At 42.9% G+C, this 121,896-nt stretch overlaps 5 protein-coding genes and 1 long non-coding RNA gene across 8 annotated transcripts; 4 read left to right on the top strand and 2 right to left on the bottom strand.

Moving 5' to 3' along the window:
• Positions 1–5,657: 5,657 nt before the first annotated feature.
• On the bottom strand, positions 5,658–8,851 carry cdk5r1b (cyclin dependent kinase 5, regulatory subunit 1b (p35)). The gene is made up of 2 exons (XM_029629230.2): positions 8,426–8,851; positions 5,658–6,802 (listed from the first exon to the last, which is right to left on the bottom strand). The coding sequence occupies exon 2, from the start codon at positions 6,564–6,566 to the stop codon at positions 5,658–5,660; it is 909 nt and encodes a 302-aa protein (XP_029485090.1). The 5' UTR covers positions 6,567–6,802; positions 8,426–8,851.
• Positions 8,852–9,750: 899 nt separating this feature from the next.
• LOC115106462 (26S proteasome non-ATPase regulatory subunit 11B-like) lies at positions 9,751–16,686 on the top strand. The gene is made up of 13 exons (XM_029629228.2): positions 9,751–9,873; positions 10,644–10,745; positions 11,404–11,600; positions 11,780–11,837; positions 12,133–12,327; positions 13,787–13,931; positions 14,020–14,080; positions 14,201–14,263; positions 14,401–14,526; positions 14,642–14,677; positions 14,825–14,876; positions 15,003–15,145; positions 15,280–16,686. Exons 1-12 carry the CDS (start codon positions 9,783–9,785, stop codon positions 15,143–15,145), a joined length of 1,269 nt encoding a protein of 422 aa, XP_029485088.1. The 5' UTR covers positions 9,751–9,782; the 3' UTR covers positions 15,280–16,686.
• Positions 16,687–22,292: 5,606 nt separating this feature from the next.
• LOC115106461 (vesicle-fusing ATPase-like) lies at positions 22,293–72,755 on the top strand. The gene is made up of 22 exons (XM_029629227.2): positions 22,293–22,416; positions 38,687–38,772; positions 39,848–39,947; positions 42,307–42,346; positions 46,731–46,897; positions 50,180–50,287; positions 51,993–52,068; positions 52,719–52,874; positions 55,051–55,250; positions 56,199–56,364; positions 61,404–61,478; positions 61,758–61,945; positions 62,761–62,856; positions 63,484–63,640; positions 64,455–64,588; positions 64,673–64,739; positions 64,998–65,077; positions 66,042–66,176; positions 66,317–66,430; positions 68,750–68,805; positions 68,909–68,983; positions 69,114–72,755. The coding sequence occupies exons 1-21, from the start codon at positions 22,405–22,407 to the stop codon at positions 68,937–68,939; spliced, it is 2,244 nt and encodes a 747-aa protein (XP_029485087.1). The 5' UTR covers positions 22,293–22,404; the 3' UTR covers positions 68,940–68,983; positions 69,114–72,755.
• A 202-nt stretch (positions 72,756–72,957) lies between these two features.
• On the bottom strand, positions 72,958–103,030 carry LOC115106460 (proto-oncogene Wnt-3-like). 2 transcript variants are annotated; one of them, XM_029629225.2, is made up of 4 exons: positions 102,640–103,030; positions 82,813–83,054; positions 78,805–79,070; positions 72,958–75,907 (listed from the first exon to the last, which is right to left on the bottom strand). In XM_029629225.2, exons 1-4 carry the CDS (start codon positions 102,957–102,959, stop codon positions 75,428–75,430), a joined length of 1,308 nt encoding a protein of 435 aa, XP_029485085.1. In that variant the 5' UTR covers positions 102,960–103,030; the 3' UTR covers positions 72,958–75,427. The 2 variants fall into 2 exon arrangements, with proteins under 2 accessions (XP_029485085.1, XP_029485086.1); XM_029629226.2 differs by lacking the exon at positions 102,640–103,030 and adding an exon at positions 87,020–87,925 and having other exon boundaries at positions 72,960–75,907.
• LOC135564015 (uncharacterized) lies at positions 99,321–100,565 on the top strand. The gene is made up of 3 exons (XR_010460759.1): positions 99,321–99,492; positions 100,034–100,115; positions 100,357–100,565. It is a non-coding gene; the product is annotated as an uncharacterized LOC135564015 (long non-coding RNA).
• Positions 103,031–114,623: 11,593 nt separating the features above from the next.
• Positions 114,624–120,161, top strand: ormdl3 (ORMDL sphingolipid biosynthesis regulator 3). Of its 2 annotated transcripts, none has more exons than XM_029628723.2 (4): positions 114,624–114,892; positions 115,415–115,613; positions 116,019–116,170; positions 116,760–120,161. In XM_029628723.2, the coding sequence occupies exons 2-4, from the start codon at positions 115,440–115,442 to the stop codon at positions 116,893–116,895; spliced, it is 462 nt and encodes a 153-aa protein (XP_029484583.1). In that variant the 5' UTR covers positions 114,624–114,892; positions 115,415–115,439; the 3' UTR covers positions 116,896–120,161. The 2 variants fall into 2 exon arrangements, with proteins under 2 accessions (XP_029484583.1, XP_029484584.1); XM_029628724.2 differs by having other exon boundaries at positions 115,412–115,613.
• The last annotated feature ends 1,735 nt before the right edge of the window (positions 120,162–121,896 follow it).

Genomic DNA, 121,896 nt, shown 5'->3' with positions numbered 1-121,896 from the left:
GTTATTTTTCCCTCTGGTTGCACATGACATGTTGGTATAAATTAGGTCAAACTAAGAGTCGGCAGTTGTGCTATATTTCATACTCTTTGATTATATTGCCTTTGATTTACCCCATGGCCAATTTAAATCAATTTGAGACAGATTGAATGGTCATAGATAATGCAATGATTCAACCAGATTCTATTCTTTATGTCTCAATCTTTTGTAACTAGCTGGAATCTCTTCTGGATATGAGATCTATGCCATGTTTAATCTTCAAATTATTATTTCATGGATTTCATTCCACAGATTAGTCAGTTCATAACTCCTGCTACTCTTTAACTATACAGTATATGGACTATAGACTTGTATATTGTGGGGTCTAGTAAACAAACAGTGTCAAGTATGTGATTATATCACTGAAGGGTTCAGCTGCAGATGAAGACACCACTCATTTGTGCGTCATGAACAATCAGTGCATTTTATTTTCCATCACAGTACAAAAATAAATTAAAGTAAGCAGAAACAAACTGAGAAAGGTTCAATTGGAGCAATGTCTTTTTTGTCTTTTTCAAAATAACATATTTGAACAGCTCTAATTAACCCCCCCCCCCCCAACAATCACATCCCAGCCCCAGTAGTCTATCAGTGATCACATCCCAGTCCCAGTAGTCTATCAGTGATCACATCCAGTCCCAGTAGTCTATCAGTGATCACATCCCAGTCCCCGTAGTCTATCAGTGATCACATCCCAGTCCCAGTAGTCTATCAGTGATCACATCCTGTCCCAGTAGTCTATCAGTGATCACATCCCAGTCACCGTAGTCTATCAGTGATTACATCCTGTCCCAGTAGTCTATCAGTGATCACATCCCAGTCCCAGTAGTCTATCAGTGATCACATCCCAGTCCCAGTAGTCTATCAGTGATCACATCCCAGTCCCCGTAATCTATCAGTGATCACATCCCAGTCCCCGTAGTCTATCAGTGATCACATCCCAGTCCCAGTAGTCTATCAGTGATCACATCCAGTCCCAGTAGTCTATCAGTGATCACATCCCAGTCCCAGTAGTCTATCAGTGATCACATCCTGTCCCAGTAGTCTATCAGTGATCACATCCCAGTCACCGTAGTCTATCAGTGATTACATCCTGTCCCAGTAGTCTATCAGTGATCACATCCCAGTCTCAGTAGTCTATCAGTGATCACATCCCAGTCCCAGTAGTCTATCAGTGATCACATCCCAGTCACCGTGGTCTATCAGTGATCACATCCTGTCCCAGTAGTCTATCAGTGATCACATCCAAGTCACCGTAGTCTATCAGTGATCACATCCCAGTCCCAGTAGTCTATCAGTGATCACATCCTGTCCCAGTAGTCTATCAGTGATCACATCCCAGTCACCGTAGTCTATCAGTGATCACATCCTGTCCCAGTAGTCTATCAGTGATCACATCCCAGTCCCAGTAGTCTATCAGTGATCACATCCCAGTCCCAGTAGTCTATCAGTGATCACATCCCAGTCCCAGTAGTCTATCAGTGATCACATCCTGTCCCAGTAGTCTATCAGTGATCACATCCCAGTCCCAGTAGTCTATCAGTGATCACATCCCAGTCCCAGTAGTCTATCAGTGATCACATCCCAGTCCCCGTAGTCTATCAGTGATCACATCCCAGTCCCCGTAGTCTATCAGTGATCACATCCCAGTCCCAGTAGTCTATCAGTGATCACATCCCAGTCCCAGTAGTCTATCAGTGATCACATCCTGTCCCAGTAGTCTATCAGTGATCACATCCCAGTCCCAGTAGTCTATCAGTGATCACATCCCAGTCCCAGTAGTCTATCAGTGATCACATCCCAGTCCCCGTAGTCTATCAGTGATCACATCCCAGTCCCCGTAGTCTATCAGTGATCACATCCCAGTCCCAGTAGTCTATCAGTGATCACATCCCAGTCCCAGTAGTCTATCAGTGATCACATCCCAGTCCCAGTAGTCTATCAGTGATCACATCCCAGTCCCCGTAGTCTATCAGTGATCACATCCCAGTCCCAGTAGTCTATCAGTGATCACATCCCAGTCACCGTAGTCTATCAGTGATCACATCCTGTCCCAGTAGTCTATCAGTGATCACATCCCAGTCACCGTAGTCTATCAGTGATCACATCCTGTCCCAGTAGTCTATCAGTGATCACATCCCAGTCACCGTAGTCTATCAGTGATCACATCATGTCCCAGTAGTCTATCAGTGATCACATCCCAGTCACCGTAGTCTATCAGTGATCACATCCTGTCCCAGTAGTCTATCAGTGATCACATCCCAGTCACCGTAGTCTATCAGTGATCACATCCTGTCCCAGTAGTCTATCAGTGATCACATCCCAGTCACCGTAGTCTATCAGTGATCACATCCTGTCCCAGTAGTCTATCAGTGATCACATCCCAGTCACCATAGTCTATCAGTGATCACATCCCAGTCACCGTAGTCTATCAGTGATCACATCCCAGTCCCAGTAGTCTATCAGTGATCACATCCCAGTCACCGTAGTCTATCAGTGATCACATCCAGTCCCAGTAGTCTATCAGTGATCACATCCAGTCCCAGTAGTCTATCAGTGATCACATCCTGTCCCAGTAGTCTATCAGTGATCACATCCCAGTCACCGTAATCTATCAGTGATCACATCCCAGTCCCAGTAGTCTATCAATGTAGAGTATCCTCTTTTCCACTTCCTCTTTGTCATAAGAAAACAAAATTCACACATTCTTCTGTACAGATAAACTCTCACACACTTGCGCTCACATGCATCATTGAAATGCCCCCTTTTCATGTTCTTTAACACCCTTTTTTTGTTCTACAAAGTACGCAACAAGATACTGAAATCGAAGTCGACTGAAATGTTCAAACATATCACTTTTTTTCTCTTTTTTTTTTGTAAGGTTTTTCCAAGTCTTTCAAACAACTAGTCAGTGATGCAAGTGGCAAAAAATGGCACATTTTAGTGAGTTGGGGCGAGTGAACAGCCAGAGGGTCAAGATTCCCCTGCTTTTGACACCTTACCCCAATGCCCTGCTTTTTCCACAAAGCAGTAGCCCATCCAAAGTGTGTGTCCCTCCTACTGCGCTACACACAACAACCCATTTCCCATTGCAAGGCACAATGCCACGGTACCGATCCACAACCATGTCCATTTGCACCATACATTTTTCTCTTTGACTCCCACTGATACAGCAGAGGAGAGAGATCTATCATATGTCAACCAACAGTCCCCAAGAACAACCTTCATCACATGACAGAAGAGAATAGCCTTTTGTGGGCATGGAAAAGACATACAAATGAAAATGGTATTTATTCGCTGCATATGACTACAACCATTTTGCATTTCTAGAAAGAAATTTGAGAATCAACTAATGAAAGAAAGCATGCGGAGTTTCTCACTGTTGAGGTGATAAAAAGCTGGCAAATACTACTTTTTATTCGCTTGTTTTTATGTGCATTATTTTCATTTGTTGTTTTTTTCCCCCAAGGTCCAGTTAAGTCTCTGTACTGTATACTATAGAAAACATATTCCTGTTCATCTGTGGATTCAATTCGACATATCTCTTACAACATACAACAGTGGTTGACAGAAAAACCTACCACCTCCCTTTATCTCAGTTATTGGAGATGCTATCAGTTCTATAATCTTTTCTAGCCTCTACAATTCTTCAATGCAAATGATTGCCATGTATCTTGACTGCTCCCGTAAGCTCTCATGTAGATGTATTCCAGGTTGCCATGGTGTTCTTATTTCCCTCTATGCTCTTCCATTTATCCTAATGGATTCAGCTGATTTGAAAACCTGATTATCTCCATGGAGGTCAACTAGAATCTAACCTGACCATGGCCTCATCTCCTGCCCAGCTGAATACATTGTTGTCTTAGATTTGATTAATATTGGCATGGAGAGATTACGCCAGGGGAGGCTGTCTGTAAATGTTTATGCTGTGCCACTGAGTGGTTTTGAGTGAAATGCCCTGCCATTGGCTGATGGTTATGTTGTCTTGATGATATGTGGAGCTGGGTGGTGTGTTGGGTTTGGGATTGCTCTGTGCCTAGGGTTCTAAGGGTGCTAAAGGTTCTAAGGGGTTTTGTCTTTACTCAAGGTCTCTCTGATGTGTTGGTTACTTTGTCGATGGTCAGATTTTTATTGGTTGTTAATCTAGGGCTAATCTATATCTTATTCCATGGAACATTCATTTGCAACAACCATCAATCTTCATTCCCACCATATCCTGTCATTTGAAATAGACCAATTGATCATTCATTCATGATCTTTTGATTACAAGGGATGTGCCAAGAGAACATAAAATTACAATAAATTAAGTTCACTCAACATTTGGACATCTTTCGCTGTGTTTTCAGACCTACAGGATTTTCATCAAAGATATGGCACTAGTTAAACATTTGTTAATGCTGAATTTCTTGTAGCACAATATGGACCTTCATTCCCAAGTGTTTTTAGACACAACCATCAGACAAAAGTACAAAAGAAGTCCTTGGTAAACAAATAGCCTATTTAAGCAAGCATAGCTAAATAAACTAGTTATCACTTTGTTCACAGCATTCTCTAATGCAGATGCAGTTAAGTCATTCCTGCCCTCCAAAATTGCATGGCACACGTGCATTAGGCTATTATTTCGAAGTTAAAAAAAGAAAAAGGGCAATAGATAAGCCTCCCTGGGCTTGAGCCTTTGAACATCCATTTATTTTTTTCTGAGATGAAAATAAAGTAGGCCTTTCTTAACATGTAGTGTGACTGACCATCAAGTGTTGTGTCTTTAGGTTGTACTGTAATTCCTCATGTCCTGTTGTGTTGTGGTCCCCAAAAAATCCCACAATGCAATGCAGGCTTTTTTTCAAATCCTTCTGAACTAATCTTTCTCCACCAAACCCCTCTCGCCAAGTCACAAACAATAAACGCACAACATGAATCTGCATCGGTGGCCCCACTTTTCCTTTCAGGTCAAATCATGTTTACGCTGCAGCAGAGCTGGGTGTTCACTTCAGTCTAAAGAACCAGGGTTGCAGCTTGTCTGTTCATCCATGATGTGAGTAGTAGCCCAGTCACACAGTAGGCAGTGCATCTCAGACAGTCAGCAGGTGGCTGGTCTCAGTCCTCTACACATTCATAGCTGCAGATTTGTGTTCCTTTTCTACTGTTTTTTTTATTGTGTATTATTGTTGGTTTTGTATTTTTCAATGTTTTTATATACATGTTCGTAAACAGAGGATGTACCCAAGTCTGGCATTTTTTTAGGTGTCAAAAGCTTTCATTCTTAGGTGCAGTGAAAATACGATCCTCTTTCCTTTTGAAAAACATTAGTTGGTTTTAAGATAAATTGAGATAAATAATATTTTTACCATAAAATGTAATTTGTTTTTAATCCAACTGTGTTCTCATGTCCCTCTTCCAGTGAACTGTTGTAATGTTAGCTGTTAAACATGCTTATAATCAAAAACTTTTGGGGTATATCTATGCCAAATTAACCCTTATATCAACCCTCAAAATTAATCTCTTCCCATCAAAACTTCCCCACTCCCCTCTTCCTACTCCCTCAACCAATCCCCCTCCCCCATTTTGAAATGCCAGACTGGAGTAGGCCCCTGCCCCCTCCCCGGCCCCTCTCCCAAGGGCCCTCACCGGTCCAGACCAATGAGCAAGCGGCTCCTCTCCTCCTCCTTCTGGCTTTCGTTCTTCAGGTCGGCAAACACCTGGGTGAAATAGTGCGGGTCCGAGTTGATCTGAAGCATCTTAGTGCTCATCAGGTTGATGATGGACAGGCAGCGGTCCCAGAAGATGTCCCTGGAGCTCTCCACCAGGAAGGGTTTCAGTGGGTAGGAGATCTCGTTGCCCATGTAGGAGTAGGACAGGTAGAGGCAGGTGAGCAGCACGGCCTGCAGCTCATGTTCGTTTGCCACCTCGGAGGATACCACATCGCGGCACAGCATGTAGACAAACACCACGTTGGCCGGGGTGATGAACCCCTGGTCTTGCCAGCCCTGGAGGAGCAGCGAGCGGTCCACGCTCCGCAGCCACAGGACCGGGTCGGTGGGACACATGTGCTTTAGTCTGTAGCAGCGCCGGCACAGGAACTCACCCAGGCAGCGCAGCAGCTCGCTGGTGGAGGCCTGGACGATCACTCTTTTGGGCGTGCCGGGGGCCGCATTGGAGTTGGTCAGGGGGGCCTTCTTGACCGACGAGACAGCGTTGTTGGAGCTCTTGACGAGGGCTGGGGTGCTCTGGTCCTGGGTGAAGGTGGACAGGTTGGCACAGGACTGAGACTTCTTCAGGTTCTCGTTGTTGAGATGGGTCACATTATTCTGATAGGTGGTGTTGGGCTGCACCTTCTTGGAGCCCTTTTTCTTGGCTGACACTGCCACGATGCGCTTCCATGGCAGAACGTTGATGAGCGAGTGACGCTTCAGGTTCTTGTCTTTGGCATTCTTGCTATTCTGAACAGCTGTGTAGTGGCCCACCGTGGCTGGCCCATCTTCGAAGAGGGACGCCTTCCTGTAGCTGGGAGAGAGAGACAGAACGGTTCCCATGGTGACCGAGTAGCAATTTCGTTAGTGGATGACAGACCAGAGAGAATGGCAGGGGAGATCCTGAGGGCCTCAATGCTTCTGAGCTGGGAGACCCTGGCTACAAGCGTGGGTTCCTCTCAGGCATCTAATGCCACGGTAGGTCCTGATAGGAAGGTACGTGCTGGATGGATTAGGAGTTGATCTGAGCAGATTCTCTCTGGGCACTTAGCTCTTCTTCTCAGCTGGGTCAATAGTGCCTGTGGAAAACAAAATGCATGGCTTCAGTAGCTAGTAGCTACATGTTCCCACTTTCATTGTATCATTAACATTAAGGTTGTGTGTACATCATTTTGTTGTTGAAAATCAGATATCTCGGCTGTGATTGCGATATTGATTTTTACATTTTTTTTAATCCAAAGATATTTCAATATTTCTTACTAGTTGAAGATAAAGATGAATTGTTTGGCGACAAGCATTGATTTCAAATCTGATATGGTTGTGTAAATCGGCTGCTGTCCTAGGTCCTGAAATCAAGCGTCTGCGTTGTCCTAATAAAGGAGCATGTCATAAAAGGATGCTGTGAAGGCTATGTTGAGATATCTTGCTTGTCTCTAATAATTCACAGGAATTACCAAAACATCCAGACATGCTTTCATAAATGTGTACACAGTAAATTCTATATCGACAAGTGCTCGGTCATCCACATTGAATAGTCTAATTAGCTGAATTGATTTGAATTTAAAAATACATAGGTGAATGTAGGGCCTATGCCAGGGAATATTATGATGTCTCTTAGCGCTCAGCAAATCAGACAGCAATGACAACAAGCTAGTTGAGGCAACAACACTGCTTGCTTCCTGACTATCCGCATAGTAAACCGATGTAAAAACGTATCTATACCTTTCAAACAAATCTAACAGCCGCGCAATTTACAGCAACGTTTACCGTGGTCTCCTGTTGAATTGAAATCGAGAGCAGGTTAGCTACTTTCAATCAGATTTCCCCTTAACTATTCATACCGATTATAAAAAGATCACATCTGGCTCATCAATTGTTGATTAAGGCATGCCCATCTTTCAGCCCATATCAAATTTCTCTTCTAAGAATAATGCTTTGCTCGACGCTCACATCCTGATTTACATGAACATAATTTCATTCGATTGAAGCCTAACGAAGGATGCATTCCTGCTTATATAGTTGGCTAGCACCTTCCATTTCAAATGGAAACCTGAAATGTAAACACCTTTATGTGAAGGTCGCCTTTGATAGCCTAAATCATCCACTTTTAAAACGAGGTTTGTAATATAATCCGAATGTAAACGAATTTGTATAATGTTGTATAACAACATTTGCATCTTTAGGCTAGACTAATAATGTGTCTACAGCTCATGATGTGCGTTGAGATTTTTTTATTTATTCAGCCGTAACCGAAATAGCCACAAAAAAAACTTTCAAGCAGGCTAGTCGAGTTGTTAGAAAATCTAAAATATGTTTAGCTATTTTACGTGTTAATTGAAAGATCAAGACAGTTTGTTTAGCGGCAAGCTTTGAGTCAAAGGCTGTTATGTGGTTGTGTACATAGGCTGCTGTCCATGGTTCTGAAATGAGCGTCCGCTTGCTAATAAAGGTGCAGAATTCCAAAGAACCGCTTTGACATGACTCATGTTTATTATGGTGCATATGGGTAGCCTCGTGTTATGCAAAGTGTTATTCAGAGAAATATAGAATACCTTCAAATTTGGCAGCATAGCCAATGTTTCTCAGTGACGTGTCGCCTATATTCTTACATGTTGATGTTTACAATAATTCAGCAGGTTATCCTTCGAAATAGGTTACGATATTAGACACATTATAAAATAATATAAAAATATTATACTTACTTGATATTTTTCCTCCAGTCAATGAAACAAATAATAGCACAGCAGTGATGGCTTCTTTAACAGTAACAGCTAATTCCTTTGATATGGTGCACATCAAGGTGAAACCTTATTAACCATCTTGGAAAAATGCGGTTAAAAAACACAACACCGTACAATCCAAGAAAAGAAAAGGCGTTAATCAAGCCAGAATATCCGCACACCTTGACATTGTCAAGGAATCGCCAGTCTCTCTGCTGCGCAGGCGGTAGGTAGGCAACTATGGAACGGATGCTGATATGAAGATGTGCATTTGGTCCTCAGCGCAAGAGATACGGGTTCGAGGGTTTCTTTGCGCTCTCACTAGCTTGTGGCTAGTGAAAGGGTGGCTGGTGTAAAAAAGGAGAAAGGCAGTGGTCGGGCGCCGCTCTGTGCTCTGTCCGTGGTGCTGTAATTTGCAGCTGTGTGCGGCTGCAGTCACAAAGGCTGTTTGTAATAGGTGAATTACCCAATATATCTTGTAGCCTATATTCACTAGTGTTTTAGTGTGTAGTGCGCTGTCCATTTATTTTGCTGATACAGCGCAGCGGAGATAGGCTACATACAGATTTGCAACTCCGCCCCATCACAACAAACATTCAATGAACTCAAAGCACAATGCACTCAATGAACTGAAATCCATTTCTTGAAAAACAATTCATGGTTTTCAGCATGTAGACTAGGGTTGTTTCAATCACACAATACAGGTAGGCCTAGCCAATAAATAAATGTCCACATGAAAACTATTTGTATGTACTAATAACATACACGTTAGATCGCATTTAAGCTATTAAAACGAGGGGCATACGTAACAACGTAGCTTGGGGATAACCTGATATTTAAAAAAAAACAACATGTATTTAGGCCATTTATTTGAAATTGTGCAGGATGAAATCTCTTCTGATGCACCATCCCGTTTTAAGTGTCTAGCTGTCATTGTACAGAACTAATAGGCGTGTATTAATTTACCATAACATCCTATCTTTTAAATAAACACATGATCCAACAAATTCACATAGTCTATCATCCAGCTCAATGTTCACTTATTTCATGAACAGACCACTTTGGATTAAATAGGCCTGTAGGCCTACAGTAAATTATGAATGGGGTCTCAGGTAAAATGATCATGCCATTCTGCTACAGTTTATTTGATAAGATGAGTCAGCATGACAAAATAGGAACATTGTGCTATAATGTATATCAACTGGTTAATGTAAAATACTGAACTACAATCCCCAGAAAGTATATTTGGCTCCCTCTCGTGATGTATCTGAGTAGCTCATTTACGTATTTCCTATCGCATTCTTGACTGTTGTAGGCAGGCAGCTTTTGAATAGGTAAGATGGCGGCTGCGGCAGTGGTTGAGTTTCAGAGAGCTCAGTCTCTTATTAGCACGGATCGTAACGCCTCTATTGATATTCTACATTCTATTGGTAAGTGATGTTTGTAGGCGTTCAGACGAGAATGTCTCGTCTTATTTTTGAATTTATGCTTGATTTAAGTCATCGCAAAGGCAGTTTTATACACTGACAAGAGCCGGTTTGTGTGTCGTGCTGACTCACTGTAGAATCGTGGGGTTGCTAGCAAGCTAGGTAGTCCCTGGATGGCTAGCTAGCTAGGCCATGATGAACTGGAAAGAGACGTTAACTAGCTAACTATTTATGCTGTCTTTATGAAACAGTATCGCAATACAATTCAACGTTACTATTTAGCTAACGTTAATCAAGCACCCTATGTTATAGCTCGTTAGCCAGCTAGCTAGTTAGCTAACCAAGATCCATTCAATTCTCAAGTTCATTGATGTAGCTATGTCATTTTGGTGTTTACAATATAGCTTCCTATATGCTCTAAAATGACAGCTAACTTAGCTAGGTAGCTTGCTAACGTTACCAAATTAACAGTGAGATCAAGTTCACTGTTCATTAAGTTAACGTAGCTATCGTTAGTTAACGGTTCGCTAGCTAGATACCTAGCTTTTGTTGACAGTTCTGTAGCTAGCTTTGTACTAGCATGTGGCTGTCCAAAAAATTGCCTTAGTCACAGGGCCTCAGTTAGCTGTTGACTTGTTAGCCTCGTTGATCCAGATAAACAGTAACTCGGAAAAAGACAATAAGGAACACAAGCAATAGTTTAGAATAGGAGACTGTCAGTGTATGTTAAATAGTCAATGTGAATCAGTGCATTATTTTCCCTGTCCCCACAGTGAGGAGAAATATCCAGGACAGTGATGAAGAATCCGTTCGGGTTAAAGAACAGAGCATCCTGGAGCTGGGGTCACTCCTGGCCAAAACAGGACAGGCTGCAGGTGAGACTCAAAACACCAAACACATAATCTGGTCTATTTGCCTGGCTGTTGAATTTGAGGAACTTGGTGGTGATTCATCCAGTAACTTCACAATGATTCACTGTATGTGCCATTGCCTAACTGTTCTGTAGTACACTGGTTCCCAACCTTTTTCGGCGGTTACTGTCCCACCAACTGATTTTTTTCCCCCTGCCTGGACGGTACCCCTGAAGAATCACCTTGTGCATTTTACCAGTAAAAAAACCTATGCTCTTATGATTCTTCTCAAGGTAGGTAGCCTAGTGGTTAGAGTGTTGGGCCAGTAACCGAAAGGTTGGTGGATCGAATCCCCGATGCTGACAAGGTACAAATCTGTTGTTCTGCCCCTGTACAAGGCAGTGTTCCTGTTCCCACTGTTCCTAGGCCGTCACTGTAAATAAGAATTTGTTCTAAACTGTCTTGCCTAGTTAAATAAAGGTTAAATAGGCCAAGTACGCTGGGGTCCTAGTACCCCTGGTTGGAACCACTGCTGTAGTACACAAGAACTGCTTATGAAGCGAACGTCACTCGTTTGACAGTAGACAACAGAACCTTGGACAGATAGACTTATTGAGTAGACAAGATATGCTTACTGTTGCTATTCATTTAGCCCTATTTTCTGCTGTGGTGATTCTTCCAGAGTTGGGGGGTCTGCTGAAGTTTGTGCGGCCGTTCCTCATCTCCATCAGTAAGGCCAAGGCGGCCCGGCTGGTCCGCTCCCTGCTGGACCTCTTCCTGGACATGGAGGCAGCCACAGGCCAGGAGGTGGATCTGTGTCTGGAATGCATTGAGTGGGCCAAGGTGGAGAAGAGGACCTTCCTCAGGCAGGCTCTGGAGGTATCTTCTTCACCTAAAAGACAAGCTATTGTTCCTATACGGTGGCGTTTTAGTTTGGAGACTGAAATTCACGTGGTTATTTTCAACACATTTTCCTACCACCTCAGAGTGATATGATTAATATTTTTACACTATACTGTGAGTGTTGTAATGTCACATTTATCTTCCCCTTTCTCCAGGCCCGCCTGATTTCACTCTATTTTGACACCAAAAGATACCAGGAGGCCTTGGCGCTTGGTGAGTGACGGCTCCATTTGAATGGACTGACAATATTATCCCTGCTAAATGAGCTTAGCATCTGTCTGAGCAGGGAGGGCTAAGAATTGTGCAATGCTTGGATATGTTTACCCATAGCTATGTAGCAGAACTCAGTATCCCATTCTCCTGGAAGCTTTGTGATGAGGAGTCAAACAATTCGAGTCATGATGACATTGAACTTTGATATTCCTCAACACCAGGGTTGTGGACCACATACTGTATACAGAAGCTGTGGTATCTCCAAAGTAAGGTAGATTGTTTCTCTGGTGTTCAGGCACCCAGCTGCTCCATGAGCTGAAGAAGATGGACGACAAGGCGCTGCTGGTGGAGGTGCAGCTGCAGGAGAGCAAGACGTACCACGCGCTTAGCAACCTGCCCAAGGCCCGCGCCGCCCTCACATCCGCCCGCACTACGGCCAATGGAATCTACTGTCCCCCCAAGCTGCAGGCCGCCCTGGACATGATGTCAGGTCAGTCCCAGTGAACAAGCCTCCATCCCGAGCCTCCTACAGTGTTCCTCAATGGCTTAGAAACCAATGGTAGCTTAAGCTGTTGTTTTGGCAGAAACAACAATAGCATCCACTCAGAGCTCTTGTATGCGTTTTGTTCAACTGATAAAATAATCTATGGAACTGTAAATCAATCAGTAAGAGGGCTTATGTGCACAGTGTTTATCCATTTACCAGACATTTCAGCGAGTCATTAATCAGGTTTCCATCCAGACTTTTTACGAGTAAAGTACATATTGGATAAAAAATGTCACGACGGGCCTGGTGGAAACGGAACATTTTTCCGTAAACTTTCCAAATGTCGAAAAAAACTAAATACGCTAGACAAGGTGGGATCTCAGTAAAATTAATAAACATGAGAAATGGCGGTGGAAATGCTATAATAACTATCGTATCGAAGTAACCTTGTAGTCGCGCGATATGTTGTTGTGTGGACTTCCCACTAAGACTAAGGAAAACATTCAGGCTACAGATGAAATAAGTTATGAACTTCACAGGTTGGTGAAAGTGCACAGTGATTAGTTTGATGCTCCTTTTCAATAAATATTCAGGGTCTAATTCTGGTGACATAATGATCGATGCTTAGTGCGGCAGGTAGCCTAGCGGTTAAAGCATTGGGCTAGAAACCGAAATATTGCTGGTTCGAATACCCGAGCCGACAAGGTGAAAAATCGGTCTGTGCCCTTGAGCGAGGCACTTAATTAACCCTAATTTGCTCCAGGGGCGCTGTACTACTATGGCTGACCCTGTACAACAACACATTTCACTGTATCTATCTGGTGTGTCTGACAATAAAACATTTATTTCTATTTATTTGCTTGCAATTTGACAAATAAAATAATCTCACTCTTTTGTCCATAATAATCTCATGTAGTAGGCTATTTTCTACTGTATCTGCGAGCTGTTGGCTAGAACGCACGTGCCAAGGTCAGAGTGGGCACATTAAATTATGAAGTATTTTGTCTGTCCTCTTTTATGTTTTGGACCCCAGTAAGACTAGCAGTACGACTAGCTTTTACTAGTGGGGATCATGGGGATCCTAATAAATATAACACATTTTTCGAACAAAACCATCAGTGGAGTTAAAAATGTGATGGAAACCCATTTAAATTGTGTTTTTTATTCCGCACATGGAAATTTAACAGCAAAAGTTATTTTTATGTGCACTACGTCACCCACGGCCTTTTCTCTTTAAGTTAATTTGATGGAAACATCTCTGGTGGGAAAATGCTCCTTTTTAAGCAGATTTGAGAAAATTCACATGAAAATCGGTTGCTAATTGGATGGAAAACTAGCTACTGTCTTCTTCATTTGTAAAACCCAATATTAGTTTACTGACCCAAATGAAGAAGAGCTGTGTGTTGAGGTGGAAAAGTGCCATGCTTAGTGTGAACGACTGACCGTGCTTCCTCACCTGCAGGGATCGTCCATGCGGCTTCGGAGAAGGACTGGAAGACTGCCTACTCCTACTTCTTTGAGGCCTTCGAGGGCTACGACTCCATCGACCACCCTAAAGCCATCACCGGTCTCAAATACATGCTGCTCTGCAAGATCATGCTTAGCCTGTGAGTGATACCACCTCCTTTCTGTGTTGCAATGATATGAAGCATACAGGTACGGCTTGGTTGACCCTCTGTTGCTGTTCTCTTTCAGACCAGAAGAGGTGCAGTCTCTGATTAGCGGAAAACTGGCCCTGCGGCATGCGGGCCGACAGGTAAGAGCCCACGATTTTTGTGGGGGGCAGTTGGGCGGTCTTTCTCAACTTGCATTGTGTAATCCGTTTAAATTGGTTGGTACCTGGCTGACCGTGGTCGCTTCCTCCCTCCCTCTGCAGACGGATGCACTGAAATGCGTTGCACAAGCCAGCAAGAACAGATCATTAGCCGACTTTGAAAAGGTAAGACCTTCCTTTAGCCCTCATTTTTGCTGCTATGTTTGTTTCTCTGAGGATCTCTATTGTGCCAGGCCCATTTGTGTCCTCCCTTCTAACCCTCTTCTCTTTCTCTCCTCCTATTCCTCCCTTTATCTTTCTAGGCCCTTACGGAATACAAAGCAGAGTTGAGGGACGACCCCATCATCAGAACCCACCTGGCCACGCTGTATGACAACCTGCTGGAAGGGAACCTTATCCGTGTCATCGAACCCTTCTCCAGAGTACAGGTACAGCACGTTCATCTGGGTACCTTTTAATATTGCTTTTTTCTTCTTCTTTTTTTTTTGGTGAGGCTAACCACCCTTAAATCGTAATCCTTTATGGCGTTGCTTTCCCCCCCAGATTGAACACATATCAGGTCTCATCAAACTTTCAAAGGTATGGAGGTTTCTTCTTTAATATCTTCATATTTGAAGTATTCAGTCCTGTGGTACAAGAGTGACACATCGGAAGTCTTCTATCCCGTGATCCATGTACAGCTCTCAATGTTGTCAGTAATCATTGGATATGTTTCATTTCCCTCAGGCGGATGTCGAGAGGAAATTGTCACAGATGATCCTGGACAAGAAGTTTCATGGTAAATTGCCGGTTTGGTTGGTACCAGCCTGGTATAAACGACTGTATCATAACTCTACTTTTGTTGCGCTTCTTTCGTTCAGTGAAATGTAAATGTCTTCTAAAATGCCTGTATGACTCATTATAGGGATCCTGGACCAAGGCGAGGGTGTCTTGATCATATTTGACGAGCCACCTGTGGACAAGACTTATGGCGCGGCCCTGGAAACTATTCAGAACATGAGCAAAGTTGTGGACTCGCTTTACAACAAAGCGAAGAAGCTAACATAGGTAGGGCTCCTCAAGAGAGACACATGTCACATGTTCTGTCAGATTGCACAACTCACTGCAATCCTTTCAAACAGCAAAGGAAGACTTTTTAAACCACTGTGCTTACTTGTAGATCTTGTCTTTTTCGTCCTCAGAACAAATGGCGAGACCACAGCAGCACAGTGGCGGATGTGTGTGTGACCAGCGTGTGTAACATTTTAAGAAAGGGACAAGGGAGAGTGACAAAACAACAAGTCCCACAACAAACTGCAACAAAAACAGGATTCCCGGTTCCCCCTCATGAAAGTTCACCCTCAATGGACAATTTCATAATCCCTTCTTCTTTTCTTTTAGGATTCTGTTAAAATCTCATCGGCCACAGCAGGCCATCAGGGAATATTGTACAACCACAAAATATTAAGAAAGATTAAATACACGTTTATCTCCTGTAGAATAAAGATTGGGCTTATAAAGCCTCCAGCTGACTCCGTTATCACCCACAAAGGTGCAATATCGACCACAAGCAAGCGCCACCAATCCCGCTTCTTTTACATGCAGGGACAAGGCTTTTGGTCAAGGCGGTCTCTTCCCCCCCCCCCCCCCTCTGTTCATATCTTTCTAAAGCACATGGTTTTTAGCTAGTTGGAGGTAGGTTAGAAAATATTGGGATATCCCGGCACTTACATTTGGTCAAAGAGCTCCCTCTAGCTCTTGCTGTTCTCATCATATCCATGCCAACAGTCAGTCCAATTCCTCTACATGACATTTCAAATGGTTGTCAACCTCACTTCATTTGGATTGCGTTTGTTTTGTAACTAAAATAAATTGCCTGACACTATTTGTCCCCTTCTTAAGTACATAGAGCAGAATGGATGCCATTTCACAATGCCAGTGGCCCCTTTTCGGCCCTTTGCTTTGCCTCAACGTTTGGCTGCAACATAATTTAGGGGTGCAGAAATGTGAGATTTATTGATTTGCCTCTGAGCGTCTGTCTGAACCGAAGTGAACGATTATCCATTGTTATTGCCTAGCCCTAGTGTGGTATGCTAGTAACCAAACAATTGTTTCGTTTCATTTGTCATTTTCAAAAATAAATATTTTGTATTTTTAATGTTTTTGTCTGCCTCTTGGAAAAAAATATCACTGACCTTGGTCAAGTTCAATTGGGCTATTTTAGCCCTCTGATGTGCTCTTGTGCTGAGGTAATAGGGGTAGGATGTTGGGTGCCCATTGTTGAAATGAAGGTCTAATAGACCAAGGCCTTGGAAGTAAATGTCTGCTAGGACTAGCAGCTTCAACTGGGTGGTGAATAATGAATGTCTCCTAGTTGCTTACTGGGTGGAAGGAAAGAGACTAAAATGAAAGGGAAGAGAAGTGTATGCAGTAGGAAGAATCCCTGTCCAACTCTGGGATTACCATGTTGTGAACTGCATTAGAGGGTTATGAATACTGTATAGGAGAACTGATGGTGTTCTGTATTGTCTTTACTCCTGTTGGGCAAATGTTCCTGTGTTGGAAAATGGCCTCGTCCCAAAGGGCATTAAAACACAATTTCAATGACAGCTTTGGATTGTTTTTTTTGTTTTTTACAGATGTACAATGTAAACATTTTATGAACCTGTTTGTGAAATGAAATGTGGTCATTGAGTTGAAAAGGGAAGGTTTTGGATTCTGACATGGTGTTTATGCACTGGATAAGACCATGATATTCTGTTTTCGCTCAAGTTTTGGTTCAGACGGTTCATCATTACGTAGAGTTCATGACTTCTGTTTCTTGTGCACCAGAGTTCTCCAATATTAAAGTGCCATAAACTGCACTGAAGTGAAATCAAGCTTTTTCCCCTCTTGTTGTCAGTGAAGCATTTCAGTGTTTCAGTATGCTGACAAAAAGCACAGCCATTAAACACTTTCACTAGTGGAAGTCCCATTTCAAGGAAGTCCACATCTCTATCTGTTACACAGGGCCTATATGTGTGAATCCATTCATTTTGAGATGAACGATTTTGACAAAATGCAATTTTAAACTAAAAGCTTGAGGTGAATAGATGTCATGTACATGTAGGTATAACATTGAGCAGAAACATGATGGACCTATTTTATTGTTTACAGAAAGTGTCCAACATTTTTATGAAAAATAGAGTAGATATAACACATCTACCTTGGCCCCTCAAGCAACTTTTGTGTATTTTTATTTTAAATGTATATTTGACAGGTATGTAATATAGCCCCTAAAGCCATCCAACCGCTTCACCCAGTTTTCCAAACCCCAAAAAAGTATTGTTGCTTGTTTTGGATTTCTATACACATCAATATCAAATGTACAAACGGTTCTTGCTGACCAACAATTACCGAGTATATCTGATGTTCAGATGAGTTCAAAATAAATCTCTTTTTTTTCCAAAAATGTTTGAGTTCTCTCTTCTGTTTTAGTGTTTTGATGATTGATTAGTGATGATCAATGGATCAGCCTATTTGCAATAAGGTATTCACTTTTCCATTTGACTTTTCAAACATATTCAAATTATGATGACATATTTTCATTAAAAACGTTATTTTGATTAATGTATTCGTACTATTTCATCCTTCCACGAGGTATAGTCCCGACACAAATCATTGTTGCTATTGACGCGACAGTCCTTCGTTCTAAATGTTCCCTTGTCATACTGACTGGCAACGGTCTTATCCCTTGCTTGCTAGCTAGCCAACTACGGCTAATTTACAGTCACGTCAAAAAGTGCAGCCAGAATAACCGCAAAGTAGCTGCATGTTTAAGCCGTTTTCGTCTGACATTTATTTGGAGACCATAACAATGAGCTAATGAGGCACGATTTCGCCTGGCATAGAAAATATGCTGTCGTCAGGACACTGTTGTTCAGAGGAGCTAGCCAACAACACAGCTAACACAATAACTTAGAACTGAAGCTGGAAAGACTGCAAACTAGCTGCACTTCGTTTAGTTTAACCTGTTTTCAATTGAGTCAATTCAATTGACTTTTCTCTGTATATATCCATAAAAATGATGCCAGCTGATTCATCATTTCGACTGGCTGAGAAACGCTGCCTTCTCTCTCGTCCCGATCCCTACACTTTCATTACTATGGGACAGTTGTAGATAGAATTTGAATATTGAAACAATGTTGCAAATGCCGGGGAGACAGACAATACGGTTTATACAAATCTCCCCTGTAGAAAACGAAATGTTAGTCTAAAAGAAATGTGAGATAAAGTCTAGATGCTTTTTATAGCGGAGATCAAGTTTATAACTTCCCTGCCTAGGCTGATGAGACTGGATTGCGCACTCAGACGAAACAGAGTAAATAGCCATTTTAATGTCATAGATTTAGCCGGTGGTCATTTGTGTATTATAAACTGGGTGGTTCGAGACCTGAATGCTGATTGGCTAACAGCCGTGGTATATCAGACCGTATACCAGGGGTCAAACAAAACATGTATTTTTACTGCTCTAATTACGTTGGTAACCAGTTTATAATAGCAATAAGGCAACTGTTAAGGCTTTCGTCAATCGAATCTGGTATCAGGATAAGTATGACACTGAGTCACCGAATTGCATACTATGTACTTTTTATTAGCTAAGCAATAAGTGGCAAATGCAATTTTCGTATATACGGGCTCTCTGTCACACCTCGCAGGGCAAACTGACTTGTTCCTGACAAAGTTATTATAATATACTCTGACAGAAGTAGTTCCTGCTTCCGAGCCGGCCTGTCAGAGTAGAGACTGGGCGTGGTTTAAACTCACTCAGCCTATCGTTGATTGTTGGCATACGAGCTGGTCCCAGCCCCCTAGGCGCTTCAGCGGTCAGTCATTGTGTAGAATATCTATGCGCCCATGCACTCGATACAGTTATCACACACCTGGCTCCTGTTATCTAACAAAACACTGTTTGATCCCTACACAATGTTCTGTATGTGTCCATTTTTATGTTATTCTGTATTTTTCCATCACAAGAAAGGCCCATGGCCTTGAAACTGTTAACAATGTTTTTTTATTTAACTAGGCAAGTCAGTTAAGAACAAATTCTTATTTTCAATGACGGCCTAGGAACAGTGTTCAGGGGTAGAACGACAGATTCGGGGGTTTGAACTTGCAACCTTCCGGTTACTAGTCCAACGCTCTAACCACTAGGCTACCATGCCACCCTATGTTGCATAACACATACACCCAACAGCAAATAATATTCCATCACATATGATATGGTAACGGGATATAGTGCATAACACAGAACCTCACACAACTTGGGGGTTTGTGATATGGCTGTGATATTAACTATCAAAAGTAAATGTAATTGCTAAAATATACTTAAGTATCAAAATAAAAGTATAAATCACTTCACATTCCTTATACTAACCAAACCAAATGGGATAAGTGTATTATTTTTTTTAAACAAATTAAAGATAGCCATGGGCACACTCCAACACTCAGACATGATTTACAAGCTAAGCATTTGTTTTTAGTGAGTCAGTCAGATCAGAGGCAGTAGGGATGACCAGGGATGTTCTCTTGAGAAGTGCATGAATTTGACAATTTCCTGTCCTGCTAAGCATTCGAAATGTAACAGGTACTTTTGGGTGTCAGGGAAAATGTATGGAATAAAAAGTACATTATTTTCTTTAGGAATGTAGTAAAACTAAAAGTTGTCAAAAATGTAAATAGTAAAGTCGAGTACATACCCCCAAAAAAAAAATACTTAAGTAGTACTTGAAAGTAGTTTTACTTAAGCAATTTACACTACTGTGTAAATGTACGTATTGTATCTGTGGATTACTGGCAAAGATGCCCAGTGGGTTTGTACAGAGAGGAAGAGGTGAAGCGAGAGGGATAACTGGGCCCAAAATCTGCATGTGGTGTTTCTTCTTTTTTTCTCACCAAGCGGATTGTTTGAATGAAGCTCAATTATAGTGTTGAATTTGGTCCCCAAAAATGTAATGGTGTATTTAATGTGTGAGGCTTATTTGATCTAATATAAGTTCCGTAATGCTTAGGTTGTTAGGAATGCCCCGCTACAAGGTTTCTTCCTGCAGGTAGTCACTGAGTCTGAGGTGCTAGAGGAGCTCCTGAAACTTTACTCCAAAAAAACATCTGGGTCAGATGGTTTAGACCCTTTCTTCTTTACGGTTGCTACCCCTATCATCGGCAAGCCTATCTCAGACCTTATTAACCCGTCTCTCCTTCCTGGGGAGGTTCCCATTGCTTGGAAGGCAGCCACAGTTTGTCCTTTATTTAAAGGGGAGATCAAGCTGATCCTAACTGTTATAGGCCTATTTCTATTTTGCCCTGTTTATCAAAAGTGTTGGAAAAATGTGTCAATAATCAACTGGCTGGCTTTCTTGATGTCTATAGTATTCTCTCTGGTATGAAATCTAGTTTCCGCTCAGGTTATGGATGTGTCACTGCAACCTTAAAGGTCCTCAATGATGTCACCATTGCCCTTGATTCTAAGCAATGTTGTGCTGCTATTTTTATTGACTTGGCCGAAGCTGTTGATAGGGTACACCATTCCATTCTTGTGGGCTAAGGAGTATTGGTGTCTCTGAGGGGTCTTTGGCCTGGTTTGCTAACTACCTCTCTCAAATAGTGCAGTGTATAAAGTCAGAAAACGGCTGTCTCAGCCACTGCCTGTCACCAAGGGAGTACCCCAAGGCTCAATCCTAGGCCCCACGCTCTTCTCAATTTACATCAACAACAAAGCTCAGGCAGTAGGAAGCTCTCTCATCCATTTATATGCAGATGATACAGTCTTATACTCAGCTGGCCCCTCCCCGGATTTAGTTTGAAATGCTCTACAACAAAGCTTTCTTGGTGTCCAACAAGCTTTTTGTAACCTTAACCTTGTTCTGAACACCTCCAAAACAAAGGTAATGTGGTTTGGTAAGAAGAATGTGCCTCTCCCCACAGGTGTGATTACTACCTCTGAGCATGAGGTAGTCACCTCATACAAGTACTTGGGAGTTTGGCTAGACAGTACATTGTCCTTCTCTCAGCACATATCAAAGCTGCAGGCTAAAGTTAAATCTAGACTTGGTTTCCTCTATCGTAATCGCTCCTCTTTCACCCCAGCTGCCAAACTAACCCTGATTCAGATGACCATCCTACCCATGCTAGATTACTGAGACATAATTTATAGATCAGCAGGTAAGGGTGTGCTCGAGCGCCTAGATGTTCTTTATCATTCTGTCATCAGATTTGCCACCAAATCTCCTCATTGGACACATCACTGCACTCTATACTCCTCTGTAAACTGGTCATCTCTGTATACCCGTCGCAAGACCCACTGGTTGATGCTTATTTATAAAACCCTCTTAGGCCTCACTCCCCCCTATCTGAGATATCTTCTGCAGCCCTCATCCTCCATATACAACACCTGTTCTGCCAGTCACATTCTGTTAAAGGTCCCCAAAACGCACACATCCCTCGGTCGCTCGTCTTTTCACTTCGCTGTAGCTAGCGAATGGGAACAAGCTGCAACAAAACCTCAAACTGGACAGTTTTATCTCAATATCTTCATTCAAAGACTCAATCCTGGACACTCTTACTGACAGTTGTGGCTGCTTTGCGTGATGTATTGTCTCTACCTTCTTGCCCTTTGTGCTGTTGTCTGTGCCCCTTAATGATTGTACCATGTTTTGTGTTGCTACCATGCTGTGTTCTCATGTGTTTCTGCCTTGCTAGGTTGTTGTCTTAGGTCTCTCTTTATGTAGTGTTGTGTCGTCTCTCTTGGCGTGATGTGTGTTTTGTCCTATATTTATATGTTATTTATTCATTTATTTAAATTTTTTAATCCCAGCCCCCGTCCCCGCAGGAGGTCTTTTTCCTTTTGGTAGGCCATCATTGTAAATAAGAATTTGTTCTTAACTGATTTGCCTAGTTAAATAAAGGTTAAATAAATACAAATAAAAATGTACTGCTATAAATAGGACATGTGACATCCCGGCAACTTTGAAACAACGCACTTTATATCAGATTTGTGCCTTTAATGCACACGTATCTGCCCCCTCATTGGCTAGAATGGTCCCACTTGATCTTGCCTCCTCCCGACTTCCTTCCATTTTTATTTTTTCATTGTTAGAGCGGTCACTTGAGTATCTTGGTCAAAGATTTCGTCGCCAACGTGTACGTGATGACATCACTTCATAAGCAACGTCGATCCCGCCCACTCCATTTTTCAAGCCTGTAGGAGAGTTCAACGCACGGTTGTGCTGACAGCAGTGTTGGGAACTTTTATGCTGAATTGCATTTGAAAAACGACAACAAACACCAAGATGGCCGGCCGGGTGAGTTTCCTTTAAGTAAATGGCTTTAGTTAAACATATTTACACATTGGCGAGAATGATAACAATGCTGTGTTTTAAGGATTTTTCAGCATCTGCTACTACCTCCAACTCACTAGCCTGTGTGGCAGAGCAATTTACGTAATTCAAATCTTAGCCCGGAAGACCGAGTATTTTATGACCAGTGTCCACTGCGAGCATACCTCAGTGACTGCAAGCCATGCAATATCTAGCTTGCTAGCAACACAATGCGAGTACCGGTGCGGGGGTAAAATAACTGGGAAGCCAAGCCAGAAAAATAAAGCCATATTACAACCTATGTGTTGTGATAGTTGCGTTGTTTACTCTATAACCTGTTAGTTCATATGCCTTGCCACCGTGATATAGACCTAAAGTCGAGGCAATAAGACCCAGTGGCAGAATAACTTCAACCACACCGTTGTTTCATCACAAAACAACATCTGTCCGGTGTCCACAAGTCCACAAAAGCATTAAGCATTTTTCGGACTACTTAAACAACTATCGATTGAGCCATGGAGAGTTACCGAAAGTTGCAAAGAAAACAGGAGCTGCCTCCACTATTCCAGCACCATTTCAACTCAATATTTCAACATCATCAAATAACTTATGCTTATTCTAATACAGTGACAACTAAAATATACCAAAAACAATTTGGGCCAATCAATGTAAACTAATATGATGTAGCTGTCCATGGACTGATTTCTGTGTGTGTGTGTACGCAAGTAGAAAAAACATGTTCACTCACCCTACTTGTAGAGAAATGCCAATTAATGCCATCCTGTCTTTCATGTCGCCGAACCGGTCTATGACTGTCATACAGTACACACTTAGTTTTTGTTATCCTAGGCTAAAATGCTTGCTCGCTGGCCTAACTTCCTTTCATGGGCAACGATGCGCCAGGCCAGCTAGTTAACATTAGTGTTAGCCTACTACATCTAGCTATATATTGAACTTCTACCCTCTGGCACAATGTTTGAATTTATGGTTGGATCCAAATCGCTGTTATAATCAGTACGGAGAAGTAGGTAAAACCACAAGTTCAAGTCCCTATCTCCATCCATGGGTAATTTAGGAAAGGGACAATTTTAGCTAGCTAGGTAGCCAATGGAGGACAACGACACAACATGATATAACAATAAAAGTTTTTTCTGTAAATGTAGTTTTGCTTTTGGTGTGCTTGGTGTGAAGCCACATCCAAACTGGCTTCCCTTGACATTTTTTTGTTGTTGTTGGTGTGCCAAGACCATTCACAGTTGAGCTCAATCAGTTTAGCGCAATGGTGATTGGCTATTTTTTTTTTTATATTTTTTTTTATCAAGGGAGGCCAAATGATAGCTGGCTTCCCTTGCATTCAATCTGAGGTGCTAGTGGAGCTCCTGAAACTTTACTCCAAAAAAACATCTGGGTCAGATGGTTTAGACCCTTTCTTCTTTACGGTTGCTACCCCTATCACCAGCAAGCCTATCTCAGACCTTATTAACCTGTCTCTCCTTTCTGGGGAGGTTCCCATTGCTTGGAAGGCAGCCACGGTTCGTCCTTTATTTAAAGGGGGAGATCAAGCTGATCCTAACTGTTATAGGCCTATTTCTATTTTGCCCTGTTTATCAAAAGTGTTGGAAAAATGTGTCAATAATCAACTGGCTGGCTTTCTTGATGTCTATAGTATTCTCTCTGGTATGAAATCTAGTTTCCGCTCAGGTTATGGATGTGTCACTGCAACCTTAAAGGTCCTCAATGATGTCACCATTGCCCTTGATTCTAAGCAATGTTGTGCTGCTATTTTTATTGACTTGGCCGAAGCTTTTGATAGGGTACACCATTCCATTCTTGTGGGCTAATGAGTATTGGTGTCTCTGAGGGGTCTTTGGCCTGGTTTGCTAACTACCTCTCTCAAATAGTGCAGTGTATAAAGTCTGAAAACGGCTGTCTCAGCCACTGCCTGTCACCAAGGGAGTACCCCAAGGCTCAATCCTAGGCCCCACGCTCTTCTAAATCCCGCCTGCCAAGGTTTAACAGCTGGCTAACTTGTTGAGTAGCTTTTATGACCAGTCTAGCTAGGTACACTACATGGCCAAAAGTATATGGACACCTGCTTGTCGAACATCTCATTCCAAAATCTTGGGCTTTAATCTTGAGTTGGGCGATTAGGCCTGGCTCGCAGTCGGTGTTCCAATTAATTCCAAAGGTGTTCGGTGGGGTTGAGGTCAGTGCTCTGTGCAGGCCAATCAAGTTCTTCCACACTGATCTCCAAAAAAACATTTCTGTATGGAATGGTAACAATGAAACAGTAAAGTGTCTTCCTCAAACTGTTGCCACAAAGTTGGAAGCACAGAATTGTCTAAAATGTCATTGTATGCTGTAGCATTAAGCTTTCCTTTCACTGGAACTAAGGGGCCTAGCCTGAACCATGAAAAATAGCCACATAACATTGTACTTCCTCTACCAAACTTCACTGTTGGCGCTATGCATTGGGACAGGTAGCGTTGTCTTGGCATGATCCAAACCCAGATTTGTCCATTGAACTGCCAGATGGTGAAGCGTGATTCATCACCCCAGAGAAAACATTTCCACTGCTCCAGTGTCCAATGGTGGCGAGCTTTACACCACTCCAGCCGACACTTGGCATTGCGCATGGTGATCTTAGGCTTGGGTGCTGCTACTCGGCCATGGAAACCCATTTCATGAAGCTCCCGAAAACAGTTATTGTGCTGAAATTGCTTCCAGAGGCAGTTTTGAAACTTAGTAGTGAGTGTTGCAACCGAGGACAGATGAATTTTACACGCTATGTGCTTCAGCGTTCGGTGGTCCCGTTCTGTGAGCTTGTGTGGCCTTCCACTATACGGAAGAGCCGTTGTTGCTCCTAGACGTTTCCACTTCACAATAACAGCACGGACAGTTGACCGGGGTAGCTCTTGCAGGGCATAAATTTTACAAACAGACTTGTTGGAGATGCCAATTCGAAAGTCACTGAGCTCTTCAGTACGAGCCATTCTACTGCCAATGTTTGTCTATGTAGATTGCATGGCTGTGTGCTTGATTTTATACACCTGTCAGCAACGGGTGTGGCCGAAAGCCAAATCCACTCATTTGAAGGGGTGTCCACGTACTCTAGTGTAGATACTCCCATGCCCACACACACTAGTACCAGCAGGAAAGTGACATTGAAATTGCCAACTGCTTGGAAAGAGGCACAACCGATAGTGAAGTCCAAATGTAATTTAATGTTACCTATAGCTTTCCACTTTCGCTCTAGCTCTATGAACAATGTGGACTAGCTAGCCATCTGGGTATCCACTGACTGACAGTGGCACTGTAGCACATATGAAATGGAGATTCATCTTTGACTGTAATGTGTGGAATCTGTGGATAACAAAATGTTATGATGTGACTGGGGCCCCTGCTGCAGCTGTCAGCATAACTGTCTGCAAGAATAGGATAATTGCTTGAGCTTTCACCCATCACTAATTTCCTTGTTTACCAAAAATAATATCTCATATCCTGCCCGGCTGCGTTCAGTAGGTTTTTCTGTTCTGGAAAAGAAGGAAGTGAAGTCTCCTTCCTCAAAAACAGAAACAAGAGGCCCCCATCCTTGCGCTAATTTCACCCGTGTTTACCGTGTTTATCATTACAAAAAAGCACATTAGAGATTTTGGACCTTTTCTGGCCTTGGAATCTAGTGGAAACAGTTTATCATCTGTACACAGGCATTGAAAATCACCGCACCAGTTTAAGCAACGCCTTCAACAAAACACCAAATAATGGAATTTCTCGTGGAAGAATTGTGTCGCATCTCCCCAATAGACCTTCAGACAGTTGTACCATCTATGCCAAGATGCATTGAAACTGTTCTGGCTCGTGGTGGCCCATGCCCTATTCAGACACTTTATTTTGGTTCTTTATTTTGGCAGTTAACTGTACTTAAATCAAGCAGAGTCTTGTTCACGTGTAGTTTTTCCTGTAGGTTTTTTCTTTTCATTTTGAGCTGATTACATTTCAAAAGAATGTGAAGAATTCCCTTAACAAAATCTGCAACTCGCAATAACTTAATTGAAACTGCTTAGTTAAAACTGTGCTCTTAGTGTTCCACACATCATTAGAAAGTCTTTCTTTGCCTTAGAGGGTGAAAAGCCCTAGATATTTGCTCCTGTCAGCCTACTGAGCTCAGTATTCCACAGTTTTCCATTAAGTGCTCAGCATATGTGGTAAGTGTACTAAGACCCCGTAAACATTAAGCCCCTTCCATTTTTTGGATTGAAATGAGTGATGCACCAATATTACATTTTTGGCTGATACCGATATTCAATATTTTCCTTGCCAATAAAAATGATACCGATAACCAATATTTAAAATTTTAGCGGCCTTTTAAGTATTCTAGTACAGTTAAATAGTTAACACACACACATGGATGCAGCGGTCGTAGGCAAGAGGTGTAACAACAGTCCGTGGTTCGAATCCAGGCTGTATAACTTCCGGCCATGATCGGGAGTCCCATAGGGCGGTGCACAATTGGCCCAGCGTCACCAGGGACGTATGTCCCCATTACCAGTAAAACAGAATCAAAACCCATTTATTTCACTTACTTGCTGTGCTGTTTCGTTGTTCATTTGTTCAGTCGTTTCATTCTCAACCAGGATTTCTATGGAACGCCGTTTGGGTCTTTGTGTGTCAAAAAAGATACACGTCAAATAACACTCTTTGACCAATCAGGACTTGAATATGACTGCACGTTACATAATAATTTAACACTTTCAGACATTTTTACGTAGTTATCACACTGATTACACTATCACTCGTATTTCATGTCACAACAATTCATTGATATGTGTGCTATGATGCTGGTAGAGTTGTCTCGCGTATCTACAGTGCTGGTCATTAAAAAAAGCTAGCTAGCTCATAGATGCAAACATTTTTCTTCCCCAAAAACATAGCAAAATGACACAGTCTGTTTCAGTAGCTAACTATATAGCTTGTTGTCATCATCTAAAATAACCCGAATTTATAAGACCGTTCTTATTTGATTAATGGTGGTCGGACCCATCTATGTGAAGCTAGCCACAATAAGGGTTAGTCGCAATAGTGGACTTTGCGGTTAGCCTTCAAAATAAAAGTATGAGTCTACTATTTTGTATTAATTTGCATCACTGTCAATTACAATTTTATTTTGAATGTAAACTGCAAATTCCACTATTGTGCCTAAATCTTATTGTGGCTAGCTTCACAACACACAACCCGGTCCGGTCGAGCCTCACTAGCCAGATGAGGCTAGCTGGCTGCTCATAACATTAGCTTTGGGCAACAGGGTTAAGTAGCTGGCTAGCTATTTATTTTCATGAACTGAAGTTAAATTTCAATAGGCGAACAACAAGTGGCAACCTTGCTAATACTTACTCACAAGGTTTCCTAAATCATTGCTAAGAATAATGAAAATGACTGCAGTTTCGACTGGTCATTGTTTTCAGGCTGGTTGTAATGGTGCTAGCTAGGTACCAAGCTAAAGCTAGCAACCCCAGAAGTTGCAGTCGAACAAATGATGCTTTATTACCAACGGGGTACTGTAAACGCATCATTCGTGTCCGGGGTTTACTTGTTTGCAGACTTTTTCTGTACTGCTTTGACAGTGCTACTGTATTTTTTTGACACGCAAAGATCCAAATGGCATTCCATAGTATGTCGTGAAGCTAATATCAGTAACGCTATTACTGTGTAACTCCGGTAGGGCAACATCTGAAAAATAGCACACTTGGTAGTGTGTACCGGTGCTCGACCAGTCGGCGAAAGCCAACATCACCCACGACAGAGAATGGATGATTGTCAAGGGCAATGAATTCTATTATCTTGACTTTAATGGATTTCACCTTTGAGTTGTCTCGCTGAAATGTTCTTACACTTTCTAATGACTGCTTGACTTGTTGACTGCTCGATCCACACAGCAGACATTGTGGGCTAGGTTAGGAATGCCGTGTTGCATGTGTAGCGCAAAATATTACGTGGCGACATTGCGTCATGTACCTACGTTATATAGGTATACACGGTAGCTTTGACATCGGCTTTTAACATCGGCGTTAAACTAGACGTCGGCCGATTCAGATGTTGGCATTTTTAGCTAATATCGAGAGAATAAGATCAGGGTTGAAGGATATCAGGGATAGAAGACCTACAAGTATTCAAATTCTGTCTCCTAGAGATGAACGTACTTTGGTGCGAAAAGTGCAAATCAATCCCAGAACAACAGTAAAACGAGTCCTATATCGACATAACCTGAAAGGCCGCACAAACTTCTGACCCACTGGAATTACGTTACAGTGAATTATAAGTGAAACAATCTGTCTGTAAACAATTGTTGGAAAAATTGTGTCATGCACAAAGTAGATGTCCTAACCGACTTGCCAAAACTATAGAAATTTATGGAGTGGTTGAAAAACGAGTTTTATTCACTCCAAACTAAGTGTATGTAAACTTCCAACTGACTTGTCTAGTTAAATAAAGGTCAAATAAAAATACCCTAGACCCACTCCAATTCGCATACCACCCAAACAGATCCATAGATGACGTTATCGCACTCCACACTGCCCTTTCCCACCTGTACAGAAGGAACACTTATGTGAGAATGCTGTTCATTGACTACAGCTCAGCGTTCAACACCATAATGCCCTCAAAGCTCATCACTAAGCTAAGGACCCTGGGACTAAACCCCTCCCTCTGCAACTGGATCCTGGATTTCCTGATGGGCCGCTCCCAGGTGGTAAGGGTAGGCAACAACACGTCTGCATGCTGATTCTCAACACTGGGGCCCCTCAGGGGTGTATACTAAGTCCCCTCCTGTACTCCCTGTTCACCCACGACTGCGTGGCCAAACATGACTCTAGCACCATCATTAAGTTTCCTGACGACACAACAGTGGTGGGCCTGATCACCGACAACGAGAACAGGTCACAGAACTTGCAGTGTGGTGCCAGGACAACATCTCCCTCAATGTTAGCAAGACAAAGGAGCTGATTGTGAACTACAGGAAAAGGCGGGCCGAACAGGCCCCCATTAACGTTGACGGAGCTTGTAGTACTTTAAAGTATTTTTTACTTAAGTACTTTACGCCACTGACTTTGGGTAGAAAACCAATAGCTTTTGCTCATGATAAATATACATTGTGGTCATCCTCACAATTCAAGCCAGTCCTCCATGAAAGCAATTTAGTTTCTCCTTCTCTTAGGCTTAATCTGTGAACGGGAAACCGCCCCTGTGTGTTTGGTGAACAAACAAACTACTGGTCTATAGCAGATCTACTGGTTTCAATGGTATGGTCTCTAAGAGTTTTCAATGGTAAAAGTCCCAAACACACACTGTATGGTGTTTTCAAATGGTATTGGGTTGGATTTAATAGTCAATGTCACTAATCACACTACACATAGATGTTTTCTAATAATTGTACTGAAAAACATATGACTGCCTTGCAGTGGTTTACAATTGTATTATTTTCTTAGTGTTGTCACAACAGTTTAGTCACTAGCCCATTTCTCCAAAGTTTTGGGCTTGTATGAAAAGTCTTGATATGAGAATTGCACCATAGGGATAGCCCCCTGAGAGCTGCCTCTTGTTGGACTATTCAATGAGAGTTGGGTTGAAGAATTAGGTTGCTAAGAGAAGGACAAACTTCTTTGCTTTCATGGAAGACTGGATAGAATTGTGATGACGACCACACCATGTATTTTCATCATGAGCGAAAGCTATTGGTTTTCTGACCAAAGTTGCAAAGAAATTGTGATACATTTGATAAACACAAGAGACCAGCAAAATGGATATAAGGGTGTGGCAGTAGCAGGAACAGTGGACAACACTTGGTACTTTCACTTAATTTATTGGGAAAATGCAAGCAATTTCAATGGCTAATTTCTTTGAACAGGGAATAAAAATTCCCGAAATTCACTGAGAATACATTATATCGTATGCATAAACAATATTCCAAGTCCAGGCTTTATACAACTTGTCAAACAAATTAAATTATACCGTGTCCTGGGGTGGGCTTGGTTTGGGTGGTCCATGAGTGGCTTTTTACCATTTAATTTGAATTCCTCACATCTTAATCATTGTTAAGAAGAGTTTTCTTTTTGCAAATTGGCCTGAAGTGTCCCTTAGACCTGATAGATAATTCACCACAATTTCCACCTCCGTTTCTACTGTTTCACACGTTTCCCTGCTGTGAACAATCCGGATCATTAGGACAGCAAAGCAGCCCTCTTTGTCGTGTGTGTCATTATATTACAAACAATGGACCCCCTTTTCAACAGTAAGCAGGGAATCACTATTTATAGCGAGGCTTCCCCTTTTAGGCTCTTTAATTACTGTTTGGAAAAGTAGAAGTGGTGTGTTATTTGGGAGGAAGGGAAGTCTTTATTGTGGGCTATCAGATTCTCATGCTCTCAATTTGATTTAGGCCGATCCTATCCTGTAGTTTGAGCTCAAGAAAACAGTTGTGAAATGTGCACAGCGTATTGCTTGTACCTGTTACCTGCCACAGGACCAAAACCGAGGAGAAGTTGAGCCTCGGGCTTCAACTCTCTTAGATGTTGTGGAAATTGACCCACTATGCTGTTTACTTTCTGCATCTATGTCATATCGCTGAGTCTACCTTCAATATTTAATATTTTATGATTTTCATCTGTTAAGCTGTTTACCAATATTTTCAAGAACAGTCTACAAATCCCTCCAATTCGATCAATCCAGTCTGTACAGCCACATTGTGAAATGCTTCCCTCCCTCTCCTGGGGATAAGTATGAATGGATAGCCTATAGCAGGAATAGCTTTTCCGTCCTATCAAATTAGCTTGGAGTGGAGTTACAAGCCCATTGACACTCTGTGCTAATAGACTAAATTGACCCACTAAAACTACACTGCTCAAAAAAACAAAGGGAACACTAAAATAACACATCCTAGATCTGAATGAATGATATATTCTTATTAAATACTTTTTTCTTTACATAGTTGAATGTGCTGACAACAAAATCACACAAAAATTATCAATGGAAATCAAATTTATCAACCCATGGAGGTCTGGATTTGGAGTCACACTCAAAATTAAAGTGGAAAACCACACTACAGGCTGATCCAACTTTGATGTAATGTCCTTAAAACAAGTCAAAATGAGGCTCAGTAGTGTGTGTGGCATCCACGTGCCTGTATGACCTCCCTACAACTCCTGGGCATGCTCCTGATGAGGTGGTGGATGGTCTCCTGAGGGATCTCCTCCCAGACCTGGACTAAAGCATCCGTGGTGCAACGTGGCGTTGGTGGATGGAGCGAGACATGATGTCCCAGATGTGCTCAATTGGATTCAGGTCTGGGGAACGGGCGGGCCAGTCCATAGCATCAATGCCTTCCTCTTGCAGGAACTGCTGACACACTCCAGCCACATGAGGTCTAGCATTGTCTTGCATTAGGAGGAACCCAGGGCCAACCGCACCAGCATATGGTCTCACAAGGGGTCTGAGGATCTCATCCCGGTACCTAATGGCAGTCAGGCTACCTCTGGCAGGCACATGGAGGGCTGTGCGGCCCCCCAAAGAAATGCCACCCCACACTATGACTGACCCACCGCCAAACCGGTCATGCTGGAGGATGTTGCAGGCAGCAGAACGTTCTCCACGGCGTCTCCAGACTCTGTCACATCTGTCACATGTGCTCAGTGTGAACCTGCTTTCATATGTGAAGAGCACAGGGCGCCAGTGGCGAATTTGCCGATCTTGGTGTTCTCTGGCAAATGGCAAACGTCCTGCACGGTGTTGGGCTGTAAGCACAACCCCCACCTGTGGATGTCGTGCCCTCATACCACCCTCATGGAGTCTGTTTCTGACCGTTTGAGCAGACACATGCACATTTGTGCATTTTGCAGGGCTCTGGCAGTGCTCCTCCTGCTCCTCCTTGCACAAAGGCGGAGGTAGCGGTCCTGCTGCTGGGTTGTTGCCCTCCTACGGCCTCCTCCACGTCTCCTGATGTACTGGCCTGTCTCCTGGTAGCGCCTCCATGCTCTGGACACTACGCTGACAGACACAGCAAACCTTCTTGCCAAAGCTCGCATTGATGTGCCATCCTGGATGAGCTGCACTACCTGAGCCACTTGTATGGGTTGTAGACTCCGTCTCATGCTACCACTAGAGTGAAAGCACCGCCAGCATTCAAGTGACCAAAACATCAACCAGGAAGCATAGGAACTGAGAAGTGGTCTGTGGTCACCACCTGCAGAACCACTCCTTTATTGGGGGTGTCTTGCTAATTGCCTATAATTTCCACCTGTTGTCTATTCCATTTGCACAACAGCATGTGACATTTATTGTCAATCAGTGTTGCTTCCTAAGTGGACAGTTTGATTTCACAGAAGTGTGATTGACTTGGAGTTACATTGTGTTGTTTAAGTGTTCCCTTTATTTTTTTGAGCATTGTATTTGATAACAAGCCGTCTGGCAAAGGTGCATCGGTTGACAATCTACACAGGAATGCAAGGCAGTGAACCTGTTTCCCACATGTAGACGTGTGTGTAATATGTTTGCGTAGTAGACTCCTCACGTTACAATGTTGAGGATATTCTGAATTAGAGCAGCTTGTTAGCAGTACAATCCATTCAAATAGCTATGCTCATTAAAAGGCCATGGCCATGTGATAACATTTGGGTTTTTCTATAAACTAAGGTATTAGTAAGGATTTTCTACACTGGACAACTTGTTACAGCTGTTAAGTCGTTTATAATAATCTGCCTATGTTTTTCATGTCGTTACATTACGATATAAGGGGGGAATCATATCTAGATTAAATCAAATTCACGAGTCGGTTTAAAAAAATGAATGTTTAACCCTTTATCATGGTTGGTGTCTTGACGGACTTGTCTAAATTGGTGTGACATAAAACATTACTTTGCTGTCCTTGCATTTATGGCAGTGTAAGTTGTCATATCATATATTAAGCATTAATCAGTTAAATTAGACATTGAACTTGAACCCTGTAAGAATCGTGGATCTAGCGGTCAGACATTTTGTTTTGTATAGAGATCTCAAATGCAGTGTAACATTTCCTGTCTCCTTATGTTACAGGGTGAAAACACTTTATGGGAACACAAATTCCAAATAATGTATGCACTGCAAAATTGAATGCTTCTTTTTTTTGTTGTACTATGATAATTTTTTCAAACGGTACAAAACATACAAATGACAGCATGCAGACGACAATACAAACATCAACGATCTGCCAAGACCCACCTGCTCACACCCCCCATCTCCAGCGTCTGTATCACTCTCTGACACAGATTCAAACTGCACCATTTTGTTTCTGTCCATCATCCACACTCGTTCAACATTTGGATAATAAAACCTTTGACCTTTCCATTGTGTTAACGATGGAGGATTGGTTGATTTCCAGTTAAGTATTCGGTTTTTTTTTCAAGAGGATTGACGAGAAAAGTATCATCGAACCCATCCGGTATCTCACTGCACCCTCATGTGCCATGTCTAGAAATATGCAGACGGGCGGATTAAAAGTACATTTTTAATTAAAAGACAGCCAACTTTCTAACTCTGCCCGTAACTTTTGGGCTTTATAGCGTTCCCAGAAGGCATTGTTGGTTTTACACTTAAGACTCTTGTATAATACATTCAATATATTAGTTTATACTGAATTGAGCATATGTTTTCATTAACCGTAATTTCATTAGTTATGCTCCTTCATTCCCATTTTTATACCAATATCAGTTATTTTAAAGTCTTGGTTCCAATAGTTTTTCCCCCCCCTAAGAGATTGTCAGATTATGCAAGGTTTTCTATATATTACCTATCTTATGAATATCCTCAAATCGAATGCTTCTTACTGAAGGAGTCACCTTACCTTGATACTTAAAATCTAAATCGATACTGTAATTAACATGGTTCTAAAATAATTATACACAATACTTGTTGGATGTGTATTTGGTGTCCAGCTGATTAGTTGAGCCATGATATTTTCACACATCATCTGATCCAGGAAGGAATTTTCCAAATGACAGTCAAGTGACGAACAGCTGTTGTGATGGTGCCTGCGATTCAACAACAGCCCGGGTCCTGGGGGAAAAAAGGTGTTTGAGTGGAATGCCCAGAGTATTTTGCTGTCTCATTCATTACACCGGTAAAGGCCGCTGTGCCTCGATATCCCTAGTGAATTGATGTTGATCATCTGTTGTCTGCTTGATTTACAGCAGTTTAACAGAGAAAGCATACAGGTAATGAGTTCATACTTTCGTATGTTTTTGTGCCTTGGAAGTCGACTGTGTACAATTGTGGCGATTTTAGCATGTTTGTCTTAGTGGAGTGAAGTCGACCACCATTTTTTGTTGCATGCCAGCAAAGCCACTACACAGCTTTGTGTTATTTTTATATGGCCTATGTGGTCTAAAAAGGAAGGAAAATACAATCACGGGGATCCACTTTTATAGAAAACATACTGACGAAGATGGAGCATTGCGCAAACAAAAGAACCCTCGCAATATCAACTGGAAATACAAGGGTCTATATATTTGAATGGGAAGCATGGTTACAGACCCAACAACATTATATAATATCCCCTCCTCGTGAAGGAAAACACACGAGCTAATTATAATACACAAAGTAAGCAAAACAATGAAATCATTCCAACATTGCCTAAAATTATGAATAAGATACTTTTGTATATATAGTGTATATGGACACTTTCAACTCAAATTTATTTATAAAGCCGTTCTTACATCAGCTGATATCTCAAAGTGCTGTACAGAAACCCAGCCGAAAACCACAAACAGCAAGCAACGCAGGTGTAGAAGTGCGGTGGCTAGGAAAAACTCCCTAGAAAGGCCAAAACCTAGGAAGAAATCTAGAGAGGAACCAGGCTCTGAGGGGTGGCCAGTCCTCTTCTGGCTGTGCCGGGTGGAGATTATAACAGAACATGGCCAAGATGTTCAAATGTTCATAAATGACCAGCATGGTCAAATAATAATAATCACAGTGGTTGTCGAGGGTGCAGCAAGTCAGCACCTCAGGAGTAAATGTCAGTTGGCTTTTCATAGCCGATCATTAAGAGTATCTCTACCGCTCCTGCTGTCTCTAGAGAGTTGAAAACAGCAGGTCTGGGACAGGTAGCACGTCCGGTGAACAGGTCAGTGTTCCATAGCCGCAGGCAGAACAGTTGAAAATGAGTAGATTAGGTTATTTCAGCCACACCCATTGCTCACAGGTGTATAACATTGAACACACAGGCATGCAATCTCCATAGACAAATATTGGCAGTAGAATGACTTTACTGAAGAGCTCATTGACATTCAATGTGGAACTGTCATAGGATGCCACCTTTCCAACAAGTCAATTCGTCAAATTTCTCTCCTGCTAGAGCTGCCCCGGTCTACTGTAAGTACTGTTATTGTGAAGTGGAAACATCTAGGAGCAACGAAAGCTCAGCCGCATAGTGCCAACTTCATGGTGCCAACTGTACATTTTGGTGGAGGAGGAATAATGGTCTGGGGCAGTTTGCCATGGTTCGGTCTAGGCACCTTAGTTCCAGTGAATGGAAATCTTAACGCTATAGCATACAATGACATTCTAGATGATACTGTGCTTCCAACTTTGTGGCAACAGTTTGGGGAAGCCCGTTTCCTGTTTCAGCATGACAATGCACCTGTGCACAGAGTGAGGTCTATACAGAAATGGTTTGTCGAGATCGGTGTGGAAGAACTTGACTGGCCTACACAGAGCCCTACCCTCGACCCCATTGAACACCTTTGGGATGAATTGGAACGCCAACTGCGAGCCAGGCATAGTTGCCGAACATCAGTGCCCAACATCACTAATGCTCTTGTTGCTAAATGGAAGCAAGTCCCTGCAGCAATGTTCCAAAATCTAGTAGAAAGCCTTCCCAGAAGAGTGGAGGCTGTTATAGCAGCAAAGGGGGGACCAACTCCATATTAATGCCCATGATTTTGGAATGAGGTGTTCGACAAGCAGGTGTCCATACTTTTTAGTCATGTAGTGTACTAATGAGATAAACCTACAATATAAGCAATGAAACAATTGAGATGTACAAACTATGACATAATGAGCGAGTAGCCAATTCAGCACTTTTGAAATGTACAGAGACAGAATTCAGAACACGGGCCTTTGTTACAGTATTCTCCCAGTACACCAAGTCAGAACCGTAGGATAAATAACATGGGCATATAAGCAGACAATGAAAGCTCTTACAATATTCAATGATAATATTTCTCTAAAACAGGCTAGAGGTGACATGTGCACCACCAAGTCAGAACTGTAGGCTAAGTTATGAGGGGGAGAGGGACCAAATTGTTAAGGTGAGACACATGGGCTACTAACAGCTTACTACACAACATACATTTTTTATTTTTTAGCTACAGTATACATATCTCCCTGTCATATTACATCATTTATGCAGCAGTATACAAGACATGGTCTCACTTGAACGTGGCGAGGCGGTCCTTCTTATGGGCGAACTTTCATCAAACTTTGTCATCAAAGTCTGTCATTCTCTGGATTTATGGTGCTTTCAGGACGTCAATGATCTTCAGGTTGGAGCTCTCGAAAGAGGCCGGAGTTCCCGACTTGGAATTGCGAGCTGGATGACCGCTCAAAACATATTTTTCCAGTCCAAACTATTTTTTTCCCGAATTCCCAGTTGTTTTGAACGCGGCAGAAGTCATGCTGGATTGACAGCAGGGGCAATGTATTCAACCTATTCTTCCCCATAGTGTGTTGTGTGAATGTTTATCCTTTTAAGCTTGTAAAAGAGACCCTGACAGATGTTTTAAATCCTTAAACCCAGACTTGGACCACACACCCTCTCCACCAAATAGCAGGTAGGGGAAACAAAATAGTGATTGCTTTGTGACACTTGCAGTTAGCCATTGACTCCTTCCAAACCACTCATTGTTGAATTTGCGATTGCCGACTTGTTGGGTAATGTGTATGTCCAATGGCTGATGAGCACCGATATGCTTTATCTATAATTTCTCGTCATATGACAAGGATTGAAAATGATTTGCCTGTAGATTTATTTTACTTGATTCATGAAGATGAATGCTTGTCTAGCTTGCTAGCTAAGATTGTGAAAGTGTTATGTTGACATGATCAGTCCAGTCATAGCTACAGGAGATATAACGTGATTTGTCCCATGACCTTGCGCCTTATTGGAAGGGCACTTCTAATGTAAATCTATGGCAGCACCCAAGGGGATTTGAACTGCCTAGCTCTCCTTGTAGATTCGCCTGTGACCTAGTGTCCCCATTAGTGACAACTCTGAGACCATCTAGTTTACTCTCTGTATTTTCACTGACTGCCCCTCCACCACAGAAAGCACTGAACTAGGCTAAAACACCGCATTTGGAGCTGCTTTTCTTAGAGTTTGTATGCGGCTTTATTAACTTAAGGCAAATGTTTTCGTTTTTTTTCAATGTTTGCAAACTAATATGTGACACGAATTCATGCCAAAATAACATACAAAACGCTTGCCCTGAATGACAGTGCGCAACACCCGGTGCTATTCCTATTCATTATTCTGGATATGATGACAACAAATTACATAGCTCAGTGGGCTTAATCACAATATGATCTGGTAATGAAATAACATGACAATTACATTTTGTTTTCAATGTTAGACCTGCAGTTTCAAACAATACAAGGGGCTTGAAGTAGCCTACTTCAACTTGAATTTGGAGTATTGGAATAGCCTAGCTTGAAAACCAGACATTTCCTCAATTTGCTGCTTGAAAAGTTATTGTAATTATTGTAGCCATTTCATAAGCTCTCCTGCTCCCTTTATAATTATCCGTGATTTAATTTCATTATACAATTGTATAACATTGAGGTCCTTGAATTACAATTAAGCGCTTGAAAAAGCCCCTGAAAGTCCTTGAATTTGACTTGCCAATGTGTCTATGAACCCTGCTCAAAGGATGTATAGTCTTAGGCATATGTTGTTGTATAGGTTATGGGCCAATTTGCATATATTCACTTTTATTCCTTTTAGTGTAACTGCATGAATGATTTTTTGTTTCAAACATTTTGAAATGTTGATCCCAATGTCACACATTGGCCCCATTTCTTAGAGAAAGACCCATTTACATCAGTACAGTTGCTGTGATCTTGTAAGGATTCACAGCCAAGGGAAGAGGTCTTCTCATTACAGCATATACATATATGTCATTGGGTCATGTGTCCCTTTTGTAAAGGTTATTGAGCCTCCTTTTCTTCTCCTTTCCAGACTCTGCAAGCTGGGCGATGTCCAACAGATGAACTGTCACTGACCAACTGTGCAGTCGTGAGTGAGAAGGAGTCACAGTTTGAACAGTAAGGTGTGAGTGTGTGTGTGTGTGTGTTTTGATTCCCAGCCCTGAGATGCCTCTGTTAAATCAGTGTGTGGTTAATGGCAGGTCACAGTGCATCACTGGGGCTTTCCTTTTCTATCATGTCACTAAATTGTCTCTGTCTTTTCTCATCTCTGGCCTGCACATGTCCCTCTGGGGCAGGCGTGGGGACTCAACAAACCTTCTCACCTGGTGAAAGAAATAACCCATTCTGTTTTCAGCATTTTACTTTCCCTGACTGATCAAAAAAAAATGTCCCTTGTCTCTCTGCAGCAGACGTATAGTCAGCAATGTGTTTGAAACTTGAAATTGAAATAAAAATCTCTGTGTCCAATCACTATACATATGGTATTGTGAGGTCCCTGGCAATTCCCAGCTCTAGTTCACTCCAGGTTTCTGATGTCTGTTAGGCTTACATACTGTATTATAGCCAAGCTAAATATGTACAGTACCGTTCAAAAGTTTGGGACGGTAGGGCCTCCCAGGCGGCGCAGTGGTCTAGGGCACTGCATCGCAGCGCTAGCTGTGCCACCAGAGACTCTGGGTTCGCGCCGGCCGCGACTGGGAGGTCCGTGGTGCGACGCACAATTGGACTAGCGTTGCCCGGGTTTGGCCGGTAGGGATATCCTTGTCTCATCGCGCACCAGCGACTCCTGTGGCGGGCCGGGCGCAGTGTGCGCTAACCAAGGCCGCCAGGTGCACGGTGTTTCCTCCGACACATTGGTGCGGCTGGCGTCCGGGTTGAATGGAGCTGTGTTATTAAGAAGCAGTGGTTGGGTTGTGTTTCAGAGGACGCGTGATTTTCGACCTTCGTCTCTCCCGAGCCCGTACGGGAGTTGTAGCGACGAGACAAGATAGTAACTACGAAAAAGGGGGTAAAATAAAAAATAAAATAAAAAATTGGGATGGTAGTATATATAAAACCTTTGAACGGTAGTATATGTCTTTAACACACAACATGGAACATGGAGAAATCTCTCTCTCTCAATAGAATGCTTGCTATCCATATAAACATGCATATTCTAGTACTTTGTATGATATTCTTCTCCTCTACGCAGTCACGTGACGGTGAGAACCACGCCGACCCACAAGTTTGTGTTCACAGTGAAGACCCACCAGAGTGTGGTCCCAGGAACCATCGCCTTCAGTCTTCCCCAGGTAGGAGCCACCATCATGGCCTTCAGAAATAGGCTACACACTGTGTTTAAGCCTATCCTTGCTTGAATGTCTTGTGTACTGTTACAAGACATTTTAAACGGACTAAAAGTCTAACCCACATCTTTAGGGCGTTTTATAAACAAAGCCATTATTTAATCAATGAGGATGAAGTGGGTTTCTACAAGTGCAGATCCCGGAACATTTTGTGGATGTAACTGACGCCATCTGAGCGTCTTACTTCAGCTGGGGCTGTACTGTGCTCTAGCTGTCTGACTTCTATGGCCTGTCTGTGTGCTCCTCCTCTCCCGGTCTGTTGTCTTTCTAACATGTATGTCACTGCTTTTGACTTTTGACCTTGCCTGACTGCCTGCTCTTTCTCCATCTTTAAACTCTGCAGCCACAGCAGCACACAGGTACTACGGTAACATCCTCACCCCGGTCTTATTTTACAACGAGATTGGAGTGTAAACGTAAGAAACATTTGAAGGTGTAGCGAAGCACTACACCATAACTCTTCACTGGACATTTGTCAATGGCCTAATGTGCCATACATCAGCCAAGAGCTTAGGCCTAAGTCATGTAAAGTAATGCTCCGTACATCAGCCAAGAGCTTAGGCCTAAGTCATGTAAAGTAATGCTCCGTACATCAGCCAAGAGCTTAGGCCTAAGTCATGTAAAGTAATGCTCCGTACATCAGCCAAGAGCTTAGGCCTAAGTCATGTAAAGTAATGCTCCGTACATCAGCCAAGAGCCTAGGCCTAAGTCATGTAAAGTAATGCTCCATACATCAGCCAAGCGCTTAGGCCTAAGTCATGTAAAGTAATGCTCCATACATCAGCTAAGAGCTTAGGCCTAAGTCATGTAAAGTAATGCTCCATACATCAGCCAAGCGCTTAGGCCTAAGTCATGTAAAGTAATGCTCCATACATCAGCCAAGCGCTTAGGCCTAAGTCATGTAAAGTAATGCTCCATACATCAGCCAAGAGCTTAGGCCTAAGTCATGTAAAGAAATGCTCCATACATCAGCCAAGCGCTTAGGTCTAAGTCATGTAAAGTAATGCTCCATACATCAGCCAAGCGCTTAGGCCTAAGTCATGTAATGTAATGCTCCATACATCAGCCAAGAGCTTAGGCCTAAGTCATGTAAAGTAATGCTCCGTACATCAGCCAAGAGCTTAGGCCTAAGTCATGTAAAGTAATGCTCCGTACATCAGCCAAGAGCTTAGGCCTAAGTCATGTAAAGTAATGCTCCGTACATCAGCCAAGAGCTTAGGCCTAAGTCATGTAAAGTAATGCTCCGTACATCAGCCAAGAGCTTAGGCCTAAGTCATGTAAAGTAATGCTCCGTACATCAGCCAAGAGCTTAGGCCATATTCATGTAAAGTAATGCTCCATACATCAGCCAAGAGCCTAGGCTTAAGTCATGTAAAGTAATGCTCCATACATCAGCCAAGCGCTTTAGGCCTAAGTCATGTAAAGTAATGCTCCATACATCAGCTAAGAGCTTAGGCCTAAGTCATGTAAAGTAATGCTCCATACATCAGCCAAGCGCTTAGGCCTAAGTCATGTAAAGTAATGCTCCATACATCAGCCAAGCGCTTAGGCCTAAGTCATGTAAAGTAATGCTCCATACATCAGCCAAGAGCTTAGGCCTAAGTCATGTAAAGAAATGCTCCATACATCAGCCAAGCGCTTAGGCCTAAGTCATGTAAAGTAATGCTCCATACATCAGCCAAGCGCTTAGGCCTAAGTCATGTAAAGAAATGCTCCATACATCAGCCAAGAGCTTAGGCCTAAGTCATGTAAAGTAGGTGACACAATCAGTTCACGATCAGTCAAAAACCTGTTGCCTGGTCCTGATGGTTTTTGACCGTTGTGTGACTGATGTTCTTCTTGAAAGATGAAATGGGTTGTAAAATAAGACCATGCTTGAGAGGAACGTTACACCACTGTTTTTGTCAGAACACCCTATTTATTAGTGTTGTTGTGTTGGAGATGTACTATCGTCCACATATGCAAGAATGTATTTTTCCTGGGCCTGTTTATACCTTGTTGCTGAGAAACTGGATGCCATAAATCAGGGTGGGGGGGTGATTTATTTTGGGCAAAAAAAAACACTCCAGGCCACTCCTTTTAAATGATAATGGACCTATATATTTTCAAATAACTTCCCTTTTCTGGCCCGCAAAATGATATTGACAAACATATCTGTAAGAAAAAATCTGTGGGCCCTCTGTTGAATTTCGAAATCACATTGTGGCTCTCGAGCCAAATAGTTGGCCCAACCCTGCCATAAATAGTTTATATAAAGGAAATGTGTGAACTGTACACTGATTAGGATAAATGACTTGTTTTTCAGAGAAAATGGGCAGGCATCTCCATTGGTCAGGATGTGGAAGGTAAGAGTAAAACATGATGAACTGTGAGGTGATTGTGTGCGAGTGCAGGAAGGTACTTTCGGCTTCAAGCAGCCTCTTTAAGGCAATTGATTACCATTGCCATTGTATTATTGCTCTCCTATTGATGGTTAGCTCTGGTCCATAGCCACAATAACCACTGTCTCAACAATAACAACCCAGCATCCTTCTCTAGCAAAAACCCTGCAACCTAATCATATTTCACTCCAATGGTTATAGATGTTTCTACTATGTCAGAGAAATGGCAATTATCCCATGATCCTTTGCTGCAGTGATAGAGCTTCCAGTTGATTGCAATACACTGAGTGTAAAAAACATGAGGTACACCTGCCTATTCCATGACATAGACTGATCAGGTGAAAGCTAGGATTCCTTATTGATGTCACTTGTTAAATCCACTTCAATCAGTGTAGATGAAGGTATGAGACAGGTTAAAGAAGGATTTTTAAGCCTTGAGACAATTGAGACATGGATTGTGTATTTGTGCCATTCAGAGGGTGAATGGGAAAGACAAAAATACAACTCAATATTAAGAAGGTGTTCTTTTTCTTTCAAATGTATGAATTTTTTTTATAATTTTGGAATATATTTGATAGAATTCAGACCCCTTGACTTTTTCCATAATTTGTTATGTTCCAGCCTTATTCAAAAATGAATTAAATAGCTTTTTCCCCTCAATGTACACACACTACCCCATAATGACAAAGCAAAAAAAAGTTTTACTTTTGCTAATTTATATAAAAAAAACTGAAATATCACATTTGCATAAGTATTCAGATGCTCAGTACTTTGTTGAAGTATCTTTGGCAGCGATTATAGTATAGAGTCTTCTTAGGTATGACGCTACAAGCTTGGCACACCTGTATTTGGGGAGTTTCTCCCATTTTTCTCTGCAGATCCTCTCAAGCTCTGTCAGGTTGGATGGGTAGCGTTGCTGCACAGCTATTTTCAGGTCTCTCCATAGATGTTTGATCAGGTTCAATTCTGTCTGGGCCTCTCAAGGACTTTCAGAGACTTGTCCCGAAGCTACTTCTACACTGTCTTGGCTGTGAGCTTAGGGTCGTTGTCTTGTTGGAAGGTGAACCTTCGCCCCAGTCTGAGGTCCTGAGCACTCTGGAGCATGTTTTCTTCAAGGATCTCTCTGTACTTTGCTCTGTTCATCTTTCCCTCGATCCTGACTTGTCTCCCAGTTCCTGCCGCTGAAAAACATCTGCACAGAATAATGCTTCACCGTATGGATTGTGCCAGGTTTCTTCTTCATTCAGACAAAAAGTTTCATATTGGTTTCATCAAACCAGAGTAATTGGGTGCCTTTTCTCAAACTCCAAGTGGGCTGTTATGTGCCTTTTACTGAGGTGTGGATTCCATCTGTCCACTCTACCATAAAGTCCTGATTGGGGGAGTGTTGCAGAGATGGTTGTCCTTCTAGAAGGTTCTCCCATCTCCACAGAGGAACTCTGGAGCTCTGTCAGAGTGACCATTGGCCCTTCTCCCCCAATTGCTCAGTTTGGCTGGACGGCCACCAAACTTCTTCCATTTAAGAATGATGGAGACCACTGGGGACCTTCAATGCTGCAGAAATGTTTTGGGTACATTTATCCAGATCTGTGCCTCGACACAATCCGGTCTCTGAGCTCTACGTACAATTCCTTCAACCTCATGGATTGTTTTTTTGCTCTGACATGCACTGTCAACTGTTGGACTTTATATAGACAGGTGTATGCCTTTCCAAATCATGTCCTATCAATTTAATTTACATCAGGTGGACTGTAGAAACATCTCTAGGATGATCAACGGAAACAGGATGCACCTGAGCTCAATTTCGAGTCTCATAGCAAAGGGTCTGAATACTTATGTAAATGTATTTTTTTATTTGACCTTTATTTAACTAGACAAGTCAGTTAAGAACAAATTCTTATTTTCAATGAAGGCCTAGGAACAGTGGGTTAACTGCCTGTTCAGGGGCAGAACGACAGATGTGTACCTTGTCAGCTCGGGGATTTGAACTTGCAACCTTTCGGTTACTAGGCTACCCTGCCGCACCAAGGTATTTCTGTTTTTATTTTTTAATACATTTGCTAACATTTCTAAAAAATAGTTTTTGCTTTGTCATTATGGGGTATTGTGTGTAGATTGCTGAGGATTTTAATTTTATTTAATCAATTCTAGAATAAGGCTGTAATGTAAGAAAATGTGGAAAATCTCACTAATATACACTACCGGTCAAAAGTTTTAGAACACCTACTCAGGAACACCTACTCAGGGTTTTTCTTTATTTTTTATTATTTTCTACATTGTAGAAGAATAGTGAAGACATCAAAACTATGAAATAAAACATATGGAATCATGTAGTAACCAAAAAAGTGTTAAACAAATCAAAATATATTTTATTTTTGAGATTTTTCAAATAACCACCCTTTGCCTTGATGACAGCTTTGCACACTCTTGGCATTCTCCCAAAAAGCTTCATGAGGTAGTGGCCTGGAATGCATTTCAATTAAGAGGTGTGCCTTCTTAAAAGTTCATTTGTGGAATTTCTTTCTTTCCTTAATGCATTTGAGCCAATCAGTTGTGTTCTGACAAGGTAAGGGGGGTATACAGAAGATATCCCTATTTGGTAAAAGACCAAGTCCATATTATGGCAACTACAGCTCCAATATGCAAAGAGAAACGGCAGTCCATCATTACTTTAAGACATGAAGGTCAGTCAATCCGGGAAAAAACGTTGGAATGTTTCTTCAAGTGCAGTCACAACAACCATCAAGCGCTATGATGAAACTGGCTCTTATGAGGACTGTCACAGGAAAGGAAGACCCAGAGTTACCTCTGCTGCAGAGGATAAGTTCATTAGTGTTACCAGCCTCATAAATTGCAGCCCAAATAAATTCTTCACAGAGTTCAAGTAACAGACACATCTCAACATCAACTGTTCATAGGAGACTGCGTGAATCAGGCCTTCATGGTCGAATTGCTGCAAAGAAACCACTACTAAAGGACACCAATAAGAGGAAGAGACTTTCTTGGGCCAAGAAACACGAGCAATGGACTTTAGACCGATGGAGATTTGTCCTTTGGTCTGGAGTCCAAATTTGATATTTTTAGTTCCAACCGCCGTGTATTTGTGAGATGCGGTGTGAGTGAACGCATGATCTCCACATGTGTATTTCCCACGGTGAAGTATGGAGGAGGAGGTGGTGTTATGGTGTGGGGGTGATTTGCTGGTGACGTTGTCGTTGATTTATTTGCAATGGGAACTCATTCAAGACTGTTGGAAAAGCATTCCAGGTGAAGCTGGTTGAGAGAATCCAATAATGTACAAAGCAGTCAAGACAAAGGGTGGCTATTTGAAGAATCACAAAAATACAATTTATTTTGATTTGTTTAACACTTTTGCTTACTACATGATTCCATATTTGTCATTTCATAGTGTTGATGTCTTCACTATTATTCTACAATGTAGAAAATAGTAAAAATAAAGAAAGCCTTGAATGAGTAGGTGTCTAAACTTTAGATTGGTAGTGTATATACAGCAACAGTCAAGTTAGGACACACCTACTCATTCCAAGGTTTTACTTTATTTGAACTATTTTCTACATTGTAGAATAATATTGAAGGCATCAAAACTTTGAAATAACACATATGGAATCATGTAGTGACCAAAGCCATTATAAACCTACTATCAGATTATATCTGTAGCGACAATGCCTTTTGTAATAGGCCTAAGTCCTGTAGCTCTGCCTTAGCCTCATAGTCCAAATCTTGTTTTAGTGCTACAGCCAACTCCTCTCTGTGTTCGTTCTTTGTCAAGCCAAACATGTAGGCATGGCAACAACAGTTGGCTACAGCACATGCGGTTTGGGACCAGACTAGCTCTGCCTAGGCAAATCAAAATATGAGCCCTTAAATTAGCAAAGTGTTGATATGTAAAGACACCCTGCCCCCGGAATAGATCCGCGACATGGCTCATTTGCATAACGGCGGTACGGCAACACAAGCTGGGTGTGAACAGGTGTGGACGGAGCACTGTGAACAGCTGGTTCCCTTAATCACTTTCAGCCCCGTGTTGCAGTGTGCTCTCTCAGATGTGAAGCCCTGAACGACAGAGGCCCATTTGAACTTACTGTAACGTGAACAGTACACTCTAACAAATGGTAATGATGAGTTGTTTGACCTTGATGAGGTTGTTCAGGTCAATATGCTACAACGTGAATAGCACTAACGAGCAAGGTACTGTAATCGAACACCAACCAGACAGTTGACGTTGTACGTGAAAATAAAAACTGCGAAACGAGGCGAAAAGTAATTGGGCTACTACTCTTTTGCCATCTCACTGTGTGTGTCCTTTCTCCGCTCTGTGTCCATGTAGTGACCGGCTACAACTTTGACAAGTCCAAGCAGTGTGTAGGCACCATGATAGTGGAGATTGACTTCCTGCAGAAGAAGAGCGTGGACAGCAGCCCATACGACTCAGACAAGATGGCTGCAGAGTTCATCCAGCACTTCAACAGCCAGGCCTTCAGTGTAGGCCAGCAGGTACTGGAACTGTAGCCTACAGATGGATGGGGAAGACTAGGATGACAGGTTGGGGTTACACACACTACCCCCTCGAGGACTTTGTTGGTCTTGAAGCTCTGGGTAGAAGTTGCCCGTACACACAGATCTAGGATCAGTTTACCCTTATCCCAAATCCTTAATCATTGCAAAGTGGCAAAACTGACTGTAGATCATTGTCAAGGGGTAACTTTGTCGTACTCTTGGCTTTAGGTTGAGGGGTAGCATAGAGCGCACATCTCGTCAAATAATTTAATTGCCCAAACTTTTTTGTTGTGTACTTACATTTTGTATATATTTTTTAAATATGTTTTTATTATTATTCTGTATTCAATCAATTGGCAGAATAACAAATGATAAATACCTTGTCAGCGCATGTCCATATCACATGACAATCATTACATGCTTATCAATACCACAAGATACATTCATAGTACATGCACTTACCAAGCAACAATAAATGCTATGCTAATTGAGTCCACCAAAGCAAGTAAAATAAAAAAACAAGACGAATTAGAAAATAAACCCAAAATAGAACCCACACCATTCCACCCGTTGCTCTTTTGATTTAACTTCTCATAGTAAGAGATCTTACACTTTCAGCTGCGTTTGACCACATTAATAAGATTCTTTCACTGTCACCTTGAGAACGAGCAGTGGACAATTCCTAAATAACAATATCTAAAAATGAGAACACCCATTGGCGCTTCCATCTCAAGACAAGCATGGTTGTTGTTGCAGTTGTTAGGCCTGCTAGCCACACCCTTTTGTGATCTAAAGACATTGATCCTGATGTGCTGTCATTCAACAGCAACACAACTGGAGAGCAGGGAGATCTTACACTTTCTCCCAAGTATTTTTAGATAGACATATAGTGATCTTTTTCCCCAAAACAATAAACCTGAGGACAATTGCACATTACATGCATAAATAAAGCAGTGGCTGTGATCAGAAGGTACCTAAAGGGGAGGGTACTAAAGACATTTGATATATTTTGTGTGGAGTAGCATAAGTTCTATGAATGAAGTTGAAGTGAATTGTTTTGAGGTTAAGGTTCCCGAGATGCTCCACTTATGTACTCCACACAGTTTCCCACTCCAATGTCTTCCTCTAGAACTCAAAAGTCATTATTCCATGGTTTCATTCATCTTCAAGGGTTTGTTTGTACCATAAACTATTTTCAAAGAAATAACAGATACGATTCCTTTGGTTTTAGATTTTTACATACATCCAGTCAGTAAATGGATGTTTACATAAATGTGAAATCCAGAGAACACCATAAGCCTTTAAGGTAGCACGTAACTGGAAAAGAAAGGGCCTCCCGAGTGGCACAGCGGCCTAAGGTACTGCATCGCAGTGCTAGAGGCGTCACTACAGACCTGGGTTTGATCCCAGGCTTTGTCACAACCGGCCATGATTGGGAGTCCTATAGGGCGGCTCACAATTGGGCCAGCGTTGTCCTGGTTAGGGGAGGGTTTGGCCGGGGTAGGCCGTCTTTGTAAATAAGAATTTGTTCTTAATTGAGGGTTTAGCCGGAGAAGTTCTACTTGGCTCATCGCTCTCTAGCGACTCCTTGTGGCGGGCCGGGTGCCTGCAGGCTGACCCCGGTTGGCAGTTGAACGGTGTTTCCTCCGACACATTGGTGCGGCTGGCTTCCGGGTTAAGCGGGCTGGTGTTAAGCGCGGTTTGGCCGGTCATGTTTTGGCGGGCGCATGACTCGACCTTCGCCTCCCAAGCCCGTTGGGAAGTTGCAGCGATGAGACAAGCTCAACAAAAGTGGTAAAATACACACACACAAAATAAAGATAAATTAAACATCTGTTGTTCATCTGAAAAAGCACCTAGTCTTTGAGAGTCAAATAAATCTCCAAGTGTAAATAAAATGTTTTTACTCTATTGGGAATACAACAAACTACATGAGTGTGTCTCTCATTGCTAATGTCTGCATAGACAGAACATTAGAAACGATTGGGCCATAATGAAATCTAGCTTGTTTCAAGGGGATAACGAACAAACCGGGTTTAGAACAAGTTTCTCCTCATTTGACCGCCAATCTGTGTCACTACTAGGATCTATCTATATTGGAATTGGTCGTGATACAAAAGCTCAGTGATAAAATGTAACATCCGGAACACCCCACCCAACAGCAGGCTTCGGTCTTTGTAATGTCGATCATTTGATTATTTGTATTTTGCTATTCTAAGATTGCACTATGAAGCCTGTCCTAGTATCCTGGTAGTAGACACAGCGGAATCATAGCGATAATAAAGTTCATAAGGGGCAACGCATTCATTTTAATTACAGAAACGCAAGACTGGGAAGCTAATGAGGACTGAGTCGTCTCTTTAAATCACATTCAAACTTGTTTAGAAAGGAAGTATATGTCTTTGTCACAATCACTTCCAGACTCTTGTAAATGTCAATGCCCAGAGATCTAAGGTCTTCAACGTAAGGTATACCAGCTATTACAGAGTCATTAGAATTGTTAAGGGACAACAGTCCAGACTTTAGCCAGTTAATTTTCTATCCCGAGAAGCTACTAAATGTACTCAATAAAAATGTTGTTTTAAACAAGAGGACATCATCTGCGTACAGCGAGATAAAATGGGAAGAGCCATTAATGATAATTGGTTCTATGGCATTGGGTTGCCGTACGGCTCGGGCAAGAAGCTGAAGTGAGAGAATGAGAAGCAACGAAGAGATGGGGACAGAAGCTCTAGAGATGGGGACAGAAGCTCTAGAGATGAGGACAGAAGCTCTAGAGATGGGGACAGAAGCTCTAGAGATGGGGACAGAAGCTCTAGAGATGGGGACAGAAGCTCTAGAGATGGGGACAGAAGGAGGAGCAGTTAGTGCAGGTCATCACCATTGCGCAAGAGTTGGCGTACAAAATCAGATTGATGTATTTAGCACACAAGCCCAGATGACCTAGTGCGATCTGTAGGTACTCTCATTCTAACCTATCAAAGGCTTATTCTGCATCTAATGGTAAGATGTCAGGGGAATCATTTCATTCTGGAGCAAAATGTATCACATGCAATAGTCAATTTCCATCGTCTGATGCAAGGCGATCCTTAACAAATCCTGTTTATCCCCATCGATTAGATTATCCAAATACTCATTGACGGCGTGCAAGAACCTTTGAGAATGGTGTACTTACGTTGTGACAATTTGCTACGGTTTGTATTTGTTCACGTGCTGTTATGCTTTACATTCTTATGACATATTGTCCACTTTTCATCCTGTTTCTCTCTGTCTATATAGCTGGTGTTTAGTTTCTGCGAGAAGCTATTTGGCCTGCTGATAAAGGACATCGAGGCCATGGACCCCAGCATCCTCAAGGGAAATGCAGGCGCTGGGAAGAAGCACAATGTACATGTACCTCCAGCATCAACCCTCTCATGACCTTTATTAGTCAGATTAGCACCATTTCATGTTACACTACATAGGACTATTCATACACTATAACTAATCATAACTACTTAGAAACTCAGCAAAAAAACAGAAACGTCCTCTCACTGTCAACTGCGTTTATTTTCAGCAAGCTTAACATGTAAATATTTGTATGAACATAACAAGATTCAGCAACAGACATTCCACAGTCATGTGACTAGCAAATTGAATAATGGTCCCTGAACAAAGGGGGGGGGGGGTCAAAATCAAAAGTAACAGTCAGTATCTGGTGTGGCCACCAGCTGCATTAAGTAAGGCAGTGCATCTCCTCCTCATGGACTGCACCAGATTTGCCAGTTCCTGCGGTGAGATGTTACCCCACTCTTCCACCAAGGCACCTGCAAGGTCCCGGACATTTCTGGGGGGAATGGCCCTAGCCCTCACCCTCCGATCCAACAGGTCCCAGACGTGCTCAATGGGATAGAGATCTGGGCTCTTTGCTGGCCATGGCAGAACACTGACATTCCTGTCTTGCAGGAAATCACGCACAGAACGAGCAGTATTGTCATGCTGGAGGGTCATGTCAGTATGAGCCTGCAGGATGGGTACCACATGAGGGAGGAAGATGTCTTCCCTGTAACGCAAAACGTTGAGATTACCTGCAATGACAACAAGCTCAATCCGATGATGCTGTGACACACCGCCCCAGACCATGACGGATCCCACTCCAGAGTACAGGCCTCAGTGTAACGCTCATTCCTTCGACGATAAACGTGAATCTGACCATCACCCCTGGTGAGACAAAACCGCGACTCGTCAGTGAAGAGCACTTTTTGTCAGTCCTGTCTGGTCCAGCGACGGTGGGTTGTTGCAGGTGATGTCTGGTGAGGACCTGCCTTACAACAGGCCTACAAGCCCTCAGTCCAGCCTCTCTCAGCCTATTTCAGACAGTTTGAGCACTGATGCAGGGATTGTGCGTTCCTGGTGTAAAGCAGTTGTTGTTGTCATTCTGTACCTGTCCCACAGGTGTGATGTTCGGATGTACCGATCCTGTGCAGGTGTTACACGTGGTCTGCCACTGCGAGGACGATCAGCTGTCCTCCCTGTCTCCCTGTAGCGCTGTCTTAGACGTCTCACAATACGGACATTGCAATTTATTGCCCTGGTCACATCTTCAGTCCTCATGCCTCCTTGCAGCATGCCTAAGGCACGTTCACGCAGATGAGCAGGGACCCTGGGCATCTTTCTTTTGGTGTTTTTCAGAGTCAGTAGAAAGGCCTCTTCAGTGTCCTAAGTTTTCATAACTGTGACCTTAATTGCCTACCGCCTGTAATCTGTTAGTGTCTTAACGGCCGTTCCACAGGTGCATGTTCATTAATTGTTTATGGTTCATTGTACAAGCATGGGAAACAGTGTTTAAACCCTTACAATGAAGATCTGTGAAGTTATTTGGATTTTTACCAATTATCTTTGAAAGACAGAGTCCTGAAAAAAAGGACGTTTCTTTTTTTCCTGAGTTATTATAGTTACACTAGCTATACAGTAGTTATTGTGTACACAACATGGTGATGTAAGCCACACCGAAGGTGCTAGCTAGTTAGTAAAGTAAATTCTCATAGAAAACGTGTGGAATTCTCTGTCCACCATCTCACTCCTAACTCTTCTATCTCCGTGGTCTTTACAGATTGACATTGGCTTGTTGCTGGGCAACAGCCAGGTGGTTTTTGAGAAGGCAGAGAGCTCCTCTCTTACCCTCATTGGTAAGTGTCATCCTCGGCTTGCTCTCATGTGGAAAACGCTGTCTTGTATTAAGTGACTACAGCAAATCTATTTAGTCTCACTCCGTTACGGTATTTGTAAATCAGAGTTGTGTATATCTGACAAGTTGGTCCGCTCAAAGCGTAATAGACCCGGGATATTAAGATGTAAACAAATTAGGCTTGATATTTCCATAATGAACCAAAGTGGATGTGTTTACAAGGCTAAGCTAAGTGACACTCGGCCTCACTAAACCACCCTGACTGACTTTACCAGTTTGTGGCATGTGCTTGTTGTAACCCAATACGACCACAAGGGGGCACCCTGTCCACATTTTATGTTTGGCTATCCTCTCCTCGCTTTCAGTTGTTTTGAGTGATGAAATTGAGATGGCGAAAGTTTCCTAGAGAGGAAAGTGTCATTCATTCAGTGGCATGTAGAGTACATGTTCTTCATTATGTCTTTGATGGACTATTTAGTTAATACATTAAAAGCTTTGCACCATTCCCCATCTATGAGCTGCCACTGGTGCTAGGTTTACACACATACAAAACACTAATAAAGAAGAAAATGTCAAACGTTAAATGGATGAGAACCTGAGGTAAACAAAGTATTTAGCCCTTTTTGTGTGTTTGCCTTTCTGAAAATCAAGGGAAAGCGAAGACCAGAGAGTCTCGTCAGTCCATCATCAACCCAGACTGGAACTTTGAGCGCATGGGCATCGGTGGCCTGGACAAGGAGTTCTCTGATATCTTCCGTAGGGCCTTCGCCTCTCGAGTCTTTCCTCCAGACATCGTGGAGCAGATGGGTGAGCTCCTCTCTGTCTCTGTTGGTCTTTCTCGTCCTCCAGATCTTTCTTTCTCAACAGCAGTTTCTCTTTCTTGACTTTCACTCAATCCATTGTATTCAGTCTTATTTTCACACATGCCTGTTCTCTTGCACACTCAGTTTCTCGCTCTCTTACTTGTACTTTTTATAGCTCTCTGTGTATTTTTCTCTCACCGCATCCCCCCGCTAACCACTTTTCAAGGTCCCAGTGAGCCTGTGTTCCAGCCTAACGTCAGACAGACTGAACCATTAGCCACTGTGAGGGGAGGGGGGGGGGGGGGGAGGACAGCCTGCCAAACCAAATCACACAATCGGTCTCTGGATGAAACACCATGATATGAATAAGACTCTCTGTGTTCTGATGGCATTGGTTTTCAGACCAATACTACTGCACATTGTGACAAAGTCTCAAACAAGTGGACCGAATGGGGATACTATTATTGGACTGACAATGTAGTTTCAGACTTTTCTCTTTGTTTGACAACACTACTGAACACTAGACTACCGGTAAACTAGTTATTTGAAAAATGAATTGTCTCACTCACTCGGTTAGGCCCAAGGGGGCGTCCATTATTGGACAGACAATGTAGTGTCCTCTCTCGATGCTCTCAGTCGTCCGTCAGTTATGACGCAGGCATCCATCCCCCATGGAATAATCCTTGCATCCACTGGTAAATAGTTGTTTGACATGTCTCAGATTACGATGCTGATTCCCATTACTAAAGAATGGTTCATAGTGAAAGCAAGTCAGGTGCTCTTCTGCGTCATCCACACACACACACACACACACACACACACACACACACACACACACAGAGAGAGAGAAAGAGCCCCAGTCCTAGCCTCGTGGCGTCCAGTGTGAGTGCGAGAGATGACCTTAAGCAGGGCGGCTGGGTGCTATGGGGTGCAGGAGTTGGCCCCTGGCTGTGGCCAGCTGGCTGGTCTAATGAGATGGCGAGCCCTGATAGAGGAGAGTCTAAAGGTGAGGGTGTAATTGGGGAGTGTCAGGGAGCGCAGGTGCTGAGAGAGATGATCATAGGGGGGAGGTGTGTGTGTGGTGGGGCTCTCACTCTCTCCATGTCTCCTCACACTCCCGCAAAAGTCAGGAAGACAGCAAGGGATCACACACACACACTATAATGGTTTACCTGGAGCCCCTCCTCACTACCCCTGTCTGTCTCCCCTTCAGCACGTATAAATGACAGGGGCGATGTCTATCTCTGGCCCCTCGATGAGTCGGGAGCAAATGTCACTAAACAGGTGCAAAAAGCTGCTAGGACCAATGCAGTCTGGGTTTCAGTCTAGACCCAAAACTGCTCCAAATTGGTTGGGTCTAATCACAAGACTTGATCTTTATAAGAAACACACCACAGAGTCAACTTGTAGTGAATCATAGCAGTAAATACAGTAAATCTAGCCCATTCATCAGTTTTTTCCTGCTCATTCTCACAAATTGAACTTGTGAACTTTAAATACCTTGGGAATGTTTCATATCTGGATGTGACATATGAATCAGGGCTGAGATCGAACAATGACTTTAAGGCAAAAGTCACCTCAAACACAGTGCATTGGAGAAACAGCCAATGGGAGCATAGAGTGCTAAAGAAGCCTAAGGACTTTCCCCACCGACTTTGATACTATTGTGACGCACACAAACCATTCACACCGACTCTGATACGATTGTGACACACACAAACCATTCACACCGACTCTGATACGATTGTGACACACACAAACCATTCACACCGACTCTGATACGATTGTGACACACACAAACCATTCACACCGACTCTGATACGATTGTGACACACACAAACCATTCACACCGACTCTGATACGATTGTGACTCACACAAACCATTCACACCAAGTCTGATACTATAGTGACACACACAAACCATTCACACCAAGTCTGATACTATAGTGACACACACAAACCATTCACACCGACTCTGATACGATTGTGACACACACAAACCATTCACACCGACTCTGATACGATTGTGACACACACAAACCATTCACACCGACTCTGATACGATTGTGACACACACAAACCATTCACACTGACTCTGATACGATTGTGACACACACACACCATTCACACCAAGTCTGATGTGTTTCTTTTAACGTTTTGTCTGTGTCCCTCCCTGTCAGGCTGTAAGCACGTGAAGGGCATCCTGTTGTTCGGGCCTCCTGGCTGTGGTAAGACTCTGATGGCCAGGCAGATTGGGAAGATGCTGAACGCCCGCGAGCCCAAGGTGGTCAACGGCCCTGAGATCCTCAATAAGTACGTGGGAGAGTCCGAGGCAAACATCAGGAAGCTGTTCGCCGACGCAGAGGACGAGCAGAAGAGGGTGGGAGGGAAAAAAATTCATAAACACTATGTGACATAGATAAAAACTCAGCAAGATGCGTACACACAAACACACACACACACACCAGTAAATCAATTGTGTATGTCATTAAATCCACCCAGTACCTTCACTGCAATTACTCATGTGGTTATCAAGCACAACATACCTGATAAGTCAATCAAATAGATGTCATACTAAATGGATTCCTTATCCTGAGGCCAATATGCAGCCTACTCCACGAAACACAGATAAGCATCACACAAATCCTCACGGAGAAGCTAATTTCTCCTGCAGAAGATTGATTTGCCCTTTAAAGAGGCATATTAGTAATAATAATGGTGGAAAAGTCCGTGGGTTTCTCCATACTGGGGGACAGTTGTGTATTGAGCCTCCATGGTGACGCCGGTGTGACAGTGACGGCCTCACTCCTCGCCACCTAATGATGCTGGGTTATCTCTGCCCCCCTCTCTGTCCCCCTCTCTCACCTAGCCCACAATAAGCCCAGCTCCACACCTGCTTTAAATGCTACGTCTGGAGACTGACAGGGCCAGAGATGGACAGATAACCCCCCACCCCGCTCTCTCTATCTCTTGCTTTCAGTCTCTCTCACATCTCTCTCTTGGTCTCTCTCGGGCTCTCCCGGTCTCTCTCGGTCTCTCCCGGTCTCTCCCGGTCTCTCGGTCTCTCCCGGTCTCTCCCTCACACAAACTCTCTCTTTCTCTCTTTCTCTGTTTGTGCGGACTTTGTCCCTCCATGGTAGAGCAGAGGGAGGATGAGGAGGCTTTGAAAAGTTTCACTCTTGTCGCACCAAGGAGAATTTAGCCCAGAACAGCCATGGCTGCGAGTGGTAGACATTCTACATACTCTCCTAAATTAGCACTGCATTGCCTGTGTGACCACAGCATCCTTCCTCCTGCTTCATTCACCCATGGCTCTCTCCTTCCACAGCTGGGCGCCAACAGTGGGCTTCACATCATCATCTTTGACGAGATCGACGCCATCTGTAAGCAACGTGGCAGCATGGCAGGCAGCACGGGTGTCCACGACACGGTGGTCAACCAGCTGCTCTCCAAGATAGACGGAGTAGAGCAGCTCAACAACATCCTGGTCATAGGTAAACCACACATACATGCGCATATTCATACGTGCGCACAGAAACACAGACACACATACAGTACCAGTCAAAAGTTTGGACACACCTACTCATTCCAGGGTTTTTCTTTATTTTTTACTATTTTCTACATTGTAGAATAATAGTGAAGACATCAAAACTATGAAACAACACATATGGAATCATGTAGTAACCAAAGAAAGTGTTAAACAAATCAAAATATATTTTATTATGGCCTCCCGGGTGGGGCAGTGATTAAGGGTGCTGTACTGCAGTGCCAGCTGTGCCACCAGAGACTCTGGGTTTGCGCCCAGGCTCTGTCGTAACCGGCCGCGACCGGGAGGTCCGTGGGGCGACGCACAATTGGCCCAGCGTCGTCCGTGTTAGGGAGGGTTTGGCCGGTAGGGATATCCTTGTCTCATCGCGCCCCAGCGACTCCTGTGGCGGGCCGGGCGCAGTGCACGCTAACCAAGGTTGCTAGGTGCACAGTGTTTCCTCCGACACATTGGTGCGGCTGGCTTCTGGGTTGGATGCGCGCTGTGTTAAGGAGCAGTGCGGCTTGGTTGGGTTGTGTATCGGAGGACGCATGACTTTCAACCTTCGTCTCTCTCGAGCCCGTACGGGAGTTGTAGCGATGAGACAAGATAGTAGCTACTGGGGAGAAAAAGGGGTAAAACAAATTCACACCATTTTTTTTTTTTTTTATCTATATTTTATTCGAGATTCTTCAAATAGCCACCCTTTGCCTTGATGACAGCTTTGCACACTCTTGCCATTCTCTTATCCAGCTTCATGAGGTAGTCACCTAGAATGCATTTCAATTAACAGGTGTGACTTGTTAAAAGTTAATTTATGGAATTTCTTTCCTTAATGCGTTTGAGCCAGTCAGTTGTGTTGTGGCATGGTAGGGGTGGTATACTGAAGATAGCCCTACTTGGTAAAAGACCAAGTCCATATTAGGGCAAGAATAGCTCAAATAAACAAAGAGAAAGAACAGTCCATCATTACTTTAAGACATGAAGGTTAGTCAATACAAACCATTTCAAGAACTTTGAACGTTTCTTCAAGTGCAGTTGCAAAAACAATCATGTGCTATGATGAAACTGGCTCTCATGCGGACTGTCACAGGAAAGGCAGACCCAGAGTTACCTCTGCTGCAGAGGATAAGCTCATTAGAGTTACCATCTCAGAAATTGCAGCCCAAATAAATGATTTACAAAGATCAAGTAACAGACGCATCTCAACATCAATTGTTCAGAGGATCAGGCCTTTGTGGTCGAATTGCTGCAAATAATCCACTACTAGGACACCAATAAGAATATAAGAAACTTGCTTGGGCCAAGAAACAGGAGCAATGGACTTTAGACTGGTGGAAATCTGTCCTTTGGTCTTGAGTCCAAATTGGAGATTTTTGGTTTCAACTGCTGTGTCTTTGTGAGACGTGGTGTGGGTGAACGCATGTGTATTTCCCACCGTAAAGCATGGAGGAGGTGTTATGATGTGGGGGTGCTTTTCTGGTGCCACTGTCTGTAATTGATTTAGAACCAGCATGGCTACCACAGCATTCTGCAGTGATATACCATCCCATCAGGTTTGGGCTTAGTGGGACTATCATTTGTTTTTCAACAGGACAATGACCCAACACACTTCCAGGCTGTGTAAGGGCTATTTGACCAAGAAGGAGAGGGATGGAGTGCTGCATCAGATGACCTGGCCTCCACAATCCCTGCCCTCAACCAAATTGAGATGGTTTGGGAAGAGTCTGACCGCAGAGTGAAGGAAAAGCAGCCAACAAGTGCTCAGCATGTGGGAACTCTTTCAAGACTGTTGGAAAAGCATTCCAGGTGATGCTGGAAGAGGGAATGCAAGAGTGTGCAAAGCTGTCATCAAGGCAAAGGGTGGCTATTTGAAGAATCTCAAATATAAAATCGATTTTGATTATTTGTTTTTTAAACACTATTCCATATGTTCTACAACTTTTGACCGGTAGTGTACGCAAATGTGTACACACACACACACACACACACACACACACACACATACACACAGGCCGTGTCCAAATACTTATGAATACACAGCAAATTTGAGATCAGAATTTTAACACCCACAGTGTTAAATTTATCACTTTCTTAGTGTGTGTATGTGACCCACTGAAATAGTGTTAAACCAACACTTTTCAAAGTGTTGATAAACTAACACCCTAAGAGTGTTGGATCACTAACACTGTGGGTGTTGCAAATTCCGACTTAAAGATGCACTATGCAGAATTTTTTTCGCCATTTCCTTGTTGCAAAAATTCTAATAGTTTGCCTAATTTCAGTTTATGTACCAAAACAAGCAATAGTGTAGAGAATCATTGTACCATCTTAACCGCTATATATTATCCATAACCAGAAATATTGTATTTTCAGCTGTTTGAAACTGGTGTACAAACCTGAAAGTAAAAGACCCAAAAACGGAAACTTTAAAATGGAAAACGTAGAAATAGCGCACATAGAACAGATCAACCACTTATTAGACTTGCTTTCAATGAGAATGACAAAGCTATAATACACATTTCTATGTGGATTTTGTCAGGTCGCCCAAAAAGTTACATAATGCATCTTTAAAAGAACACTTAGTTGTGTTAAAGTAATATTTTGGGATGTTTTAACATTGTAGGATGTAGAGCCTCATTTACATATTTCCCAACATGCCTTTCAAGTCAATGTTAGAGATACCGACCCATGAATGTGTGTGTTAGTGACGGAGGCTTGGTTTTTGCAGTCAAAAACGTATAGTCCTGAAACCTTCAAGTGAACATTTATGACCATATATTAGACATTTCATAAGGCCTTTAGTTATGGCCTAGTTCTTCCCTAACATTTGTATTTATTATGGATCCCCATTGCCAAAGCAGCAGCTACTCTTCCTGTGGTCTAGCAAAATTACGGCAGTTATACAATTTTAAAAACATTACAATATGTTCTCAGTTTTCACAACACTGTGTGCCCTTAGGCTCCAACTCCACCACTACCACATATCTACAATACAACATCTATGTGTGTGTATAGTGCATATGTTATTGTGTGTGTGTGGACGCATGTGTCTGTGCCTATGTTTGTGTTGCTTCACAGTCCCCGCCATAAGGTGTATTTGTATCATTTTCTTTTATATCATTTTACTGCTTTCATCAGTTACTTGATGTCCATGTAGTCATGGCTCTGTGTAGTACTGTGCGCCTCCCATAGTCTGTTCTGGACTTGGGGACTGCGAAGATACCTCTTGTGGCATGTCTTGTAGGGTATGCATGGGTGACATTCAACATGTCAATACCTCTCATAAATACAAGTAGTGATGAAGTCAATCTCTCCTCCACTTTGAGCCAGGAGAGATTGACATTCATATTATTCCTGTTAGCTCTCTGTGTAAATCCAAGGGCCAGCCGTGCTGCCCTGTTCTGAGCCAATTGCAATTTTCCTAAGTCCCTTTTTGTGGCACCTGACCACACAACTGAATGGTAGTCCAGGTGTGACAAAACTAGGGCCTGTAGGACCTGTTTTGTTGACAGTGTTGTTAAGAAGGTAGAGCAGCGCTTTATTATGGACAGACTTCTCCCCATCTTAGCTACTGTTGTATCAATATGTTTTGACCATGACAGTTTACAGTCCAGGGTTAGTCCAAGCAGTTTAGTCACCTCAACATGCTCAATTTCCACATAATTTATTACAAGATTTAGTTGAGGTTTAGGGTTTAGTGAATGATTTGTCCCAAATACAATGCTTTTAGTTTTAGAAATATTTCGGACTAACTTATTCTTTGCCACCCAATCTGAAACTAACTGCATCTCTTTAAGTGTTGCAGTCATTTCAGTCGCTGTAGTAGCTGCCACGTATAGTGTTGAGTCATCCGCATACATAGACACACTGGCTTTACTCGTTAGTAAAGATTGAAAAAGTAAGGGGCCTAGACAGCTGCCCTGGAGAATTCGTGATTCTACCGGGATATGTTGGAGACGCTTCCATTAAAGGACACGCTCTGTGTTCTGTTAAATGGGTACCTCTTTATCCACAATATAGCAGGGGGCGTAAAGCCATAACACACGTTTTTCCAGCAGCAACTATGATCGATAAAGCCAAAAGCCCCACTGAAGTCTAACAAAACACTGAAGTCTTACATTGTGATCTGATGATCCTGGCTCATGTGCCATATCAGATCTGCAAGTCACAATATGCTGGCTAGTGAAATGATTTGTAATTCCTATTGGAATCCAGCCAGAGGGAGGATATTCAACAATTTGAACTTTTCAGAGCGACTGCTATGGTGAAGAGCTTGTCAAACAAGACTACCTCAACCATCGAAACTGGAACAACCATCTCTGTAACAGTTGCAATAAGTCCAACTACTTGGATTCGTTTAGAAAAATCAAAGTTATCTTTTGTTTAGTATGATTAAGGCCTAAGGGGGTGCGGTATATGGCCAAAATACCATGACTAAGGGCTGTTCTAAAGCACAACGCAACGCAGATTTCCTGGCTACATTCCATAGCTGTGGTATGTTGGCCGAATACCACACCCCCCCGAGGTGCCTTATTGCGATTTTAAACTGGTTACCAACATAATTAGAGCTGTAAAAATAAATGTTTTGTCATACCTGTAGTATATGGTCTGATATACTGTACCACGGCTGTCAACCAATAAGCATTCTGGACTCGAACCAACCAGTTTATAAGATCAATTAATCAATAGGGGACAGAATAGGGGACACTACAAAAATGAATGAATGGCGCGCAACAAGCATGATTGCGCGTTAGATGACACCTTATCAGTATGGTTGAGTAGTATGTTGATATTTGTTGCTTACTGCTTACGTTTTTACTAAACAGTACTTTCTAAAATAGTATGTAGTAGGGCCACAGTCTGCTTGACTGACCGGTCGAGTTGTGGTCTGAGAAGATGAGCGGGATTATCTGAGCTATGCCTTTCTTGCCCTCTTCTTCTATCTCATCCTCCTTCTCCCTCTATCTCTCCCTCTCCTTCTATCTCTCCCTCTGTGCCTCTAAGGAATGACCAACAGGCCGGACCTGATAGACGAGGCCTTGTTGAGACCAGGCAGGTTGGAAGTCAAAATGGAGATCGGTAAGAAAGCACAACGTAGTACACCACAAAGCATCCACCATAACCAAAGACCTTGCTTAATTTTTGTTAGTTTACTGTATTCCGGTTTTAGTTTGTTTTCAGGTAGTTTCTTTTCTTCTGAGGAAGACATTGTTATTCATAGATGTTGTACCTTTTTACCCGACAACCAACAAAACAACACCCAGACATTTCTACTGTTCCAGGTACAGTATGCAGTTACGCGGTAAAAAAACACAGATATATATACGAGACCGTTTCCCCTCGCGCTTCCTCCCCCAGGTTTGCCTGATGAGAAGGGGCGTGTCCAGATCCTCAACATCCACACGGCTAAAATGCGTCAGTTCAACCTGCTGGGCAGCGACGTGGATGTCAGCGAGCTGGCCGCCGAGACCAAGAACTACAGCGGAGCCGAGCTGGAGGGGCTGGTCAGAGCTGCCCAGTCCACTGCCATGAACCGACACATCAAGGTCAATATCACACACGGGCGGCCATTTCATTAGCCTAGATCAACCCTCTTGGTTGGAGAGCTAACATCCTGAAGGTTTTTCAGTCCAACCCTGATTTAGCACATCTGGTTCTAGTTATTTGCTGCTCGCCAAGACCTTAAGTAGCCATTTCAGATATATTAAATTAGGGTTCGACTGAAAACCTACAGGACAGGACGTTAGATCTCCAGAAAGAGGGCTGGGCAGCCCTGGACAAGATAGAGGGCGTTTTTCTCCCCTCTTCAACATCAACTCTACAACTGACCATCTTTATGCGTTAAGGGGCTGTAGGTCTCGGTAGTTATTTCACAATCAGTCATGAGACAAAGTGCTCCCTCAGAGCGGAAAGGTCAGACAACTCTCGTCTGGGAGGGAGGGAGAAAACGAGTGATAAGGACAGAGAGAGACAGAGGGGAGGGAGCACTCCAGCCATTCCACCTGTGTAAGCCCTTGTCTGTCCATGTCATCACCCTCTAATATGGTCCAGGAGTGTGGTGGGGGGGGCAGACCACTTAACAGACTACCACCTCACTTAATCTGGCCGCGTGCGTGCGTGCGTGCATGTGTGTTAAATCAGTAAGACCAAAAAGTCACTATTAGCTTGTCATCATTACAGGACTAAATAAAGGTAGATACTATCAATGATTAGCTTGAACATTTTGTCCACAATTTGTCTAATTAATCTAGTGTCAGGTCTTAGCATTAAAGTTAGTCGAACAGTTTGTTGATAGTTAGTTGAACATCTATTAACCGTCTGTATTGGACCATCCTAATAACATCCCTCTGTCCCCCTGCAGGCCAGTGCCACCGTGGAGGTGGACCTGGAGAAGGCTGTGAATCTGCAGGTCCACAGAGATGACTTCCTGGCCTCGCTGGACAACGACATCAAACCTGTGAGTAGACCCCTTCCGTCCTCCATCGCTTTACCTTTCTCTAGACCCCTCTCGTTACCATTGCCTACATCCAAAAGTCCCCCTCAACATTTGGACTTACAAAAATGTCATCATCCACTTGTAGTTGATGGCAGTGTCCACTATACGCAGGGAATTAGATATTTTTTTTAAATCATTTTGAGATATTTTTCAGAAGTGATTTTAATAAGGGACCGTTTCAGGCTATGGATGGTTAAGTGCAAGGGTCCCCAGTTACATTCAGCCGTGGGCCAATTTTTCTTTGAGTGCATGGTCGGTTGGCCGGAACATAGTTATAAATCATTTGTACACTGCAAATTGACTGCAGTAACCCCAAACAGATATAGTATATGACAAAAACAGAATATTTTCAAACCTTGATTACATTTGGAAGCGATCACATATGCCTCTCTATTTATGCGTGGGAATACTTGGGAACAGATTTCCTTCATTAAAATCACTTTGAGCTCATGTCCTGGTAATTATACAGTCTTAATATTCAAGAATTAATGTTTTTGCGAAAAAAAACTTTTGAATTTGGCCAGCGGGCTGCCTATTTGGGATCCCTGGTTTAGTGGATCTGACTCTCTCTCTCTCTCCAATGGCCAGGCGTTTGGTACCAACTCTGAGGACTATGCCAGCTACATCATGAATGGTATCATAAAGTGGGGTGACCCGGTGACTGCTGTGCTGGATGATGGGGAGCTGCTGGTGCAGCAGACTAAGAACAGCGACCGCACACCACTGGTGTCTGTGCTACTGGAAGGTAACACACACACACACACAGACACACACACACACACACACACACACACACACACACTTTTACATTTGAATCAGTTAGCAGACAATTTTATCCAGATTGACTTACAGTTAGTGCATTTATCTTAAGGTAGCTAGGTACAACAAGCACATTTTATTTAAACTTTATTTAACTAGGCAATTCAGTTAAGAACAAATTCTTATTTACAAAGACGGCCTACCCCGGGAAAACCCTCTTCTAACCCGGATGACGCGTAGCCAATTGTGCACCGCCCTATGCGACTCCCGATCACGTCTGGTTGTGATACAGCCCGGGATAGAACCAGGGTCTGTAGTGACACATTAGACCACTGCGCCACACGGGAGCATCTCACAGCATCTTACATAGTAGTTCAAATTTCCCTCAGCAAAGCAGCTCTGAGCAAAGTCAGTGCATGTAAGAAAAGCAATGACACCAACTGTTACAATGTTCTATAGAATATACTATAGAACATTGTAACACATCTATAGAATATACTACATTGTAACACATCTATAGAATATACTATAGAACATTGCAACACATGTATAGTATCTATAGTATATATATTTTTTACCCCTTTACTGCTAAACGGGACACCAGCATGAAGATGGTAAAATGAAGATATATAAACGAAATACTTTTTCCAACGTTTCGCATTATAAGAGCTGAAAGATATATTTAAGCATACTGATAAATGCAAATATTTATTCAAATAGTCATATTATCATTAAGACTTCCTTTGGTTCAAAATACAGGATAGCGGTATATATAGTATCCTGTTTTCTCTCTCTCCTAGGTCCCCCCAACAGTGGAAAGACGGCCCTAGCTGCTAAGATCGCCGAGGAATCCCAGTTTCCCTTTATAAAGATCTGTTCTCCTGACAAGATGATCGGTCACTCCGAAATCGCTAAGTGCCAGGCCATCAAGAAGGTGAGGAAAGGGTTTCACACACACACACATACACACCTGTGTCAGTACCTGTGTCTTGACCACCCTTAACCCTCTTTGTTCCAGATATTTGAAGATGCCTACAAGTCCCAGCTGAGCTGTGTAGTGGTGGACGACATTGAACGCTTGCTGGGTAAGGTCCTGCTTGCATTGTGGTTACACTGTTCTCCTTTTCGTTTCTTTTTTAAGTATCCTAAGTTCAGGGTTGTAACATACAGTAAACACTGGGCAGTTTGCTTAGGATACAGACCTTTTTAAAGAACCATGAGTTGGAAAACCATGCTCTTATATTTTTAACCCAAGCATCACTTTGATGGTAAAAGTCCACAGATCATTGAATCAGATCATTGAATCTCGTTCTCTCTTTGTGCTTTGGTGTCCTTGTTCTCAGACTATGTCCCGATTGGCCCTCGTTTCTCAAACCTGGTCCTTCAAGCTCTGCTGGTTCTCCTCAAGAAACCCCCTCCCAAAGTCAGTATTCTGTGAACTTTGGCACTTACTTGAGAGTGTGTGTGTGTGTGTGTGTGTGTTTAGTCTTAGCATTTAAATGTTTCTGTGTATGCTCTAGTCGTTATTTTGCCAGTGACAGACAGATGTCAGCAGATCGTACTGATGCCCCCAGTAATGCAAGTCATTTCCATGCAGAGTGAATCAAAGTGTATCCTAGTTGTGGGACAGTATACATCTTTACCCCTGTGTTTCTGTGTGCAGGAGCTATATCTCCTGAATGTAAGACACTACCACATTAAGGCTGTAGGCCTACGTTCAACTGTGAACGTTTGTCAATGAGTATGATAATGTATTGGTCCAGGCAGGCTGTTGTGCTGGGTGTGAATGGGAGCCGGGGCTGCTTCTCCAGGCTTGTGAAGCTCCAGGCCCAGCGGGGTGCCCGGCCCGGGTGAGGCCAGGGGAGGCCTGCCTCGAGGGGGGGGGGACAACAGAAGAGAATGGGCTCTGTGAGAGAGCCGGGGGGGTGGGGGGACAACCTGGCAGCACCGCCGCCTGTGTGGTACCTCATCTGCATGCATGGGCACACCCCCTCCGCACAATGGGGGGGGGGGCAGCCCATAATCCTCCTCTCCTCTGGCCCCGAACGAGCGACTAGGGCCTCTGGGGAAAGAAACTATCCACTTTCCTGATTCAGAGTCACCTAGACTTAAGCAGCTATGTAGAGGTGGTTGACTGTGGAGAGACTGACAGACTGACCAGAATCAAGCTTGATAAAAATGCAAAAGGTTGATAAAAATCCACAAGGCTCATATTAGGCAGTAGGGACCCCACCTTTTCCAACCCATTGAAGTTGATGATGTGAAGCACGCCGTTTTGAAATGTGTTTGATACACTTCCGTACATGATATGGTACAGGATGCCCTGTCTGGCACTGAGCTTAATTTCCTTCTCCATCGTGTGTGCCCCCTCCCACACACACACACAGGGCCGTAAGCTGCTGATCATTGGCACCACCAGCAGGAAGGACGTGCTGCAGGAGATGGAGATGTTGGACGCCTTCAGTACCACCATCCACATCCCCAACATCTCTAGAGGAGAGCAGCTGGTTGAAGCCCTGGAGGTAGACACGCAGACACACACACACACTCACACACACACAGACACAGAAATGGATGTTCCTCGCTCTCCGGTTTTAAAGTTGTGATAAGTAGTGATGGATTTGTTGCGTGAGCTTTTAAACTGCTTCTGTGTCTGCTGTAGATGCTGGGGAGTTTCCAGGAGAAAGAGCGGGCAGCCATTGCCAAGGCTGTGAAGAGCCAGGCGGTGTGGATCGGCATCAAGAAGCTGACGATGGTCATCGAGATGGCGGTGCAGGTGACAGAGACAAAGCCCCGGTTTAGGTGACACGTTTTTATTCCAGCCCAGCACTAACCATCAAATAATCACCTAACCGTGGCCTTCTTCAATCTGTACCACGATTAGCGGGTTAAGATGTGTTACTTTTGGGCTGGAACAAAAGCCTACACACACCCTTTAGCTCTCCCAGAGTGTGAGTTGGAGAACCCCGGCCTAGACAACCACAGTCTTGGGAGTCACAGATGGAATCTCGTCTGGTTTCAGTCAAAACAACCTGCTGTTAATTACGACCTTTCATTAAAACCAGTTTGGATTCAACAGTGATTTTTGTGGTGAGCCCCAAAAATGTCATCGCTATAGTTCCTGATCATTCTCCGCATACTTCCCTGTCTTATGTGTTCACATGCTCTGACTAGTAGAGGGATACCACACATAAAGACCACATCGCACCTTGGAAATGTCTTATCTACTGTTGTGAGGGTCGTTACTCTCTTAGGCCCCGTCCAGAAACTTCCTCATAGAGGGGTGCATGTTTTTGTTATTACCCAGCGCTAACACACCCGATTCAGCTAATCAAGGGCTGGAAGATGACTTGAATTGGTTGAATCAGATGTGGTTCCCAAGGACCAGGGTGTAAAAATCCAGTGCAAGTGTTACTACTGTATAGTAGTAACCGTAGTTTACGGTATGTGGCTGTGGTGTGCTTGGTTGTATGGTCTCTGGTCGCTTGTCCATGTGGCTGCTGAATGCCGTGTAGCCTAATTGCTGTGGTATGCACTAATGCAGCCATGTTGAGTTGGCACACCGACACACGCACAGCTCCCTCCCTCCATCCAGGAGAAGTATGAACGAGTGTCTGCCGAGACATGCTGCACACAGACTCCCTGCTCCAACCGACGTGACACAAACACACACACACACATGATACACACACATCTTCAAATCCTGTTTCCTCTATAGAAAAGCATGAACTCGAGGTCATGTCTGAAATTCCACATATTTTATGTAACACAGTTAATCGTGTTCAGTCCAAATCAATCATATACACTCAGAGGCCAGTTTATTAGGTACACCCATCTAGTACCGTGTCGGACCCCCCTCCAGAACAGCCTGAATTCTTTGGTGCATGGAAACGTTGCTCGGTTGGTAACAAGGGACCTAACGTGTGCCAGGAAAACATTCCCCACACCATTACACCACTTCCACCAGCCTGTACCGTTGACACCAGGCAGGATTACGCCATATCATGACTGCCATCAGCATGACGTAGCAGGAACTGGGATTCCAGCGGATGTTTCGCCACTCTTCAATTGTCCAGTGTTGGTGATCGCGTACCCACTGTTTTTAGCTGATAGGATTGGAACCCGGTGTGGTCGTCTGCTGCAATAACCCATCCGTGACAAGGACCAACAGGTTGTGAGTTCCGAGATGCCGTTCTGCACACCACTGTTGTACTGCACCGTTATCTGCCTGTTTGTGGGCCGCCTGTTAGTTTGCACAATTCTTGCCATTCTCCTTCGACCTCTTTCAACAATGAGCTGTTTTCACCCTCCCGAGTGGCGCAGCGGTCTAAGACACTGCATCTCAGTGCAAGAGGTGTCACTACAGTCCCTGGTTTGAATCCAGGCTGTATCACATCCGACCGTGATTGGGAGTCCCATAGCACGGCGCACAATTGGCCCAGCGTCGTCCGGGTTTGGCCGTGGTAGGCTGTCATTTTAAATAGGCAAGTCAGTTAAGAACAAATTCTTAACTGACTTGCCTAGTTTAATAAAGGTTACACACACGCACACCCACAGGACTGCAGCTGACTGGATGTTTTTTGTTTGTCGCACCATTCTCGGTAAACCCTAGACACTGTTGTGCGTGAAAAGCCCAGTCGGACGACTGTTTCTGAGATACTGGATCTGGCTTGTCTGGCACCGACAATAATACCATGCTCAGTCGCTTAGGTCACTCGCTTTTTCCCATTCTAACTGTATGGGCAAAACTGAATGCCTCCATGCCTGTCTGCATGCTTTATATAGCAAGCCACAGCCACGTGAAAAATGTTTGTGAACAGGGTGGTGTACCTAATAAACTGTGCACTGAGTCTATATCTCCATCATAAATGGAGAAGATGACCATAGTTGAATTTTACCACATATCTGCATTGTTACGTAACATTGTTTCTGTGAGCCCCTCACTCACACCTTCCCAGCCAATTACAGACAGCCCTGCGTGAACGTTTGCTGTGCTGGCCCCGGGCCTGTACTTTTTGACACGTTTATAGGAAAGGAGGCTATGTAGGCCAGTGTATGGACATATGCACAGAGAGCTAACGTGTGTGTCTTCCAGATGGATCCTGAATACCGCGTTAGTAAGTTCTTGACCCTGCTGAGAGAACAGGGAGCGTAAGTAGAACACTATTCTGTTCTGTCCCCAATCTCACACCAGCTAATTCTTGTGTAGTTGGTTGACTGTTTAATCCATGTATATTTCCTTCCCTCCCCACAGGCTGGGTTCTGACAAGCACATAGCCATCTAAGCCCATGGTGGAGCTGCATTGCCCAGCAGTAGCTGCCTCTCACAGTAAGTGCTTGAACAGAGGGTAGAGCAGGGGCGTGTTAGAGTGGGTTTTGAACAAAATTAGCAGATTCTTTCTCTTCCTTCCTGCTCTTCTAGCTCATCCCACTTTTTTTATTCTGTCTTTTACCCTCAGTGGGCGAGGAGTGGAAGCCCGTATGCGGCCGGCAAGATGGAGTGAGCGAGAGATTATATATCTCTGACCTAATCTGGCCATCGCAAACGCTCGCCGCGTAAATCGCTGTACCGTGTGTTTCCAGGGCAACTCGATCGACCAGCGTCGTCCTCCTTCCTCATCAGCACTATTTCTCTGTGTGTGTAAACTAAGTCTGTAATTGTTATTTCTGAAGGCAAAGTGTTGTGATTCAAATGACACTCTATTCCCTGTATAGTGCACTAGGTTCTGACCAGATGTCTATGGGCCCTGGTCAAAAGAAGTGCACTGTATAAGGAATAGTGTGCCATTTGAGATGCATCCAAAGTGTTGTGATTTGTGCTGCTAGCACTCCAGGGGATTTTATGTATAAAAATCAAATGTATGTTTATAACTAAACATGAGAAAAGTGTATGCAAAACCATGTACACTGAGTGTATGAACCATTAAGAACACCTTCCTAATATTGAGTTGCACTCCCTTTTGCCCTCAAAACAGCCCAAATTTGTTGGCGCATGGACTCAACAAAGTGTTGAAAGCGTTCCACAGGGATTCTGGCCCATGTTGACTCCAATGCTTCCCACTGTTGTCAAGTTTTCTGGCTGTCCTTTGGGTGGGGGACCATTCTTGATACACATGGGAAACTGTTGAGCAACAACAACAAAAAACAGCAACGTTGCAGTTCTTGACACACTCAAACCAGTGTGCCTGGCACCTACTACCATACCCCGTCTAAAGACACTTAAATATTTAGTCTTGTGCCATTCAGAGGGTGAATGGGCATCTACACAATCCATTTCTCAAATGTCTGTCTCAAGGCTGTCCCAAATCCTTCTTTAACCTGTCGCCTCCCCTTCATCTACACTAATTTTGAGGGATCCTTGCTTTCACCTGGTCAGTCTGTCATGGAAAGAGCAGGTGTTTATAATGTTTTGTACTCTGCGTATATGATGACCTTTTTGAGTTTGATACAACTCCAACACTGGGCATGATGCATTTGACAAAAGCAATTTTCTAATTGTATGCATAACTGACCAGTCAAACTTCTCTATAAATGCCTCATATGCTGAATATGCGCAACATGATGGTGAAACTGATTAATTGCAGCATGTATTGTGTGTGTGCTCTAATATATTATGTGCTTAGATTTTATAATCATTACAGGAAATGATGGTTCCTCTTAACTCTACTCACACAGGACCAAAGTATCACAGCAGTCTGTTTTGTGAATGATGATGTTACTAATATTGATTAGCTAGTAACTGGAAAAAGTGATTCATTTTCAGACCCAGACCATTTTAGAAGGAAACCTCTCCCCAACCACTCACACAGACACACGTGTGCGAACACACATGATACTGTTGACAGGTTGTTTTTTTCTGCATTGTGCAGAAAGGATCTCTGGAGACCCTCTGGCATGCCTTTGCATTTTAGAAACACTTAAAATAAGGATCGTGTTTTGTGTAGGTTTACCCTGGTGTGACTTTTTGATAAACATGTTCATCTCAATATTTTCGTCTCTATTCACTCTCTGATTCAAAAATGCTAATTAGCATCAAAGTAGATATCACACAAAACTTCAAATCCCTGCAAGCTTCTGCACGTCATCTCTAGCAGGTGCGTTTGTTAACAGGTATTGGGTCAACGTGCATAAGACAGTTTACAGAATTGTCCATTTAAAGAAATGTAAGTGTTTGGTTTCATGAGCTGAAATAAAAGATCACAGAAATGTTCCATATGCACAAAAAGCTTATTTCTGTGCTGAGTACAATAACTGACCAATCTAAAATGTTCAGTTTTGTCACAACACAATGCCACAGATATCTCAAGTTTTGAGGGAGCGTGCAATTGACATGCTGACTTCAGGAATGTCCACCAGAGCGGTTGCCAGAGAAGTGAATGTTCATCAATGTCGTTTTAGAGAATTTGGCAGTACACCCAACTGGCCTCAACCGCAGACCACATCGTAACCACTCCAGGCCAGGACCTCCACATCCAGCTTCTTCACCTGGGGGATCGTCTGAGACCAGCCACCCGGACAGCTGAGGAGTATTTCTGTCTGTAATAAATCCCTTTTGTGGGGAAATTGTCTGGGCCTTGCTTCCAAGTGGGTGGGCCTATGTGCAGTTGTGAAATCCATACATTAGGGCCTGATGAATTTGTTAAAATTGTAACTCGGTAAAACCCTTAATTGTTGCGTTTATTTTTTTATCTTCATTTAACTAGAATTCTTATTTTCAATGACAGCCTGCCTGTTCAGGGGCAGAACGACAGATTTGTACCTTGTCAGCTTGGGGATTTGAACTTGCAACCTTCCGGTTACTAGTCCAACGCCCTAACCACTAGGCTACCCCGCCACCCCAGTATACATTTAGCTAACATATAGTTAATCCAGAGATTCTTAACTTTGCCTCAATTTGGCAGTCTCGTCCAGATCATCATGGCACATTTAGTTCTTCAAGATAGCCACATTAGCTGCTAATTGGCATTTCATTTTGGGGGGGGGGTAAATACAGGCAAATATATTGATGAAAGTCACAATTATCAAAATGTCACACCAGGTTAAGCCTACACGAAACACACCCCTAATTTTTTGTGTTTCTAAAACCAATAATTATTGGAACCATTTCCCTGTTTGACCTCTAGGTTTAATGGGTATCGAATTGTATTAGTCACATGCGCCGAATGCAACAGGTGAAATGCTTACTTACGAGCCCCTAACCAACAATGCAGTTAAAAAAAATACGGATAAGAATAAGAAATAAAAGTAACACGTAATTAAAGAGCAAATAATCTGGGTAGCCACTTGATTAGGTGTTCAGGAGTCATATGGCTTGGGGGTAGAAGCCTCTTAGTCCTAGACTTGGCGCTCCGGTATTGCTTGCCGTGCGGTAGCAGAGAGAACAGTCTATGACTAGGGTGGCTGGAGTCTTTGACAATTTTTAGGGCAATCCTCTGACACTGCCTGGTATAGAGGTCCTGGATGGCAGGAAGCTTGTCCCCCGTGATGTACTGGGCCGTTCGTATTATGACTCATACTGTGGTACTCTATTGAGTGTTTGCCCCCTAAAATAGAAGGATAATGTCGATATTAGACACTATTGCACCACCTCTCACCCCATTTGTGTGCATGCCTAACAAACTTCCATTTACATACAGTAGCTACAGTATGCAGTTATTTTTTCCCCAGATAATCACAAGTCAAGTACCCGTTTATTAGGTACACAATCTAGTGCCGGGTCGGACCCCCCTTTTGCCTCCAGAACCGCCTGAATTCTTTGGGGCATGGAAACATAGCTCAATTGCTATCAAGGGACCTAATGTTTGCCAGGAAGACATTCCCCACACCATTACGTACCCACCACCAGCCTGTACCGTTGTAAACAAGCAGGATGGGGCCATGGACCCGCCTGTTAGCTTGCACGATTCTTGCCATTCTCCTTCGACCTTTCATCAAAGTCGCTTAGATCACTCGTTTTGCCCATTCTAACGTTAAATGGAACAATAACTGAATGCCTGTCTGCCGGTCTGCCTGGTTTATATAGCAAGCTTGGCCACGTGTCTGTAGGAGCTAACCATTTTTGTGAATGGGTAATGTACCTAATAAATCGACCACTGAGTGTATATTGACCAGATCTATACATTATTTGCTGTGACCAGTGCGCCTTTTGTCCAAAATCTGTAAGAAACGTTTCATGGCAAGTTGCAATTGTATTAATGAAGATTTCGTACAGTACTCTCCTGAACATTTTTATAAATATGTGTATTATTGATTGATGCTGCAGATGCAGTGGTAATTTACTTGTCATTCACCTATTATCAGGGGGAAATGAGATGGACTGAGACAAATGAGACATTTCACAGATGTGTCCTAGAGCAGATTGAGACATTCTGATTTATAGTATTGAAAGGATTGTACGATGGATAACTGTATCACATTTGGGAACACCATCACAGCTTGCCATGTAAGAAATTAGTTCAGTAGTGTTATGTGCAATGCCCATATACATGATTTGTTAAGGAAACGTAGAGGAATCGATGCCCACAAACCGCAATGATTAGAAAAGTACCTCTGTCTAAGAAGCAAAAGCATGAGCCAATCATTTGTTCTTCAAATATATAATCTTAGTTCAGTCATACAGATATATACATTGTATAATAAATTATATTTATAAAAACATAACATTTTCAGATTATAAAATAAAAAGGGAATTATTAACTTTAAAACCTTTGTACAAAACTTTGGATGTAGCGGTGAGGAAAGGAAGGAACTGAACACAGAAAGGGCCCGTGTAGGGAGAGCCTTTGAGGGTGACGCAGATACTAAGCTATGTCACAAAGGGAGGAGTCTACACTACCTAGGTAAGTTGTATTTTTGTTGTTAAATATAATGAATAGGAAGCACGTAGGACTGTCAGAACATGTTGTGTGGAAACCTCTCACAGGTTGTTCCACTGTTGTGAAGCCAGCATGCCTGCCTGCCATCCCTCTAACCCTAACACCCGTCACTGGAAGCAGCACAAACACACATTCACCTTCACTCACATTGGCTGTGTCCCAAAACACTAAGTAACCCCCCCCTACCCTCGTCTCCTTAATTTGTTTCCCACAGATACTTCAAATCTCTGAACAGGATTCCACCATATTGCTTCTATTGTCAAGACATTTCACATCAGTGGCAATCCAGGGAAGGAGATGAGGAAAGAGGCCTATTGAAGACTATTAGGACACTTTCTGCTCTCTCCCCTCTTGTCTCCACTTGTCATCACATTTCACTGGTGAGAGAAGGGTTTAGCTTAGACAAGGACTTCACAGTATTATGAGGAACATAATGAAATGGACTGTCAGTGTGTTGGATAAATTATCTCATTGTCGTAGTATGACTGCTATGAGTAGAATAATTCATTAGCATTAGGCCTATTGCAAGTGCAAAATAAACTGATTACGAATGAATCCAATAAAGTCTCTTATACCTGAACCCTACCTGTTTGTTGTGAATGTTTTGTTCTATATGACATTTAAGCAATGAGGCCCGAGGGGTGTGGGATATGGCTAATATACCACGGCTAATGGCTGTTCTTATGCACGACGCAACGCGGAGTGCCTGGACACAGCCTTTAGCCGTGGTATATTGGCCATATATCACAAACCCCAGAGGTTACTTATTGCTATTATAAACTGGTTACTAACATAATTAGAGCAGTAAAAATACATGTTTCGTCGTACCCGTGGTATACGGTCTGATATACCATGGCTTTCAGCCAGTCAGCATTCAGGGCTTCAAACCACCCAGTTTATAATTCATTATAATTTCCTCAAATACTGTAAATCTGTCTTGTTTCATACTCAAGGGGAAATTACAGCGAAACGTCTCTGATCTGAATGAGATGAACAATCTCAGTTGTGTTACTGTATGTTAGAACGTAACTGGTTAAGACAAGAAGAATGCATTTTCTCTCATAAATAGCAATAGCCAACGTTTCACTACCTCTAGACAGTTCTTGTTCAGCTGAATAGTACATACGTGCAGAAATGTTCGTTATGGAAACGAGTGTGTTTGTTTCCTGCACATGTCCCCTCCTGCATACCACCTCCAGTCCTGGCCCATTGCTAATATTTCAGAAATGTGGGGCTATAAAATCAGGCTCTAGCATATCTTCCAGGCATCAGGCAGTTCAGTATCAGTACAGTGTGCAGGGGTTGGGAAAGAGGAGATTTCATCAGCTCAGTAGTTTAGTTTAGGAGGGAAGGGTCCAGTAACAGCCACTCAGTGGGTTCAGTAGTTAAAATGGTATGTTCCTTGGCTGTTGCTGTGTGTTTAGTACTGTTGGAGAGTTGGTTTAGTTCTCAATAGTCGACCAGCCAGGTGATTGACTGGTGGAATCAGGTGTGAGTTAAAAATATGTCAATTCGATAGCAACGGTCTGGAAAGTCATCGGTTACTGCACAGCCGTGTGTGGGGGAAATAAATAAAGAAGGGGTCATGGCCCAATGGTGCAGGAATGGGAACAGGTCAAACTGACAGCTTGTTCCAAAGGAAATGGGCCCTCCCATATGTCCGTTCGTGGAACTACCTACTCAAATAGAGGAGGAGGATGCAGGGCTTGGAAGAAGGATATGTTTTTTTTTTTTATTACAAGGGTGCAGAAGAATAGAGTTCCAGTACAAAGTGCCATTCCTCATTGGTGCCTGTCTGTCTGTATATACGCAAGGACTGCAGTGTGTGTGTTTGTGTGTCTGCGATGGGCGCTATGGTCCATCATTCTGTCCGTCTGTCCGAGCGAGGGCACAGGCTCTCACTTGCATGTGTGTACGTCGTAGACACGCACACACTCCTGGCAGCTGACGTAGCAGCACCAGTGGAAGATGCAGTGGCACTTCTCCTTTCGCTTCTCAGTCCGGGTGTTGTGGCCCCTGCCACAGCAGAGCAGGTCACAGCCCTCGATGCCGTGCGAGGACAAGTTGCAGGCACGGTCGCGGGTGCCGAACGAGCCCGTCTCCTGGTTGGGCTCGCAGAAGTTGGGCGAGCCCTCGTAGTAGACCATGTCACGCTCCGTGGGGTGTTTGAAGAAGGCATACTTGGCGCGCAGCGTCTCCACCCAGCCACGCGACTCTCGGTGCTTCTCCACCACCATCTCCGAGGCGCTGTCATACTTGTCTTTCAGGTAGTCACCCAGCATGCGGAAGTCGGGCTGTGCCCACCAGCACGTTTTCACCTCGCAGCTGCCAGACAGGCCATGGCATTTACAGCGAAGGTGCATGTGGTCCAGGATGGTCTGGGAAAAAAAGAGAAATAGGGAGAAGGAAACAGTTCAGAAGCTGATAGAATAATCCTGTTTTCATTCAGCACAGTGTAAATGTGATATCGATTGGTAGCTTGTAAGTCTACTACCGGAAAGTCCATTTGATTAACTACTCTTACCAATAACCTGGCTAGTGATGACCAACTTGTAGGTTGAGAACAACATGCTACTTGGCTGAGTCTTCAGGTGTAGTTCAGGCAGCTGTGAAACAGAGGCAGGCCTTTGCAGTGTGCAGCAGCTAATTCCCTCAGAAGTCACTGCACTCACCTGAGCAACGCCACCGGCTCTCTTAGCCTTTGTTTAGATTTGCTTAGCTTTAATTCTCTGGCTATATTTAGCTGCAGAATTCCCCCACCTGCGCCGGAAGGCAGGTGCTTGTGGCACCTTTGGGCGAGAGGGGAGTGGGGGCGCTGAGGGGTGGAGGGGTTCTTAGTTCTGACATCATGTCCTGGGCTCGTCTGGCCCCTGGCATCTCCCAGGGGCCCTGGGGGGAAACAATGGAGTATGAGAGTGCCAGGTGGGGCGACTAGGATCAGGGTGATGGAGAGAAGGAGAGGGGTTGTGACAGGGCTGCCTGCCGTTTTGCAACTCCTGTGGGCTCCCTGCTCCTGTCTAGTCAGATCAAAAGGCTGCCTTGTTGCCGTGTGGTCTCTCCAATTGCCCCTCAGCGTGCTGGTGAGGAGTAGCTCGCCAGATATTTCACTGAGCAATGACAGCAACGAGTGATGGTTTAAGTCCAGGCTGATTCCCTTCTCTTCCCCCTCAACTAACTCAGGTTATTTGTCTGTCAGGGAATTTCAGATGGGATGTGAGGCATGAAAGGCAGGGGCAACTTTTTTATATCAGATAATTACCCAGTCTTTCAAGATGAAGTGCTACTTTTCAGGCGGAAACTCAGAGAAATGTGGACTGAATTGAAGTCAAATACCGAAATCTTTCCTGTCACAGAATTAGTAATCTGGTACTGTAACGTTTACTGTGGATAATTCCATCCTGTTGCCAAAAAAGTAGGTCTTTGTTCATTGTCTTTTAACCTTTCTTCAGCTACAAGGCTGGGTGTGTCCAGTATCATTATGTAGTATCATTACATTATGTAGTATCATTACATATCATTATGTAGTGGTGTGTATTAAAGTATATCCACTGCATCCTGCTTGGCTGTGTAGTAAACAGTGTTATGTACAGTTGAAGTCGGAAGTTTACATGCACCTTAGCCAAATACATTTAAACTCAGTTTTTTTTTACAAATCCTAACATTTAATCCTAGAAAATAATTCCCTGTCTTAGGTCAGTTAGGATCAGCACTTTTTTTAAGAATGTGGAATGTCAAAATAATAGTAGAGAATTATTTATTTCAGCTTTTATTTTCTTTCATCACATTCCCAGTGAGCCAGAAGTTTACATACACTCAATTAGTATTTGGTAGCATTGCCTTTAAATAGTTTAACATGCGTCAAACATTTCAGGTAGCCTTCTACAAGCTTCCCACAATAAGGTGAGTGAATTTTGGCCCATTCCTCCTGACCGAGCTGGTGTAACTGAGTCAGGTTTGTAGGCCTCCTTTCTTGCACATGCTTTTTCAGTTCTGCCCACAAATGTTCTATTGGATTGCGGTCAGGCCTTTGTGATGGTCACTCCAATAACTTGACTTTGTTGTCCTTAAGCCATTTTGCCACAACTTTGGAAGTATGCTTGAGGTCATTGTCCATTTGGAAGGCCCATTTGCAACCAAGCTTTAACTTCCTGACTGATGTCTTAAGATGTTGCTTCAATATATCCACATAATTTTCCATCATGATGCCATCTATTTTGTGAAGTGCACCAGTCGCTCCTGCAGTAATGCACCCCCACAACATGATGTGGCCACCCCCGTGCTTCACGGTTGGGATGGTGTTCTTCGGCTTGCAAGCCTCCCCCTTTTTCCTCCAAACATAATAATGGTCATTATGGCCAAACAGTTTTATTTTTGTTTCATCAGACCAGAGGACATTTCTCCAAAATGTACGATCTTTGTCCCCATGTGCAGTTGCAAATCGTAGACTGGCTTTTTTATGGCGGTTTCCTGCTGAGCGGCCTTTCAGGTTATGTTTATATAGACTCGTTTTACTGTGGATATAGATACTTTTGTACCTGTTTCCTCCAGCATCTTCACAAGGTCATTTGCTGTTGTTCTGGGATTGATTTGCACTTTTCACACCAAAGTTCTTTCATCTCTAGTAGACAGAACGCGTCTCCTTCCTGAGCGGTATGACAGCTGCGTGGTCCCATGGTGTTTAAACTTGCTTACTATTGTTTGTACAGATGAACTGGGTACCTTCAGGCATTTGGATATTGCTCCTAAGGATGAACTAGACTTGTGGAGGTCTACAAAAAAAAATCTGAGGTCTTGGCTGATTTCTTTTGATTTTACCATGATGTCAAGCAAAGAGGCACTGCGTTTGAAGGTAGGCCTTGAAATACATCCACAGGTACACCTCCAATTGACTCAGATGATGTCAATTAGCCTATCAGAAGCTTCTCAAGCCATGACATCATTTTCTGGAATTTTCCAAGCTGTTTATTAAAGGCACAGTCAACTTAGTGCATGTAAACTTCTGACCCACTGGAATTGTGATACAGTGAATTATAAGTGAAATAATCTGTCTGTAAACAATTGTTGGAAAAAATTCCTTGTGTCATGCACAAAGTAGATGTCCTAACCGACTTGCCAAAACTATAGTTTGTTAACAAGAAATTTGTGGAGTGGTGGAAAACCTAAGTGTATGTAAACTTCCGACTTCTACTGTATGTGTATTTACATTACATAGTATGTATAACTAATATATCCATTCTAGTAAATCCTCAGTGTAGGCCAGTGTAGGCCTATTTACCGTGCGTCCTGCCTCGTTGTTGTGCCGGTTCATAGCAGAGCGTGCATCGGGCCGGTTCTCTCTGGCATCGGCAAACTCTCTGGACACCAGCACCCCGAACTCAGCGTCCTCGCTGCAGCCGCCCCACTTCCAGCCCTCCCCCGGGGGACCCTTGTGGTGGGAATCACAGCCACACATGGTGGATGTGCCCTCAGCGCAGGACCGTGTTACAGCAAAAGCCACACCCGCAGAGGCGATGGCGTGGACAAACGCCGACTCTCTGGTGGCTAGCGAGAAAAAGGAAGGAGTAAATTCAATCAATTAATCTTTAGTACCATCTTAACAAAACAGTTTCTGCAATCTACACTGCTGCCAACTTCCATACATCAGGGGTAATGAAAATGACACCCTCGGGCACAAACCTATTAACACAGCTTTTCACCTTCAAGCAGGTATTCATATATCATAGCGATAAATACTTGGTTGACACACAATGTACTGCAAGAATAATGTTTTTCAGGAAAAAGGTCCTTGAGAGGATTTAAAACATTGGGCCCTGATCAGTGTAGAAAACACTGGGTGAAATTCTCTTCACTCTCATCATCTCAACATCTACCATAGAGCTAGGAGATATGGACAAAAATCCATATTGCGATAAATTGACCCATTTTTTTGCGGTAACAATAAATCAGCAATCAATTATTTGGGGGGGTGTTCTACCGATTTTGGAAAGCGTCGTAGAGATGGCTACATGAGACATGTCCCCTAGCTGTGGCATCACCATATTGTGGCTGGTGTCAGTAGGGCCTAATGCTCAGTGAGATCTCAATGACCTTCTGTCATCCCTGAGGTGTGCTGTTTTGCATTGGAAAGTATTTAAGGAATGTTGCCCCCCCAGAGCCCACAGGGCCTCTAGGTAGAAACCTTGCAGTGCGTCTGCTTTGCTCCGTGTTTGTGCTGAGAGATGGAGTTACGCCTCCTTTGAACGGAACAACTTATTATGTAACCAGACACCATTGTTTCACAATCGCAGCTCACTTACTGTGTGCTGAGGGCTTACCCATTTCTCTACTGCACCACCTCACACTGCACACACACCGGCAGGGACACACACACAAAGGGTATGGGGAGGGCCCACTCTGCAATGGAGCCACTGTTAAAGCATTTAGGGAGGCCTAGCCCCTCTAAAACTGACTGCAGTTAGTAGTGTTCTCTACTAAACACCTGCAGGGAAGTTAGTTATTCTACAGTGTAAGGCGATCTACAAGTCTTTGTAGTGTTAATTTGCATGAAACAGAGAGAAAGATAATTGAAAAAAGTTGTTGTTTTGGTCGCTAGGGGACATTTAACGCGCTCATAAAGTTAATTAGCGCTCAACCTTTCATGATGTTATTTTTTGCATTTAAGCCTTTGTTTGATTGAAACCTTTATGTGAATGGCTGAATAGAGTCACAGTTCATAATAGGGTGAGAGGTCATATGGCTGCACTGATGGGAAATCCTGGGAAGTGGAAATGTAATATAGTTACTGAACTAACACTAAACATCACCCCTGTTATCTACATGACAACATGTCTCACACAATATCCAATCAGGTAATACATCTTGTAAATATATGGTCACAAAACCATGATTAAAGACATTGTCCAAAGTGCCCACAATCAAAAATGTTTTCCAGTGTGCTTCATTCTAGGTAAACAGCGCTAAAACGTAATTTTTGTGCTAAAACCTCAATGTTTGTTTGATTGGATCGCACACACCTCTGGTTGAGAGGCGAGGGGGAGTCCCAGCTAGCCCTGGCAAGCCATGCTGGGCTCTCCACAACGGGGGCCTGTGAGCTGTGGGCCCCAGGAGCTCTGGCTGTCAGCCAAGGCTGCGCTGCTCCTGCTACCTGCTGGGCCCATCAATCCGCCTTTGTTTCCCTTGTGTCACACTAGATTACCCACACAAAGGGCCCAGCGACTCGCGCCCCTGCAGCCCCGCTCTGCCCAGAGTTGGCAATCCCTAAACTCCCCCCCTCCAACACCCTCTCTCCGCCACCACCCTGAAACCCCATCCTCCACTGCCACCACCACCGCCACTTTGCACCCTCAACCCCCCATTTTCCGCCTGTAGCCACCACCATAAACACCATAGTGGTTAAGGTGCCGGGGGAAATGGTATAGCCACCCTGGTCTGGGACCCCCTCCCTCGTCAACCCCATGCCGTCACTCCCGACTCAGGCTGCCCCCCCTCCCTCGCCAGCACCCCTGCCTTCCTTCCACCTCACCCCAACATGCCGGCCTAGGGTAGGTTGGGAGATTCCCTTTCAGCCTGTTTTCATGACAGAGTCAAAAGGGCGTGTGAATGGGGCGTCCGTGGGAGCCGGGCTGTGTGAGGCGCGCACTGGTCTTCAGGCACAGTAGGGGTTGAGCTGAGCCCTCCAGCCCCTTTCTATTGCATGTAATCTCATTTGGCCTTCCCGCTCCCTTTTTTCAAATGTATTTTTAGGAGAGAGATGGAGGTTCACACTGCCCATTCCTGCCCAGATCCCTTTCCCTCTGACACGCAGGCTAATTAATATCCAATCAGCAGCCTCACTCCGCAACACAAAGACCCATCTTCATCATTAGGTATTTAAAGGCCTACTCCGAGCACCCCAGGTTCTGTTTTCTTAGTGCGTTCTGTGCTTTTGTATCAGATTGTTTAAAGCACCCAGTCAGTCTTAAGACCGTTGATGATTAGTATTCACTGTGAAAAGCCTGGCAGATGATCTCCAGTGTATTAACTGTGACAACTGTGTATCAACTGTAATTGTGTGAGCTAATCTTGAAAGATTTACAACACTAACTAACTTTCATGTGTGAAAACATCAACAAGGTTGGGAAGCTCGGAAGAAGACACACAGATTCAAAAGACAAATGTGATGTTGAAGGTAGCGAGATGGATGGACGTCAAATAATCTGTCAGTGCTTGTACCAGCGCTCCTTTCTCACTGCAGTAAGGAAAGGTGTATATTACTGTAATTACCCTGCGGGTCATTTGTCAGTAGGAGCATGTGGAACAGGCAGTGCTCAGCAGCAGAGCAATGGGTTCTTCTATCCCTATGTCAGTTTACGGTACTTACCTCACATTTGTTTACACACCTTGTTTCCCATTTTCTCACTGATATGCAGTATAGTACTTAAGTAAAGATACTTTAAAGTAATACCTAAGTAGGTTTTTGGGGTTATCTGTACTTTACTTTACTATTTATATTTTTGACAACTTTTACATTCCTAAAGAAAATAATGTACATTCTACTCCATACATTTTCCCTGACACTCAAAAGTACTTGTTACATTTTGAATGCTAGCAGGACAAGAAAGTTGTTCAATTCACGCACTTAAAGAGAACATCCCTGGTCATCCCTACTGCCTCTTATCTGGCAGACTCACCAAACACAAATGCTTTTTTGTAAATGATGTCTGAGTGTTGGAGTGTGCCCCAGGCTATCCGTAAATGAAAACAACAAGAAAATAGTGCCGTTTGGTTTGCTTAATATAAGGAACGTGAAATGATTTATATTTTTACTTTAGTACATTTTAGCAATTACATTTAATTTTGATACTTAAGTATATTTAAAACCAAATACTTTTAGACTTTTACTCAAGTAGTATTTTACTGGGTGACTTTCACTTTTACTTGAGTCCTTTTAAATTAAGGTATCTTTACTTTTACTCAAGTATGAGTAAATTGGGGACATTTTCCACTACTGCTGATATGTCCCTTTAATGTTTTTATCACCGCTATGAGAAAAAGTAGTTTCCTCATAGAACCTGCAATCGCCTGTTGAAGTCAGATTAGCTCATCTTTTACTGAGGAGTCAAATTCCATGGTTGTTGTACATCAATGCGTTTTTTTGTATGTTTTATATGGTACTTGGCTGTAATTCATATATCCCAAAGATATCTCAGTTACATCCCTCATATGAATACCTCACTGGCAGTATAGAGGAAAGAGTATATTTGTATTCTTCATACAAACAGTCCTGTTACAGTAGGAGGCCTACCTTTGTCCAGTACGGGCCCGAAGATGGCCAGGTTGTCCTTGATGGTGGTGCAGTTCCAGCGGCGCCCCCTAAACTGGTGCTGGCACTCTTGGATGCCCAGCTTCACGCCCTCGGCCACACTGGGCATGATCTCGATGTAGTTGCGACAGAAGCGCAGCTGCTTGGGCACCAGGCCGGGGATAGAGCCACACAGGATAGGTTGGGAGCCCAGAGACGAGTACTGCTGCCCCAAGGCTAGGGACCTGCAACACAGGGAGAGGGAAGGACGGGGGAGTGTGTCATGTACCTGCCCATCCAGACCTACAGTATATTACTGTCTAGTCTAGCGCCTACTCTACACAGTCTGTCAGTCTCTCTGTATCTCCATTCAGCTTTCTAACGAGAAGCCATCTATAGGATCTGCTGCCATTGAGAAAAGAGGGCCCTCCCTGAATTCACTCCCTCAATGGCAGGGAGGATTATATATGCCAGGGAGATGCTCCAGAGGCATATTGTTCAAAGAAAGAATGCAGATTGCCTCTTGATATACAAAATGAAATTTTTTGTCCCATTGGTTTTAATATATTCTGTGCTCAGAGTTGCTTTTGCAGTAGGTGGGGTTGATTATTGTTTTTCTGTGGGGGTTGGGTTGACTCAGTGAGTGTTTTATTGGCTGCATGAGTGCTTAATGCAGTTGCACTTACAGAAGCTAATAGCCCCTCTTCAAGAAAGGGATATGACCTATTAGTATTGACTTTTCAAAGAGCTCCCTCTTGTTAGCCCCCGCAGATCCTGATGATCCGAAAGATAACACACACTAATCTGTCTCTTAGTTTCTCCTCTAGATAAGACACACACAAACACACATGCTCAATTCTCTGTTATTAGCCTAATTTCTGATATGCGATGTGTGTGTGTGTGTGTGTGTGTGTGTGTATGCAGTTAAGTTTGTGCCATGTGTCGTATTGGACATATGGCATTCCTGAAACTCCCTGTGCTTCACCAGCGTGCTGGCAAAGATGTGCCTAAACATGGATTAATCACCACAACGAGACAGCCCAGAACAGCCAGGGATGCCAGAAACCATTATAGTTTCATCAAGGTAATTAATTTTAATTGCCTGTTTTTTCTCCTTAGATAAGGGAAGGAGAGGAAAAGGTGATGTTTGCTATGTCCATGTTTTAACATGCTTACTGTGATGACAGGCTCAAACAAAACTGCACCTTCTTAAAGATGCTATGTTTGCCATAAAGTAGTTATGAGATTTTGAGGTTTTATTGTTTATTTATTTGCAAGTGTATGCCACTTTTATAAACATGCCCTTACCTACCTATGCGAAGTGGCGCAATCCACCATGCACCACAACGCATTGCTGCAGATATTAAGTCCTGTAAGCTAAATTGACAGTACTATAATTTAGCAGTAGCTTCTCTCAAGAGACAGAGCATTCATGATCCTTATCTGTTTCATGATATTGTACTGTACTGATTTTTTTCATCAGCATACACAGACATTTTAGAGTGTGAGAGAGTGTAAGAGAGGATGTGTGAGAGAGACTGTGTGTGAGAGAGAGAGAGAGAGAATCATGGGGAACAATCGGTGCTGATCAGATCAGAGCGCCACTCGGGAAGACCTCAGGCCAGCCGCGGGGCGCAGCTCTATCACGGCAGCCACTGACTCTGAAAGATGAGCCACCCCAACACAAAAGCCAAGCCATTGAAGTCAGAGGGAAAAGTTCACAGCTCATGTACGCTTTGCTTTCTCTCCCAGCCACAACCCCCCCACCACCACCGCCTTCCTCACACTTTTGCTTTTTGATCTCCTTTGGAATACAGGTGAGCATTGTTACAGCAGGCTCCCAGGTTTCACTGCTTGCCAATGGGGCTTACACACTGAGACAGCAGGCTGAATGGCTTGGCTAGTACTGCAGCTAAGCTGATGGAACATGTGAGACTGTCAACAGTCATCACTGCCTGGCCTGCCACATGTTCATCTTGCACTAACATACCAATAATGTTCAGAAAGATCATGCAATTTCTGGACTAAATAAAGATGGAGGGAAGACAAGTGACTAGTTCAAAGTCTATTGCAGTGAGCAGTCCTATCTCAAAAGATTAAAATATGCCCGGTAAAGCTAAAGTCATTTCACCTGCATTCACCCAGGCTTCAGACTCACCTAGGCTTCTAACTCATTTCAATGCTGAGTTTTGTTATTTTAAACACACACTTGAAATATGTGTTCGTATTCATAAATATCTGTCGGCCCAATAACAATATCCCAATGATATAAACTGAATAAATAGTTCCATAACATTTCATGTTCCCTTGTACAAAAATAGACCTCTGATTTATGTGCTGGAAATTAGAGAGCGGTCATTTTTTATCTATCCATATTTTTCTGTTATCCAGTAATCTAAGGCCATGTTTACTCAGGCATGAGGGAAGACCTTGTAAACACATCGGCCAATCCCAGAAATGCCACTGAGTTCAAGTGTTGCTGACTTCACTCTGTCTGGAGTGACTGAGTGACTAAGTTGCGTAATTACACAGTCTGCCAGCTGTGCTACTGCCCATTAATCTCCCAACCTGCTTTGGGGCGGACCTGAGTTGATGCCCTGGCCCTGCATGGAGCTGCCTGCCGTGGTGGAGCCCATCCCTGGCACCACGTAGCCAATCGGCTCGCCCCGTCTCCTTCTGGTAAGTTTGCTACTGACGCACCAGTTTCGGAGGCGATGTCTGATGAAGTCAATTACTTAACCGCAGGAGGGTTTTCTTGTGGACTTAGCGTGTTTAGACTACACGCTGAGGCTCTGCGTCCTCTTTTATGTTGTTTGTAAAGGATGAGCCTCACTTGGTCTGTAATGGACTGACGAGATGAAAGCAAGGGTTGTCTTTGGCTAGGTGCTAATGACAGTCTTAGATCTGAGGAGAAGCCTGTGGGTGCCAGGCATATCACACACACACACACACACACAGAGAGCTGTGCGTATATCACGCTGAGCCGGTCGGCTTTGCCTCGCTTCTTGGAAGCCATGAGCGATGTGTCTCAACCAAGTGGGAGAGGAGCACAGAAGCAGCAGGGCATGGGCTGAGGGAGGCAGAATGCCGGGGGAATCCGCTCTAGGGGAGTAGACAGAGGAGCAGAAACTGCTTGGCAGGTGCATGCCTAGGCAGGTCTGTGACTGTGGGGCCTCCTCTGGCCCTGTGGGGGATTAGTACTGCTGGTTGGGGGTTTTCTCAGTATCAAAAGCAACTCGATGTGAGCATATGGGCCACTAGAAACCACAGACACGAAGAAGAGGAGACAAAGGGATTTCACCACAAAGTGCAAAACGGTTGAAATTAAGGACATATCTATCAAGGCTATTTTCACAGGGGCAAAGCCTCTGTGAAGGTTGCGATTCTGCTCCATATGTCTTTTATGAAGGTTTGCTTCACCACTCCCTTAGCTGCTGAATAACCTTTGATTCAATCAGTATGTGTGGCTAGAATATTTTGCAGCTATCTCTGTGGGAGGTCTACATCACGGGGGTCAAAATGTCATACCTGTCTAAGAGCAGACTTTCCCTTTGTGACAGCCAGGTACTCCATGCCCAGAGGCACAGAAAACACTTTGCGACCCTCTGAACCACTTTAAGCATGACACCTGACCTCATTGCCTTGAGCTTGGTGGCATGTAGGAGCAGTTTGAAGTTCATGACCAGCTAGGCCTCCTATCCTATCATCACTTTAACCTCCAGTCATGCATTCAGCTCAACACCAGTCAAGGACAATTACCTCAAAATGTGTAGCCCTCTTAATCTCTCCAATAGTATAAAGCCAATGTCAACTGTAACATGTGCAATCACTCAGTTGTATTAGGCCTATAGGCTTACTTTGTAAAGTGAGTGGGCATATTCCTGAAAATGATGTCCCTATGACAGTGCTGTTATACCATGTTGACAACTTTTTTTCCTCAATAGGCCTAGGCTACAACTCATCCCATGCTTTATCATTTGAATGTAGCCATGTGAAGCGGATAACTAAGCAAGCTATCTCAATTCACCAATATTGTTGTCAGTTTGTCATCCATCTATCCAGTAATAGGCCTATAAAAGAACAGGACACTGTGACTATGTAGTTGCTGTTTTAAATTGCTTCAGTCATTGTATTAGTAGACACATTTGAATTATTTAGGATTTCCAATAATGCTTTATATTTGTGTTGTTAAAGTCACTGCTGAACTCACCATTTTGTTGGAGCCCTCATCACGAGGAACACTTCTGGAACTAGACTTGTGGTTGCTTGGTCCATTATTGCTCAAGTTTACTTGTTGATGTAAATAGCCTACACGTTTTTCACGCAGAAAATTCCAGTCAAGTTGTCAACGAGTTAACATAACTTCCGCCAACATGGCGCCCCATTTAGACCTTCACCATTTGTACGTTGCTAACTTTAATCTTGTAAAGGTTTACCAAACATATATCATATCAAAGAGAGTCGCCACTATGTGATATTTCAAAAACACAACTAGAGCAAACCGACACGAACTATCTAGACCGGCAGGACAGACAGCCGTTCTGTCAGTAAAACAGTCTCGTGCTGTTCCTCTTCTTCCCGCGCCTTGTTACCGATTGTAATCTTCTCGCATGATGTCGCCTACACTAAAATACACCACAAGTTGTAACTTTTGCCAATTAACAGTTATCAGGTAAGATCCATGCAATGTTACAGGGCTGGGGATTCGGTTTTCAGTTAATAGATGGACAATTTAATTCCTGAATCTATGCTAATGCATGCCTGGTTTTAGGCTAGCCTAGGCTACTCACACGTGCTACACACGTGCAACAATGAATATGTTGAATGGAGAGCAGCAATTATGCCCAACAAGCTGTCAAACTCCCTTTAGCTTGAGTAAAGTGCAGGTAGGCTAGGCTACTTAACTGCAGTAACCAACATTTCCAGGAAGGGTATTGCTAATGTCTTCTGACTGAGTTGCAATCGGCAAAAATGCAACGTTTGCCCATGGCACTATGACCATAATGGGGCCTAGGAAGAGAGAGCAAAACAGATAGGGAGAGAAGGATTAGAGAGAACCAGCCTGTCACAATCCATCCCTCTATGCATTATTCCCCAGGCACTGTTCAAAGCTTCATGGAAAATAGGGTGATGTGTGCTTGTGTAGAGGGGATGGCTCTGTTGCTACTTGTACTCAAAGGCTTTACTCCTATCATGCCATGCATTTAGGTGCACACATGGTTACCCTGTCATAGTTACTGTACAGTGCTTTTTCTGCATAGAAAAGTAAGTCAAAACAGTAAAAAATAAAATAAATAATAAATAAACATAATTTACGGGATGGTAAAACGTTTTTAGTGTAAACTTAAATGACTACAATCAGATATATATTATGTAGACAAGGGCTATTCCACAGTAACAGAATTACGCTGAGACTCAGATTTTTCACTTTTAAAATATGCCAAACAAAAACCATTGATTGCAAAGTTAAACAAACCATACAACTCTGGAACAATTTCCACTGAGAATTTTACAAAAACACATTTACTGGAAGCACTGTGCAGAAACAAAGTTGGTAGCAGAATTTCTGTCAAAATCTCCCTCAGGATTTATGCAACCATGATTTCCATGTATATGCTCTGAATTAAGATTACAAGATGTCTGCAAAAAGAACGGGGTGTCAGCTATGATATGACACCTTGAGTTTAAAAAAATCTATTTTGGTTATTGAACTACAGTAAGTGAAGTGAAGTGGATTAACACCTGGTAACGGAATTACGGTAACATAATTAAATTATGGGTCCCTGATCTGTACCATACTGAAATGCATAATTATGAATGTTATTCTCTTCATAGTGATGTATCCGGAATAGGTACACAAAAGGTAGAAAAATGTAATAACCTCCTTTGCATGTTTGGGTATTATTCTACTCACTGGCTAATATTCTAATGAGCTCTGTCCCCAAACAATACCAAATTTGGTTGGTCTGGACCGTAAAAATATGTACCAATCATAGATGTCTATGTTTCAAAAGTTTGGGCATCACAGTACAGTACAGTTAATTTGTTGATTTGGATCTCCATTAGTTTTGCAGAAGCAGCAGCTACTCTTCCTGGGGTCCATAAAAAAACACAAAACATGAAAAGTAACAAAACACTGATAGACAAGGAGTGCCATACAAATTTAAAATACGACGATATACAAACAATGCAACTGAAACATAATACAAACAATACAACAACAACAATAATGTGTGTGTTAGAGTGTGTCTGTGTGTGTGTCTGTTTCGAGCCAGCTGCTGCTTTCTTTCTTTGCGGCACTTGACCATTTTAATGGACAGTAATCAAGAAGGGACAAGACCAGCGCTAGTACAGTTCATTTTTGTGTAAAAAACACAACATGTATTTTAATAACAGACACACCCCTCGCCATCTTCACAACAACTTTGTCAATATGATTTGACCATGATAATTGACCATTCAATGATTTACCTAGGAGTTTAGGTTTCTCAACTTGCTTAATGGGTCTGCTGCCCTTTATGTACAACTCAAGTTAAGGTTAAGGTTTTAGAGAACGTTTTGAACCAAATACAATGCTTTTAGTTTTAGATGTATCTAAGACCAATTTATTAATAATCACCCATTCTGATACTGACTGTAGCTCCTTATTTAGCATTTCAGTGAGCTCACTGGCTTTGGGTGCTGACATGTGGAGTCATCCATACACATAGTCATTCTAGCTTTGAGTAAGACCAGTGGCAAATCATTTGTAAAAATAGAGAAGAGTAAAGGCCCAAGGGAACTGCCCTGAGGGACACCACAGAGAAGCTTCCATTGAATAATACTCTATGGATTCTATTAGTTAAATAACTCTCCAACAATGTGATTTGTTTTTTTATAACAATGTATTATCAATAACTTCAAAAGCTGCACTGAAATCTAAGAATACAGCTCCAACTATCAAATATAGTATCAATTTATTTTAATCATCAATCATCAGTCAGTGCAGTACAAGTTTAGTGCCCTTCTCTATATGCATGCTGAAAGTCAGTAGTTAACTTGTTCTCTGAAAATTAGCATTGTATTTGGTCAAACACAATCCTCTCCATCAGTTTACTTAGAACAGACATACACTCCTTTAAGCTTTTATTAAAGATGATGCAAATAGATAACGCAAATAGGGGTGGCAATTCAGTCTGCTATCATTCTCAATAGTTTCTATGCCTGGTGGCTTATTATTATTATTATTATTATTGATGGATAACAATAGTTTTTCCACCTCTCCCACACTAACTTGTCAAAATTCTAAACAGCGATCCTTCTCTTTCATTATTAAATATTTTGTACAAAAATAAATAATATATACAAAAGTATGTGGACACCCCTTCAAATTAGTGTATTCTGCTATTTCAGCCACACCCCTTACTGACAGGTGTATAAAATCGAGCACACAACCATGCAATCTCCATATACAAACATTAGCAGTAGAATTGCCTTACAGTGACTTTCTACGTGGCACCGTCATAGGATGCCACCTTTCCAACAAGTCAGTGTTTTCAAATTTCTGCCCTGTTAGAGGCACCGGCCAACTGTAAGTGCTGTTATTGCGAAGTGGAAACATCTAGGAGCAACAACGGCTCAGCTGCGAAGTGGTAGGCCACACAAGCTCACAGAACGGGACCGCCGAGTGCTGAAGCGCATAGTGCGTAAACATCGTCTGTCCTTGGTTGCAACACTCACTACTGAGTTCCAAACTACCTCTGGAAGCAACATCAGCACAATAACTGGTCATCGGGAGCTTCATGAAATCGCCATGCGCAATGCCAAGTATCGGCTAGAGTGGTGTAAAGCTCGTCACCATTGGACTCTGGAGCAGTGGAAATGCGTTCTCTGGAGTGATGAATCACGCTTCACCATCTAGTAGTCCGACTGACTAATCTGGGTTTGGCGTATGCCAGGAGAACGCTACCTGCCCCCAGAATGTAATGACCTTCTAGATGATTCTGTGCTTCCAACTTTGTGGCAACAGGGAAGGCCCTTTCCTGTTTCAGCATGACAATTCCCCCATGCAAAGTGAAGTCCATACAGAAATGGTTTGTCCAGATCTGTGTGAAAGACTTGACTGGCCTGCACAGAGCCCTGACGTCAAACCCATCTAACATCTTTGCGATGAATTGGAACGCAGACTGCGAGCCAGGCCTAATCGCCCAACATCAGTGCCCAACCTCACAAATGCTCTTGTGGCTGAATTGAAGCAAGTTCCAGAAGAAATGTTCCAACATTTAGTGGAAAGCCTTCCCAGAAGAGTAGAGGCTGTTATAAGCAGCAAAGGGGTGACCAACTCCATATTAATGCCCATGGTTTTGGAATGAGATGTTCAACAAGCATCATGTCCACATACTTTTGGTCATGTAGTGTAGCTTCAAGAGCTTTGTCCAAATACTGAGGGCAGATTTAAACAGCAACAAACAGCAGGGATTTAGACAGCCACTAGCCCAGGATAATTCGCTGTCCCAGCCACAAGGGCTAACCGCGTTATGGCCTGTGTTCAAGCTTTTAAGGAAACGTTGCTAGCTGGTTAGCTAGTTAGCAGCAAGGCTAGCTGCTACGCCCAGCAGCTCTTCAAACTTTTGGTTGGCAGGATCCCTGGGCAGATATAGCGGTCCCAGCAACTGAGGCTGGATCCCTGGACAGATATAGCGGTCCCAGTAACTGAGGCTGGACCCCTGGACAGATATAGCGGTCCCAGCAACTGAGGCTGGATCCCTGGACAGATATAGCGGTCCCAGCAACTGCGGCTAACCGCGTCACGGGAAACAAATTCAAAAGGTAGCTAACAACTGTATTGTACTGACCTACTTTTCTTTACTGTACTGTGCTGTTCAAACTTGTGAAATAGACGTCTATGATTGGTTTAAATTTGGACTGACCCAATTTCAACAATTTTTCAACGTCCGTGGACGTCCAGTGTCGTTCGGTGCTCAGTGGGTGAGTGGGCTGGTTACAGGTGAATGGAAAGAGAGGGAGCTCATGGGTAGGTGTCAGTAAGAGCCGGGAGAAATTACATTAACTGGAGAGAGGAGAAGAGAGACAGGGAGAGAGAGAGGGAGGGGTTGTCCAGACTGTTTTTACACTCTTGATTTGACCACCTAGCGACAGAAAAAGAAAGAAAATTGTTATAAGCTGAACCAAACAGTATGCCAGTGGAAGAGAGAACAGTAGCAGGTGACCCAATTGTGGTGTGTGACTACTATGAATTCCCATTGTTGCCAATTCAGTTGTAGCCATTCTTTTACAGATTTTTTTGGTCATTCTGTTACCGACTTAATAAATCATAAACCAAATTGTTAACTAATTGATAGGTCTACATTTACTTGTTACTTCTGTGAACTTTCATTGTCCTCCCCCCTCATGAGAGAAATTGGAAAATATTGATGTGTTTTGATGTATTTCTAATGCCTTTTAATACTTTTTCTGATAGATGTTCCTTTTCTAAAACCTTTGCTTATTCCTAATTTGTCAGATGGAAAATGGTTGTAATGTATATACTGTATGCCTTAATTTCTCAAACATGTAGACTTTGCTTTCATTTGACACCAAATTTGATGTGCTCCTATGAACGTCACATGTTTAGTGCTCTTGTTTTCTTTTCTCAAAGAAATGCACAAAATATTATTATTATTATTATTATTATGGACCTATGTATTTTTAAATAAGATATTCTTTGAGACCAAACAATCACAAAAATGTAAGCTATGCATTCAGGAGTATTTTTGTCATGGCATGGGGCCCCAATTGATTTTGTTGTTTGAGTCACTCGGGTATAAGCCATGGAAAAATGTGTAGAATTTCAGGAAATTAGCTTTAAAACTGCAAATGTTCTCTCAGCCTGATGGCAAAATGTGTAGAATTGCAGGATGCCAGCTTGAAAATGGTAAAAAATGTTAGCTGTAAGACAGCAAATTCTGTTTCTGCGGCCAAGAGAAGAGCCTCTAAAATGTTCAATCGTTGACCACGCCATTGGCCACCCCCACTGTCACATCCACCACCTAAACTCCATTTATATCCAGAAAAATACCCTGCTGTGGGGACAAATTGCTGTCTTATAATTCAACTGAATGTTCAGTGAAACTACTGTACCATAGCCTCACCCACTGCATTATCCTGCTTGTTGAGTGTGTTGACTGGCTACTTCATAAAACAGAACAAAACAGAAATTTGGCGGATGCTGATATACCAACCTTTTGACTCATATCACATTTAACTTAATTTCAATGTGATGACTGACTGTATCTTGTTTGTTTGCGTAGAACACTCAGTCTCAACCACCCCTACACATAATATAACCCGTCGATAATGACTTGCTGATAGATCTGTGTTGTAGGAGAGAAGTGGGATTAATTTAAGATTTCTCCACCACACATTTGCATAGGGATAGTTGTTGATGAATACAAATCAGTCTTGTGCATGTGTGAAAAACTTTTGATTTGATTAATTCAATTCATCTTATACCACAGCATTGTTGAATACTCGTTTTTGATTGGCTAGGGCATTCTAGAATGGACATTAAAACCCATAACGGGACAGTTAGAAAAGATACCGGGACACCTTGCAATCATGATTCCCATTTGCAGTCCCATTTGCGTACGATAGTTGTCTTATCAATCACACCAAGATGAAACTCAGACTCCAGATAGTTAGACACCATATAAAGTCCATAGACTGTTCGGTCTATAGGAGCGCTCTCTACAATGAAGTGCTATCAAACTTTATTCTAGCTCTATGTTGACATCAGAAGTTGTCAGATTTACCCTGGAGGTCTGTGCTAAATGAGGCCTCATGCACTCAGGATGAACACCAAAACATTGCCATCGGAATCTCAATTATAATCCAACCACAGAATCCACAGGAGAGACAAAGACACTCTGAAGAGAGTGTAAGTGGGGCACAGGAAGTTGTCGGCTTCGCCCCCAGGATGGGACTTTTCCTGGCGGAGGCTGGAATGCACAGCTCCTCTCTGTGTTGTTGTGTTCTGTTTTTCTTTGGCACACTTTTGATTTGTAGTCCAACAGCTCTGGGCTGATCAGATAAAAAATGACAGGACCCCAGAAAAATTTTCCAACCTGTTTTTTTTTTTTTCTTCCTTCAAACCCTTCATCCCTCTCTCCCTTCATCCCTCTCTCCCTCGCTCTTGCTCTCCCTCCTTCAATACTTTGAGAGCGAGTGCAAAGCTGGGACAGGGAGCCCCTGCAGTCAGAACAGAGGAGAACAGGGAGCTGGGGTGTAAACTTGTGAACCTGCCTGTCAGGAAGCGACACTGAGTGTGAGAGCCGTGCAGTTTGCAGTTTGCTGGGGAGCAGACAGAACACTCTGACTGACTGTGTTTAACTCCGTGCAGCAGTGCCAGTCATAGTGGAAATAGCCCTTTCTTTCTTTCTTTCTTTCTCTCTCGTTCTCTCTCTCTTGCTTGCTCTCAGTCTCGCTCTGTATGTCAGAGCACAGACACAACTGAAACTGTTCAGATAGAAAACGGCATGGCCTGTTTACAAAGTGTTTGTGTGAACCATCCAAAGGAAACAGTAGCAATCAGTGACTGCCCTGGCTTTACCTCTCCTAGCATTGTGAGACAGTGCCCATTAGTTTTGATTTACATTTGGTTTAATTGTCAATGTGAAATCAACCAAAAATATCACCTTGTCATTTGATTAAGGTTAAAACTTGGGTGAGAAAAATTACATTTTTGCAAATCCAATTAGTTTTCCATGTTGATTCAAAGTCATCACATAGAATTTGTGGGTTGAAATGACGTGGAAACAATATTGATTCAACATAACATTTATTGAATTACACTACATGACCAAAAGTATGTGGATACCTGCTCGTCAAACATCTCATTCCAAAGTTTAAAAAAACAACATCATCAAATCAAATGTTATTTGTCACATTCGCCAAATACAACAACCTTACCGTGAAATGCTTACTTACAAGCTCTTAACTAACAATGCAGTTTTAAGAAAATTTGTTAAGAAAATATTTACTGACTGAATGAACTAAAGAAAAAAATTGCAAAAAAATGACAAAAACAAAGTTACACAATAAAATAACAATAAGGAGGCTATATACAGGGGGTACCAGTACTGAGTCAATGTGTGGGGTACAGGTTAGTCAATATAATTTGTACATGTAGGTAGGGGTAAAGTGACTATGCATAGATAATAGACATTGAGTAGCAGCAGTGTAAAATCAAAGGTGGGGGGGTGTCAGTGCAAATAGTCTGGGTGGCCATTTGATTAACTGTTCAGCAGTCTTATGGCTTGCAAGGTAGAAGCTGTTAAGGAGCATTTTGGACTTAGACTTGGCGCTCCAGTACCACTTGCCGTGCGGTAGCAGAGAGAACAGTCTATGACTTGGGTGACTGGAGTCTGACAATTGTTTTGGCCTTCGCCTGACACACCTAGTATATAGGTCCTGGATGGCAGGAAGCTTGGCCCCAGTGATGTACTGGGCTGTACGCACTACCCTTTGTAGTGCCTTACGGTTGGTTGCCGAGCAGTTGCCATACCTGGCGGTGATGCAAGTCATGAGCATTAATATGAAGTTTGTACCCCTTTGCTGCTATAACAGCTTCCACTCTTTTGGGAAGGCTTTCCCACTAGATGTTGGAACATTGATGCAGGGATTTACTGTACATTTCAATTCATCCCAAAGGTGTTCAATGGGGTGGAGGTCAGGGCTCTGTGCAGGCCACACTGATCTCGACAGACCATTTCTGTATGTGCCTCACTTTTGGCACGGGGGCATTGTCATGCTGAAATAGGAAAGGGCCTTCCCCAAACTGTTGCCACAAAGTTGGAAGCACAGAATCATCTAGAATGTCATTGTATGCTGTAGCACTAAGATTTCCCTTCATTGGAACTAAGGAGCCTAGCCGGAACCATGAAAAACAACCTCAGACAATCCTTCTCCACCAAACTTTACAGTAGGCACTATGCATTGGGGCAGGTAGTGTTCTCCTTGCATCCGCCAAACCCAGATTAGTCTGCCGGACTGCCAGATGGTGAAGCGTGATTCATCACTCCAGAGAATGTGTTTCCACTGCTCCAGAGTCCAATGGCGGCAAGCTTTACACCACTCCAGCCGACTCTTGGCATTGCGCATGGTGATCTTAGGCTTGTGTTAGGCTGCTTGGCCATGGAAACCCATTTCATGATACTCCCGACGAACAGTTCTTGTGCTGACGCTGCTTCCAAAGGCAGTTTGGAACTCGGTAGTGTTGCAAACGAGGCCAGAGGATTTTTACGCGTTACGCGCTTCAGCACTCGTCGGTCCCGTTCTGTGAGCTTGTGTGGCCTACCACTTCGCAGCTGAGCCGCTGTTGCTCCTAGACGTTTCCACTGCACTTACAGTTGACTGGGGCAGCTCTAGCAGGGCAGAAACAAACTGACTTGGAAAGGTGGCATCCTATGACGGTGCCACGTTGAAAGTCACTTATCTCTTCAGTAAGGCCATTCTACTGCCAATGTTTGTCTATGGAGATTGCATGGCTGTGTGCTCAAGTTTATACACCTGTCAGCAACAGGTGTGGCTGAAATAGCCGAATTCACTAATTTGAAGGGGTGTCCACACACTTTTGTATATATAGTGTATCTGGAATCTTGTGTTGTGCATACATGTATGACCTGAGACATAACCTGGGAAGGTTTGACTATAATTAAGCATTTAGAGTACACAGGTGTGACCAATACTAATTTGTCACCAGACACCAGGCCTGTCAAAAGGTTGCTTCTTGTTCATGATTAGTTACTGCCCAGTATTTTTTACATTTTATTTAACCTTTATATAACTAGGCAAGTCAGTGAAGAACAAATTCTTATTTACAAATTCTTATCTACCCCTGCCAAACCCTAACCCGGACGAGGCTGGGCCGATTGTGCGCTGCCCTATGGGACTCCCAAACATGGTCGGTTGTGATACAGCCTGGATTTGAACCAGGGTGTGTAGTGATGCCTCTAGCACTGAGATGCAGTGCTTTAGACCGCTGCCCCACTCGGGAGCCCAGTAGCAGATTTTCAAACAGGAGCTATAAAAATGGGCAATTCTGGCCAATGAAGGTTTATACTGTGGTGTGTGTGTGGGTTTCTGTTTCAGAGTGAAGGAGTTTGTTCCTTCCCTCTTTAGCTTCTCTCTCTCTCTCTCTCTCTCTCTCTCTCTCTCTCTCTCAGTCCATGTGTGTGCCCCTGAGGACTCCTGTGCCTCTTGGCGTTTTGGCCTATTTTTCTTTGAGGAACTGTCCTGACCTGTGTTTTAACGCAGGTAATAGCCCTGCACTGTGGGACTTTGTCATCACATGTTCTTTGATGATATGCAGAGATTAGGAATCTCCTTTACTACTTTGAACTACCAGCCTCCGTTGAACCTCTCTCCCAACCGTCTGGTTAGACTGGATAACGTCATGCCAGTGGTTTGTTTTGTAGAGCTGGACAGTCAGGTGTCAGGCTCTTTTTGTCAACTGAGTGTTAGCTCACTCGGATGACGTACATCGATTGCAATTCAAGCAGTTAGCTAGCTACTGTAGCTATCACTGCAGCAAAGGAACCACAGCACAATATAACCCAAACTGGGGCACAAATAGGGAACCTTATCCACCTGCTCAAGTGATGTAGGCTAGTCCAATATCAACTGTACAGAATGGAGGTTAGCCAAATCGGAAAATAAACTTGCATTTCACATGGTACAGATCTCTGTCTGGTCGAAGTCACTATACTAGTCATAGATAATTCTCACAGGCATTAGGGATGTCTTTAACACCCGCCTGTATGGCAGCCGCTGCCATTGTTATGGAACCTTACCGGTCTTAATAATAACATTCTGTAAGGATTTCCCCTTTTCTTTCCCCTCCCATTGCACTGCTCAATATAATGTCTGAACATCCTTGATCTTTTCACACCAGGATTGCAGACGGAGGAGGTTCTCGCACTGAGGATCATTAAAGTGACCCCTTCGGGGGGTCACAGTCACATAATGACATTCCAGAGACCCAGAGATGGACCCTAGAGCCCGCATTTAAGCCACAAGAGTTGCCCTACACATAGAGGGCAGGGGTGGGCAGGACAGGGGATGTGTATGGTATGACTTAGAGAAGATTGACCATTTCATTTACTCTGCTACCCACATATCACAGGGGGAATCAGTGTTTAGACTTCACGTCCCTCTCTCTCTCTCTCTCTCTCTCTCTCTCTCTCTCTCTCTCTCTACCTAACCTTTAATATAGGGCCCAACTGATTTTCTGGGTTTGATTCTGATTGGTTGGGGGGACGAAACGTACTGATACCGATATATCTGCACGATATACTGTTTTACAGCAGGGAAAATGATAAAGTGTAATTTTTCCACAGTGATTTCTCATAAATTTCCATCCAAAAGAGCAATTGTCTTAAAACTTCTTCGGGATCGGTGTCCCGCCCACGGGACGGTTGAGCTAACGTAGGCTAATGCAGTTAGCATGAGGTTGTAAGTAACAAGAAAGTTTCTCAGGACATAGACATATCTGATATTGGCAGAAAGCTTAAACTCTTGTTAATCTAACTGCAATGTACAATTTACAGTAGTTATTACAGTGATAGAATACCATGCTATTGTTTGAGTGAAGTGCACAGTTTTGAACATGAAAAGTTATTAATAAACAAAAATAGGCGCATTTGGGCAGTCTCGATACAACATTTTAAACAGAAATGCAATGAGTCATTGGATCAGTCTAAAACCTTGCACATAAAATGCTGCCATCTAGTGGCCAGAATCTAAATTTCAGAAGGGCTGGAATAATACATTATGGCCATTCTCTTGCATTTCAAAGATGATGGTACAAAAAAATACAAAATAGTGTTTTGTTTTGTATTATCTTTTACCAGATCTATTGTGTTATATTCTCCTACATTCCATTTTCATTTCCACAAACCTCAAAGTGTTTCCTTTCAAATGGTACCAAGAATATGCATATCCTTGCTTCTAGGCCTGAGTTACAGGCAGTTAGATTTGGGTGTGTCATTTTAGGCGAAAATTGAAAAAAAGGGGTGGTTAATAACTATGCTTCAAATGTTGATTTCATACATTAATGACACATCATGAGAATGGCCGCAGTGTTCAGATCAGCATGAGATTCCCTTTTCTCATCCTATTTATTGAATATCGTTTATCGGTGGAGTTATCGGCCGATACCGATATAGTAATATTGGTGAACATAGTAATATTGGTGAATATATATCGGTCCGGGCTTTAGTTTTATACAATATCTATGTCACTGCCTTTCCTCTATCTACTTTCTATACCTTAATCTTAACTTCCTTTGTGTATTATTTTATTATAGTAACACTTTGCTTTCACTACCAACAGACATGAGAATGACAGAATGTATGCTATGTTACATGAGAATGTACGTTATAATATGTTAACATCATATTTCTGCAATTTCCTGTGTTCCATGTCTGTGGTATTGACAAATGTCTTGTATTTGTCTGTCACGATTGTAGCAAATAGATAGTTTTGGTGCTCCACATATCCCTACTCTGACCTGCAGGAAGTGGATTCCATGCAACTGATGTGATTATGCCGACTAGGGCGGTGTTGAAATTGGTGCTACCGGAGGCTAACCTGATCGGCTAAAAACTGCATTTCACCAAAAGTCACCAGAAACTCTGGCATTAAAAGGTAAAGCCACAGCTCAGTCAGTTTGAATAGTAACATACAGTTTCCATAGGTGACATCCTCTCTCTGGTTCCCTCTGTAACAGAAGAGTGGCCATGATTACCAGAATATTAAGTGGGGTAATAGTCTGCTGGATGTAAATGTTTAGCGGTTCTGCGGCAATGTACACCTCAAATCTTTGTTCCACCAAGGTTGGTATTTGAAGAGTTTCTAACGGGTAAGACATGGGCGATGTGGAGTGTCGACGTTCACTCATCATGGCCACTGTCTATAACATGAATACAAACAGAAATGACTGAACTGGCTGACAGGTTAGCTTTAGAGCTTTCATTTAGGGATTACCTGTGTGTACACCAAGCGTTGATGGTATTTGAATGTGTGATGGGCTCATCCTAAACTAGATTGATGATTTGTCAAGATCTTTTTAAGTTGCTGTTCTCATCATTCTACCATGATGACAAACACTTAGGCCTACTGTAGGTATAGTATAGTGTAGAATAAAAAGTTGACGCATATCAACCCTTTTTCTCCAATCACTTTGCAGATGGCCTATCTAAGGGGAAATCAGTTAATTCTGCCTCCAGGACAAGACTGATGACAATGAACGACAACAGGCGCAAAATTCTGTGAGAAAAGATTTTCATACATCCCAGTTTTATAGCCTGGCAAAAGACACTATACAGTATGGAAGCAGTACAGGGCTTTGCCACAATCTTTTCCAAAATACTTGATATTTAAGATGAGACTTGTGAGATGTACTATATTTATGTATAGCGTAAGAGGTGAGTAATAGACATACTATACAAAGTAAAAAAAGCACAGATTTTTCTCCAAATACCACACATTTATATTAGAGATGGGCATCAGGCTGCCAAAACCTTTTTCAGATGGCTCTAGTCTACCGAGTGGCGCAGCAGTCTACCGAGTGGCGCAGCGGTCTCCCGAGTGGGCACACATCTCAGTGCAAGAGGCGTCACTACAGTCCCTGGTTCGAATCCAGGCTGTATCACATCCGGCCGTGATTGGGAGTCCCATAGGGCGGCGCACAATTGGCCCAGCGTCATCCGGGGTAGGCCGTCATTGTAAGTAAGAATTTGTTCTTAACTGACTAGTTAAATAAAGGTTAAATGAAGGTTAAATAAAATACAAAGCCCTCTTGGAACATACTGTTATCTTTTATCTGCTTTGGGGAGGGGGGGGGGGGTGTATTTTGTGTGGCAGCTCCAGCTCCTCTCCAAACCCCTTCATTAGCTAGCTATTTCACTCTATCACCTCTTCCTCTGTGCATATGTACATCTCCAGAGTTATTTATGCTCTGTTTTGTTTTCGACACCCCATCTTGTGATTGTGTGACTGGCTGCCAAGCATGGTGCAGTCAAAACTCCTTCTCTCCTCCCTTCCCCACTCGGCTGGAGAATTTACGACCAAGTCATCGCCCTGAAGCTGAAAGGAGCCCTGGCTCGCTGAAACTTAGCACCCTCTCCCTTGACGCACCACGTACCCATCTCGTTGTTTTATCCGCTCTTGGATTTGCTCGACAACGCTCCACGACGACAGTGACAGCGCCCCATGACATCCATTCCTCAGCACCTGTCTGACCACCTGAAGCTATACAAGGCCATTTCATCTTTTCTCCCTCTCCACCTCCCCCACCCTCCACTTCAAATGAGTTATCCAAATCAAAGGTGGTGCGCATTGTCCGGAGCTGAACATTACACCAGTGTCATGTAAGCTCCTTGAGCAGAGAACAGCTGCAGGTAATTCAGACAGAGAATCCTGCTGTCTTTGTTATGTTGTGTGCTGAATCAAGGGAGTGGGTGTAAAGTCGTCCTGCCATTAACACTTCATCCCTGTGGCCTGTGTCTTTGGCAGCTCCCCTCTCTGTAAATGAAACCAGAAGATGCTGGTGGTTTGGGCAGGACCGCTGTGGGACCACATGCTAACTGGGCTACTAAAAGTGCAGTAGCTCTGACAAGTATTGTGTCGGGATCCAAAGAAGCTTTGTCATACACCTACTCACAAATATCTCCAAAATAAAATACTTGATGTTACAAAAGAGCAAGGCCTATGAGGTCAGATGCATAAAGCTGAATTTGTAATGAGATGATCCTCTACATTTCACGTGAGGGTGCCAAACGGGTTCTGGAATATTTCAACAAAGACACGTAAAGCCCTACAGAGCATAACCTGATTGTATCATGACACTAACAAACTCCCATAGACCTCGGAAATATTGCAATTACTAATTCAATGGCAAAGTATATGCTTAATTATTGTTTATTTGAAGTATATTAAAAAATGTATTATAACCATTTGTGTATCAATTAGATCTGACACTGTGGCAGTCTCACAAATTTGTTGATTTCATTGATTTGGAGAATTTCAAAATGAGAGGGCTTTAAGTCATTTCAAACACTATTGATGGTACTAAACAGTTAACACTTTTTGTGAATAACTCCCTCGAAACAAAACCAATGAAGAACATTCAGTTAACAATGAAGAGTTACACGGCATGATTGGGGGCCGACGGCCAGAATGTAGAATATGGACCCACAATGGCAAAACAAAACAAAATGACGCTGACTTAAAAGGTCCTGATTGTATGACTCCAAATATAAAAGTATAGTTTTATTTAACAAAATCAACTAAGTACTTATACATTTGGACTCACAAAATGTATGGTTGAGTTTATACAATTTTAGTTTGTCCTGAAGATGTTCAATGTTGTCATTGTCCTTGGAGGATGGAGACATTATCTAAACCAATAATTACACTAATTCCAACCGCTATTTAAAAACGCTCCAGGCCAATATTCAGAGACAATTTACATAGACATGCCATCCATAGGCTCCTTTTAAAAAATCCCTATAGATATTGAATAAGCTTCATGTTCAAAACTATAATTCCAACCTCCTTAGCATCACAACATTTATCTAATAAGATAAATGGACCTTAGTGAAGAGGAAAAGAACGGCAAGCCTTTTCCGTTACACCAGTGTTTGAGGTTAAGATTCTTTTGGACTGGGCTGGAGAACATTTTTCCACGCAGTCAACTGAAAGTGCACTGTATTCTGCCCTCTAAAAATGATCATTGACCAAAAGTCTATAGCAGCTCTAGGATTTGATGCTGAAACTCTAGATTGTACTCACCACCAGATGGGATAACCTCCAAGCACCCGCCAGCTGGACAACCACACACACATCATATATCCAATCAGGTACAAATCCATGAGGTATGCCTTGTGGTGATAGGAGTGGAAATGGATCAATACATAGAATGTCCAATGGGGAATGAAGAACAGGCTTCCTGGAGGAGAAGCTTTAGCAAAAGCTTGATTGTTGAGGGAGGGGAATTTAAATGAAATTGAAGCAACAAAAAAAAAACTCCTGTTTTCCCCCTTCTTTGAGTCGGGCCAGGGAAGTGTGTCTGGCTCCTTGTAGTTAAGAGAGTAAGTCTCTCTCTCACACATACACAAACGCACACACACGCTCCTACCCGTCCTCTCCTTCCCTCCCTCTCTGAGGTTCTTTCCTAAGGTAGATATCTTTTTCTCTCCACTTTTTTTCTCCCTCAGGATGCCTCATCCACAGGCCCAATATTAAGGGGGGGGGGGGGGGGTGAGCGAGGTTTGGAGATGTCAGCTGGCAAGCCAATCACAGAGGATGGCCTTAGGTTACGAAAAAAAATATTTGTTCCCATCTGTCAATCACACACCACCCCCTGGTAATGTGAAAAAAAAGGAGAGAGAAAGAGGGAGGGCGAGAGGGAGGGAAAATGAGAGGGGAGGTATAGGGAGGGACAGAGGAAAAAGGTAGAGTTCTTATTCAATCTATTTCATCCATGATAATTCAAAGCAAGCACTCCCTAAAGTGGCTGAGGATAGGTGAAAGGATGTAAGGCCTGCCTCTTCGTGGAGGCTTTGGGATTGACAACAGAGAGGAGGGCATACGGGGGAGGAAGTGTTGACTCCATTTTTAAGGGGTTGTGCCCTGACTAATTGATCCGGATATATGTGCATACAGTGCATCCACACACCCTTTCTCTGTCACGCACACAGGGAGACATTTACAGTGGATTTTCTAAATTGTTGTCCTCCCACACCGACAAGAGGACATAAAAGGAGACACAATAAAGCCATAAAACGTGGTGGTCGAGCCAGTCACGTAAGTTTATATGCTGAGGTGGGCCAAAGGTGACACATTTTACATCAATACCATTGTCATTTTGATGGGCTGTGGGGCAGGCAGTAGTCGGAGAGAGAGGAGGGAGAAGGGGGCACTATTTCTAGAACTAACCCAAAGTCAATTTAGATGTTTGGAAACTGATTTGTGACCATTACAAACTTCACACTTTTGTTGAGTCACGGGGTTAAATGCTCTTTTATTTATATCAAGACTTAGGGAAACGTTTTATTTTCAACAAAGGCATATTGATGTACTGTACCACAACAGCAAAAACATAAATTAACCCATGAAAAGACTGCAGTACGTTAGCAGAAATTGATACATTTCTTATGTTTCCCCTATAGAGAGAAAATCTATTCTCGGGTTGAACAGCTTGTTATTAGAGTTTTGCCAGTGTGTTGCATCGTGTGTTTAGAGAATGATGTCTCTTAGTGGTTCCTCTATGTTCTTATGATTCTGTGTGTTCAGATGGTGTTTTCTTTCTAACAGAAACACTGCACAATGCCGTGACATCACGCCTGAGTCAAAACAAGATCAATCTGAGTTATTTAAAAGTGATTTACCGTGAGATTTCTTCAACCGTTATATTTCGTACAAGACACACAGCTATTCACTGAAGTCATCATCCTTTTGAGAAACATTATTAATTGACTAAACTTGTCTAAATGATTTCCTTGATGATCTGTTGTAGCTTTTGGACTGATGTAGACATAGTGGCACAGGTGCCTCAAAGAGGAATTGGTCACGGCTTTAATGTTCTGCATGCAGTACCCATGAGGATCATGTTGGCCCTTCATCCAAACCTCATTTATACTACTACCTCTCAACATCCCTAAAATAAACCCTATTGGTTACCACCAATCAAAGCTCTCTCGTCTTCTCTGGTGTGGCTATGAAATGTACCCCAGGGTAAGGTTTGTCTGGTGACAACTGATGTGCTGCCTGGGGGTGGTGGTGGTCATGCTCTACCCCAGGGCAGGAGGGAGTGAGTGCCGGAGGGGCTGAAGGAAGGGGCTGAAAGGTTTCACAGTAGGGGCTGGGAGTGTGCCCTCTGGAGGGGAGAGCTGCCTACCTACCACAGGGACAGAGCCCACTGACCCCAGCCTAGAGGTCAGTCACAGAATACACTCCTCGCTCTCCTCCTGTTTTCTTCCCCCACAACAAAGAAGCTGTGACCGATGCACTTTGGGACCAAATATCGCCTGGCTTGAGAAAAGAAAACATCAGTCACTATCCACAAAAAAATGTTAGAATCATATTGACATTAATGACATACGGCCTTGTATACGTACCCGTCAAGATGGGGTATGTATCTGTGAGGCTCACGACAAGGAACTAAGGTCTGCTTTCGATCACAGACATTGTCCTGTGAACGAGTTTGAAAATGTGCCGAGCTCAGCATTCTTGAGGAGTGATCGACGCTTCGCGGGGCCAACGATGGATGGATGGGGAATGTGACAAGTGCGCAATTTACGATCGGAGGCGATGGAATGGTCTGCGGTCTGCATCTGAACAACATTGAAACCACGTTTCCCTGCAGGTCAAAGCCACAATGTGATAAACTGTCTGGAAATTTACAGTTAGAATCTACAACTCTATGAAACCTGGTCCTGAACTGTGACCCATGGAGAGTTTCCATTGTGCAGATGTAGGATCTTAATTTGAGCCAGTTTATTACAGCAGGTAGGTACTCCTGCAGCAACAGAAAATGCTCATTATTATGTGGATTATAATGAATTGTAATTTTTGTAGGGATTGAGCCATTTTTCATAAGGGAAAATTACAAACTTCCGAAGCCTTTTTAAACCACAAATACACTACAAGTTAAAATTATTAAAATTATCCAGCAACAGGGTGATCAAATTAAGATGCTACGTCTGTAGTCTGTCTGATACCATATGTATCTATATCTCTCTCTGAAGATGACTCATGACAGCCTGAGAAGTAGGCTATTCTGTGAAACATCAGAACTTGTTTAATCTTTGTTTGTTAAATACGTAAGGTATGGATGTATGTCAAAAACTCAATAGTGACATAAAACATGTGTGCGTGTCTATTCTTGTGCATGCGTGTGCTCGTCCTCAAGCATTTGTGTGTAAGTGAGAGAGAGACTATGTACTTGTATCAGTATATGCCCAGGAGGGGGGGCACACATAGAGGACCCCTGCTGTGCTGGTTTCTACGGTGACCTGAGAAAGGCTGTAACCAAGTCCGGCTCTTTCTCAGGCCTGATCAGCGTATTACTACAAAGGAGGACATGTGTTCAGCCCCCCGCCTCCCGCCCACTCCCACTCAATCCGACCAATGTGGCCGGACACAGGCAGCCAATAAAACCAGGATTAGGAGGGTGTCTACACACACTGGGCAGTAGCGAAAAAGTTTCTGAACACGCCCAACTCCGCCCTCCCCTCACACACTTATTTTCTTTCATTAGTTCTTTCTTAGACCATCTTTCTGTCTTTGTTTATTTCATTCGCTCCCATTTTCTCTCCTTCCTCTGTCTCTTTCTTTCAAATCCCTAACTCTGTAAGCTCCTGACACAATGGGGTTTCCAGAAATTACTCATTTAGCCAGCGCAGTTCAGTCAGTTCTCAATGCCCGTCTCCCCCTGTCATACTTGGAGTCCTGTGTCTTGCCCTGATATGATAATGAAATGCGCTCCATCACAATAACAATGGTGTGTGTTTGTGTGTGTTGCTTGTGTTCGTGTGCATGCACCTGTGCCTCTACATGTGTTTGACAGAGATACAATTCAATGTCTCACAGTTTTTTTGTTTCACTCCAGGACAATGCAACGATGTTGCAGATGTGTCCCATCTGCAGCGGAAATACATCTTGTGTTGTATGCTGTCATGAATGTCTGGCGCACTCTACCAGTAGGCCTCTCTGTATCCAGAGACTACATCCTCATCCATCTGCTCTGGATCTCCCGAACGCTATAATGCTAACGTGTCCTGGAAATGGGAGCATTTGGATAATATCGCTGCAGCCTTTGTCAAGGATTTTTGTAAGCTGGGGACAAAGAGCGACAAGAACTCTCCCCCAAACAAACCTTTTTCATTAGAGCAGCAAACACTTCATCCTTTAGCTATGCAGCAGGATCCCCTGTTGGTGTGGAAGGCCAAGCCACTGTCACACTGGGAGGGAAGAGCCTTAAACCCTCGGCTGGCGGTCTTCAGTCGGACATTGAGCCCAAGCCTAATTAAAGGGCACTTAAGCCCCACAATGAGCCGCCGTGCAGGTTTGGGGGTGGCGGGGGTCTCAGAGTGGAGGGGCAGTATTCATGGCACTCGTAAACAAGGTGGTCTGAGAACAGAGAGAGAGAACAGAGACGAGAGAGAAGAGGGGCTATGTACCAGCGACTTTGTTCACACTCTTCAAGACAAAGTCAACAGCCAGCCCTCTTGCCATCCCCCCTAATAACCACCACCTTCAGAGGGCTCTGCAAACACAATGCTTCTCCCACTCCCCTCTTCTCGCTCTCAGTCACTGATGGGACAATGAGGGAGCCCACCCCCTGCACCCGCTCCCAAGCGCCCCCCCCAAACAGACACTTATTTTATTGAAATTCTTTGGTGTTCTAATCCCCAGCTTCCTCCAGGGCCAATAATGGACTCCCTGCGACAGACTTCCAGCACCGATAGCTAGCAGCATTCTCCCAGCACGGGTCACAAGTCCTCTCCTTCTCCAATGTCAGCACTATATGCCTTCCCAGTCAGTGAAAAGAAACTATAGCTAGCACTGTAGCATTTGTTAGTGAAATGCAATGTTATCTTGAATCAATACAAATGTGCTGCTGAATTCAAAGGTTGATGGGAAGTCAGTGTTGGAAGTTATAGTACTCCAGTAACAGTGTCGTGTTGTATTTCAAGGTGATGCCACATCTCCGAGCCAATAGCAAATGTGTCCTTCCATCTTGTAGTGACCAACCTTAGTTTTGCTTTAACTAAAAATGTCTATGTATGGCTAGTTTTACAATTCAAATAACAAGGGATTGATTTAAATTGTATTTTGGCAGAGGGTGACAGAATGCAGATTTGGGCAGAGACATTGTATAATGGACTGCATGAACAATGAGCATATACTACCCAACATCATGCCTTTCTGTTCCATTATCATACGTCTTATGACCAATGTCCAACATACCTGTCCTGTCCACTTTCACATTTAGCTTGACTACATGTTCAATTGGTTCTCACTGCAGGTGTACCATTCACTCTCAGTCAGAATAATCCCAGAGGGGGGAAGCGACCAGTTGGAAATGTGAGGATGGTGACATCTACTGGTCACATGGGATTCTTAGGGGCTAGTTAATGTTTATTGTCAGGATTCTTGTCCTTAAGGCAGAATTGAGCGATATCTCCTTAGATAGGCCAGCTGCAAAGTCAAAATTGGCCATGTAGAAAATAGAAGGAAGGGAAGCGCTGCTAGACCCACAATAGTATGTCTTTGTAAATAGAAGGTGCTCTTTGGTAAAAAAGAAGGTGAACCAAGGCACTCTTCATATAATTAATTGAAATGCCTTCATTTGTATGGCATGTTCTATGGAACAAAGATTTTAAAATTTGATGTGTTTCATCTGCATGGCCTACATAAGGTAGCACAAAATTAGAATGATACTGTACAACAGGGGCGCAACTTTCACTGCTGCCCACATTCTGAAATTGCATTTTTGACACCCCCCCAGATTTATCATTGGAATGTGATCCTAAACGAGGCAAAGGTTTGCTTTAGGACCATGCAGACGCCTCCAAGTGGTCTGGTAGGCTATTTGGAGTGTTTATCCGACTGGATGTGAAAAAAATATATATTTAAAAAAAGAGGTCCCCTCCACTTCTAAAACCAAAGTTGCGCCCCTGCTTGTACAATGTATTTTCTTTTGATCAAAGCATTTTCCAATCAACCCCGATTGAAGAGGGAGTGGTCACGGAACAGCCAATAGGCCAAATGAATTGGAAAACACCTAGTAAACAACACAATACATTCAAAAGGGAAATAGAAACACTATCAAAATACACATCAGGTCAGATGCATTAGAACCACTAGAAAAAAAAACAAAGTAGTTCTAGCCTTGAATCGGAGTGGGCAAAATTGTGTTTATGTTACAGAAACGAAGGCCCTAGAGAGTAAGAGAGACAATAATGCCAAAAGTGAATCTAAGCATGAACGGTATCTCGTCATTAAAAGCTGTCCTATTAACATGTTACATTGTAAAGCCTCACTGGGAGAGCCTCGAGGGACCAGAGAGTATAGAAATGTAATCTGCTCCAGAACACATCTGAACAACTATTAAACGTGTGTTAAGAAAAAGAGATGGAAGAGGAAAAAAGACCACAAGGACTTTGAAGCTTCAATTTGATCATCCACCAAGGTAGCCAGAGTTGTTATAGGCCAGGGATCACATTTCCACCCACGTCAGACTGAGTTTATTGTACTGTAGCTTTACAATAAAACATGGAAGATATCCACAGTGGGCTGAAGATCTAGGCCCATGCTTCAGCCTACATATTACATTATACATTAAGGATTCCTTAATGTATAAGGAAGTTTAGAAATGTTTCATGACGAGAACGTTGTCACTTCTGAGAACTATTATGGATTATTATGGATATTATATTTGACAAATTAGATGCATAAGTCAAAATCGTAGCATGTACAAGAAACACATTATCAAATTATAACGATAAGGTTGATTTATACAAACAAGCAATACCTTGCTCCTTCTCCCCCAGGCATTGAAAATATATATTGAATACGCCCTTCCTTCCTAAGCCCTTAACCAACAATGCAGTTTTAATTAAGAAAATACCCCCCAAAAAAGTAAGAGATAAAAATAACAAATAGTTTTAAGGCAGCAGTAAATAATGTCCTTGTCCCATTGTGCTCTAATGACTTCTTGTGGCGGGCTGGGCACCTGCAAGCTGAATACTGTTGCCAGTTGTGCGGCTGGCTTCCCGGTTAAGCGAGCACTGTGTCAGTTGACGCATGGCCCTTGACATTCGCCTCTCCCGAGTCTGTAAGGGAGTTGCAGCGAATAGACAAGACTTTAACTACCAATTGGATATCACAAAAAGGGGGTAAAAAGTACCCCCCCCAAAATATATATATTATAATTTACTTAGCTTTGATAACCATGACAAAAGTATAGCTATTATGATATGGCCATGACTTGATAGGAGTCTTCGGCGCTGTTATGGTTTTTCTCATTGTTTCCAATGCCAGCTGGGATCTCAAAGCATTGTTCTGTATTTGCATGTGACGGTAGATCTAAGTTTACATCTCTTAACACACCACCCAGAGCTATGACCATGAGATAATACCTTGTCAGCTGGCCAAACCTGTTTAATGCCACTCAATTCTGGGGTATCCTTAGAAAACAGTGGGTATCACATAACCACCCAGTTAAATGGAACATAGCTGACCCCTTTAGCTTTAGGGAACGGTGTTCCCTAAATTAGTGTTTGGACTTATCTGAGGATCTAGAACATGACACTCTTGATCTTCTTTGATTTGGGAGTCTCAGGCATCAACCTCGTCAATCATTCTCACTGCTTCTAGCCTAGAGGAGCCTCCACTGTCCCACCAGATATAGGAGTCAATGGCCTTCTTTTGTGCACAAATATCAAATTATGATTGGAAGGACGTCAGAGTTCTCTAAAGAGCTAGACTATTTGTTTTGATCAAACTGTGCAATTTGGCAAAAATATCTATTTTGTAACACAACTATTTTACTGTTGGCCTACTTTTTCCATTAGTATTCATCTATCTATTTAATATCAATATGAAAAGGCAGTTACACATGTAGGCTACATATTATACACTTTATATACAAAAGCATGTGGACACCCCTTCAAATGAGTGGATTTGGCTATTTCAGCCACACCCATTGCTGACAGGTGTATAAACTCGAGCACACAGCCATGCAATCTCCATAGACAAACATTGGCAGTAGAATGGCCTACTGCTGGGTGGAGATTATAACAGAACATGGCCAAGATGTTCAAATGTTCATAAATGACCAGCATGGTCAAATAATAATAATCACAGGCAGAACAGTTGAAACTGGAGCAGCAGCACGGCCAGGTGGACTGGGGACAGCAAGGAGTCATCCTGCCAGGTAGTCCTGAGGAATGGTCCTAGGGCTCAGGTCTTCCGAGAGAGAGAAAAATAGAGAATTAGAGAGAGCATACTTAAATTCACACAGGACACCGGATAGGACAGGAGAAGTACTCCAGATATAACAAACTGACCCTTGCCCCCCGACACATAAACTACTGCAGCATAAATACTGGTGGCTGAGACAGGAGGGGTCAGGAGACTCTGTGGCCCCATCCAATGACACCCCCGGACAGGGCCAAACAGGAAGGATATAACCCCACCCACTTTGCCAAAGCAAAGCACAGCCCCCACACCACTAGAGGGATATCTTCAACCACCAACTACCATCCTGAGACAAGGCCGAGTATAGCCCACAAAGATCTCCGCCACGGCACAACCCAAGGGTGGGCGCCAACCCAGTTACTCAACCCACTCAAGTGACGCACCCCTCCAAGGGACGGCTTGAAAGAGCACCAGTAAGCCAGTGACTCAGCCCCTGTAATAGGGTTAGAGGCAGAGAATCCCAGTGGAAAGAGGGGAACCGGCCAGGCAGAGACAGCAAGGGCTGTTCGTTGCTCCAGAGCCTTTCCGTTCACCTTCACACTCCTGGGCCAGACTACACTCAATCATATGACCCACTGAAGAGATGAGATGAGTAAAGAATTAACGGTTGAGACCGAGTTTGCGTCTCTCACATGGGTAGGCAGACCATTCCATAAAAATTGAACTCTATAGGAGAAAGCCCTGCCTCCAGCTGTTTGCTTAGAAATTCTAGGGACAATTAGGAGGCCTATGTCTTGTGACCGTAGCGTACGTGTAGGTATGTACGGCAGGACCAAATCAGAGATAGGTAGGAGCAATCCCATGTAATGCTTTGTAGGTTAGCAGTAAAACCTTGAAATCAGCCCTTGCCTTGACAGGAAGCCAGTGTAGGGAGGCTAGCACTGGAGTAATATGATAAAATGTTTTGGTTCTAGTCAGGATTCTATCAGCCGTATTTAGCACTAACTGAAGTTTATTTAGTGCTTTATCCAGGTAGCCGGAAAGTAGAGCATTGCAGTAGTCTAAAGCATGGATTCATTTTTGGACAAAAAGTTTCTGATTTTTGCAATGTTACGTAGATGGAAAAAAGCAGTCCTTGAAACAGTCTTGATATGTTCGTCAAAAGAGAGATCAGGGTCCAGAGTAACGCCGAGGTCCTTCACAGTTTTATTTGAGACGACTGTACAACCATTAAGATTAATTGTCAGATTCAACAGAAGATCTCTTTGTTTCTTGGCACCTAGAACAATTATCTCTGTTTTGTCCGAGTTTAAAAGTATAACGTTTGCAGCCATCCACTTCCTTATGTCTGAAACACAGGCTTCTAGCGAGGGCAATTTTGGGGCTTCACCATGTTTCATTGAAATGTACAGCTGTGTGTCATCCGCATAGCAGTGAAAGTTAACATCATGTTTTCGAATGACATCCCCAAGAGGTAAAATATATAGTGAAAACAATAGTGGTCCTAAACCTTGAGGAACATCGAAATGTACAGTTGATTTGTCAGAGGACAAACCATTCACAGAGACAAACTGATATCTTTCCGACAGATAAGATCTAAACCAGGCCAGAACTTGTATGTGTAGTCCAATTTGGGTTTCCAATCTCTCCAAAAGAATGTGGTGATCGATGGTATCAAAAGCAGCACTAAGGTCTAGGAGCACAAGGACAGATGCAGAGCCTCGGTCTGATGCCATTAAAATGTAATTTACCACCTTCACAAGTGCAGTCTCAGCGCTATGATGGGGTCTAAAACCAGACTGAAGCATTTCGTATACATTGTTTGTCTTCAGGAAGGCAGTGAGTTGCTGCACAACAGCCTTTTCTAAAAAAAAGTTTTTACATTTAAAATTTAAATAAAAAAATCTATCATAGGATGCCAACACGTCTGTCGATTTTCTCCCCTACTAGAGCTTCCCCGGTCAACTGTAAGTGCTGTTATTGTGAAGTTGAAACGTCTCTGAGCAATAGCGGCTCAGCTGTGAAGTGGTAGGCCACACAAGCTCACAGAACGGGACCGCCGAGTGCTGAAGCGCATAGTGCGTAAACATCGTCTGTCCTCGGTTGCAACACTCACCACCTATTTCCAAACTGCCTCTGGAAGCAACTTCAGCACAAGAACTGGTCATCGACCGCTTCATGAAATGGGTTTTCATGGCCGAGCAGCTGCAAACTAGCCTAAGATCACGATGCACAATGCCAAGAGTCGGCTGGAGTGATGTAAAGCTCGCCACCATTGAAATCTGGAGCAGTGGAAACGCGTTCTCTGGAGTGATGAATCACGCTCCACCAACCTAATCTGGGTTTGGCGGATGCCAGGAGAACACTATCTTCTCCAATGCATAGCGCCAACTGTGAAGTTTGGTGGAGGAGGAATAATGGTCTGGGGCTGTTTTTCATGGTTCAGACTAGGCCCCTTAGTTGCAGTGAAGGGACATCTTAACGCTACAGCATACAATGACATTCTAGACGATTCTGTGCTTCCAACTTTGTGGCAACAGTTTGGGCAAGGCCCTTTCCTGTTTCAGCATGACAATGCCCCCTTGCACTAAGTGAAGTTCATACAGCAATGGTTTGTTCAGATCGGTTTGGAAGAACTTGACTGTCCTGCACAGAGCCCTGACCTCAACCCCATCGAACACCTTTGGGATGCCCGACCTCACTAATGATCTTGTGGCTGAATGGAAGCCACAAGTCCCCACAGCAATGTTCCAACATCTAGTGGAAAGCCTTCCCAGAATAGTGAAGGGGGGACCAACTCCATATTAATGCCCATGATTTTGGAATGAGATGTTCACCGACCAGGTGTCCACATACTATTGGTCATGTAGTGTACTTGATAACATGTTAGGTAGGCCTACTTTTCTTACATCAAAGAATTTAACTCAATTGGTAACTATGTTGGTAGCTTACCAAATGAAATGTATTTTATTAAGCCCTTTTTTTTTTACATCAAATCAAATCTAATTTTATTGGTCACATACACATGGTTAGCAGAGGTAAAAATCTGTTGTTCTGCCCCTGAGCAAGGCAGTTCATCCACTGTTCCCCGGGCGCCAAAGATGTTAATTAAGGCAGCCCCCCACACCTCTCTGATTCAGAGGGGTTGGGTTATATGCGGAAGACACATTTCAGTTGAATGTATTCAGTTGTACAACTGACTAGGTATCCCCCTTTCCCCTTATTGTGAGTGTAACAAAATGCTTGTAACAAAATAATCCTGACTGTATGTAATAACACTTAAGATTTTCTGGGTGAACAATGTAAGAAATAATACATAAAAAAAACAAAATACTGCAGAGTTTCCTAAGGACTAGAAGCGAGGCAGCCCTCTCTGTCGGCGCCATTTTTCTGATCAGTAGTTGTCACAAAGTGTTATACAGATACTCAGAACACCAAAGAGCTAGCAATGCAGATGCAGAAGCAAATGGTGCCTGTGGTGCTCTATTTGATTAATTCCTAAGAAACAAATAATATATGAAATGGTTATTACTGTGTAATGACCAATTACTATCTAATTTATCAGTGAATACTTGGTGATTTGTGTACAATAAAAATCAAGCTCTATACCATTCGTTTTGATATCAAAGGTTGACCTACTGATAATAGTAATTTATAATGCTTGAAATGTAACACTTATTTTCAAAATGTGCCTTTCTGCACCCATGAAAAGTGCCCTCGCCCTCCTGTTCCTGTGACGTTTTCAACGCATTCCATTTGAATTGGTCAATTTTACCCATGTGATGTAAAGACACCAATCAGTGCTAAGAGCGATAAAAAAAATAAAAAAAACGTCCAAATGTGGAGCTCTGAAAATGATGACGTTCTACATGAATTGCTGGCTGGTAGTGGAAGTGGAATTGTTTAGCCTGAATGTCGGGCTATAAACTGAAGAATACTTGAATAACATTGCATAAGAAAGCAATAAGAAGGTATTTGAATGAATGACTAATCGAAACGATATAGCAGTCTGACCTATTGATGCCAATTACCTAACCAGAGAAGGCGATAGTGAATAAGAGGAAAACAGCGATATAACGGACTGAAGCTAAAAGTGCGATTGAAGCCATTTTCTCCTGTAAGTATTATCTTGTTTGATTTGGCTACTTTATTTACTTATTATTAATATTGGAATACAGTAGTCCTAGTGCATGATGCAATATCGTAGATCATAATGTCATATTTCAATTGAATAATGGAAAGTTCTGGAAGAACTGAAAGAATGTGAGTTGAATCAGCCTACACTACATGCTGGGTCATGACTATGTTGTAATTCTCATAGCTATTTAATTACTATTTTTGGTGCTTAAAGAGTATCCAATATACTGTGTGACCAAAACTAATCGACTTTCTGCTACATTTCTGCAAGACTCCCCCTCCTCAAAGTTACACAAAACCTAGTTCAGCACCACATTCCAACTAAATTTAGCCTATCTAGGGACTCCACCCCCTCCCAATAGGGTCTAATAATGAACAGTGCATGGATGGAATAGTCAAGCTGTAGCTTAGTCGCATTGCTTGCATCATTCGTAATTGCTGGCATACCTAAGGAATTACACACACCCTTCTGTTCCCACCACTCAACGTTGACCCCAAGTAGACGAGGAGCGTGGTAACGTGACATCATGAACGTGGGCACGGCACACAGCGAGGTGAACCCCAACACACGGGTAATGAACAGCCGGGGCATCTGGCTCTCCTACCTCCTGGGCATCGGCCTGCTGCATGTCATCCTGCTCAGCATCCCCTTCGCCAGTGTGCCTGTGGTCTGGACGCTCACCAACCTCATACACAACCTGGTGGGTAGTAGGCACCTTAGTAGGCTATGCCTAGGGCCACCAGTGCATCTCACCCACTGTATAACATAAGTACTGTAGGTGGATGGTCCAGTCACTGTTATTGCACACAATGGTAGTCTCCATAAGCAAACTACTCTGCAGTCTGCACAGTCACTAGGAGTGTGCTGAGTGAAAGTGAATAAAAGCAATAGTCCATGGGGCAGTCTGGAACGTTTGTCTCTTTTTGTGGCATTTTCATTGCTATGAAAAGTCACAGAACAGATCAGCTTCCACATCCTTTTCCAAACTAAATCGATTTGCGGTTCTAGGCTACTGACAATTTCACAGTATCTCTTTAACCCGTACAATGTTTTATATAACAGCTTTCCTGACTGACTATTCTGTGTGTGTGTGTGTGTGTTGCAGTGCATGTACCTGTTGTTACACTTGGTGAAAGGAACCCCGTTTGAAACTCCGGACCAGAGCAAGGCTCGCTTCTACACATACTGGGAGCAGATGGACTATGGTGTACAGTTCACTGCCTCACGCAAGTTCCTCACCATCACTCCTATCGTCCTGTAAGGACATCAACACTACCTTATTCTTTATAGACTATTTATAAAATAATAGTCTGTTTACTACTTATAGTCCTTTATAAAGTATAATTTAATGCAATGTGTTGCAATGGTATTTTAGTAGTGATAGGACTGTGAAGTGAAGCATTAGCCAATTTCTTTAAGTACCGTTTTTTTCTCGCTGTCCTTGTTAATGACTTCAGCAGCCTCGTCCAGCCAGTCTTTGGGCAGTGGGGAGTCTGGGCTGCTGTGGTGCCTGCTGTCAGCGGAAGGCTCTATTTAGAGACACTGCTGACAGATGGTTTGTCACTAATGCTTGGTCAATGAACCATGATGGATCTATTTGCAGATACGTCCTCTTACATTTTACGCTACATTTTATTTTAGTCCTTGTCACTTTGATCTTCAAAAGTCCTCCACAACAGTTCACATGTGGCATTGTGAATTGGAAAGACGTAACTGTCGACCAAAAAAACAGATACCTGTAGTTGTCCAGACAATACCTTTTTAAATGACCTCCTTCACCCAGCTCCAGTCTTTCTTTGACCTACCCTTTCTTTCTCTTCCTCATACTTGTTCCCTCTCCCCCTAGCTACATCCTCACCAGCTTCTACACCAAGTATGACCGGGCCCACTTTGTGGTCAACACGGTCTCCCTGATGACCGTGCTCATTCCCAAGCTCCCCCAGCTTCACGGAGTTCGGATCTTTGGCATTAACAAGTACTGATGGGGCGGAAGAGGACACCGCCATTCCTCCATCTCCCTGTGGACTGTAAACACAGAGTATCAGGCCCCGCCGCATTGGCCCCCAGCCCATAGGGATCCATGGCCCCTCTCTGGCTCACAGGGCTATTGAGCACTCTGCTAAATGAAACCTATGGGCGATAAACAACACAGAATTGACTTACAGGGCTCGGCTGGGTCCGAGCTCCTATGTGGTCCTATTGAAGCTGTGCTGTGGTGTTTATTTGTGGTTCCTTTTATGTCCATTTGATTTCATTCACAGAGAACACTGCAAGTGACGCCTTTGAGGACATACAGTAGTATGATATGTAATTGAGATTGAGTTACAATGTGGAGAGGAGAAACCTCGGAGCAGTTTGATCCTGAGAAAAGTGAGACTCAGACATTTTGGAAGTTATGTCACTCAGTTATGGATACCCTCTAGAATTAGAACTCTACATTTCTTTAGCATCTTGTCCTCACAAGGCTCATCCTCTCTTTCTCTCATAAGAAAGGACAGACTGCTAGAGAAAAGGTTAGCTCGGGAGTTGCTCTGCACTGTTGCAGTGGTCAGACAGGAGGGACCACAGGGTTTATATTTAGCCCCCCTTGACCACTCAGTCTGAGTTTGGAAAGTTTAAGCAACACTTATTTTATCTGATCATTTCCATATTTAGATTGCCTTGCTCTGATTTGAACCAGAGTTAAGGTCTGTTCACATTGCGGTCTTTAATCTACAGTAGACATGCTCAGGCCCCAAAGCTAATTCCAGCTTTGTGAATCTGTTGTATTTACATTTCAGTTGGGACCCTTAGGGCAGAAGATGAAAAGCAGGTTAGGCGATTCATGTTCATGGAAAACATTTGTGCATACATATGGCATACTCTAAGTCAGGGTTCCCCAACTGGCCCTTGGGTGGTTTTATTTGTCCCCTCAAGTTTTCTGAGATTTTCATTGTAGGACATAAAAGACTGTAGAAACACCAGGAAATCAGCTCCCAAGTGATTTCAATTGAACAAATCTGTTCCCAAGTATTCCCACGCATAATAGAGAGACATGTGAAATGATTATGTTTTAGTCAGACATATCTGTTTGGGCTTCTTGCGGTCAATTTGCCGTCTACAAATGATTAGTAATTATGTTCCGGCCCCCGGACCATCCGCTCAAGAAAAAAAACGACCCGCGGCTGGGTCTAGTTGATGATCCCTGTTCTAAGTATTGTATATTCAACAATAATAGATTGTAGTGGATGGGTATGGGCTTAAAGACTTCCTTCAAACTGCACGTAGAGACATAAAAATTGTATCCATGACTTCATCCGACTGGGTAAGTAGAAAATAGGGCTTGATTGACAAAATCTCAAACTATCCCTTCAGTTGATACAAAGGCTATAAATGTGTTATGACATGTTGTAATGTTGGTGTTTTAATAAGGTACCAAGTACAGATAGATACCGGGAGTTTGCCACATAGCATGTATTTACACTCTTTGAGCAGAGTCATCATGGCAACAAACAACAACAAGCGTATTTAAAAAGGGGAAACGGAAACTGAGAACTACGCAGCACAAAGTGTTGTGTTCAGAACTGACACTCAGTTTACTCCGATTGAAGAGAGGTTGTGATAATTGAGATGAATGTTTGTTTGAAATGAATTCCCAGAGTCTTTCACACAGCTTTAGATAACCCCCCAATGGATATTTTGGCAATGAAAGGGAGAAAATAACTTTTCATATCCACAAAATGCACTATAATCAAATATGAATGGCTTCAGTGGATTTTAGCAAGTGCAGAGAAGATTTATTAATTACACTTATGACTGACAGGGTTTCAATGTACATTAGAGATACTGCATATTGTTTTTTATTAGAAGTAAAAACCAAAGTATGTGCGCCTTCCTAGTTTGTTAGCACAGTAGGTAGCAAAGAACACGAGTGTTTTTCAATGTGTGTGAGGTCTGTTGCACAGGAGCAATGTGACGTTTATGTGTGATCTGACTGGTACAGAGCACAGGACTTTATTCGTTTGATTGTGTAACAACATTACAGTCTTATGAAATTGTAGGTACTCGCTTGATAGTGGATTAGGAAAAATATAGCTTAGGGCTTTTTTGGCACTTAAGTTCAGAAGGAGGATGGACTATTGTAAATATATTTTACAAATGAAAACCTATAACGATGAGGATTAAAGTTTTTGTGTTTTTGTTTTGTTAAGAGTAGGCCTACATGGAAAAAACACATAGTTCTACGGGCAAGCAAACAGTTGTTTCTTTCTAGTGAATACCTGTACATGATAGGCATTGTTTAGTCCAACCACACAGAATACCATGCTTATCTCTGGCATTTGGTTTCAGTGAATGAGGATCGTAACTTCAGTGGGTGTACCAATGTTATTCAAATACATATAGTACACCTGAATACAGTTGGTCAATTCCTGACAAATGTACGATATTAACATAACTTATGTTGGCCTTACGCCCTTTAGCAGTATTTTGTCGTGGTGTATAAAAACCTACCCAGGCCTCGAAGTCATCCTACCTTCAAAGAACTCTGCTCATGTTTAAAGTTGTTGAGCAGGAAACGTCCATTATGAAAACCTTCGGCGGGAGTTTTTGCCTCTATTCTAAATGGTCATTTAAAGTAGTGTTTAGCTGTTAGCTTATGTAGAGACAAGTCTTTCTGTTACATATGAGAATAGTGTAATGTTTAGGTTGGTTAAACAACAAAACAGTCGGACCACAGAAATGCGTTGTGTAAGCTGCTGAGACTTGGACATTGCCAAGTGGTTTAGAATCTAGACCCTGTCCGTATTAGCTGAGCCTTAATTATTAATAGCATAATATTTCCACTAGTGTTGATCTTGAACACTTAGGCTTGTGCTTTCTTTCAACCCCTACTTAGTACAAAACTAGTCATACAACTTTAGATAGTAATCCATGGGTATTGCAACCCGAATCCAATTAGTGTTTGGAACATTAGAAGCCAAAGCCAGCAGCTTGTTAAACATTGATTGAGGGAGAGTGATAGGGACAGTGCTGAAAGTGAGTCATCAGGTGTCACTTGGCCAGCTTTGCTAGCCACAGACTGGCACTGAACCTACAGATGTACCCTTACAGAAAAACCACATGATTTCACATAAAATGTCATGTGAAAAGTTTCTTTTTGGACCACCACGTCTTCACGTGTAGTTTCATGTAGTCACATGTTGCTTTCCATGTTGTCACGCTATCACATTAACTTCACGTAAGATCACATTAAAACGTGTTTTTAGAACACTGTGTTCCCGTGTGAAATTCATGTGTGTGTGTGTGTGTGTGTGTGTGTCCCACGTAAGTGTAGGTTCTTTGTTGTTCCAGAAGAAAGTGTCTCCCTTCTTACAGTACAATCCATGTCGGTAGACTAAAGCAGTCGTTGGCTAATCTATTAATATGTACGACAGTGACTTGGGCCCTGTTCATAGCATAATGCTGTCTGTTTACAAATACATTGTAGAGCATTGTGAATTATAGCTGATGCTGTTGAATTATATATTCCTTTCTAGGTTGAGAGTCTACCGTTGGCGACGGTGTTTTATGATCTAATTATACATTTACAAAAGTTTTGTCTTTGTATCACCTTTTTCTCAATATTTGTATATAAATTAGTGATAACCTACAATGACACGTATGAAAAGTTAGAAATGGATATTCACTTTACGTAATTTAAAGTAGATTTATTTTCTCTCTGGCAGCGAATATACGATAGTTTATTAATAATAGATTTGAGATAGTATGGTGAACTCGTTAGATTTGTACAATATTTAGGAATTTCTGACTTTCATTTGCTTAAGGGACGTTTATTCAGAATCTACACTGAACAAAAATATAAACGCAACTTGCAACAATTTAAACAATTTTACTGAGTTACAGTTCATATAAGGAAATCAGTTAATTGAAGAAAAAAGGGCTTTATTACAGAGAGAAATACTCCTCAGTTTCATCAGGTGGCTAGTTTCAGACGATTCCGCAGGTGAAAAAGCCGGATGTGGAGGTCCTGGGCTGGCGTGCTTACACGTGGTCTGTGGTTGTGAGGCCGGTTGGACCTCCTGCCAAATTCTCTAAAACAATGTTGGTGGCGGCTTATGGTAGAGAAATTAACATTCAATTATCTTGTAACAGCAATGGTGGAAATTCCTGCAGTCAGCATGCCAATTGTGTGCTCGCTCAAAATTTGAGACATCTGTGGCATTGTGTTGTGTGACAAAACCGCACATTTTTTAGTGGCCTTTTATTGTCCCCAGCAACTGTGTATTGATCATGCTGTTTAATCAGCTTCTTGATATGCCACACCTGTCAGGTGGATGGATAATCTTGGCAAAGGAGAAATGCTCAATAACAGTGATGTAAACAGATTTGTGCACAATTTTAATTTCAGCTCATGAAACATAAGACCAAAACTTTACATGTTGCGTTTATATTTTTGTTCTGTATAGTATCTGAATGTTTTCAGAACGGGTTTGTCTAGGCTTGGGTGTTTAACAAGATTACTTGATTGTTTTGTTAAACCATGACACAACATTAAAATTCTATATTCATCTAATCAAATTGTTTTGTAATTGTTTATAGCTACCTCTCATAACATTTAAAAGTTGTATCAACTCAGTAAACCAACCAACAGTTGATGGCAGCAAAGCTGTACTGAGGGGATATCCTTTAGTAAAGTACACTAGTAGAATACTTTGACATGGATACTGCCCAGCACTTATCAGCCAATAAAACATCAGTCTGGGTCATTTGAGCTCTAACCATGAACACTAACCAAGTCCAGCCCCATATGTTGCTGAATCTGAGTTAGGATAGTACAAGAATCCATAGGCGTGAAGCCACACACTTTAAGGTGTTCATGTCTGTGGCTTTAAATTTGTTATTCAATGTTTATGATAATATACAGACAGTCCACATACCCCAGAAGTCATTTTAACCTCTCCATTACCTCATACAATGCTAGATTGTTGTTATTGTTATAAAGA

Source organism: Oncorhynchus nerka, linkage group LG23 (assembly GCF_034236695.1).
Source record: "Oncorhynchus nerka isolate Pitt River linkage group LG23, Oner_Uvic_2.0, whole genome shotgun sequence".
In the NCBI taxonomy this organism is placed as follows: Eukaryota; Metazoa; Chordata; class Actinopteri; order Salmoniformes; family Salmonidae; genus Oncorhynchus; species Oncorhynchus nerka.
Note: the sequence above shows the minus strand (reverse complement) of the source record. Positions and strands in the feature narration are given on the sequence as shown.

Bases quoted from the DNA above. Each gene is read 5' to 3' on its own strand.
- ormdl3 (XM_029628723.2), top strand. From the start codon at position 115,440: ATGAACGTGGGCACGGCACACAGCGAGGTGAACCCCAACACACGGGTA. The intron at 115,614-116,018 runs GTGGGTAGTAGG...TGTGTGTTGCAG, and splicing joins CCAACCTCATACACAACCTG to TGCATGTACCTGTTGTTACA. The intron at 116,171-116,759 runs GTAAGGACATCA...CTCTCCCCCTAG, and splicing joins ACCATCACTCCTATCGTCCT to CTACATCCTCACCAGCTTCT.
- LOC115106462 (XM_029629228.2), top strand. From the start codon at position 9,783: ATGGCGGCTGCGGCAGTGGTTGAGTTTCAGAGAGCTCAGTCTCTTATT. The intron at 13,932-14,019 runs GTGAGTGATACC...GTTCTCTTTCAG, and splicing joins TGCAAGATCATGCTTAGCCT to ACCAGAAGAGGTGCAGTCTC. The intron at 14,081-14,200 runs GTAAGAGCCCAC...CTCCCTCTGCAG, and splicing joins TGCGGCATGCGGGCCGACAG to ACGGATGCACTGAAATGCGT.
- LOC115106461 (XM_029629227.2), top strand. The intron at 38,773-39,847 runs GTAAGGTGTGAG...TCCTCTACGCAG, and splicing joins AAGGAGTCACAGTTTGAACA to TCACGTGACGGTGAGAACCA. The intron at 65,078-66,041 runs GTCAGTATTCTG...ACACACACACAG, and splicing joins TCAAGAAACCCCCTCCCAAA to GGCCGTAAGCTGCTGATCAT.
- LOC115106460 (XM_029629225.2), bottom strand. From the start codon at position 102,959: ATGTGTGAGAGAGAGACTTACTCTCTTAACTACAAGGAGCCAGACACA. The intron at 83,055-102,639 runs GTGAGTACAATC...CCTGTGTTGCAG, and splicing joins GGAGGTTATCCCATCTGGTG to GTCCCTAGCCTTGGGGCAGC. The intron at 75,908-78,804 runs GTAAATAGGCCT...TTTTTTTCCCAG, and splicing joins ACAACGAGGCAGGACGCACG to ACCATCCTGGACCACATGCA.
- cdk5r1b (XM_029629230.2), bottom strand. From the start codon at position 6,566: ATGGGAACCGTTCTGTCTCTCTCTCCCAGCTACAGGAAGGCGTCCCTC.